Source organism: Diadema antillarum, unplaced genomic scaffold (assembly GCF_040938485.1).
Source record: "Diadema antillarum isolate AM-2024a unplaced genomic scaffold, OU_Dant_1.0 seq00000368_RagTag, whole genome shotgun sequence".
In the NCBI taxonomy this organism is placed as follows: domain Eukaryota; kingdom Metazoa; phylum Echinodermata; class Echinoidea; order Diadematoida; family Diadematidae; genus Diadema; species Diadema antillarum.
The window spans coordinates 214,052-319,742 of NW_027271369.1; the positions used below are offsets into that span (position 1 = coordinate 214,052).

The window sequence follows — 105,691 nt, forward strand, 5'->3', positions numbered from 1 at the left end:
CTATGGCCATTTGAAAGTCAGAGTATAAACATCATTCTCTGTAGGGTGAATATTCCAGATCAAGAAGTGAATTCTGGTACAGGTATGATACTATGTGTAAAACATGTGAGGGTGAAGATACAGTGTAGCACAACTTGTAATTTGTTGCCATAATGTAGCAATCACCATGTACATTTAATAGGTTATTATTATTCCATGGGAAGACACCATAACCATTCTAAGAATATAACAGAAAATGATGGAATGTTTCTTGTTTTTTCATTGATGTCTTTGTGACACATGCTGATCAATGTACAATACTAGTATGCAATAATTTCATGATGAAATCTAGTGGAAATTGGGGGGGGGGGAGGAGGTTGGGGAAGGCAAGACAAGTTGTCATGTGAGTGCTTCCTCTATGAATGTGGCTATGCCTCAACATGGAGTTTGTTCATCTATATTGGTAGCATACATACATGTGTGCGTAAAGGCAACTTGGGTACTCTATGAATATTACTATATGTGGTCTGTACTTGAATATACAGTATGAGCTCCCTCGAGGAGACTTGGTATGCATTTAATATTCTTGTTTATATCTCTTTAAAGATCTATAATGTTTGTTTTATGTTATAAGTGCTGTCTGGGGCAAATTATTTGTATAGGGCCCCATTTCTCTCTCTCTCTCTTCTTTCGATCTTTAAAATAACAACAACAACAGTATCCCACTGTCAACCAAGTGACAGGAACCAGTCTTTGTTACCTTTGGCGATGATTAAACCTTTATGGGTATGCTCTTCATCAAAAGCCACTTGACCATATGCAGTACATATGAAAGAAAGCACTTCATACACAGTCATATGTATAGCTACTACATTAGGTTTGGTATTTGTTGTGTTTTGCACAGCTGCATTTATATGTGGATATACTGTATGAATTATTAAATGCCTAATGTTTGGACAAGCACGCTAAAATTGGTATTTTCAGGAGCCAACATTCATCTACTGTGAAAAGGATTATATCAACAATGTATTAAAGTCATTCTTTGATTGGTTCTACAGGGTGAAATGATTTAGGGCCCAACAGATAGCAGCATTTTATGGGTCCATAGGTAGTTAAGAGTTTAATTTGAAATGAGATATTCATGAAAGGATATTTTGCATGTACTCAGTTTGAGCCTATATAAGCCTTATCTCTGATATTAAAGGTTGACTTTCGGCATCTTCACTCAAAACAACCCATGTGTGTGTGTTTGTTTGTTTGTTTGTCTTAGTTCTATGTGTTTTTCCTCCAGTGTTGTCTTGGTGTTCAGTACCACATTGCTATATCTTTGAGCTGTAATTTATGGAGAAGCAGTTGCATGAAAGTTATTGCCCCATGTTTTTATAAGCCTTGTTTGCCTCTTGGGCTTTGCAATTCTATGACAGATATTTTCCATGGCAACCTACAAACTTGCCCAAAGATTTGTTGTCAAAGCAATGACTAATGAAATGCAATGGAAATCTCCATTTCACAACAGAAATCAACGAGCAGAAATGTTTCTTTGGGTTTTTTTTCATCACTACATGCATTAGAATGAAACAGTTTACAATGAATTTGAAAACACTGGTGAACCCACAGACTGTTGTAATTGTCCTAAAGATCTGAAGAACATGTAATGATACAGTAGCATGCACTAAATATCCTCCCATAGATTACATTAGAAAAAAAAAATCATAACTACAATGACTGAAAATGTGCATTACAGAAAAGTGTGATTTCATGGTTTGATCATTACCAGGCACTTGCTCAGATTGAGATTACACAAACATTTTAAAATACAAATGCAGAAAGCACTTGCCAATTGTCTGATTGAGTAGCATGAAAAATCATAGAAATATAGAAATATATACTTGTATCAGGAATCTCACTTATGCACTAGCTGCCCCATATTAGATAAGTTTACCATCTAATATTACATAGACACCTGTCATCATTATGGAGAAATAGAGTACATGTACTGTGTATTACATATTTTATCAGGCTAAAAAGATGATATCCAAAATCAGATAAAGACCTGTGGTCAAGTTCAAATTATTGCTATTGCTGCTGCCAGACAAAAGAAAGAGTGCAAGATTGGCTTTAAGAGCAGTGAAAAAAACAAAAGGGAAACACAGATTCAGATTCATGGATGGAATGTTCTAGTTTCGTCATGTGTTTTATGCAGATATTTAAAAAAGAATCTGAAAAAAATCGGGATTTAGTACACAAAATCTCTTTGAGCCACAGACCCTGAACGCAATCTGGGCAAGAAAATAAAGCAGTATGTGGGAATGCAGAAATTTGTGTCATACATGTACATGTATAATCATTGTGGATACCATTGGAAGTTATTCATCTCAATTTGGCAAACACACTACCAAGTAATCAATCAATTGTATTTGTCTTGGCCACTGTATAAACACAGCTAGATTTATTTAATGCTGTGCGTGTTCAGAAAGTTTAATGTGAAAAAAAAGAAGGAATTAATCACGAATCCAAGCAAATACAATATATGACAACCCCTTTTCATTGTATGATGGCCGGGAACTTGCAAATAAGCACTTCAAGGATTCACAACTTGGCACACAACTTCTGCACATTACACGCACACAAACATGTGGCACAAATTGCACCTCGACGCACACAAAGTAGAGAGACAAAACCCTCTGTGCAGTGTATGCTTTGTACATATTTTTGTCTAGCATGCAGTATAAAGCATACTATCTGATCTACTGGTACTAAATTTACACACATGATCATAGAGGAGAAAGAGATAGGGTGTGACTGATTAGGGATGCTACTAATCCTGTGTGGATGATTGGAATCCTTGGAAACAAGTCTCTCTCCCCTCCCTACAAACCCATTCCCACCCATCCCCCATTTCTAACTTTGCAATGTTTGTAATCCAGTTGTTTCACTGTGAGTCTACAAATACATGAAGAGTTTGTTCGCAAAAACCGATAAGTCCATTTTTGAAGATTTTGAAGTACGGTCTCTGTCATAAAATACAAAATAATACCTTTAAAATGATATATTAGTCACTACATATAAAGGTACATTTTTTAAGTTATGGTCAAAAGAAGCAAAAATTTTCTTATTCTCTTTATTTTTCTTGACCTTTAATCGCAAATATCTCCATTTGGCAAATATGGACTTATCGGTTTTTGCGAACAAACTCTTCACATGTTCATAGATTTAATCTTCAAGATGCTCTGCGGTTGCTGTCACCTTGTTAGCATGATATATATATATATATATATATATATATATATATATATATATATATATATTGTAGTTGTTCCGCGTATTGGCAGTACTAGAAATAGCAATAATAAAGTCACAACAGAGGAATGCAGGGAATGCATTAATAGCCAATCTTGATTTAATGAATAATCCAAATTTTCGAGGAACCTTCCTCTTCTTCAGGGATGACAGTGCGAATTTTTCGCACTGTCATCCCTGAAGAAGAGGAAGGTTCCTCGAAAATTCGGATTATTCATTAAATCAAGATTGGCTATTAATGCATTCCTCTGTTGTGACTTTATTATTGCTATATATATATATATATATATATATATATATATATATATTCATATTATGCCAACAAGATGATAGTAACCATCTGTGACATGTGCATGTTTATAGTAATACAATTCAAGGGTGTCTGAGCGAGATATTTCAGATTACCTCACTGACTTCATTTCTGTGGATCAAATATCAAAATCATATGAATTTTGCAAAGTATGAAGATTGAGTTCTAGTAATCCATCATTTGCATCAATCTTTGCATTAGTTGGGTTACTGTGCATGGCTACTGCACATGTCCTTAATGGACTAGTACGAAAATGACAACATATCTGCCACAAAGGAACAGTGTCTGCAATGGAATGAATACACCAATACACATCTTACGATTTGCAGGCAAAATCACTTTTTAATATAAACTGAATTTCAGTTATACCTGGTAGAAGGGGTGTGATGTGAAAACAAGTGAGTAACAATAGCAACGACAGAGAAAGTTTGGTGACACATGTGTGCAGTATTCTTCGGGGAGAAGATTTAATGGTATGTCTCACAAGACTCATAGATGCTTAAGACACAGGCAGGGGGAACAAAATACAAGAGGTGGGTGTTGCTTGCAGCCTGACTGGTTATTAACATGTATGTATTTCCGACATATGGCAGCCTATTTCTATGTGATGCAACACTAAAGAATATTAAACTTTAATGTTATACAAGAAACAATGCTTCTTTTCTTGAACTATCAATATCAATTATCAGATAATCCAACTTTGCAAAGTTATTCTACAACAAAGACAAAAATAACTGTAAGGCATTCTCATGCAAGAAATGCTATTCTTGCATCAATGATTTTGACAAAACAAGGAAATATGTAACACCAAGACTCAGATGGAAAAAAAAATTTCTGGAAAGTCTGTCTACGCCACACGAACATGGTTTCAACCACAATGCAATGCACAGGACATGGTGAACTCACATAATATGCATGTATACTTCCATTTTAACATATGTACTTCAAAAGCTAATACAGTTATGCTTCTGGTAAACGTGGAAATTTTGCATTCGATATACAATGTAGCCTATTCTGTGCTTTAAACATACAATGGACATGCAGAATTGTGCATACATCACAGACATCATGTAATTAATAATTTATAAAGTATCTTGCTAGGCATGTCCAGTCAGTGCAAATTTGGACACCTAGCAGATTTGGTTTTTCTCAACAGGTCATATTGCAGCTTTAAGTCACATTAGGACACATTGTCACAATCATATCATACAAGACAAGACGTTATATAATGTGCAAGAGGCTTTTTTATCACTACACTTTGTCAATGACATTACAAACAATCATGATGCATTTACCATTTATCAAGGGACAATGGTTGCAATCATATTCAACATTAACCATCAATTTGCTATTTGGTTATCAAGGATATGTTGGCATTCTATCTTCACACAGCAACCACTCTTCTACATCGCAGCTGCACACAGTTTGCTTGCTTGTGTGTTTGTTTTTCAGGATAAAAATTTCAGATGTTCACATCTGTGATCACATCTGTGATCAATGATGACTTTTCATACTGTATGGATAGATATGTTCATTTTCTATTGAAACAGTAGTATGCTCAATTTATGAAATAGTAATGCATGCCTACAACCTTCATCTTATAGGATTCTTTGCCACAAAGCAAAATGGCCACTCATACACTGTAGTTCCAACTCACCATGTGTACACACAGTTAACACCAATGTGATTACACAGATTTGTGTTGAACACAAAGGCATACCAGTATGTCACACATTGTCATGTACACAGCGTACCAGATAAATCTTCATGCAATGTGTACAAATTTTGTATCTGGTATAAACACTTTATCATAACACACTGAACTTTACATACAAATCCAGATGCAACAGTCTCAATGTCCATATATTAACTATAGAAATGGTTTCTTGAAATGTTGGTGCAATGAATACTACACACTCATGACCAAATTTAACTATAAAGCAATTTCCATAGATTCACCAATATGCCTAAAGTGCTGCACTATTATTATCATTCTTTTATGTAAAACCCCTGTGTTATAGTGATTTACAGTATCAAACTGAGCAAATCATAAAGTAGCAAGCCATGTATAGAAAACAAAATGAGAAGGCTGTGTATCGTATATATATTGTAATCCATGAATCATACACACTGAATATTCATGATCTCTTGCTTACGTTAAGGATTTCATTATATTTGCTAGTAAACGTAGATCTCAATGCTAAAAATCCCAACAATGGGTATTGATTGTACACAAATCAACATAACAATATCTTCTACATAACATCATGCTTGAAAACAAAATGTTGATTATAGTATAGTGGAATCAATCAATGTTAAAGTGATGAAGAAAATTTGGAGAAAAAAATTATAATTATAATAGTCCACTCTTATGAGACTTGACAGCATCGTGTGTTTATTGACTACTTACCTGTCAAGTCTCATAAGAGTGGACTAAGTAGTCAATAAACACACGATGCTATAGATGGCTAAATATCCTGATAATTCTTAATATAAGTTGCTGACTCAGCGGAATATGAGACTGCACCAGCAGGAAACGTGTTCCATGACACATAATGCATACATAGCACATAATCAAAATTTGGTCAAATGATATACCTTCAGTATTTGTTTCTAGCCTTAGATTAGAAATCTGCAGAATATCATTTCCACTGCCTCATGCTACACTGATCACTGAAGAATGAAATAGAGTCCTACTGAGATTATCACCCCCTAAATATGGATTTTTCTGAAATGGAGGATATGAATTACATAACAAAGAGATTAATATATCATGTAAGTTAAATGAAAATCAGGCATACATTTCTGAATTAGATCATACAGCATGGACAATACAGGCACAAGACAATCTACATGCCAAGCACACACAATTGTATTTACTGGTACGGGAAATGTATTTTGTATAGACCTACACTAACCACAATGTCAGCAAGCTACCAATTGATTTCAAAGTAAGAACGTCTTCAGCTCTGTCCAACATGACTTCTAGTGCTTTGCCTGCATTGTACACTTATGTGGAAGTTTAATAATTTGCACATAGACAATAATACACCTGACACCTAACATCTTCACTCTCTCAGACCAACATCAACACTTGAATCACAGACAAAGATATCAGCATGCAACTCTGGCTACCCAGGTGCCACCAATGGGTAATCAGCTGGATGACATTAATGTCATCAAGTTGGAAAGGAGTGACGACAGTCATAGGGATCAGTCTGACAAGCTTTGGATGATTGGCCATCAAAGAGGTTCAGGTGGAAATAAGTGAGACACGCCTCATGGAACAGACTTGAGTGTGTCGACCAGGAACTGATCTGGGTTTGTTATGTCCCCTAGTAGACCTGAGTGAAAGGGAGAGGACAATATCTTGGCTTTTAGCAATGAAACAAATGTGAATCAAGTGGAAGGTAATTACAAAGGATTTGTATGTACATAAGGAAGAGCTGTGGCATAGGTTGTAGTCAACTGTACATCAACCTTATACTATAAAAACATTAAATATTTGCATATTTCCGACACTTACATATATATCTATGAATCCTACAATGTATCTTTCTTATCTAGCAGTCTAATCTAACAGTAAAGACCTATAAGCAACATTAAGTCAACCCTTAAGTTTGTATTTACAAACGAAATGCTGCATACCGCATTGCCCCTCAAGCCTAGTAAACTTGTGCACGGAAATTCTCCACGTGTCCTGAAGAAACAGTGTGTATACCATTGCAGCGCATCATAAGACTCTGTTTTGTCTCTTTCATTTATTCATTTTCCTCATCTATAAGATGATTTACAATTTGTAGAGTAAAGCTTTTAAATACTGCATTAAACAGACAGCATTCCAGGATGCAACTGCCTAATAGTCATCAAGAGCAAGTACACTGCCACGTCACATGAACGTGTTAACATCTAAAGCATCTCCTACACAGTGTCTGAATACACAATTACTTCAGCATACACGATATAAGAAAAATTAAAAGAGGAGGATCATCTCACCATTGACATCACAGAACTCTGCAAATGATTCACAAGACAGCAAGTCATCTTCACAGGTTGCTAGCAGCTGTGATGAGAGAGAAAGAGATACAGAAAAAAAAGAAAGATAGATAGTCAGATAGATGAATAGATAGAGAGATAAAGTACGAGGGAGACAGAAAGTCAGGCAATTTTTCATCATCACCAGTTCATACCCTGGTTTGATGACACATTTCCATTTGTGAAAAAAATTATTTCTGAATGGCTTGCCTGAAGACAATCAACATGTGTGATTGCAACCTAATAACCTTGCTTTAAGGTAATAGCACATGGGGACTATTAGAACATATCTGCACTTGGAATATATGTTTAAATGATAAATAAAAATTACATATGGATCTGCAACAATGCTTGTTTCTACACGTTTGCTAAATACATGCTAAAGATGTTTTGTAATGATGCATTCAGTCAAATTTTGCCTGGAACATTCTTTGTGCATTCTGCGTGTAAATCTAATGTCATATCAAGAGCCACTATTTATCATTTGCAGATGAAAAAAGACACAGCTTTAGTGCTTCAAAATAATTTTAAAATGTGAGTTAGGGAGAGAAACAACCAATGCAAAAATGTTAATCAGATCAAATCAATGTTAAGTATTGTTAAATGTACAAAATGTGAACAATGGTTTTATCAAAATCGTTTTAAAGGGATGGTACTGCATTGGTGGAGATGAGAATTGGGCTTTTAACTTTTTGCGAGATACCAAGAAAACACTTATGATATAGAACAGAGCATACCATTTTAAGAGGAATTCAAAGTTTATTTGATGAAAATCGGGTTTGGAATGACTGAAACATCCAAAAACAAGGTAAAAAATGCAATCATAATAAAGTATGAATCCCAAACTTTATTAGAATCGCTCTTTTTTGGATATCTCAGCCATTTCAAAACCAATTTTCATCAAATAAATGTTGAATTCCTCATAGAATTACATGCTCTTTCATATTTCATTAGATGTTTCTCATTACCTCACCAAAAAATGTTAGAAACCTGAAATTAGGTCTCAACCAAAACTATACGATCCCTTTGAGAATGAACAGTCTACAGTTATGGTTTATTGAGAAAAACAGTGGTATATCCTTATATTTGTGGCTTTACTGTACAATGTTTATATGGTACAGTGTTTTGTGATACAACTGAATTACATGTGCATCAAATGCGATAACTCAAACATTGTTTTAATCACTGCTCCCAATTGTCAACAGTGGCTTTATTCAAATGATATTTAAGCATTTGTAATGCTACAGGCAGGAACAAAAGCTGCTGAAAACTGTTAACCCAATAAAAGTGAGCAAATGGAGTTAAAGTGAGCCAACCCTTTTGTGATACCTTGTGTATCCATTATCATGAAGTCATCTTCAAAATGTGTGATTATGCAATGTGTGTGCCACAACTACACACGGTGTCTCTACCACTGCACTCAAGCAGTTAAACATAATCTCAGTGTATATAATGTACCTTGTCGCCAGCCTTGAGGAGAATCTCGTCACTATGACGGATGAAGTTAGCCAGGTTGACTGGCCAGGTGTTGCCTGTTTGATGAGTCATGTCCTTCAGCATCAGTGTGTAGAGTTTCTCAATGAGACCAAAGAAGACCAGAGCTCCCTTGTACACCCTGTACTCCTTCACCTGCTTGTCTGACAACCTGTAAAATTCAAGCAGCATAGTGTGCTCCATGGATACAGCAGCATGATACAAACTGAACTGAGAATTTCTGACAAAATTGTTGACAATTTCCTTCAAATCAATTTCTTCTGCAGTACATCTACAGGTACCTAATAATATAATTTCATGTTTGTGACTACATGACTCTAATTATGAATGGTCATAAACAGGCCACGGAACATTTCTTTTTTCAGGGTGAGGGCTGTGGACCCTGGCTCAAGGTCGGGGGTGCAATGGTAACCCCCACCTTACCTTCCAGAAAGTCATGACCGTATTATTTTTTTCCCCCCTGAATTTTTGTTTTCTTTTGATTCCCCCTCTCCTCCCAACACAAATAATGGTTCTACAGAATTGTGATTCTTACTTCACTGAGGTCCTAGTACACATACAATAAATTTATATGGCTTTGTTCTCTTTGAAAATGAAAGACAATCAGGGTAGACTTACATGGTAGCCCCTGAGGGGCTGACATGTCTGGTGTGGGCTGCCACAAGGAGTTGCTTCAAGACAGTGACACGATTCTCCTTCCACTTGTCTGTGGGCAGGAGGTGGACATGCAGAGTAGCGTAGTAGAAGGGGCCATCCACCTCATAGCTTGCCTCCACCCATTTGGACGGTAGAGACTTCAGGTGGCTGTTCAAATTCTTCTCCTCTCGTGGAACAGAGCGTGTTCTGATGATTAGAAGCAATATATAGACAGAGTCAACTTATCAAGTATCCATATTTCATGTCAAAAAATACTCAAGAATGTTTAGCAATTTCCATATTAATCTTCAAGTTTACCAAACACAGTCAAACCACAATTAAATTTTCAAATTCCAAACCATGATTAAATTTTCCTATCAACAACTACATTGATTCTAAACAAACTGTCCAATGGTGTCACACAGAATGGATGATCCCTCCGGTTGATGCTGAAGACTCCTGTACAGTGTACTTGTTTACAATGGCATTTGAATTTCTTGATGAAATACTCACAATTGCAATGCACACAACAATACACCAATTATGTTATCATTATAGATGAGTAAAAAACGGATGGTTTAGACCAAACATTTCATCTTTGAATATTGTATATATGTTTATTCATATAAACAGGGTACAGTAGTGATAAAGTGGGGTTATACTTGTACTTTGTACTTTCACAACTGCACAGGAAGTGTCCACCCATGCCTCTTAATATCATTTCTACACAAAGCTACATCCACAATCACTGCTAAGAACACTTGTGCCAACCAGTGCAAGCTCTAAACTACAATATGACCCATAACCATTGTACAACCAAGCCATACTGAGACAACCAAGCCAGACTCCTTACGTATTGATGACATAGAGGGCCATGTGCATGAGATAAGGTATCAGGTGGATGTTGCTCTGCCGGCCCCCGCCCCCGCTGTCGTCACTGAAGGAACGCTCAAAGGCGAATCGCTGGAGGAGGAGCTTGAGATCATGGATGGTGGCATGGTGAGCGGGCTCCCGGTGGCCTGTACACTCCTGTAGGTAGCTGTTATGTCTGGGAAGATGAAGAGGTTGGTGAGATGGTTTAATCAAGAGAATATGTGTGCCAAGTTACATTTCATGGGGGAGACTGAATAAAGGATCATACCTTTACAAGTATACATAGCAAGGTAATGCAACATATATGAACTTATCTGTAAAGCAACGATATGAAGCCGTCTCATTTGCTTTGATAACTATAGTTTACTACACCTGGATTCTTTCACCTTTTTTCCCTCTCATCTACATTTCGTACTTTCACAATTCACTGTTTCATTCATTGCATGATCTCACTTCCTGCTTTGATGTTCACCAGTTTGTCACTTTTCTTTTAGTTGGCACTCGTACAATTTCAGTCATCCTATGGAAATGTTACTGTATATGTCATTGACTGCTGGAATACTGAGCCAACAAACATCACGCATGGTTTGGGCCCACATTTATGGAGTGGAACCAAGATGTACCTTGCTAGACAACTGGCAAAGGCTGACTCCGGCACAGATGGTCCCCATAGAGGAAGCAGTCCATTGCACTTGGTGTTGGCGTTCTGTAGAGCTGCACTCTCCCATTCCTCTCTGCCTCGGGCGTGTCTATGGGATCAAAGGTACACAGTTTTATATCTATAACCCTACTTTATCACTACTGTACTTATCATAGAAATCATGTCACAAGTGGCAATCAAAATTTGTCTAATTAATTTTACTCTTAGTGCACAATTTGACTATAGAATGATGCCTAGTAGGCTTGTTCCTGCAATTGATACTGTTACATTCTAGAAGTGTCGACTTTTGTCAATAGGTGGACTTTTATCAAAATTCAGTAAAATGAGCTCATACATTGATAAAATTCTCAGATCATAATTTATAAGATGTCATCTAATCATCTGATTGTTATTTCAAATGTAAGAAGTGAGGTCAAAGTCTCCAGTTTACAGGTCCCTCTACACAAAGAAACAAATTTTGCTGCAAAGGAAAGTTTGATCAACAGAAAGTTCCCAGGTACACATTTAAATAAAACAACAAGTCAAATGGTGCCATCATAACTCACATGAATCACATTGACATAGACTTGATCTTCTTCCTTTCTAATGCTCACTTTCAGTTTGCTACTTGACAATGCAATGACACAAAATGGCTCTCCAAGAGTGTGTTCTACAGGTTTTAGCTACATGATTGCAAGAATTCTCAAGTTGTCTGTTCATCTGTCAGTAAAAATCAAGATCACAGCCAGAGATGATTTATGGTCCAACACCTTCCCACTGACCACTCCATAGCTGCACAATGACCTGCTTCCCCCTGACCAGAGGTGACTTCTCATATTATTATAGAGAAACTAATACAGAGAGACCAGTATGTACCTGACAGCTGCTACATGGCAGTCGTAGTGAACGATGTTAAAGTGGCAGACTGTAGTGTAGCCCTGCGTCTTGCGAGACTTAATCTCAAACTCTTCCAATGGGGAACACTTTGTGAAGGTGTAGATCCCAAGTACCTTTGAGAGAACAAATGGCATAAAAAAGAAGTCATAATTCTGCCAACTCTCCAAAATGTTCACAGTGATTGTTAACTTAATTGTCAATAATATAATAATGCCAACCTAACATATGATTTGGCATAACTTATGGACATAAAATTAACAAACTTCATTTCTTGTGAAAAGCAGGGTGCAAAATCTGCAAGTTCTGCAGTCTTGTTTAATTAATTACCTGTAACGCATTAATTGAATCAGCCTCATCCTTACATACTTACTTCTCTGAGCATACAATTATGCAAATAACTTCAATATGGCATCTGCTACTAACAATATCAAAGTATTACATATTCTTGTCAGTGATGTTTGAATGACTTTTATTTAGTGGTTACATAATTCTGTTACCATAAAAGTAGAATAAAAGTAACCCAAATTCATTGTTACAGTCGTGAGTTCTCGTCCATTTTGTTTGTCCAGCTACATGTATGTGAAAATCATAGCTATGCACTGCGTTTTACCTTTTCTGGCTGGTACTTATAGCCTTCTCTACATATACAGCATGTAAGTCCAGTCTCTTCCATCAACTCCTCCATCTGTTTGAAGACTGTCTTTTTGGCTGTCACCTGACCCTTCTCATTTGTCTGCAAGAGAGATGTCAATCATCAACCAAACACACTTCATAAATCTATGCATAACTTGGCATTCATAAGGCTTTGGATGAAAAGATCTAAAACAGGTCAGATCCCTCCCCCCCCCCCCCAAATGTGCTCAAACACATGCAGCAGTCCTTGTGAGACTAATGCCCTTTATCACAGCTGAAAGAAACTTGAAAATGACTGTAAGCAAATATCTTTTTTTAGCTGAAATACGCAATGGACATTCGCGCCGACAAGGGTTTAAAGCCTAGTTTCACAAATGTGTAACAATTAGACATGTGTACATTATCATTAATGGCAGTATGGTCTCAATATTATTATTATTAGCATTATTATTATTATCATTATTATTGTTATTATTATTATTATTATTATTATTATTATTATTATTATTATTATTATTATTATTATTATTATTATTATAAGACTTCTTGTCATATTTGATTCCTTCCACAGACACACTGGAAAATGCAGACAAGATTGTACATAGTGAAGACAGCAGTCTCAGATTTGGACGACACTCGGGTTATGATACTGCACACACACACACACACAGGACAATAATGTACGGGATTATCGCACAGATGACCGATGTCTTTCAGTCAGCTGTCGGCAAGTCCCGGTGACCATAAGGGTCCTTTGCTCTTCGTGGCGTGTATAACCACACTTGGGCATTGCTTAGCCAGTGGGCAATAAGATAACCACGACTTTCAACATGAGGCATTGACCACAAAAGAAGTTAATGCCAACTCTACCTTCCATAAATTGGGTACCTGCAAATGGTGATCTGTTCTTTATCATGCATACACATACCAAATTTGAGCTTACTCAAATACAATGTCTATGTATGCATTTAGCCAGCAAATGTTTTACATTATCAATGCTTTACTTCTATAAAGGTCCATATGAAGCAATGTTATCATCATCTCATTCACTTTGCACATGTGGCTGTGGAGGATGTTAGTTCCATGAAAACATACAAATTTTCAACTTCCATTACATATTTAATTCAAACTGAAATATGACACTTGTATGGTTATGGCTGTTTGATTCTACCGCCATCACTAAATACAAATGAAACATGGTCCTTTCATCAAGGATAACCTGGATAACCTTAAATCTCAATTCAGGCCTTATATTGATGGATTCTCACACAAAATCTCACGTCACCTTGTACCAAAATGAAATCTCTACACATACACAGCACTGTATGGCAATAGAATAACGTGAAGAAGGGTGTGCTCACCGACATGCCCAATGCACCCAGCTGCTTCATTCTCATAGCCATGGCTAGTTTCTTCTTCTCTGCTCTTGTCTGGGCTCTCACCTCATCAATCTGTAACAGGAAACATATCAAAAGATCCTTTACTGGATAGCTTCTACTGCCAATAACCCTTACAAGGTATACAATAAATGCAAAATAATAACTGTCAGATGGCAGCAGGAAGTAATGAGTTTTGTAATTCTGCTTTTTATAATTGACAGGATACCAATCATGAAATTTGCATTATCATGTTTCGGGGAATGCATCCAACAAGCAGTGCTTTTTTACCATTCCTCCCAATTTCCAGCATTTTTATTCAATGAGCATGTTTTGCAATCTTATAATTTTTGTTGATTGTACATTGCAATGCTAATTCATTAACTTAAAAAAAAATATTTATGTTTCTGTTGGATATAAAAAAATGAATGAATGAATGCAAGTCTAAACATCACACACACCTACACACATAGTGTGGACAAGAATGCCAATATCTTGAGGTCACAACGAAGCAAACACATATAAAAAGATGAAAGAGAATTCAAAGAACAGCAGAGGGAGTAGAGAATGATGAAAGAGGACCATGGTGTAGAGTCCTACATGTACCTTCTTGGCCACTGTGGGGTTAGCCTTGAGGGCCTCCATCAGGTTTTCTGACAGGGATCCAATGCCTTCTTCAGACGAGATCTGCTCCATCTTGTGTATAGCTGGGATACACTCACGGCCCGCCAGCAGCTGCAAAGGTAAGAGATGAACACAGTCTGTGCACTACTCATGACACTTTAGAATACTGTGTTCATTTGTGTTCACTCTTGATTCTGTCCAAATGGGACTTATTAAACTTACTTTCCCTTCAATCTTGCCCTTATATAGCAAACAGGAGAATCACAACAAATTATTTGATATATGTGGTTGACTGACAATTCATAGGTGAATACTATACAGATAACACAATAAAGAGCTACTAAACACCTTAATCAGTTTTCAAAATGCACACATAGTAAACCTTCTCTTGTTCAATATATCATCCTTTGCTTAAGCCTGTCCAGCAAAATATGAACTATAGGCACTTAAATTAAGCAGTCATATTTTATCTCAATAAAATATTCCAACATTTATCCTGATAAGTCTTATCATGTAAAAGAAAAATATGTATAAATTACAATATACTGCACACATTGTATATATGTATAATGTCAAATCTTTGGCATTTTCTTTAACATTGAAAGATCAAAAAGATGTGGCAATGTCTACATAATCGTCTGTTTCTAATCTCACGGTAAGTTCTCATTTAGGAATTTAAACTGATAATATCGACTATCCTAATGGCACAGTTCATCGTCTGTTTACATCATGAGAGGGTAGAATTAGAGCTAAATCTCACCTGTGACTTGGCATGGCCTGTACACAGCCCTGTCAGAATTCTGAGAACATACGGCAGAGCAGGCTTGGCTAGGAACTCTTTCCATGGCACAGAATCCAGGCTGTTCAAACAGGCAGAAAATATTGTCATCAGTTACAGTCTTTCTTTAGCTATAAAACTCAATTCTCATCCAGATACCAGTATTACTAAACAAAGCTCCTTCACACATCTACAGAAACAAACTTGTCCGAAATATTGCTATGCAGTTCAACATTATACTTTTATTATTCCCAACTGATTTGACAAAAATTGCATGAAGAAACAGCTTTACAAACACTTATATGTACACATATGCAGGTGACATAGCACAAGTATCTCAGGCAAGAATTCATTGCTTTCAAAGTCAGTACATCAGCATCTGATATCAATCAAACATTCAATGAAACATAATGACATTGGTAATCCCCCATGATATATTGCAGACATGAGGAAATGAGAGTAGTACTACTGATTCTCACTTGCTGGCCTGTGGGATCTTACAGCTGACGTATTTGATAGCATCCATGACAATTCCTTCTTCTATCATCATGTCCTTCAGCTGGATACCATTCACATTGTTCTGAGGAAAATAAAAAGCAATTGTCACGTATGTTTTAACAAGACACATTTTAACACATTATACAGTCAAACTAAAGCACAGCCATAAGAAAGACTGAATATCATGCACTCATACAGGCATGAATAAAACAAGAAGAAAGAAAGAGAAAGAAAATATACTGATATGAACAAAAAGCTTGATTGACCACTGATATTAGATCTCTGTTTAGTATGCTCTGTGTTCTATCAGATATGCAATGCTATGTGTATTGTATGTGATTGCAGGTACTGTAACTTTACCAGCGTATGAAGCACATCACTTAAAAAAAAATATATGTTGCAAGATACCAATCTGACATTTACAAATGTAACATCCGCCTTACACTGCCTTACATTGATTAAATGACAGTCACATACAGATGGTATGAAGAAAATTTGTCTGGCAGATCTCACTGATGTGCCAGTTGTAGTGTCGGGGAGTAATACATAATTCTCTTCTCAACACAGAGTGAATACTGACAAAACTTTTATGAAAGGAAGTGAAAGATTTCTTCTGATTCACTAATAAAAAGATATTCTCACCTCTATACCAGCTGTGATGACACAGAAACACTCCACATGTACTTCGTCATCTTGAGAGTGGTCAACATCAAATCTGAATGGAGAAGAAAACACATCAAATTTACCTCAACATAACAGTACTTCAAAGAAAAACAACTGGGACGTAATTTCAGTAAACAAACAAAAAACAAGAACAAAAAACAAACAAACAGAATATAGCATGTGGAATAAGACAGATTGTTCCCTGCAAAGTTTCATACCTAAAGTGGATGAGGAAAAATGACTAGTCATTGTTCCTTGAGGTTTCTTCCAGTAGTGTTTGCGACAATGCTTTAGATTCTACTACATTGGATCCACAGTGACCATGACACTGACATGATATTCCACTTTAATTTGGTTTCATGTTCCCTGAATTTAAACCTAAGATGAGTCATAAAGCACTTAGTGGAGTTGAGACAATAACTTCCCCACATAAGGAGACACCATGCTGCCCCCTAGCTGACTTACTTGTCAAAGTCTAGGTAAGACTTGAAGTGGTTGATGAGGGTACGCATCTTGTCTGCCTCCCCAAAGGAGAGGAAAGGGATGATGCGCATCAGACCCTGGAGCACGCTGGCGTGGCTCCGGACGAAGGGACTGTTGATGCGGTCAAGGAGGACCACTAGCTGAGACTTGTCACATGAGAGGATCACCGATGGCTGTGAGGGGTAGAGAATGGACAGTGGAGACTGAGATGTCCGCTGATCTCAAGGCAATGTTTCATACTAGGAGTATGCTTAATTCACAGCAAAAGAAAGAGCAATTTGTGTGTGTGTATCCCTCATCTCTGATTTCTCACGTCCAGATTGGAAGAAAATGGTTTTTGTGCTTGTGGTAAGGGGCTGTTTTGAGGTGCACATTTCTTTGTTAGATGTAAGTTGCTGGTATTAATGGGAAGTAACATAACTTTCTCATTTTTGGTCAATATTGCTAAATTTCCCGCAATGTAACACCTCTGCAACAGCATGAACATTTTCTTTCTTTTTATTTAACTTCACCTTTTGTATAAACAGCAGCACATACTGACAAATCTAACTGGACAATTTGCAGGTTTGACAATGTTGATACAGAGGCATCCATGGGGTAACAGGTAAAAATCACATCTTTGCATTATTCTTTTTTTTAATTCAACCAGAAATAAAAGAAGAATAACCGTATCATACAAAATGTAACTGTTTGATATTGATTACCACACAGCAATGATGGACCCTATCAAAACAAGTTCTGACACACAGTTATAAATGAGGTTTTAGACATGACAAAAATCTACCTTAAAAATCCATGATAAGTATTTGGCAAATGGTATATGCATGGGTTAAAAGGTTGCTGAATTCACACTGTTACTAGTACCTTGCCTCCCTCAAGTGGTTCATTGTTTGCTTCCATCAGAATGACTTCCATGATTGACAGCAGTTGCTCAGCAACCATGGCTCCGCCTCCTGACCCTGGCTCCTCATGCTCTGCCAGCAACACCTGCACAAAATCATTGACACAGTTGTCACCAAAAGTTACAGTTTCAAGCTTTACAGAAGTTAACAATCATAGCTGGAAAAGTTCCTTTTTTTTTTTAGAGTACCATGATCCAGAAACCTTTTACGCCATGATACATGTACTTGAACAACAAGCAATCCTCTCAGAAGTCATTGCTAATAGAAGAGTGAAACAAATGTGCGACTTATAAAATCCTAATCAACAATCACCTGACTTTTACATGCTTCTAGCTCAAACAATCACACAAGTGTTCATATAAGGAGCATAGACATGACATAATCATTCCCATAGGATGGGCCACTGGCAAAGGCTTATGTTATTACTCTGCTAAACACGATTGGAAGTAGTAGAGATGGAGGTTTGAGCCAGTGTTGGTGTTGGTGTTTGGGTTGGAGATCAAATTGGTGTTAGTATTGGTGCTGGTGTAGGGGTTAAATGTCTCTAAAGATCAAGGTCTCACCCTGTTGAGTACAGCCAGCATGATGTTCAAGGTCTGCATGCCTGGTTCAATGAGTCTCTGGCGGTTGCCTTTCACCTTGGTGCAGTAGCTGAGAAGCTTGAGTAGGACGGTCAGCAGCTGCTGGCCTCGAACCAGGTCAGTCAGGAAGGCCAGTCTGAAAGCAATCATCCATGAAGTGTGACATTACACACTGGTGTAAGACAGACTGTGATTCATTTCATTTTTGTGGAAGCCATCTGCGAGTCCGGCAAGAGTAAACTGTATGCAACTACACTTTGATATCAAGAAGAAGTTTTTTTCACATGTTGTACAATGAAACCACAATCTGAATAAACTTCTCCTGGGCTACGTTTCATAGCAAATGTTGCATTTAGTAAGTCATACAATTGCAGCTTCCACAGAGAAACTACACTGTTCAAATCTTGTGTGGTAAGTGGCAAGAATAGCAATATTTCACTTCAAGATGCTTTTAGTGCTTTATGGGAAGAGGATTTGTACCACAAGTAGGAAAGACTGAAACTTCACCTATTAGTTCTGTTTGTCATCTCTTTGACTTACCTGTGCAGCATGACCTCTAACCCTTCACATTCACTCATCACTGAGGCCAGTTTGTACACTTCCTCCTCATTGGTGTCTACATCTGTAAAGGGGAAACAGACAAGTGTTACTAGATCTCTATGAAGCACCACTCCTCCTGAATGGTGCTGGGCATAGACCAGAAATATTGACAAAAACTGCACATTTCTGATTCATGGTTCAATCACAAACACATACTTTGTAAATATACATCTTTATTGTACTGGAAGAATACCAATCAAAAACTATATCATATTTTGAGACCATGTTATGAATAAAGTGCATACAACCTCTTAGAGCCCACAGCTTTTTTCTTTCTTTTTTGAAATTAAACATCTTTAGATTGCAAACATTAAAGCATCAGATTCTTATATCCATTCCTTCATCTGCATGTACATAGATTACATAGGAAATGTTAGTATTATAGAAAAAAACTACAGCAAAACTGCAAGGACTCTTTCAGCCGATTCAAACTTGATTACATAGATTTCCTATCAACTTCTCATACGCCTTTGATTTGTGATATCTTATTTCATAATATTTTCACCCACGATGACATTTGCTTCTGAAAATGATATTGTTTTATGACAGACAGTTGTCTTTACTTGATTTAAAAATAATTGAACTGGGATGAAGTTTAAGTATGAAAGATGCCTATCCATCTCACTAGAGTTAATATCAAACTGTTCACCTACCATTTGTGTTGTCCACAGACTCAATGAACTCTTCTGTGGCATCACCCAGCAAACCACGCATGCGATAGATGATTCGCATCGGCTCACCCTACAGAAGGAAGAAGATGGCTCACAATTCAATTCAAACCAAGTAAAGAGATCTGAACTGTGAAACAATAAACCCCACATGGTTGATTACAGATGAAATTACGAAGCTTCAAAACAAGGCCTTTTTCTTCTATCACCCATGGGGATTAAAAAACAAACAAAACAAAACACCCAAAACATGTCGGGCAATACATTTGTGAGATAAAAAGACTTTTCCCTGCCCTACATTGTACATGTTATGGCAGAACAACTGCAACAGTCATTTTATCAAACCAAAAATTATACTTTAAGATATACAACAGAGCAAAAAGTACATGAGATACACACCTCATTCTCCGGGCACCAAATCTTCTTGTAGACATCTTTGACTGGCAGGTCCAGACTGATGATCTTACTGTTTACCAACAGCTGCAGATGGAATGTGACAGTTGGACTTTCTTAAAACTTCACAAAGATAGACAAACTGGGACAGCATTGCTAGAGAATGTTGGCAGGAACTTCATTGTACAATTGTTATAACTGGTATTCATTGTGACCATTCATCACTAACAAAATTGTGATGTTCTAAACATGTTCAAAATAGATGCCACTTATAAGAACAAAAGCTCTGTGCAATAATATCCACAATATTTTCACAACCTAAATGATTTTACTTAAATTCATTCTTAATGGAATCATGATGATATACAAGTATTTTTTCATAATCAAGGTTTCTTTTTATTGCTTGTAGCATACTAGGCAAATAGACAGACAAATGAACGAGCATATCACTGGCAATTACAAATTATGAAGCTACACGAGGCTACCAAAATCAATGATTCATATGAAACTACTCACCTCCATTCCTGTATCATCCTCTAGCAGTGCTATCAATTCACAATCTGCAGGATACATTTAGGGGAGTAAAAAGATCATCATCATGCTGAAAACATAGTAGCTTTTAATACACTGTGATGTAATACATTTTAAATACTCATAACATTTCAACTATGTGCTTGACAATGGTGCATGAAGGGAATATCTTAAGTTCCTTTTATTCCCTTTGAAAGCCAATGGCCAAACACAGACATATGATCTCATCATAAGATCTCATCTATACCGCAGATAACTGGTTGTGATTTTTCTATCAAAGACCAAAATCTCTACAATGTAAACAGACAAAAAAGTGAAGCAATAAATCCCCTTGAGAACCTCTACCAAAATTGGCCTTAAACATAACTTCCATCACATTACTATATTGAAGGCACCATTAGACATAGAACTCTGCACATTTTTCACTAGGAGTGTCACAGTTTTGTTACAGAGAAAACAGTAAACTTTGCGGCTTTACCATAAAAAATTCTTACCTCGACAGATCTTATTCTTGACATCTCTCATGAGGGGCCCAAGATCTGGTTCATTAGCGCTGTATGGGTTACCCTGCATCCTGCCTTGTAGGAAATCTTCCTGTTGGGGATCCTTTTCTAGTGTCATGAAGAATTCACCAACCTCATTCTCCTCCTAGTAGGATACAGAGGATAAAATCATCAGTATCATCTTCACCATCACCATCATCATCATCATCATCCATCATCAGTATCATTATCCTTCTCCTTATCATCATCATTATCATCATTATCATCACCATCATCAACATCATCATCCATCATCAGTATCATTATCCTCCTCCTCCTCCTCCTCCTCATCATCATCATCACCATCATCACCAACATCATCATCATCATCAACTTCATCATCATCATCACCATCATCATCATCATCATCCATCATCAGTATCATTATCATCATCCTCTCCTCCTCCTCCTCCTCCTCCTCATCATCATCATCATCTTCATCATCATCATCAATCAGCATTATCCCCATCTGCATATTTTCATTTATTTTCTGTGCATTGTTATATACAACTTGTATGTGATGTGATTTTCTCCATGAAAATCCCCACTGAAGGTTTCTGCACATTGATTCTGAATTCATTAGTAGAAATATGGCAAAGTGGGAATTCGAAAGGATTTCTCTACTTCTTCTTGTCATAACAAATTGGAGGATCAAAGAATGGTCACAATGACTCCAACAAGAAAAACAAAAAACGTTAATATTTGTATCAGTGATTCTCAACAGACACAAACTTGTCTTGTTGTGGTGACTTACTGGGTAGATGATGCTACACAGTCTCTCAAAGATGAAAACTGGGGTACGTAAGTCTTCCAGACCGTATCTCTTCACTGTGTCAACACATACTGCCATGAAAGCTCTCGTCTCAGACTCAGTGCCTAGAAACATAAGGTGAGTAATGTGACATACATCATCATGTTCAATGTTCAATGTTCAATGTACATCATCATATTTATCGTTCGCACCATTCATGCGACTATTATTGTCCCAAGCTGTGAAAATTCCCTGCATAATTTGCAAACTATTATCATTTGTAACAGACAAGGAAAATGTAACATAGCATTTGTCATTACTTCAGGACCTTCTCTATTCTATTACATATTAATTCACTGACTGCATCAGTGAAAATTGAAGACTTACAAGCCAAAACATACTGTAATTAAATAGTTTTAGCCATCAATATAAATCACACTTTACTGGATTGAAGATAAAGTTTTTTTTTTTTTTATTATTTATTTATTTTTTTTTGCTCATAAAGATTTGCACCATAGCAGTGAATAATGAAGTTTGGACAACCTTGGACTGAATCTCGGCACAGAACATCAAACTACAAAACTAACGAGAATACTATAGAGGGCGCTGCTTAATCTCACCTGATGTCATCTCTTCTAGGAGCTCTAGGAGAGTCTGTTGTGTCTCGTCCACCAGCTTGGTGCGCTGGACCACAAGCTTTCTGAGGGCCAGGTAGCCATGAAGCACAGGCCCAAGCAGCTTGGCCTTGTAGTGGCTCCTGATGGTGGCTACCTCCAGGAATGAAGCTAGCAGGTCTGACAGGACACAAAATCAAAATCACACAGATTAATCTATTGTGTAGAGTTTATACAGGTATGGGATGGGGATGGAGGCTGACCTGAGTTCATTGATAAAGTTGACCTACATACATGTACAACTTCCTGTGATGATCTTTGATGGTGTGTCATGAAATAAATTGTAGCTACAGGTTTTTCTTCAGAGGCCCTTTACATTAAACACAACAAACTCACAATGCACTTACCCATATGGCCTACAAGTGAGATGAAAAATGAAATTCAGAGTGTTTTGGCCCTCAGCACTCCTGACTAATATTTCCCTACTCACTTTGAAAGATTTTGAAATTCCTACTCCTAAGGATGCTTCCTCCTGAATCTGATCACAGTGTATTTTGAAGAAAGAGACTGAATGGTAGACTTTTCCTACTGTCAACCCCCCCCCCCCCCCCCCCACCCAAAGGTGGGTCAGTAAACTACCAATGCCATCCTAACTATTCATAAGTGTTATGTTTTACCTGTGAGCATCTTGAGAGCATAACCCTGGGAAAGGTCAGAGGTCAAAGTGGTCTCCTCCAGATTGGACAGGACGTCAATTTCCTGGAATTGAAAAAAATGACATCTTATTTTTTTTCTTTATTAAATGAAACTTTTAGGTTGCATCTTATGATTTCATAATTACCATTATCACATAACATTTTCCTGGAACTCTGTAATCTTCAATTACACAAGTTTTTGTTAAATGCATGTGCATTCATCAATATGTTCCAACTTTGTTATAACTGGAATAAAACAGCCATACACCAGACAGACACGTTACAGAACATACAAAAAGATATAAATGCATCATTCCCTGTGGAATTCATCGCTTAACTTTGCAGATCAAACCAGCTGCAGACTCTCACCTTGGCAATGAGGCTAGCCAGATGGGGCAGTAGCCCCTTTGCTGCCAGGTACAGCTTCCAGTGGTCAGCCTTGGTCAGGCGTTGGTACAGGGCCAGGAACTCTTGGGCACTCTCCCCACTGGGTCCAACCTGGTCCAGGTAGCTGGTCAAGAGGTCTAGCATCTGCTGTCTGCGGCTCGACACCTGGACATGATTTGTTGTTCATTTAAGACAGGAGAAATAACACTGAGGGAATTAGTTTGGAAATACATGTACAACAAGAAACGAAGTCCAGATTCTTCATCAAATATTGCTGTTTCTGAAGGGCTTTTTTTTCTACAATCATGTACAGCATAACTACTATTCTGTCATAATTTGTCTCATGAAGTAATATCTAGTATTGATACATTGCAATGACCACTTATGCAACTACACCTAATGAAGTTGACCTGGTATTGATTAGGGATTAACACATTGTTACAGCACAGGCCACAGACATTACAAGAACTTGAAATAACAAGGTCAAGAAAATTCTCCTGGGGAGTTACTGAATGTGGACTGTGAGATGAGAAGAAAGAGTGAAAAGCAAACCAACCTGGCACAGGCTCTCCACAATGTTGCAAGCCACCTGCCTGGCAGCCCGGGAGGAGGAGGAGAAGAGGACACGACGTAACCAGGTGCTCCCACCGAGGTGTAGGCTCTCTGGGGACTTCTTGGTTCCAGCCATCCACTTCCTGGCATACTTCTCCATCAGGAAGCGACCCCGGACCTCCTGGGAGGGGAGCTTCTTCTCACCAGTTTCTGGCTGGGTGGCTGCAAGACAGAAGATTAACTGTGTTTTGGAAAACGTCTTTGATCTGAATAGAGGCTTTTACTTCTGCAGTTTATTGAGTAAGTGGCCTCTATTTGGACACATGACTAAAAATGAAAAACATCCAAGAGATATGACAAAGTAGTACAAATACAGTCAAATCCATCTACAGCGGCCACCAAGGGACACAAAAGCAGTGGCCGTTATAGACAGGTGGCCACTATAGGCAGGTAGGTCTTTAATACGGCTTTTCTCGGGGGGGGGGGGGGGGAAGGATTTTTTAGTGGCCACATAAGGCAGTGGCCACTATAGACAGGTGGCCACTAAAGCAGGTTTGACTGTACTCATAACCACATAATCCAGAATAGAAATGCAGTCATCTCATGAGCCAAATACTCACCAGAGTACAACAGGCTGAGATGAAAAGACAGATGGGAAACTTTCACACAGTCATTCTTGTTCTCACTTTTCTTGAGAAACTTCTAAAACCGTTGTCCTACCTTGACTTTGACTATCTGTATCTAGTCGTCATACATGTAATTAGTCATCACATCAACAGCCACAACTCTCTGTTGATATCAACCCTGACACCCATGGATTTCATATCAATAAATTTATGAAGAGTAATGGGTAGATCAATATCAACATTCCCTCTCATCATTCCCAATCTAAAGACACGCTTAACTCTTTTCTCACATAAACCAACATCAAATGAATTCTACACAACACAACAGACAGCATTTTAGTATGTGTTGCATAGCATGCCTGCAGACATTTTGTATTAGGCACTACATAAATTTCCATCATCATACCTAAGTAGAGCAACATACCACTAGATGGTTCTTGGTCTTACCCTCCTAGGATTTCATCTTACCTGGGATGTTGGATGGGACTCTAGTCCTCCATGTGGCATACCCCATGTCTCCTACTCCCATCCACTGAGAGGTGTTGATGTACACATCATTCCCTGCTGGTTTCATGGTGCTCAATGTCTCAATGCTTTTATCCTGCCATCAAAGAGATAAACATTCAAGAGTGTAACTTTGCACCATAAGCTTCCAACACCCTAACTTCAAATATCATTGATGTGCATGTCACATCTTATTATCAGTGTAGAGATGATATCTGAATCAAGCATCATGGGGATTTGTAGTCATTGTCCTTCATCAGAATTTTCAACATGGCAGCTTATGTTGTCTGAATAATTTGAAGATCGACTAGACTGTTATTTTCAGAAGTGCAATATGGAGTCAAAGGGTAGAAAATAAGATAAAATACATGATTTACAAGCCAGCTATGTTGACCTCTGGAGTGCAAGAGACAACTTGTTAACATGACAGCTGCTTCTCCTGGGAGACCAGTCTGATACTTAACAGTCTTTGCACTATCACTTATTATATATTTACTAGAAGAAAAACAACTGGTAGTTTCCATAAATAGGTCATACCTTGTTCTTCTTGCTGGTGGGCTGGGGTGGCTTGACGAGATGATGCAGGATGCGTAGGCATGGCAACGTGATGTTCTCCATGACAACAGGATTGCTTGTCTTCACTGCCATCAGGAACAGCTTCATTACTGCAAGAAAGCATCAGTCATAGAACAATCAGTTCACATCTAACTGCCTCTATACACAAATGTGTAGAAGTCAAACTGAACATGCCTATACCCCATCAAAACAATTTTCATTAAGATCTTTAAATATCACTGGTATTTTTTTTAAAATCATCAAAATTAAGAGACATCTCTCCCTAAACTTGTACTACGGCTTAAAGGGAAATAAGGCATCATTCTTTACAAGTGCATGATTCATGTCACACGGTGACGTAGATTTTATCATGCATAATACTAAAATATGAATTTCAAAAGTTGTCCTTGACAAAGATATCACAACTATTTTCTCACATAAGCATGCACATATGAATATTTGACATCAAATTTACAAACAAATCAAAAGTTGGCACGTTCTTTGATTAAGTTTTGAAAAGACAGTCTTGATAGCTAGCAAGTTTTCATGACTAACCCAGATCAACTTCACCAAATGAATTTAACACATAAAACCTGCTTGATCTGTAATATCCAAGTTCAAATTTTAGCTACACTGGACATGTACACCATGTACATGTAGCTTCTGGCCTACACTAAGGAGGGCCCTAGTGTTTCCCTTACCACACTTTAGTCGTTTCTCCCAGCATGAGTCATCCTTCTCAATGGTGTGAATGAGGAGAGCCATCTCGTTCCGCACTGCACCAGCCTGGGAAAAAAAAATAATATGCAGATATACTTGGAGTTAAAATAGACTAGACAAACTGGAACAATTATGCAGTGATACTGCTGTAGGCAGTTTCAAGTTTCTTAACTTGTAACAAACTGGTACTTGAAATATTGCATTTGGTTTGATTTGGAAGCTGAAAACATTTATCCCTCTGACCTTTACTGACCTTTAGGTCATTTATTGAAGACACCAACAACATCAACAGGAGTCATACATCAACAGGAGTCATACATTGTACAGGTGCAAGTGGTAGATTGCTTTACACACACAAAAAAAAAGTTGTATGAATCTTTCCTCAATAATGTCTTCCTTTGACAGATGAGACAGAAGGGGAGAAATAGATAGGCAGACAGACAGATAGGATAGATTGATAGATTGATAGATAAATATGTAGATGGACAGAGGGATAGACAGGCAGATATATAGATTGATAAATTGATCAATAGATTAATACATAGATAGACAGATGGATAAATAGTTAGATAGAGAAAGAGAGAGAGAGAGAGAGAGAGGGAAAACATACAAAGAGTACGTCAGAAAATGTGACTTTGCGACACTATTGCTGTCATTTGAGGATAGGTGTTTCTCTCACCAGATCCGGGTTGGAGCGGTGCCCCTGGAGGGCGGAGGCAATCCTAGCCATGAGGATGTCATTGAGGAGCTGAGTGGCCGAGGCATTGTCCCGGGTGAGGAGGAAGAGCAGCTGACGTACCTCAGTGCGGATCAGAGCTGAGCCACGACGCATGTTATACTCCACCAGCTCCTGGATCAGACCCTGGGTAACATCACATATGAAATGGAAATCTCATTTTGGCATCTTATCAATATTCCTTTATCATGATCTGACCATACTACTAAATCAAATGCTAATACCCTTAATAGCTGTTTTGAATACCCCCAGTCTGTAATTGTAATATCAAACATTTGCTGAAATAAATTACACTAGCACAAGGTTAAAACTATGTTGTCAGCTATCTCCCCCCCCCCCCCCCCCCCCCCCGAAAAAAGGAGTGATTTCTATTTCTTTCGAAAATTAGAAATACATTTGAAAGGTTCACATTGATAATTTAACAACAAGAAACAAGTTGTAAAACAAAACATGAGTTTGGTAAGTTATTTGTTTGTTTGTTTGTTTATTTGTTTTTACCACTGCAAAGGTCTCACATCCTCTCCATGATGTATGTTAGTAATACCATCCACATCGGCACTGATTAAAGGACAAGTTCACCTTCATAGACATGTGGGTTGAGAGAATGCAGCAATATTAGTAGAACACATCAGTGAGAGTTTCAGGAAAATCGGACAATCTGTTCAAAAGTTATGAATTTTTGAAGTTCCTGCTCAGTCACAGCTGGATGAGAAGACTACTATAGCTTGTGATGTCACATGTGTACAACGATATAAAGAAAGAATAAAGACAATTCAACATATTTTCACTTTTCTCTCATAACAAAAGAATACTCGACTTCTCTCTTTCAGAAGACAAGGGGAATAATATTCCCCTGAACATATGTCAGTAACAAGTCGAAGAAATGTGCACTTTATTCAAAAAGTAAAGTTTTGTGAAATTCTCTTTTTATTTTCCTTATATCGTTGTACGCATGTGACATCATACATTGTAGTAGTCTTCTCATCCAGCAGTGACTGCACAAATACTTTAAAAATTCATAACTTTTGAACGGATTGTCAGATTTTCCCCAAACTTTCACTGATGTGTTCTACTATAATATTGTTGCATTCACTCAAACTACATGTATATGAAGGTGGACTTGTCCTTTAAACATCATATTTCATAAACAATGTCATCAGTGTCTTACTCACTTATAGAGATTGCTTGAATACAACTTCCTGAATGGAATAATTTCCCCAGTTTCACACTGCCATCTGCTTAACATTTCGACAAATTGCTTTAAAAAAATGAAAAAACAAACAAACAAAAACTTATTTCCAGCCATCTTTCTTTGATTGATATGTCCATCCCGGACCTCCTCATTGAACAATTTGGAGACTGGAAGTGCAACTGGCTTGGAAATCATATTTCATTTCCTGATATTATCAATGAATTTCAACTTGCTTAATACACCTTTCTGTAGCAAGTTGACAAGCCATTACACAACAGTAATTACCTGATTGACGAGTATCTGCCTTGTTTCATGGTGAGTAGCCAGAGCTCGGAGAAGGGTCACACAATGCTCTGTGGCTGCTGCTGCACAGCCATAGCAACGCCCCAGGCTAAACACATTTGGAGAATCAAAGAAATCAGCATAAATTCTCAGGGTCTTGTCTACCCCATGATCATCCCCCAATCAGACTGTGTTACTCACACATAAAAAAAAAAGAACTTCTACAACTTATATGTATCAATGACACACAATTCCCAGTAGATCTTTCCCAGACCTAAAGATTGACATACATGATATTTGAACTAATGTGAGGAAAGAGTTGCCATAAGCTGTCATTACGTGTACCTATCAATTATCATTTCTTTGTGTGAAGTACATTAATACTCTCTGAAAGATATGACAAGATGTGATTTCACTTGACTTACATAACTAACCTTCAATCACCAATCATTGTATTTCTTTTCTGGCACATGAACTCTGAATAATAGATAAAGATGAATCCATACATAAAAGAGGACATAAAACAAACCTGCGTTCTTGCTGACAGCTAGCCACTGCGACTGCCATTGAGCTGGACGTAGGGGTAGGGTGAGGGCTGGGGAGGGGTGACATGAGTGGAGTCATGCCAGAGTGGGGCCCAGCAGCCTTCATGGACGACTCGTGTTGGCGTCGGTCATACTCCATGAGTTCCTTACGACAGGCTAGCACTTTCTGTAATGAACAAAAAAGTAAAGCAGAGGAGAATAGTGAGAAAAATGCGGGAGGTTTCCATACATCCAACAATAATCATATCATTTATTCATTAAACATGATTACAGCATCCTTTATCTGATTCCTTAGCATGTAACTAGAACATAAACAAAAGGTAATAATCCTAGTATTCAAACTTTACTTAAAATGAAAGCAGTATCTATACAATTTTTGGTCAAACTGCTGATGCTTCAGCAGCAAGTTTTAAATAAATCATTTCCAAGGACCTTATTCATATGAATTCAAATGAATTCAAATACATGAGCGATTAAGACATCTCTTGGGATTTGGTAAAATAGTATCCTTAATCTTACAAGTTCGAAAGTGGTATTATGCAATCCACATAACATGAGTTATTACATGTGTTATATCACTTACGCATTTGAGTACAAGAAATCATCATTCTTCTCACAAACACCTTGTCTTCCCTAAATGATCAATTCTGCCATCCTCAAATGGCTTTTCTAAGACTTTAGTGAATCTACAATATACCTGTATGATCTTGCTAAGCTCTTCAAAGTTCCCCTTGCAGTCTCCACAGTAGCGCTGTGCTAGGAGCTGGATGACCCGATTAACTGTGGCCACACTAGAGCTCCCTGATGGGGCGGAGGAGGTCCCTCCTCCAGAGAGATCCTGGTGGAAGAGACATGAAACACGATGATGCCTTCAACATTCAGCCACTATGGAGCATAACTGCATAAAATGCTTGTCAAATGGCATATTAGAATTCCAGAGTATGTTATTGGTAAATGTACAGTGTATATGATTCATCAAGAATAGGAATCTTGTTACAAGAGCTACTGTGGAAAAGACAGTCACAGCATTTACATCATTACACTGAGAAAAGGAATGCTACTGTAACAGGCAGTCAAGGGCAAAGGGGTAAGCCTACCGATGACTTGTCTCCACCAGCTTCATGGACCTTCATGAGTAGAGCCTCAAGTTGTGGGCGGTGGGACACCAGCTGACGGTATACTCGGTCTGCTCTCTCTAAGAGGGAGTTGATGCTGGTTGTTGCCTACAAAAAACAAGGAGTGTGTCAAGAATTTATTCAACTGTGACAATTCCAGAAACATTTAAGTGTTACCACTGGACATTTGGTGCCACTTACAGATGTACTGTATGTGCTTAATATTTTGCTAGGTTTTTATTTTTATGAATTTTGCAAGTCTGGTGCTATTCGCGAATTAAAAAACACATGAAAATTCTATCCCAACATTAATGTGACATACATGCATACATTTCTCCATTCAGTGCTGTACTACACAATCTCAAATTTAACCACTCGCGAAACTGTCGCGAAGTCCAAATTTGCTAAAAAAACATTAAATTGCTAGATATATGGCGTAAACAATAAAGACAAAACTATAACCGGCAATCTCTGCTTCACACATAAAAGGAAAACGTGGATTGCACTGGTGCTTAGCAGGTGCATGAAAAGGGTACAATGGATTAGACAACCATTGCATCAAAGACATTACCTTCTTCCTGTCTTCCTCATTCTCAATAGGATCCACAGCACAGCAGGCTCTGGCTGTCAGAGTGTAGTCAAACTTGGCATACTTGCAGAATCCACAGGAGTTGCAGAGGAATGGGTCTTTCTCATCATAGTTGATGGCTCTGTCAGGTCAAGAGAGATGAAATAAATCTTGTTTCAGCAAACATGCACCTGTCTGGACTTGTGACATTTTCCTTACACTTGTTGCTTCTAGAGGTGAGGTACATAAATTGGATTTTAAAAGGTTCTACATACGTTAGACAACTTCCTTTTGCCTGTGGTCCATTAAATGCCCAACAAATGAGCAAATGAGCATCTAACATTTCTGTGGGGACAGGGTGTGAAGCCTACATGATGACTAAGCTTCTCTTATTTGATCATTTGTCTGTAACTGACAGTGGAATCAAAATCAGTGACTCTACTAGGCACAGTACACAGCCACCCGATTGGTTGTTTTGATTAACATGGGTTTATACCACTGCAATTTTCAGAATGATACCATTTTCAGTCTTTGTCAAGTAAAAAGAAATTCTTTCCAAGCTTTCTGGGGTTTTTCAATTCTACTGATAAATGTCAACTGTTTGAAACAATGATAAGGAGAGTGATGAGACATTGCTACCTTTATTCCTTGTGAGCGACAATAGCTGATAAAGATGTGATGCACATTCTACGGCCGTCTCACCTGCACTTATGGCACTGGAACACATTTTCTCCACAGTTTCCACAGACCCCTGGGTTGGCAGGCACAGAGGCACTGCACCGGGGGCACTGCAGAGTCTCAGCAGAGGCCGTCAAGTTGTCATAGAAGTCTGCATACTCTATCATGATGTTAGCTGCCACGATGGGCAGGGGGAACTCCAGTTTGAGTTCAGTCTGTCCAGCCACCAACACACACTTCTTGGCTTTGTGCCAGATGGTAGGCCTACACAGAAGGAAAAGGAATTGTTTGTCATTTCACTAAATGCCAAACTCCATCAATGCTCTGCCTTGACTGTCGACTTGGTTGAATTTGGAAGCAAGACTAGAAATTTCAAGCAAAGGGTGAAGTAAAAAAAATGCTTTCCACATATCTAGACGAGCTTGTATGCAATATGCACTTTGTATTGTTTTTCTTCCACGGTATGCCATGCAAGTGGTGGATCTGAGTTCACTTTGGTACTGTGACTCACATAGGTACTGTCAATTGGTTCTGGAATAGTTTTTAAAGACATGTGACTCAAGAAGATGAAAGTTCAGGCTTGAAAGGAAAGTTGGAGGTCTGTTGATTGTTCTACACGTGTTGTATAACCTTGTGGTATTGTGTAAATCTGTACAGTAGATGCACTACAAAAGAACCATTGTATCAGTACTGCCATCACTCACTTGTTCTTCAGCTCCACCACAGAATGAACAGTGCGATTATTGTAGTAGATGTTGATAGTGCGGACCATCTTGGTGCGTTTCAAGTCACTGATGCGCAGGGTAACCTTGGCAATGGTGTGGGTGCCCACCAGCTTCACGATCTGAGAATTGGCTGTGTTGCGTGAGTCCACTTTGAGAGCAGTCAATTTCATGTTCTGTCCAGACACAAAATTCAGATTGCTGGCATATATATCCTTATAAACAAATTCATATCATAAAACACAATATAGAATTTACACTTTTGCCTCGGATTTATCAGAAACTCGCTACACGTACACACACACACACACACACACACACACATTGTTGATGAAACATTGTGAAGAATGTTCTCTGTCTAAAAGCACAGAATTAAGTCTAAACAATCTTACAATATTGCTTTCCGAGTACTTTTGGATTGAAAGGAAATAATGCCTATCATTGTGCATGTGCACTAGAAATAATGAGTGAGCTTTGTTGGATTCAGCTTGTTGGAATACTATATTATAAGAAAAAGCAAGGTGAAAGTCACATTAATGTCTTACAGTGAAGGGAACTTCTGGGTTGTTGCAGACCAGACAGGGTTCACTCTCCAGATAGAATCCATCAAACTCAACCAGGCCAGCCAACATGCTGAAAACAAAGAATACACATCACAGTAATGTTAATTTGACTAAAAAATGACTGAGAATCGCTCCTATACAAGGATATCATATCACTTGAGCATATGCTTGGAAAGACTCCAAATATTTTCTCCTTTCATCACATGAAAACTATCATTTGTGATTCTTCCATCTGAAATCAATTAGAGAATGCTTGGAAATGTCAATGGAAATACAAGTACCAGTACTATACTGAAAAAACAGAAACACATAATCAAAATGGTAATTTTGCCCCTGCCTGGAAGCAGGTCAAAGTATTATTATTGTAGTTTAAACTTCTACTTACATATACATTATATATGACATAAAATCCGTCATCTTGATCTTGATACTGCATGTACCTGTTGACGTTTGCTCAAACATTTCTGCTACGGTGCTTGTAACTGTTATTCTGGTGGCTAGCAAGTAATGAGCTTGAACTTACTTGTAGATGTTTGAGTTGGGATGGTTGGCCAGACACAAATTCTGAGTTTTCAGCAGAGCGGCTGCCTTCTGGACGTACTGTAAGGACTATGGGGAAAACAGAAATATAGACACACAAGTGAAGACTACTGCTTTAATCACTGCAACAAAAACTCTACAAACACTCTAACTTTATCAAAAGTTAATGGTACTTGTGTTACAATGCATAAAAGACTGACACATGAAAAAAGAAAATGGATTGATTACACAAATACAGATGAAGCAGACAAATGAATATTGATATAACACCAACATTACATTTTTCTCTTCATTGAATTTTTAATTGAGGCTTGACCTTTCTATAAATCAGGCAACAAGTAATGAGGATTTGAGATGATTCCTACCTTGCTCACACTGTAGGGAGCCTTGAGGGAGAAGTAGCCAAGCAGGTCAACAAACTGTGCAGCCTTACGCCCATAGTTGGACAACTCTGGCCATAGCTCCCACATGAGCTCCAATAGTTCCTCCTGTTTGGTAGGAGGTGAGCTCCTGCTTCAAGAGAGAAGACAGGGATTGAATATTCAGTGTTAAACATCGACCCGCAAGCCTTCTGACAAAGTGGTCAGTCCTCCGGCTGCTTTAATATATCCATTCAATTCACTTTATGCTGGCAATGTCAAATGTATGTAATACTCGACCTCAAACATCATTGATAACAACACCATCACCTTAACATACAGATTTTATTATATTATTATTTTTTCTTTTTGATACAACAAATTAGAGCACAAAGAATCCAAATATACGTGTATGTAGTTCACTGGACAGTTGTTGTTATAACTTCTATTTGGTTTTGTTTGATTGTTGTTCACATTTGTCAAGCATATCACATAAAAAGCTAACATGGCTGACAGCCAAGCAAGTTTCAACAGGATAAAAGGTATGTCAGGATGTAAAGAGACCTCCAAGAGGAAAATTTAACAGTTTAGACACACTAACAAATTCTCAAATAATTAAATAAAATCGTCTTTGTGAGGGGTAATGCAATCTTAATCTATAACTCCTTGGGTGTAAGGATTTCCATCACAGATCACTTCAAGAGTTGCAGGTATGATTCCATGAGAATATGTGCAAAAAAATACCCATTAGTAAACCTTATTCACTAAAAAAAAAAGAATGTTACACACAAAATTTACATGTAACCTTAGCCCTCTTTTGTAAGCACTATGAGATGTTGGATTCAAGTTGAGTTAGTTAGGACTGCGACCCAGGATGACGCCAGCATGACTTACTTGAAGATGTGTAGGAGGAAGCCATGAGCCTGCCAGCGGAGGGAGGTGTTGTTTGACTCCAAGAGGTGGATGCGAATGAATCGGCGGAGGATGTCACGGCTGATGGATTTGTTCAGCTGATTCACAAGAGCCTGGCACAGGGCCTCATCATAGGCAGAGCTTGTCTCTGTAACAGATTACAGCATTCTCTCTGACATGAATTCCAACAGCCCAAGATCACAGTTTAGATGAAGTCACAAGGCAGAAGTTTAAATGTAAACATATCAAGTATGGTTCATGATTTTTTTTTTCTCTCTCATTTTATGCTGAAATGCACAACAAAACAAGAAAGTACAGGTTTGAGAAGCAAAATGACCTCTCCTGCAAAATCTTTTAAGGCATATGATCACATCATCATTGCCATCTTTTTTGCTCATCTGAATTATTACCAAGATACTGAATATAGCTCACCTGACCTGGAATGTACATAATATACACAGTACAGGTAAAATATGACAAGAGGTACTGATGGCATTAAACTTTGCACCACTGTATACACTTTGACTTATAAATCTTTTCCACATCTGACACTAATTTAACAACACAACCACTGTGTGAGTAGCTTGAAGAAAACCTCACACATAACACATCCTCAAAAATGTCTGAAGATATCATAAGTTAAGAACACAGACCGGAGCATTAAAAGATTGATTTTTTGCAATCCATAGTTGTTTCCATCCCAAAATAACTGAGGATATGAAGTGATAGTATACCTTTGTCCTCTGACTTTTCTTTTTCCTTCTCCTTTTCCTTCTCCTTCTCTTTCTCCTTGGCACGATCCCTCTCTCTCTTCTGCCGTGAGCTTGACGACGAGGAAGAAGAGGATGACGATGAAGAGGATGTGGTTTGACCTTTGGCCCCACAAAGGGCACAGGTCAGGAGCTGCAGAATGAGAGGGGCAACGCCTTCGTCCAGATGGAAACTGGCCTGGAGGAGGCTTGGGATGACCGCTGTCAAAACATAGGATGCCATTTCAACAAACATTATATATTTGATCAAGTGCAAAGCACTGCATACTGTTTTACAACTTTGTAATGATAAATCCATGCTAAACTTCTATCACTTACAAAATACTTCAGTTTACTCCTTCTGGAATTACTGTGAGACACACACAATGGAAATGTAATGACATCACTACAGTCACAAAAAAAAAAAAAAATCAAATTTTTTTTTAATGTATTTCTTTATAAGGAGTGGAGCATTACCATGTCCATATTACATGTACTTCCAGTGAAAACAGTAAACACTATTCAATTCAAGGTATATCCACTATGTCAAGCCATACAAGTCACTTGTGCAGTCAGTCACCCACAACCAAAAAATGCAAATAATTTTCCTATAGTAATTCAAGGCCTGTTTCTCACCTACAAATGTCCCAATTGACTTTTTTACCATTTTGTTGAACTTAAAAAGATGATGTGTTCATGTGTACATTCTCTTTTCTCTGTTAATGCATATCCTTTATCACAGTCAATGTAATCATGAAAGTAAAATGTGAGGCTTCATAACTTTCATGATGACAATCTGGAAAAATCAAACACATACATCATTTTGAGGTCTTTGAGAATTCCACTTCAAAATACAAGGACAGAGCATTGTATTTCATGGAAAAATAATAAAAGGACCGTAATGATGTCTCAGGCTTCTTTTAAAGGGTTTCTAAAGTGACTGAATGACTATAAGGAGAAAATAGAGGCACTGACTCTCATCTCTGATGGCAAACTTCTGCCAGTTGATGGTCCTGGATGTGGCTACCTCCTGACAAGCCTTCAAGTGTTCAATCTGGAGAAGCACAAACAAAGCAAAATGAAGGAAATATTTGGAATGCAAAAAGTGAAATGAACTACAGCTCCCAGTCAATGTGACATCAGATTACATCAAATCATCACATCTGCAACTCACACCCACAGACACCTCTACAGCATGATGTATGAGTCAAAACTAGTCAAAAGTTTGAGGCAATAAACATAAAAGAGAGCCATGTCTAGCTGGCACACATTCACACATGTGTAGATGTACATACATACAAAAATACTTGGATCTTCAAAATGAACCCTGTAAACTAAATCCTACCACACAGTTTTTTTAATTGCAACAGATCGACAAATTGCCCTTCTTTGACATAAATGAACACCAATTATTCAGTGTTTTGATAAACAGCCATGACAAAAATCAAGGGCATGCATACCCACGTTGGACTCATACCAATGTCCACTAGATTACCAAGCTTCTTACTAATAGCCAGTGATGGTCCTGATCACTAATGGTAACAGTTACTGCATATTAATGATTCTTCTGTCAGTCTTTTTTTTTTTTTTAACTGATTGACAAATCAATATAATCACTGATTTGAAAACTACACAATTTATTTGTGAATTTGGTTGGCACTTACCAGAGTGATGAGAGTGTCATATGGGAGGGATATCGGTGTAGTTGAAACTGTTTCAAGATTCAATCCATTCTCAGAGCAGATTTGTCTGTGCACCAGAAATGAAGAACAAGTTTAGAACAGTCAACATAATACACAGCAATGCATCACCTGGGAATATGCTATGATGCAACTTATTTTCTTTAAAAATAGTCATCACAATATGTAACCTACTGGAAGCATCTACACGTATGTCAGTCTTTATATTCAGTGAATTCACAATCTGGAGTAACAACTGGAGGAGGAGGAAACTTCAGTTTTCACAAAACAAGATGGCATTTTCCTTGTGATGATCTGAAAGTCCAGCCTGTTGCTTGCAATATTAATTTTCTTGAATGTCACATGCGTTTTAAATAGTTTCTTCTCATTATCCTGGGTAGATATAGCACAGCATCAAGAACTGTCATTTTGCTGTTCAGATGGGGTGTAAATGGCAATGCTTGAGTGTAATGAAGAGTCGTTCAACACACAGACCAAGCTAGGCATATACATGTAGGTGTGCAGTTGTTTGAAACATAAAACAACATACCTGACCAGGACAAAACAAAATAATGAGAGGTTGTGTGACTTAAGAATCCAACTCTCATAAAATAAGAGAATTTGAAGGTCCTGAGACCTCCCAGGCCCATCATTGCGCAACTGCAAAGCCTGTGATGTACACGCTGTAGTGTGCAAAGCATGACATTCCATGACATTCCACAACATTCCATGACATGACATGCAACAAGCAACAGAGGTTAGCACAAATATACCAAAATGATATCACCAAATCCTACATCTAAATCAAGGTGAAATCTTTTTGCCAGCTCATGCCAATTCTGTAGCCCCTGACAACCCCCAGCATCTCATCTACAATGTACTCACTTGATGTCTCTCATGTGGGACTCCAGGGCATGGAGATCCCTCAGCTGACGGTACTTCTCCTTGGAGCCACAAATAAAGAGTAGCAGTTTGCGCACCTGTCGCCTTACAAAGGGGGTCTGCTGGGTCATCATGTACTGGAGCAACAACAATAACATTACACCAACAGTTGAAGGATATAATGTATATTAGAACTGGCAAGTAATTATTCTTCTTTCACACAAAAATATGAAAGATTTGAAATGGGTAATATCTGATAAAAAAACAAAACACCAACAAATGGGTGAGAGATAGAGCAACCAAATTATTACGATTTGAGATGACATACATGACATTACACTCCTGGCCACTTAAATTTACATTCCAACTGACGAAAGTACAAAAATGTAGATACACGGAAAAATAAACAAAAATAACACATGAGATGAAAAATGCGAACAAATCAGCTTTGTACAACAGAAGATTAAAAAAAATTTTACTTGTCAAATCTACTTGAGCTGAAAGTTAGGGAGAACTTGACAGAGTGTGCTGATAATATTTACCTCACACAAGTAGTAGAACCAAGCCTGATCAAACACAGGGACACCAACAGAGGGCGCAGAATCACAGATCTTCTTCATCTGAAAGACATCAACACAGAGATTCATGACATGAACAAAATGTGAACTTGTTCCTAAAAACAAATGATGTGGGAATAAGATAGAACTCTACAGTAGAACGTAAACTTGGAAAAAAATAAAGAGACATACGTAAATGAAAATGCATTAAAAGCAATTACACAGACAAGTACACAGTATAAAAATAATTCTGATTGTTAAAAGGTACCAAACATTGGGATAAAATCTTAGACACAAAGGTGTGCTACACATACAAAAAGTCACATTTTTCTTTTCTGATCCATGAAGAATAAGTCACTTTAAAACTAATGCAAATACAGTGCCGTTCTAGTTTTTCAAAAATGCAAATGACTGCAAAAATACATATTTGAACACTATCACTTTTCGTTGCAACTTTATCAAATTATAACACCAGTGTCATCTAAATGGAAATCTATATTCTCACATCAAGCAGGTAATCTTCAAACCATTCACAAATTGTTACCCATCTCAATTACTTTTCCCCTTATTTTCTCATTCAGTCACCTACACCCAACGGCTTCATCAGCACATGGCTATACAAGGTATAGGAGGATGCTGATGAAGTATATCTGTACCTGGTAGGGGAGTCTTAACACCATTTCAGTCAGTAGTTGAGGGTAGGCTTCAAAGACATCCCCAGCATGGCCCTGTGAGTGAAGGATAGCAAACATCTCAACATAATAGAAATCTTGTGATGACCACAACAGAAAGTAATCAATGAATTGACCAGAGGCCAGATACGATCTGCTTCAAAGCAAGTCACATGATGTCACAATATTCAAAGAAAACAGTTTTTTCTTCATTTAATGAAAAAAAGGAAAGCAAAAATTATTCTCAGTTTGTCAATGTGCCTGAATAAACAAAATACACTCAGCTTCCAAAGCATGATAAATGACATCAGCTACTCATCAGAGTACTTTTTTTTTCTTTTTCTTTCAGGCAACATTTTTCTGGCTCATATGACAATTTCGTTTAATATACACAATGATTAAAGTCTAGACATGCAATGGATACAGGACTCCAAACAAACTCTGCTAATTGAATATTGTCATGAAACAGTTCCTTTTCTGTACTGACAGCAGAGCAACAATTGGTGCCAATTCCAGAGGGGCTGTTACCAGTACACTGTAAATTCAGGAATTCATGGTCTCAGAAGCAACAAAAGTAGTAGTAATAGAAATAGCACTTCTGTCACCTACATATTGTACATGAATACCTGGGCCATCCTTTATATCTTTATACACACTATATCCTGGCAATGACAAATTTCTGGAGACCTACCTTGACATACTGGCGTAGGAAGAAAGGTGACATGTCTGGTGGAGCCGATGGAGGATGAGGTCTTAGTAGGTTGCCTCCTGGAGGAGCAGTCTCCTGGAGAAATCATCATAACATGGATTACAAACTAAAGAATGGACTTCGCTCAAACTAATGGTAATGAATGAATACACACCAACCAATATGGGAACTAGAAAGTGTGAATACATATCTAAGGTGATGATCTCATGCATTAATTGATGGCACTCTATCAGCATAGTCTCTGAAAAATCTAATCTCAGAGGAAATTACACAAGCATTCCTCCTAAGGAAGCATACACATGAAAATGGCAAGACAAGTACGGAAACTATCACATGCAGATTGGCCCTTTTTTAAGCAGCTTAATTTTACAAAACACCCATTCACATGATTTTTGCATCGACTCTTCAGTTTAAAAAGATAAACATATACCTTTTCTCTAAGGTGAAGAAAACACAGTTACACAGAAAGAGTTACAGGGAATGAAAGAAAAACAGAAAGAGTTACAAAAGAAACAAAGAAAGAGTTACAGGAAATGGCTACTTTCACAAGGCCTTTATGTCTCATGTGCACTGTTAATGCAACATGTTTGATATGAATGATAATCTTCAGGCAAACTCTACTATAAATGCCTACAAAAAGGAGCATACATTTTCACATCAGTCAAACCAAAGCTTAAAATTTTAACGTACAGAAAGGCTGAAGAAACTGCACCAGTTCAATTACATATGTGGGAGAAACCCTTTTAAGAAGTCATTAAAATTTTTGGGAAAATTAAATGCATTATACAATGACACCGACATGTAGCATTTTACCAATAACTAGATACAAATGTGTCCATGGTGTACAATAGATGTCAAAACTGTGCAAGTTTGTGGCAACCTTCATGGACAACTTAAATCACATCACCAGCTATTAGTTTTGAGTGAAGCATTGAGGAGAATGCTGTGTGACTCACATCATCAATGCCTGTTTCCTTCCAGTGGTCCAGGAGTGCCTTCAGGATCAGCAGACAGTGGTCCACTGCACCACAGTTCAGCAGAGCACCTGCTGTGGCATGAGAGATCTGGGTAGATGACTGCACACACACAAAGGAAAGAGAAGAGACAAATATTCTATCATATGAGTATTAAAGCATACTTAACGTCTTGCATCAAACCTTTGCCTCACAAAATAATTATCCTGTAATCTGACGTTACCACAAAAACGAGTGCAGATGTTCCCCTTCATGGAAATATTTCTGAGTGAATTCATTTGAACACATCCATAGATAACTTCTGAAATTAAAAACAATCTATTTTGACATTTCTCAGATAAAGAAGATGGGGGGGGGGGGGAATGTGTCAAGCAGGATGAAAACATGACAGTTGATATGTCACAATGTATGCCCACATGCATTATTGATTTCAGAAATGACAGAATATGAATGACCATCAAATACATTTCAATCAATAGCTTAAAGGGACTGTACAGAACTGGTTGAGGTAAGGGATTCATGTTTTGAACATTTCTAAGTGAGATAATGAGAAACCTCTTATGAAATATGGAAGAGCATGTAATTTTAGAAGGATTCAACGTTTATTTGATGAAAATTGGTTTTGAAATGGCTGAGATATCCAAAAAAGTGATAATGATAAAAGGCGACATGCCACAACTTTATTAGGATCTCTTTGTTTCACCTTGTTTTTGGATATCTCAGCCATTTCAAAACCGATTTTCATCAAATAAACTTTTGATACCTTTTAGAATTGCATGCTCTTTGACATCTCATAGAGTGGTTTCTGAATATCTCGCAAAATGTTAAAAGCTAAATCCTCACCTCGACCAGAACTGTACACACCCTTTAAAAGCCGCTTCACAGTGATTTCATTTATTCTCTCACTCACTCTCTACTCCAGAAATAATGGTGAAATAATCATTAAGTTCCATAGAATGAAAATTAATCTTCACACCTCAAATGTCCCCTGTGGGGAGTAAAGACCATCCTTACCTCAGAGGCAGTCTTTGTGCCTGACTTGGTGCGTGACATGAAGACACTGAGCAGCCGCATGACTATGAGCTGGACTTCGTGGTGTGGTGTTCGAGCTGAGACATCGCTAAAGGTCTTCCTGTCCAGCTGCAGCTCATACAGCACAATGGTCAGTAGGTGGTCAAGGGCTACCTTGTCCTTGTCATCCTCTGGGTCAAGGTCAGAGCTCAACATCAGAATCACCTGCAACCACCATGAAAGGGGCACAGTGAAAGGGTAAGAGGGTATAACATATAAGCTGTGTTTGAATACACTAGGAATCTCACATACATCTACTGTCCGGACCCTGACAGGAAAAAGGATATGCCTCCCATGGTTACAAAGTCAAGAACATTGTGACAAACTCATGGCAATATTTGCAAAAGATCAGGTTTATTTTGTACATTGGTCTCACTTTCAGTTGTAGATATTTGTTCTCACTGGACCTCATCTTCAAATTGACTTTGCATGATGACAACCTGCAAATGAGGTAAACACTTAAATTTGGTCACTGTACATTAAAACGATACATACATTCAGGAATGTTTCGTTTAATTTTTTTCTTTCTAGAAGTAGTGTATATGCTTCTACATCTTCTGTTTGACAGAGCTTTGAAATAACAATGGTGCGACTGCATCAAAAATTACCAAAGTAAATTCCATGGTACGGAAACTTTTCTTTCTTGTTGAAAGCCCACTGACCTGCATGAATGGGATGGCACGTACTCCACCCACAGCACGAAGGTCAGGCAAGTACTCCAGGAGCCTTTCTAGGAGCAGGAGGCGTAGGGTGTGCATGCGCTGGCCTCCGTCCATATCGGTCAAGTTGTCGGTCAGGTCACCTCCTTCATCACGTACCCCAGACTGTCCCACCAGGCCGCTGCCACTGGACACACTCTCTCCCTGGGTGGAGGCATGCTCAGGGATGACATCCCCATAGGCACTGCTCCGCCCACTCACTGCAGACAAGAGAAGTCAAAAGGAGCAGCTCAGACATGGCCTCTTACACATGAACCAATGTGCCTTCACCCTATCACAATGTGAGTTGCATGGTGCAGGATCTTACCCGTGCAGGTTGAACCCTTATAGGACGTACTGACTTCATATGCTATTAAACTTTGGTGCATCATGAACAAAAATTCATAGTAATATTCACTTACTTTGTACACACACTAACACACACACACACACACACAAACAAAATAAACATCATCACTGGCAAGTAAAAGTCACAAGAGGCCTCTGTATTAAAATTCAAGGAAAATCTAAAATAAGGAATACTGAAATGGGCACTGACAATTGCTGATGGCAGTGATATATTATTACCTCTTTCTGGTACATGCAGTCACAGGTATAAGCTCTCTATGGTCATACAATGAAGGAACCCCAAAAGTTACACATATATATGTACAAATGAAACCATGCAGGAGGATGGCAATCATAAATTACAAAGCAACAGTTACACGAGAAAACAATTACTAAAATCTGAATAAAGATTGATATAGATATGATAAAAACAGGTGCAATTTTCTTGTGCACTTAGCTCTATTTTGATGTCTTGTCCTTCATGTCACTTGAAATGTACATGTACCTCTGGGTAAAATAGCATCATACATGTATTTGTTTTACTTTGCTAATCTGCTGTAAAGACAGAGACTGAATTCAAATTGAATGTGGTAAGTTGGATAAGGTCAGAATAACCATAATGGCATTGTTAGCATAATGATGGAAAGAATCCTGACGTTTAGATGAGCTTGAGACAAAGGTTCCTGCATCCAACTAGAGAAGGAACATTAAGTGTGGAGGTGCTTGGAAATGAAACTCACTGCTGTGTTCACCTGTGATGGAGTCCACTGCACTAGCACCACTCTCTGAGCCGGCACTGCCACCCTGCTCCGCTGGGGAAGTTCTCAGTGTGGACCCATCGGTGGCTGCTGTACTCCCCTCATCATCACTGGCAGCTGTAGAACACAACGTTGAGAATTCTTTCCATGAAAAACTCCATCAACTTTATTGCATGAGTTTGCACATTCTTTTATAATATGTCTTCCACAACCTCACTCTTATGGTCTGACTGCATTGCTACCGGGGCTGCCAGGGAAAAAGTGATGCTGAACTCACAGCATCAACAGGTGGTAGATGTAGAGCTGATGTATGAATGACACACACAGGAACATACTACGACTGCACCTCACAATGGTTCATGGAGCAATCAGTGACATACCTTTGTGATAAACTGCACCGGGTTGGTTCCTCTAACCCTCTTCCAGATAGTATGAACGTTTCAAAGTACTTTGACAACCGAATTAAAGGGTATCATGCTAGAATACAGAGTGACCTATTGTGTGCAAAAGACATATAAAGCCTCCAGTACTTAAATTAGGAAGTTTATAATGGTTCTATGACATAATAGGCTTACTGTAGAAATGCATTCACTCTCTCTCTCTCTTTGTGTGACCATTTGACTGTCAGATAGATGAAGAATGGCTGATACATGGTGGTGAAATTTAGACTTCATCAAGGCTCATCAGACCCACAACAACATCAAAGAAACACATAATTTGAGAAGGGGCTTTAAGAACTTAAAGTAGAGAGGCAAAGTTGTCAGATTTATTTTTTTATTATTATTATTCTTGAAATCTATGGCTACAGCTCTGAATAAGGGACTTGGCACTTCAGGAACTGCTTATCTGAACCTTCAAAAAGCTATAACAAAGCTGCTCCAAGGAAAGTTATGTCATCTTGGCTAATGCACCTTCACTGACTGAGATCCTGGGAGCATACTGCAATACCCATCTGCCTGAATTATGTGCTTACCTGATGCAGTGGTATCAGACAGAGTACCTGCCTCCAGGGAGGAGGAGCTCTGTCCCTGGACACCAGCTCCAAGACCAAGTCCCTGGAGGTTCAGTCCAGCCCCGCCCTGGTTGGACTGCTCCTGAAGGCTGAGGGCGATGGCAAGCTCCATCATGGCTTCGTCGTCAGCCTCAGGGGGTATGTCAAGCATGGGGGCGTAGCTGCTGCGTCCCCCTAGGAGGGCTTCCAGGGAGTGCTGGTTGTTGGCCCCGCTCCCCAGACCAGGAGCCTCGCCTGGTTCTAGAACCATAGGCTCTGCATGCTCCTGATGGGAAAGTACATACTCAACACTTACTTTTGTTTAATACGTTTCCCTTACTGTTATCTTTAACTATCTTACTATAATATTCTATTGACAGATGTGCCATGATACTACACATTATATATCTTCCATCAATAAATACTTGGTCTCTTTGTATATTTCACCAGGACAGCATTATCTATTTTGACAGAGAACTGTACAGCATGCATGCAATTCAGAATCTTATGTTCTCACACAAGAATAATTTGGTTTACAGAGCTAAGGTAGTTTTAATACGCTGAAAATAGCATACACCCTGACACTGTTATTCTGAGCTGAAACACTTTGAACTATAATGCAATGTGTACCTTCCTTCCATCAGAATCAAAGTTGTTTAATAGAAGCACACAGATGAGCCTTGGACTTTCATAGTACCACCTCAGGTTCTGTCTGAAGTGAACACTGTTGACAACTGACAATGAAGTGCAATTGTAGTAAATATCAGTTGTAAAATATCACAACCAAGTTGCAGTTAGACAACTACAGTTGTTGTCATGACGATATAACAGTGGAGGCAGTGATACAGTCTTAGATGAAATTTCAGCAAGATTTACCAGGCTGCACCATTCTATGCAAAGGTAGAGGTAAAGGTATCGCTTTGGGGTCTTCTCTTGCCAAACAACAGTCCTTTCAAGGAGCACGTACACGTGGTGTTACGGCAAACCTCTCTTCCTCAAGGTAGAGAGTCCTCTTCTCACTGCCTGACTAGGGGTGCTCCTAGTTTGTTATACATTGATGGATGTTAGACACGAGGAGTCTACTCACCACTACTTCATAGGATGCCTCATCCTGGAGTCCCTCAGCATCCTCAGCATCCTGGTGTGAGCCAAGCTCCCTCTCCTCCTCATCCTCCTCCTCTTCCTCCTCCTCCTCCACACCCTGTGCTGCTCCGCTGTCATCTCCCTCATCATCGTCCCCATCCGGGTCATGGTCGTGATCGACGCCATCTGGCACGGGTGGGGAGCTGCACTGCGGGGGTGAGGGGATGATCACACGGCGACGTTTCTGGCGGGGTCGCATGACTCGTATGAGAGCCTGCTTGGCAGCAAAACTTACTTGGACATCCTGATGAAAGAGAAAACATTTTTGTGTGTGTGTGTGATAAACATTCTTCTTAGATATTCCAAGCCATGATATCATATGATGCTTTAAGGGCATACTTCTCACAAGACAACTACATTCGGCTCTGGTAGTGCATCACTATGAAGATTTACCATACTATGTCAGAGGGTATACTAGCACACATGTACACTGTCATGTCTTTTGGTCTGATCATCAGAGTACATTACTATCCTCCTAATACTAATTATTCCACTACACATGGACATGTACCATTATTTTTTTTGATGTAAAACCCAGACATCTACTAGAAGTCAGGGGTTAATATCACTGTCACATCAAACCATCACTTGGCTTGCATCTGTACATACCTCACACACCAGCATCTTCATGAGAAGTTTTGTTGCCAGGGTAACATTAGATGAATCGCTGTAAGCAAAGGCATGGATGACATCAACCAGAGCTCCTATGGTGATCTCCACATGAGTCAATCCTGAAGAAGAAAAATAAAATTACAAGAACATGAGATAAAACAGTAATCTGTTTGAAAACACATTGCTAAAATTTCGATAGAGTATCAATTACACTCTCTCTTAATTGTGTGTTTGACACTTTTCCTACATTTACTGGTTGGAAGCTTCCAATGTAGAGGGCATCTACATTAATTTCTTGCATACCTTTAGATATGCACAGACAGGGTGCACAAAGGGCTCTCATAATTGCATCACTTGCAGTACATTTAATACACCAAAGATATTCTACTAGCTTGTATTCGACACTTCAACATCCTCTTTAATTGTTGTTTTAGATTGAATATGTGACCTATTACACAGGAAGTTCACATCACTACATCGGTTTCCAACAACATAAACAGGTACAGTATGATTGTTAAAATTTACATCGCTACCACATACCAGAGTATAGCACAACATTGAGTAATAGTCAGCTGCACCAGGCTAAAAGATTCAAAACATCTGTATGGATTAGACAAGATACTCACTTGGTAGACATGCTGGAGCCAGCATGGGATTGGCCGGCCTGCTGCCATGGAGACGCCAAAAGGCATCCATGAGGCGTGTCAGGAAGTGCTGAGACTCCGCTTCCGTCATGGCTAGCTTCTTGGAGACAAACGGCACCTGGTGGTCGCTGGCCAGATCAGAGGAGGCAGTGCTCGTGGTTGTAGTGGATGTTGGAGTTGAAGATGAAGAAGATGAAATGGATGTTGATGAGGAAGACGAGGACGGATGTTGCTTATCCTCAATCTCAATGTCAGTGACTTCCAGATCTGGAATAAAAAACAAAACAACACAAATATATTTAAGGCATATTTTTGATTGTTGGAAATTACTCTTAGAATGTGCTTATTAGGCATCTGAGTCACAACAAACAAATGAAAGAGTAGTACATTGTATGTTTGCAAACAGTGGATATGTTGACTACTCTAGAGAAGAGTAAAGATGACCAACCTCCAACATTCCTGACTGCTGTCAGTGGAGCGCTCTCGGAGCTGGTGCCTGCAGCAAACCGGACCAGGTTCTGAGGTCGAGCCACGGCCACAGACCTCGCTGTCACCACTAGCCGCTGGAAGGCCTCTGGATCTAACTCGCTGCTCCTACTGCCACCAGAGGTGACTGATGGTACCCCGTCAGAGGGTGCAGTGGTGGTGCTGGTGGTACAGGGTGGTGCTGGAGTCGCCATCATGGATGATGCTGGAGTCTGGCTGATGGCATCCAGACACTGCACAACATGGGCTAGCTGAGATTGGTCCTATAAAGAGATGTGGTATAGGATTATTAACAAATATACACATGTGTCTTACCTTACAGTAATACATTGTCTGAAGACTTGCCAATTTTGGCTGTCTATTTTCATATTTGGTATCAGTGCCATAAAATACGATTACAGTTGCAAACAAGAAGTGTCTCTGATTGACGGAAACTAGGAGGGAGTGGTCCTGGTGAGGCAAACAACCACCTAGCAGTAGAATAGCAGCTGAGATGCTTCATCTTCATGTGAAAACCCATTTTGTATGATGTTACATGAAACGTTATCACCATTGATTTGTTTCCTAATTCACACTTGACACAGTACGTGATCGTTTTCAACTCCATAGGGGGTTTTCCTAGCCACCATTCCAATTCTTAGGGGGAAAAATGTCTGAATAAGTAAACAAAACACTGAACAGTAGTCACTTGGATGAGTTGCAGAAGAAAGGAAACCAAGTCTTGTTTGTAGATAAGTGGCTAAGAAGATGAACCCACTATAAGCCAATCACAATGAATGCATTACAATATATTTGCATTTTAAAAAAAATCCACAATATAGGATTTGTTGTCTCACCTTGTGGTTATGGTAGGCTTGATTGTTGGGCTGTATAGCAGCTAGTAGTGTCTTGGTATACTGCTGTACAGATGTAGGTGTGGGTAGAATCAAAAGCTCCGTGGCCAGTTCTTGGATGGTGTGCTTGATAGATTCCTGTCAAGGCATACATACAATGAAGTAATCCATGATTACCTGATGAAATGACATCCTACAATTACAGTTTTATCTATAAACCTCCACATTTATGTGAAATGACAAAACAGAATGTAAATGGCTATTATGTATGAGATAAACATGAGCTATACTGCTTTAGCAAATATTTTTTCTATATTAAAATAGAATAAAAACATTTAGGAAATTTGGATGACAGGCAACAATCTTTTCCCACAATTCTGTTACACATGCATACAAGTGGAATAAGTTTGTTCTAAGCTTGAAGAGCATTTGCCACTTACAGTACATCAAAACAGATAGTCACACTGAAATGCTATAACATCTACATAGACTACTAGACTACTGTCTCATTTTCTATTTAGTTGTTAACTGAATTTAGTTTAGTTTACTGAATTTGTTTTAGTATACATGTATTAGCTTGTTTTGATGACTCTATGCAAATTACTCAAAGCAATTAAAATTCTAATCATTACTAAAGTTCATCTTGTGTTCATGTCTCTTGCTGTTTAATGAACTTGTGCACTACAACCCACATTTGGCACGGTGTAATCTCATTAAGTTAAGCCAGATCTGGTGAAGTCTTACTTTATCCTCCATTGGAATAAGAGACACGAATCCATCCAGGACCTCCAGTGATGAAGCCACCAGGCGATCGAGGGAAGTCAGAGGAATGGGCGGGGCCACGATCACTTCACTCTCACTGGGAGAGTGGGAAACAGAGATCTGGGATGCGGTCACCGAGGTGGTGCTCCCGCCCCCTGAGCCAGACCCTCCACTGCCACTGCCGGTGCCACCACTTCCTCCCACACCAGCGGAACCTGTGCCACCACCAGTACCACCACCGGTACCACCACTCCCTGCGGTGCCTGCCCCAGCCGAGGTGGTGGAAGTGCTGGTGCTAGAGGTGAAGTCATCTGGGGGGTCGTCTGGCCAGCCAAATGCCTCCTTGGTCTTGCCATATACTTTGATGGAGTCTACCATAGTCACACAGGATGGGTCCGATGAGGGTCCAACTGAAATCCAAATAAGAACCACTAGATATCACTTTCTGTTAACATGATCGTACAACTTAAAAGAAAAGTTCCGTACAATACAAACACAATAGACCTCAAGGCAAGCCTTTTTCTGTCTTTCATTTTATTCTATCATGATTACATCTAGCAGATTCACATACAATAAGGATTAAACTCAAGAGAATAAGTCACATAAGTGCACACAGGGCTAGGCTGCCTTGGTCAGGGGAAACAAAAATCAAATAACGTTTACAACCACATATTCCCTAAATCAGCTGAGAGAGACATTCAACTCAAGCGCTACACTAGCTCCAGGTCAGTGGAAATTGAGTAAATCTGAATAGAGATGAAGACAGAAATGCCGATTTGACCACACTAAAATGAAAAAAAAAAACACACAGCATTTATAGAGCACCACCACAGAGTTGTCTTGGTGACATGACTGGACTTTGCTTGGGCAATATTTCTTCTTACCTCTTCTTCTGAGTGTGATATGACTGATTTTCATCTTTTCTCAAGAGGTATCTTGTATCTTTAAACAAACATGAATAGTTCCTGCATAACATTGTGGTATGAGACATGGAGCGTGTTTCTACTGAGAGCACCTCACATCCCTGGCATCGCCACGAATTTTGTCCAACGTAGCACCTCGTATTTTACGACCACTCGAGCTGTTTCTACTGAGCGATAAAATACGAGGTGATGCAAAGGTGACGCGCAAATGCGGCAATTCCGGAAGTCAGGTATTTTTAAGTCACAGATTTGGGTCACGCACGCATTGCCTGTTAATACGATCCGAACCCTGCCTGCTTTGCTACAACTACGTCGGCTATTTTTTGATTAGCCATTTCTCTTCGTCTTCCCATCCAATATACCCCGAACTAACATACTGGTACCCTGCCACTGACTGATGAGAAATCTTTGGAGATCGAGGGTCCAGTTGAGATTTTCTCAAGGCTGCGACATACTAATGTGGTACTCTCGCGATTCGAGACAATATAAAATGAAATAACGCGGTGTAAAATCAAGTAAGTGATGAGGGCTTAGTAATGCAATAAGTTAGGCGAACAATAGACGATGAATGCCACAATTCTCATGTAACGTAACGTATAGGGCCTATAACACATACACAAGCGAGTTGGTACAAACAAAGCATGATGCCAACACGGTCGCTGTGTGTACACACGTATTTTGTACACATGTGTCGAAGGAGTGTGTGCGATGAACCGATTGAAAAGCGCGGGGAGAAATTCTAGACGTCCGATACACCACGAATTTCGCTACCCGGTGTGTTTCTACTGAGAATCGTCCTTCGCGTCACCTAGCATCGACCACCTCAATAGATGGACGACGGAGCACCTCGCATCAGCCGGCATCGGCCACTACCCGATCTGTTTCTATTGAGGAAAAATTCGAGGTGTCACCAAGCATCGGCCGGTATCGGCCGGCATCGGCCGGTATCACCACATATCGGCTGGCATCACCTCGAATTTTCGTCGCTCAGTAGAAACACGCTCATGGTCATATCTAAAGTCTGATAGAAAGAGTTGTCAGTCTTACCAAAGAGAGTGAACTTCTTGTCAGACATCAGCGACTCATCTCGGGTAAAGGGCATATCAAACCACCGGTTCCTTGTCAGCGTGGTTACCTACGTGTCAGAAACACAAGCAAGATATAGACAAACAAATGAGAATGAAAGCAAAATTCAAGATAGCCCACTCACTCATGTAGTGAACTGGATCAATTTTCCATGCATAAGCTCAGAATACAATCCCATGAATGCCAACATTTCTACATTAAAATTAGGGAGCTTCCAAAGAGCAATCAGGGAGACACTTGCGTGTTACATGCATCTTAAAGGCACAGTTTACCAGCAGTGAGTTGTATCACAAAACATCCTACCATATAACAATTTTGCAATAAAGCCTAAAATATAAGGAGATATCATTATTTTCCTCACTAAACCATTACTGTAGATGGTTTAGTCTAGAAACAATTTTATTATAACTATTGTTCACATTTTGTATATTTAATAATACTTAACACTGGTTATGATGATTAACTTTTTTTACACTGGTTGTTTCTATCCCTACCTTACACTTTAGAACTATTTTGAAGCACTAAGGTTAGGTTTTTGTTTCATCTGCAAAAGGTAGATTGTGCCTTTAATGGGCAAAAATCATTACACAGCCCAAATAAGGAAGACTTTTACAGATATTTTCTTACCAGGAAATGAAGGAATATTTAATAAGTTTTCAGGGAGCCTCCCGTAAAATCAGAGAGACTTGGTCGCTCTGCATTCCACTAAGATTTACAAACAAGAGTTTGATGACACTGACCTGGGTGGTTCTTCCGTGAACCTCCAGGTAAGATGGAGCCTTTTCAATGGCCTGTGTTCCCACATGAACTCTGACACCCATCATCACAATGGAGTTGTTGTTGTTGATGACCTCAATGCTGAATCCTCCAAACTAGACAAGGGAAGCAGAAATAAACCACTGTTTATCATACAGTCAGGCAAAACACTCATATCTAAGAAAGAATACACGGCGAACCATGAAACCAACCACCACTTAATATTCTACGACCATGAAACCCTTCAAAGAATATAGAAGCAAATGATGATTTTTTTTAATGACAAATTACGACTGCTGTTGATTTAGAAGAAACAATATAGTTTGAATTCAAACTCTTAAACAATTCACAGCAGAAGACATTGTTAACAATTATCTACTGCATTCACATATAAAGTTTTGTACAATGTGAACACAACATATACATGCCTAAGTAACTAGAGCTGTTGTATAGACATGTAAAATGGTGAATGACAAACCTTGGTACTGGCCACGTATGTTCCTGTAGTGTTGAGTCTGTGCTTGACCTGTTGTACATTGTAGATCTGGAGGAGATCGTTGCCTCCAAACTCGACGTCATTCAGGGCTTGGCAGTGCTCAAAGAAGTCCACTGGAAAGGTGACCTGGCCAGTCGGCCGACCTATGGAAAGGTCAAACATCTCTGTATGAAATACCTGAACGGCATTCTTGACCAAAATAAAATTTAAAAGGTTGCACAAGATGGCTTTCCCTTGATTATGTAATCATTTGGAACTGCCCACTCTGGAGCAGTTTGTGATCATCATACAAGATTCAGTTGGTGCAAGTGCAAAAAATCTTATGCAACTTAATATGGGCTTGTCAAGGAATACACTGTGACCACAATCTATGAGGCATGCAATTACAGTTCATCCATGTAACACCATGTGGCCAAATTGCTCAAGTGTACACAAAAAGGCATTCTCGGAGACTCCTACCACAGTGAGAGTGCCTGAGAAAGAAATATAATGCTGGAGAATCAATCGCATCCTGTAAATCCTGGATGAGTCTGTGCTGATTGTGACATGTGTTCACTATCAAGCCGACCAACTTACCTGACTTACTAGCCTTCTTCTTCTTGACTGGTTTCAGGGAGCTGATGGCGCTGCAAGCCTGGAACTGAGGTGACATCCAGAAACCTGTGCTCTCCACATTGGCCATGTAGATACGCAGACTGCCGTCCTCACAGAGCAAGATGAGAGTGGTTCGGTGCTGGTCAGTAGATGAAGTGTGACGGATGGCCACCATGTCTTGGACCTGATGATGGGGAGCAAGACCAGTATTGTGAACCACAACTTCTTGTGGACAAATTATATTGCTGACCAGAAGTTTTTGAGACAACTTTCAATACCTTTGTGTATTACATATTCAAGGAATTGTGGCAAGTCAGCATGAATTTTGCATCTTGCTAATTCCTTGTTTTCCCAAAGATGAATCTACAACAGTCCATACCTTACAGAAGACAAACACAATAGTTCTAATACTGGACTTAAAGATGTCACTGTCACTCTAGCTGTTCATTCAAATTCTAAAATACAGACAACTGGGATGGGTTCACTGGTATTGAGCATGATAAGTTCTGAGGGTACCAAATACTGGCATTTGTAAACTATCATACAAAATGATTCATTGATTAAATGACTAAATAAAATGGACAAAAAGGAAACACGATGCACAACTGCGTCTTCAATAAGTCTAACAGCTTACCTTTGCCTTGGCAGGTAGTGTCTTGATCTCCTGAACTCTGACCCTGTCTGGCTCCACCATCATGACAACCGGGATACTGTTAGATTGTGTGAGGCAACACACCAACCCTGGATGCATTGGCACCTCACTCCACTGACACAGGGGTGGAGGGTTGTTAGACTTTCCTGATCCATTGCTGGAGATGAGAAAACAAAACAAATACATTATCATTAATTTTCATGATTCCCCTTATTTTCAATATATCTATTAATTCTCTCTTTGAGAATGTTTTACTAAGAATGAATTCTTTGAGTCCATGAAAGACAAATGACAGTAATAATGCAAAGATATGAACTACATGGAATGCCTCTTCTAATCTTTCTGTACTACAACACTGATTCTGCTCACTTATATATGCTGTAGTGAACAAAATGAATGTAGTCCTGAAGAGCACAACACACACACACAAAAGCAAGCAATGACTTTGCATGATTACTAAACGAACTTGAATATTCCAGCTAAATACCCACATAATTACATTCCACAGTGGAACATGTGGAGGTAGATCTCTTGAAAAAATCTCCAAAGAAAGGATTGAATAAAGAAAAATCAAACTTGGTCATGTAGCAAACTATCACAAGCCTAAAATGCATGTCTGTAGTAACCTAACTTCATCAAAACGATGTTTCCTGCTTACCTCTTGATGGTGATGGGGAAAATCTTGTCTATGGAGAGATGACTGCTGCTGATGGGTGCACAGAATGACTTTCCTGAAAGGCAGGAAAGAAAATGTGAAGAGTCATCATCTATGAGAAAAGCATTACGAAATGTCTAACGGTGCTTTACACCTCTTACAAATCCATACATGTAGCCCCTATCATATGCTGACTTGAGTACAACTAGCTGTTTTGCCTATAGCTGTCAGGTATGTTAACTGAGCCAAGAATAGCCATTTGAGTTGGAGGAGTAAGGGAATGTGGCACTTCCACATTATCTGGAGATTTTCATAGCAATGCCCTAACCTCACTTTAAACTACCTCCAGTGATAGGTGCAGTTACAGCACATACACTACTCTTTCATTTTGCTACTGGAAGGATACGGAACAGGATGTGCATATTTCAACCACAATATGTAATCCCTTTAACGCCTGTTCTGCAAATAGTGCTATATCTTTTTGTGTGTTCTCCCTCTTGTAGCTCCCACTCTGTTTCTAGGCATGAGAAGAATCACATAATTTTGAAATGCCACCTGTTTTTGTGCTCAATCTACAGACACCCATACTTATGATGTCCATAACTCTCATCAACCATTATTATTTAGCACATTATATCTGACATATTGTTCTGTATGATATCACATATGATATGATCTGATGCGATGTGATGTGACATTAGTATATATGATATACTACTCTTCATGCATTATATCATATTGTATTGTAATATATCGTATCATATCATATTACAACATATTAAGTTTTTAACACGAGGTCAAACCTTGGGCAAAGCTGAAGAAGAGAAGCTGCAGTGTGTGTGAGTAGTAACAGGAAACACCACCTCCAGCTATCTGCCCACCAGAGTCCTGAAAAATAACATCATCATATTATAACCACCTGTACCTACCAGCACATTTGTGCAAAAGACTTCATGCAGAGATAAGATTGAAAAACACCTGACCTTTTATTTCTTTCTATTTTCTCTTCAAATACAACTGTTCACTTTTGTAAATGTATACTTTAATAATGTTTCAACACATAAAGCATGTGTACGATAAGCCCCATCACTTGTAATTTACTTGGTTTCTTTTCCCCTTTCAATTCAGGCCCCATTTCACAACCCCATATGAAACATGAGGCAACACAGTAACTCTGGGTTCTTCACTCCATGTGAACACTTCCAAGTAGCTTTAAAGTCATACAAACTATTGGAACCCATAGTCATTATGCTACAATTAGATTGGCAAAATAATCCATACAGCCATTCCATTATGGAAATAAAAGTGTCCATTACAGATGCAAAGCCATTCTAACTACCACACTCAATATTACTTGTCACTAAATTCACTGGTTAAAGTTATTTGTGTGACTTCACACATACTGCAACCACTGTTAGATATAGTGTCAGAACTGAATGTATACGAGGCTTCACTCGCATGGAGCTCCAGGTAGGGCCTACTCATTCACCTTTAGGTCATCATGTTTGACTTCCAGCACATTGGTGACAAAGAAGGGTCCATGCTTGGCCTCACTAGCCTCCTCCATAGGCTGGGTGTACAGGTAGCCTGCTGAGGACATCAGTACCAGAGTGCGGGAGTGCTCCTCCGAGTCAAACACAAAGCAGGCATCACGGATCTTGCCACTCGGCACCAGGAAGTAGAAAGTGGGGCTCAATGCATCTTTGGCGAGATTGTAGATCTGTAACAAAATGCAAACAAGGTACTGCAGTGATTCAACATCACAGTGAAAACCATTCATCTTGATATTTCTTGCTAGGTATATGTAAGTACATTTTAATACTTAAAAATGTGATAGATGTAGTCTAAAAATTCTAACTCACTTTAACTCAATACAGCTATCCTCAGAACACCTTATCCACTTCGTGCTAGTAATGCTTTAGATCTTTACATCATTGTCATAAAGTTATGATTAGAAATATGTTATCGCTTGATCTCCTATAACTCTGGCTGACTGCCACTTACACTCCAAGCTGACAAGGATTATGCAAAAGGAATTTTTCAGACATCCAACATCTGTAACTTTTGTGTAGATGTTTACAAGTTGTTCTTTAGTCAATACACCAACATTGGTTTATACAATGTATCTGAACCAGGTGTGCGAAAAATTTTAGTGCAGTTTACAAGATATTTTGAAATCAATATCACATTACGTCAAAATGTGTCTGAGTTATGATTGAGAGCCCAAAACATATTGGATAATAACTATGTTAGAGTGCGATAAAATTTTTGATATCACACAGTCCGGACAACAGATTACTCTCTCTACCTTTCAATACTGAGGCAGACTCACCTTGACAAAGTCTGCAGTGACAATGGCTAGCTGGGTCTGGGAGCCTGGCAGCCAGACGGCTTTGATGATGAAGTTCCCTGCCTCCAGCTGGGGGTGGAGGACCAGGTGGTCAGCCACTGTCCCAGAGCTGGTGAAGGTTAACACATGGCAGTCCTGGGCAGAATAACATGAGGAAGAATAGCTGGTGTCAACATTACACTGACTCAAATTGCTATAGAAGTAGAAGGTGGTGTTATCATTACAATGAAAACAATTTCTAGAGGAAAGAGAAGCAGACGTTATTGTCAGCAATACACTGACATAAATTTCTATAGAAAGGAGAAGCTGGTGTCAACACTACACTGACACAAATTTCCACGGGACAAAAAAACTGGTGTCTAGATTACACCGACACAAATTTTATGAGGAAGGAGATACTGGTGTCAACACTACACCAGAATCAATGACCGTATTGACACAACTTTCTAGGGGAAGGAAAGCTAGTGTCAGCACCAATACAAACATGATATTCTACGAGAAGGAGAAATTTGCATCAACAGCCATACTGACAAAACTTTCTATCATCTTTATCATTGCCAGCATGAGAGCATGTCAAGAATTACAAAAGTTTCTTAACATGACAGAAAATCACAATGACAATACTGAGAATTGATTTAATGCTCAGTTAACTTTTGACTATGTCAGCTCTGACAGTCAAGAGGAATAAAAAGCTGTTAAATGACACATGATCATTGGCAGAGATACAGGCTTATTCAATAGTCATTACGAGCAATTTTTAATCCCTCATTTTCAAAAAAGAATGGGAAAACTCTATAAGTGAAATACCTTCAATCCACACACAGCCAAGAAGTCTTCGTTACATGGGTTTCCAGCAATGCTCAGGACTGTGAAGGGTACAGGGGCTGAAGACAGTCTCTGGAGAAAAAAAATGTATCATCAGTTAAATAAAGCAATCATTTCTCATCTTTTTTTTTTCATAATTATTTGCAACAGAGCACTGTATTAAGGATATTAACATAATTCAGAGGCCAGATCAAGAAACACTGGCATTCCAAGGTTCTGCCTTATTCTTGTGATTGCTGGTAGAACTTGCAGAGAACTTGTCTATTGTCCTGTATATGAACTCATTGTTTCACATTTTTGCTAAAGAATGAGCTCTACATAGAAAGAAAAATACGTTCTTGAATCGAAAAGCTTAAAGGCAGAGTTAGTAAATTTCTAAGAAATATGTATACAGCGAACACAATTTGGTTTACTGATGTACAAGTTAACAGGTAGGCTGATACAAGGAAACTAATGCAGCATGATTAGGACAGCTATTTTGAAATCAAACGTGTATCATGCAAACATTACTAATAACAAAATGTTCTTGCCGTTTGTTCAAGTATTTGCTTTGAAACACACTTAAATTATGATTCTTTTAGGAGGATATCACAACGAAGCACATAAAGGTGAGGGTTAAAGGTCACTCACAGTCAGCGTCAGCTTGCGTTTGCTGGAGTCGGCCTGCTTGAGTAGCGCTGAGAGCTGCAGGAGAGTGATCCGTCCCTTCTCATGGCAGACAGCCAGGTGCTGGCGGCGGCCGTGGGGGGAGGCCAGGCAGCACATGACCACTCGTCGCAGCATGTGGGCACCCAGCAGCTGGCGGATTGTCTGGCCCTGGTCCCCGGAGTAGTTGGCCCGCACATTCTCAAAGGCCCCCTCTTGTGACCCTAGGGTGGGGACCTGAGACACAAAGACACAGATGGAGAAGTTGATAAGACAAAAGGGAGCTTTAGATTTTGATGCGCAGACGTTTGAGCCGACGCTTGCTCTGGACATTCTCCTCTCCCTGCATCGTGTGGAAAAGTAGCTTTAGATTACGCTGGGACGCAACGTATAAAAAATAAAATCGCGCCCCTATATGATCAGTGCATGAAGGAGCTCTCTACGTCGCAAACTGTGCGGACGTGAAAATAGCCCATTACGCGTAGTAAACAACTCAGGCGACGCAAGCTAAAAATAGATTGACTTTACGCGCGCTACTGCGCAAGCTCAGAACATTTTTTTTTTCCTTTGAACGTCCGCGCGTCTAAAATCTAAAGCTCCCTAATAGACAGCTGAGACAACCAACCATATCTTACAAGTCAAACTTCAGTCATAGAGTTATTTGCAATATAAAGTTCTACTGGAAGAAGGACAATAAGCTTTAAAGTGCCCCCTCCTATCCTTGAAGTAACTTTGAGAGGTAACCGTACTCTTTTATGACAATCTACAGATTGGACATGGTTTGAAAGGCCCAAACATGACATTTAAATCCCTAACATATAGTACTGAAAAAAAAAAATGAATACATGTATGGCACATTGTTAAATTGACATAATTGCAATACACAGCTGAGTAATGCATATGAATGATATCAAATTATACTCTAATCTTTGGTATTCACATCTTGTTGTTGGAAGTAATTTAGTGTGGTGTACATATCAAAAAGGCTGGGGCACTATCACACATTGCAGAGAGTTGCAAAGATTGCCCCTGCCACTCACCATCAGTTGGTCCGTTGATTCTGTTGTTTTATCCCTAGTGTGCAGGTCAGCCAGGGCTTTCTGAGCTCGAGCCGTGGCACCGATGGCTGAGGTTCGGCTGCAGTGAGTCTCGATGGGACCAGTAAGGGACTGAAGCAGCTCAATCACATGACTGGCCATTCCACTCTGCTCCTGCACATTAAACAAGGGGAACAAAGTGTTATGTTAAAAAAGAGATTTTTTGTTGTTGATATAGGCAGGCACATGTGTTACACTATACTGAATAGCAACAAGCTATACTGACTGGAAAATCACCTACAACCACAACAGAAGCTTATTAGGCAATGACTAAGAATCGAATGAAACAATCATGTGATGCTATTCTTCATCAAACAATAGGTTCCCTGACAACAGTCATATATTCAAAATCTCCAACTTTACTGACTGCAGATCTCTCATAGAATCTGTACTCACCAGAAGCTTGAGGATAGATTCTCTGTTCTTCTCTAGCTGCCTTCCAAGCATCTGCCTGAATTTGATCTGCTCCTCACTAGGCTTTCCCCCACTGCTCTCCCCACCTCCCGGTCCACGGTCTCCGGGAGACACCAGCACACCGCCTCCCAGGGAGGATGCCGGAGTCGTACCAGACCCAGAGCTAGTGCCACCGCCACGCTGGCGGAGAGTGGAAGTCTTGGTACCACCACTGGATGGCTGACCGCTGGTTCCCCCGCTGCTGGACGATGGCTGGGTCTCCGATGAGAAGGGAGAAGTGACCGATGTGTTGGACATGCTGGACTCCAAATTGCTTCCAGGTGTACGCTTGACCAAAGTCTGCATGGCAATGAATGGAAATGATGAAATTCAGGTGTAAGTCATACAAGAGCATTTTGATTGTGCAATGTTGACTAGTATGCCTTCATCCAGGTTTGTTTTAATCACACATGTCAGTTTAATCATTTTATCATAACAATCAAGATATAGGGTTTGCAATGAAACAACATCTTACATCACATTTGTCAGCATGTCTAATTGACATCCCACTTTTACTCACTAAAAAAAAAAAAAAAAAAAAAAAAAATATATATATATATATATATATATATATATATATATTCATTTTTACTTTCATTCACTTTGCATATTCTATTCTGTCCATTTGTTAAGAAGACACTAGAAAGAGTCATAGGCTATTGATATATTAATCTATTTAGCCCTGAGCCAACTCTGTAAAAACAAAACCAAAAAAATCCATGAAGCAATAGTTGATAATCACAACTGTTACCATTGCAATATACAAAAGTACTGTATATGGTATGTATATTTCACAATGATGATAGTTAACAAATTGACAGAATGGAAGAGAATGGAAGTCATGTATTATCATTTTTCTAGTTATTTCTCTCCTAAGAAACACACAGTGCACTTGTGATACAAGAGGCAATATTTTCACAAGATGCAAGTTTTGCAAATATTCAAGTTATGGTGTACACAAAACTGTATGTAAATTGCACAATAAAAACACAGAAATATACTGCATAATATACATGAGACCTTTGCTTATTGTATGCAAAGTGTGATTGTCTTTAAGTGGTCAATTTTGTATTTTAGTTATATAAATGGAAACTACACATCTTGAGGACCTGGTAACAAGCTATTCCATTCATCTGTAAATACTCCATGCATGTTAATACTTGACTCTAGTTTATAGATCAGGCAGCCCAGAACAGAGAAGTGAAATATTTGCCTTACCTGACATGACCCATCCTCCTTGGCACCACAGTCACAGAAGAAGGAGCCATGCTTGGCATAGGACAACTCATGTCCCTTGTGGCACACCTTGGCACAGATGGTGCACACTCCGACCCCATCCACCATCTTACACGTGTGGCAGTGATACCTGGACACAAAGCATAATGCAGATACAGGTCAGATCATATCCGAAGTAACATTACAACCATTATCAACTAAATCATAATTGCAAATCATTATAAAAAAAAAAATAAAATAGATAGCCATTAAAAACACAGTACATTACAGACACAATCACTGTTAAATCAAGATTATGGCTTGGATTTTCATTGTGAGAAAAAACTAATACATTTGTACATCTTATCTTTAATGTCTTATACAGTAATTTTTTTCTTCCATATTCAAGTTTGAATAAAAATGAAGACCAATGAAAATACAGGAGAACCAAACCATGTTGAAAATCTGTGTAAGCAAGAATTAAATGCTGACAAAGAAATAGGGATGTCACATTTGCACACCTGCTTTAACTACAATGCACTCTCAGACTTGAATGTTCAGAAATACAATTTTATGATAATTTCTACAAACTGCCCTACCATACACGAGCATATACATGTACATCAGATCCATAGGCTGGTGATTTAAAGTATTACTGGCAGCAGTCATTGTCATTGCTACCTTCATCACACCAGTCTTACGATCATCCACCCCATCTTCCCATCATCATTATCACTGCATCCCACTTCCCTCATCTTCATCACTCACCAGTGTTGGTTCATGAACTCCTTTTGAGTGATGGTGAAAGTACAGAGTTTGTTGCACAGAGAATCCTCATCCTGAAAAGATCACCAAAGACAGACTGGTCAGTTATTAGCACCACCCAGGATTAACTCAAATCAGAATGACAGCTACCAAAGGGTTCATGCACTTTTTCAAACAAATTACTTGATAGATGTAGCACACTACATCAAGTAAAATGTTGAAGATTTTTATTCGCATGAATGTACACAACACAAATATAAGTGACTGTGACTGTAAATTAGCCATAGTACTTCATGGCATATACAAAGGCATTCCTTCATAAAGTTACTGTCAAGGCATCTAGTGACAAATCAAGTCATGATCAAACAATTCTTTCTGCTCTCTCATTCACAGAGTTAAAACACAAACTACAAAAGTCAATAATTCATTCCAATTTCTTTGAAAGAAATCACTTCCCCCTTTCTGAACATCATTATACATGAATAGACAAACAGATCATAAAGGATTTGTCATTAGGTTTACTCTATGATTAACACAGGTAGTACACACATACAGCCATCTCTCATCTCACAAACCACTATATTGTTGTTCAATTTTCTCTTGACATACACCTCATCCTGATTATCACAATAAGGATAATCCCTTCATTTGCATTTAATTCTAATATTTGGTCATCAACCACATTTGTCACAAACGACTGTTCTGTAATTGCTTCCCCATCCCTGAATTCCACCCACCGAATCTTCCCCTCCCGAATCCTCCTCCTCCAGTACAATATCCTCCGCCCAGTCAGAGTCCACATCTTGCATGGCAGCATCCATATCGATGGCAGGGAATGCAGACCTATGATATGGCAAAGATTGAGTTCATAAGAGTTTATAGAGATATTGCAAATATGTCAAAAGTTTCGTTTCACAACATCATAATCAAGATTCACCACAGTGAAACCTACTACGTATCAGCAAAACACAATGGAACATATAAAATAGCTTCATGGCATTGGTAAGGCCTAACAGATGATAAAAGAAAAATTTATAACTGCATCTTTGACCACCATTCACGCTGGAAATGTTGATAACAATTTGAAAATAGTCAAGTGAAGATATCTAACAGATTATAGCTTACAGTTGAGTATAACTACTGACATGTACATTGTATACAACACATGGTGGGAAACCAGAAATGCTATTCCCCTACTAAACAGACACTTTCTGTAGTTACAGTTGTCATAGTGGTTACTCTCCATCTAAAGACTGTCTCACATTAACTTTACTCACTTTAACCTCTGAGCATAATTCCATCTTTTTTTTTTCAGCTATGATAGGTTGACTTACTTGTCTCCAGATTGTTTGAGTGCTCCAAGTACATTGGCCATGTAGGAGAGGAGATAGCAAGCTGCTTCCATCATGGTGTGGTGCTGAAAATACAATTAAAAAACAATTGTGACTAGGAGTTGACTTCTCGATGAAAAAGTGGTTAATATTTCAGAGGGAAGTGATTACAGGCTGAGATAGTAAAAAAAAAAATGCAGCAATTTCTGTAATTCCAATGAAAGGGTAAATTTAAAAGATTTGTTAACATAGAGTGTATCTTTACACAACATATATTAGCAACAACTTTCACATCACAGTAATGGGAATATATCTCTGCAACTCTTTGCAAACAAATCTGTTTGTTCATCTGTAGGAAAGTTTTGAAATATCAACACGTATCAAGTCCAATTTGCATATTGAAAATACAATCTTATCAAGATATTCCAAAAAATATACATTACAACCGCTGAAGAAAACATATGAAAAAGCAGACAAGATCTGAAGGACACACAAAAGTACTTTAAACCATCACATTGATGATATCCCACCTGCTAAAATAAAGAGAGGCATTTATTCCACTGCAGCAAGAGAGTAAAATATAGCAATCATTTCCCACATCATAAGGACACATTTGACATTATAACAGTCCCCCCCCCCCCCATCCACCTTCGCTAGTTAAACATGTGTTCAGAGATACAACACTCAAAAATCTGCTTCACCCCCTGAGTGACACATGTCTACTAACCTTTCCCTCTGTAACATCCTCACTAATCTTCTCAGCAACATTCTTGTGAGACAGGTATGTCTTGCTGTGGGTACAGAAAAGCAAAAAAGAGATGACAAGTGAATGGAGGAGCCCATGTCATGACGGTACCAAGGAGATTTCCATAGGAGTGATTTCTTCAATTGAGCTTGATTATTTACTCTCAATATTTAAAAACACAATGTTAAGGTGTCATATCACTGGTAATTAGTAGTCACACATTCACATTGATTTCAAACTTCTCCTGGAACACAAAAGAGATTATTCCCATTCCACATATTAAGTACAAATTGTACCTACTGGTATATTTCAAAAATTCCATGGGAACTGCATATTACTGCTTAACCCGTTGAGGAAGAGTCTTGAGTATACTCGGGAAATATATGGGAAATGCGTGTTTTAGCAAAATCAGCCCATCTTCAATAGTTTATCACTTTCAAGAGACAGAATATGCAAGACAGAAAGGTTAAATTATAGGGATTGTTTTTCCAGTAAATACATACTGGTGAGACAAAGATTTAGAATGGAATGAACTGCCTTGATAAGTAGTGTATCTAGACTTTACAGATACTGCTGTAAAAAGAAATAAATAACAAAAAGAGGCAAATTTTGTTCTAGGAGAGAAAGCACAATTCAACTTACTAGAATCACCAATCAAGAAGATAAGAATGACAATCCTAATAAATATGGATGATATCTCACCATGATGAGAGCCAATCACCCGCAGCCCTGAATAGCTCCACATGGCCAACTCCAGACCCTGCCCCAGCCAGCGTGATCATGACTGGCATGAGTTCAGCAATCCCAAAGGACTCACTGCCTACACTGGACAGCAGCTGTGTGCACATGGGTATCAGGGCTTTGAGGAGGGCCGATGCCACGCCTTCACCCACAGGACTGCACAGACAGACACACGATAAAGCCAATTCTTATCTACGTTGGTACTCTATAGAGTGTTTCATATAGCTTATGGCTACCAGTTGCCATATCAGCTTGGCTTGATGGACTGTATGGACTACTATCACAGACAAGATAGTATAATTTCACACACGAGAAATCTTCACCGTATATCATACCCTTTCCAATGTAATTTCGATAACAAATTTGCATTTAAATTTTCATATTCTATCAAGTTTATCTTACATGTTTCAAGTATACATCATCCCATTATCAAGAGCAAATTTACAAGTCAGATGTTCCTTGAGGGGAGGCAACTTTATAAATGATGAGGTGAATTAAATCAGAATCAGAGAAATCAATGAGACAAAAAGCAATCATACACAGGATGACAAAACACATTGCTCAATGTCAGTAGATTAGGAACATCTCCAAAGCATGTAATGGTCATATAACTACAGTGTCATACAAGTTATGTCACTGCTTGCATAGTTGTAAATAAATTCTAATTTCACAATGCCTTCAGAACAAATTGGGGTCTCTCTATGTAGAAAGTGGAATTAGAGTAAGTTTGCACTCCACTGACATAAAGTCATATGGGTTTGCCACCACTTTGGGTCCCAGAAGGACACAAAATGCTACAAAACATTCCCCCCCATGCAACCATGTCTTGCAGTCATCTTCTACTCATGCAAGAGGTCACCCAAGCTTGTACAATATTTTCTGCTTTCCAATCCAATGTCATTTGTAACTCCTCACCTGTTTTCCTTGACAATGTAAGAAGTGAGACTCTGCAGCAAGATGCGGTTCTCCTGACCCTTGCCGCTGGGGTCACTGTCTCGGATGATACCAGCCAGCCAGTGCTGCAGGGCCTGGGGATTGGAGCTGCCCTGCCGACCCAGTGAGGTGCAGAGAGTGTCAAGGTAGGTGTCACTGGGATGCTCTTCAGCTGCAGAGGGGAAACATACACCAGTCTTTTACAGATCTCTTAAATGTTTACACTGGTCAGGTGTATTATCATCTTTCTACTCATCCAGCAGTACTTACAGCTGTATGCTAATATCATTATAATCACTGTATAATTTGAAGCTAAATACAGAGAAAAGAAATAGTTCATTAGCACGGCATTCAGTCAATCAAAATGGCTAACATCACACACACAGACACACTAACATTTTAAACAAACTGTCCACTCAAAAGAAAAGTATGGTCATCTATTATCCAACATTTGCAGTCTCTGTTCATACTTCAAACTTTTCACACATATCTCATGCAGTAATGAACATGCATGTTCGCGTGTGATAAACACATTTACATCTCCAGATTTACCTAGTTGCATGAGCTTGTTGAAGAATTTGAGGACTTTCGTGCCAAACTCCACAGAGAGGTTCTCATTGGCTGCAGACAGCAGGAGTTCAATCAGCTCTGTGAAAAGAAAGTCAATAAACATGGTGTTAATACACCATTTCACCTGATAAACAAACAAGCAGCAAAACATAATAATTGGTCGTCATCAGATGTTACACTTGGTATGGAATCCTAAAATAAACTGAATTGCAGCACAAGTCAGTATTTCTTCTGATGATGAGTACGTACAAACCTGCATGCTCTGTGTACACCTTGCCCAGGGCTCGCTTGGCTGGTTCCTTGTCTAAATGAGCCTCCATGGCCTGCACACACTCCTGGTAGATGGAATCCTCCAAGCAACTACACAAATATCAATATGTGGGATCAAACATACATGGAGAGGTTGGGATTACTGTTTATGAATAAGTCTTGAATGGAGAATAGTGATATCTCCATCTATGCATACCATGATTAGATGGCTTTCAACTACCTCGCAAGGCAAAGAAATAAGTCAACTCCAGGGTCTTAAGAAGTTACGCTATTACCTTCTGCTGATTTCTTGTGATGTTCACAAAAATAGATAAGAACTTCACAAACAAAACATCTGGGGTTTCTTTTCATTTAAAATAGAACTACACTTTGTGCAGACTTCATAAACTTTATAAGCAGAACAAAGTACAATGTATGTATGTGTGCTATGTACACGCTGTGAATCCCTACAATCGATTTCTTTACACCGCAATGTCATGATATTTACAGAGTGACATTCTAAGAAACCATGTTGAGATATAGTATATGCAGCAATGGATTGTAAATTGAGATTCAGTTTGAGTGTTTGCACCCTCACTTAACATTTAGTTTGATCCCATGCCCTTTCCAAACCACACATTACACACTACTACAGACAAAAGCGGATAGAAACATGGTTGCAAAAGTGTTATACGAGGTATACATTAAGCATCAGAATATAACAACTCAAGCTGTGGCATTCACCTGTCCTTCTGTGCATGCTTGGTAAAGATGTCATGGAAGTTGACAAAGACTTGGTAGTAGAGACGGGTAAGGAACGTATCCTCATCAGCTGGTCCAAGAATCTGGCTCACAGCACTGGATGCCTGGGCATTTAGAGATAGATTAAAAGAAATCACAATGTGTTGATAATTAATTTAGATAATCTTAGTCAGTTGGCAACAGTCCACAATCATTCACAGGTTTATCTAATAGGATAGTTGCCTGGATGACAAATTAAAAGTACACACAGGACAGGAAGTGATATTGAGATCAGACTTATAACAAGAAAGTTTAGGATTAAGCAAATTGACCAGTAATTTGAACTGAAATTCATGAGCAGCTGATATAACCTTATATATTTCGCTGTGAAAGTAATATGAACATCAAATGTTAACAAAATCAGTGTAATTCCCCTTGAAATTGTACAGCTGCATCTGAAATGAATTGCCTCACAATTTAGCTGACGACGTATAGTATAAAGATATCAACTACATTTCAAATCATGATTAAGTCAGAACCTATAGAAACATACGAAGGAGCTACTCGACATTCAGCTTGTGGCAGAGGAAGTCTGAAAAGTTTAACAGTGTGGACGGTCACTGTCCAAAACTTCATTGCATAATGCAATTGCTGTACAAATACTAATGATTTCAGCTGGATTACAATAATCAGTTCTGCCAACATTCTAACACGTCAGCGCCAGAGAGATTTGAGCATGTATCTCAATAGGCAACAGTAATTCCAAATTAAATGGATATTTAAATATTGATTATATGAATACATGAAGAAAACATATTTTTTTCAGGGAACCTCCTGCAAAATTAGGGAGACTTTAAGCAGGTGTGTCAAGCCACATTCAGAGAATGCTCTTGACTGCAAAGTTTGACTTCCCAGTCATTGAGTTCTCCTCAACATTTCTTATTCTTCACATCAAAAAAACAAACAAACAAGAAATGGGAGCTGTGATCGACAATGTTTTCTACTCACAGGTTCAGCCACAGACTCTGTGCTGGCATCCAGGAGTAGAGGGAAGAGGACATCCACCATGCGCTCCTTGTTGGACGATGACTCTGGACACCAGCTGTAACACATGGCACCAATGAAACCATAATTAACAGTTCAGCATTCTTTACAAATATGACAAATAACACTTAAAATATGAATGATATGATGCACGTACATCTATTGATTTTGAGGTGGAGTGACAGTGCTCTACAGCAAGTTTCAAGTTTGTCAATGGAATAGCCATGTTTGTCTCTAATGTTGAATGTGTCATCTCATGGCGCATATGCTGTTAAACAGGTAAACTAGGCAATGCAAAATGGAAAACTACCAAACAAATTTGTACGACTGAAAGTGTGATTAAGAAAATGTCCTGAAGAAGTTAAGAGACAGCATTTGACAACTTTGTATCCCCTACTCCTATGGATGATTTCTGCCAAGTTTCGTTAGAATGAGTTTTACAAAGACGACAAAAAGCTAGAATGTTTACAGTCAACACACAAGGGACAAAATGCTATAATGATACTTCACTTCAGTCTGTGGCTCAGATAAGCAAAAAACTAAACTATCTGCCAGTCCACAGAATTATCAGTTGTGCTCAGTTTAACATGAAACTATATTTCCCACTTTGAGCACTGCATGAGAGAATTTCTGACATACATTGTACATCAATACTGTATGAAAGCCTCATTTTTTTTTTTTTCAATATTTTCCACTTTGCCTCCAGGCCACTAATACCTGATATGACAACCACTAAAGCACTGGTATTTAAACCACTTTGATTTGTCACTTGAACAGAACGTGTTACAGAGGCCATGACCTTTCAACCTGTTATATCAGGTCAAGGCAATGATTAGATACATGCAAATAATTCTTGGTGACTCACTCTGATAGATTTGTGCAGAACTGGACGAGGGTGGACATCACATGCTGGACAGCAGCGGCAATGTTGAAATTCGTCTGGCCTGAGAGACAAAATCATATATGACATGAAAAATTAGGATGGAAAAGCACACACAAAATATGCAGGACTGGCAAAGTCAAACGGTGATGAATCAGTAGATGTAATTTTAACAATAACTAATTTGTCAGGAGTACAGAAATCTACAAACTATCAGGCAAGCATAATGTGGTGCCACAATGACATGAACCAATTACAAATGGGCCTTGGAATGCTTGCATTCTAGAGAATTCTAGCCATATATGTTGTGCCGTAGCATCCTGCACTATAATCTAACAGGTAATTCCCTGTAATGATCAAGATGGCTTTAATACAAGGTTAAACCTACAGTGAGGAAATCAAATTTTAGAGTTTCTCCTGTTTTCCTTGTAGAATGATATTGGTCATGACAGCATACAAAAACAAGATGGGGTGATGCTATCCGATTCCTAACTCTCCCCTTGTATTTGGGACAAGAATATCTTAAAAATCATGGGTTTAGCAACCCCTTCCCACATTGTGGCTATCATCCTCCACATCATCATCACTAGTAGCTAACTGCCACACAAAAAATGGTCCTCCTTAGAAAACATACCCTAATTCTCGTAAACTTACTTGAGAAGAGGCCAAGGTGTGCAGACCTAAGAGCATTCAGGTAGTTCTCCAGTAGGTTGTTATCCTCAGTCAGGTTGTCAGTCTAGACAGGAGAAATAATAAGATAATATTTAGAGACAAAATGGAACAGTACTTTGACATATTTGGGTTGAGAAGAATGGCATTATCCTAAATTCCAATGCCACAGATTAGCTTGAAATGACAAAAATATTTACAAATGAAATCTGCTATATAATGGTATGCAAATCTGTGAGAAAAAAAAACACAAATAAAAAGAGCAAAAATACATATGAAATAAAAAATAATTGAAATGCTGTCGGGTTGGTTACACTGTAAGACAACAGTAATAGCTGTATGGGATATAGGTAAGATTGCAAAACCATGTTCTATACTCTCCGTTTGCTTCACTGCAAGTTCCTGTGTCATTTGAAACAGATATTGCACTCACTTTAAGCATCCTCTCTTTCTTGCAGTTTAACTATTACTTTCTTTCTGAGTTTTTTTTTCTCTCTCAGACCTATTCTCAAACAAAACACAACAGCATTTTCAGATTTGGTCTCCTCAATCAACATCTTCATTGAGACTCCTGCTTCAAATTCATCACCAATCATCTCTTTCTCTCCTTTTCTCCCCTCCATTCCTTATCAGTTGAACAAATCATGCAAATACAGTAGATAAGACCAATTCTCCTTTTGACTGCTGAATTCCTAACATTTGCACATTCCTGTCAACATGCTTTTGGTCCATTTGTACATGTCTGAGTGTGTGTTTGTGTTTGTATGTGTGAGGCATCACTCCTGTCCCCTGCCCCCCCCAAAAAAAAAAAATAAATAAATAAAAAAAAAAAACCCTCCAAAAATAAAAGGTTCATTTTCCCTATCTTTCTATGCCTTACCCATGAGATGACAGGAGGGTATTCACTGAGTGAAACCCTTTTCCATTTCTCTACAGCAGTCTGGACGGCTGCTGGTAGAGCCACCAGCATGGTCAGGCTGTGGGCTGAGACACAGGAGGCTCGGCTAGAGGCTGTGGTGAGGACCGCACCATAGGCATTGATGGCCTGGGGGCCTAGCTGCTCTGGCTTCACCTCAGAGCTTTTCTCCAGCTGACTCAGCAGGCAGGATCTATTGAGTGCCATGTGAGATAACAAAGGCATAAGACTTCTCTTTGAGGTTCTTCTATATCCAGTCTATCACTTCACATTCCTCTATCAGAAATAACAAGGAAGACAGTAATACTAGTGTTGCTGATGACAATACAGTTGCTTTTGAACTTCTCACCATTATTACCACATCAATACATTTCAGAATGTACTCATTTTGTCTTCTCTTCCATTCTCTGTATGCCCGTCAATTTGATTTACATGTATATACTTTTTGCTTCCCTTTCACAGAGATTCAAGTGCCAATTAATGTATACAATTATTATACTACATTATATTCTATGTTTCTAGAACAAATTACGCTAAAACAGATAATGTCTGAAATCTTATGTGAAAAATGATGTCACTCCTCTTACTGTATACATGTAGTTACCCTGGTGCTGAGTGATTATTCATCTTTGGATATACAAATTATGGGCATGTATTTTCATCTGCGCACAAATCTAAAAGCAAGGATGACCAGGGAAAAAAAAACCTTTATCCCTCGAAGCCTCTCACCTTGAGTACAATGTGAAAACCTCCAGTAGCTGACTGACAATGGGCTGCAAGTCTTGACTCACTTCCATCCCTTTCCTGGGGTTGTCATCATCCTGAAATATCACAAATACATGAAACAGATTTAAAACCTCCAGACTGTTTGTCCAAATTTGCTCTGCTGCAATTATATCATGAACAGATAGGACAGTGCATTCAACAACAATGGAAAAAGATCAGTAACTTTTTACACTGTACGATAAAATACATTTTTTTGTAGGCTTCAACTCTAGGTTCGAAAAGAAATATGCATATAGCTGTACATAGAAATATCAGCTATACATAGAAATGTGCGTATAAATCTCTATCAGCTATACATAACTATCAGGGGGTGGGTTCCAAAATGAAGGACCAGAGAAAGCTCCATCTATTAGAAAAACAAATGACAGTAACATACCATGGCCTTGACAAAATGTTCCTGGAGAGAGCTCTGAAGCTTGCCAATGACAGAGTCTAGGATGTAGAGTAAGTGTAGGCTGGGAAGCTCTGTGGCTGGCAGGATCTCACTCCTACTGGCATTCAGTGGCATCTGAGACAGCTACAAAAAATAACAAAAATATATAGCACACTTGAATAGTATGAACACACTATCAAGATTACATATTTGTATGTGCATGCTTTTGAGATGTCACATAACATTACAGTTATGCACATGTACAAAAGTGGGCAGCTTCCACTTAAATAAAATTTGTTCAATATCACCTGCACAGATACACACAAAAACATTCATTAATACTGCTGACATTCCTCTACCTGTAGAGAAATAAATGAACAAGTGATTAAATTCACCTCGACAAAACAAACAGATGATGTTCTTCATTTCTTAGAGTAAATGAAATCCAAACATGTGTGGTATACAATGTCTGTTTGTTCTCATCAACAAAGCATGATATACAGGCAATTGAAGTACCAGCATTATATCTTTGTGCATTATTTGACATAACATTGAAAAACTTTCATCTCCCTTTGTTCAAATACACATGCTAACCTCAGTAACAGAAAACACAATATGTGACATACCTGGCGTGCAATGGACTCCTGAGCCAGCTGGACATCAAACTTGACCGTATGGCAGTTCTTGGTCACAATGTCCAGAAGGCTCTCGACCTCTGTATCGGGTAGTCTCTGCTCACACAAGTGTTCCTATCAAAATGTAAGAGATCACACAAATAGGCAGCGGTTTTCAAAAACAAGTAATTATTGACATCAGTGGGCTCATGCTACTGAAGGGTGAATATTAAACTACAGTAGCAAACAAAAGTATTTAAACACAAATGAATTTTAACTTCGAAACATTTGTGGGATCACACTGACAGGAACACAATCAAAGTTCTATACAACTTAACCAATTCTTTTGTCATACCATCTAAAAACCTCATCAGATCATGCGCAACATGTCTGACACTGACCTGATAGTCAGCCAACACAAGTAGGATTTATCAGATTGTAATCTGATACACTTCCTTTGATGGCTGGAAGCAAAAAAACTTTGCTTCCAACAAGTGACAGATGCAAAAAAATCTCTATGGAATGGGGATATACTAGTACGTAATGTCCTCGAACATATGTATCCCCACATATTCAGAGTGAAGCCCTACCTTGATCCATGTACTGTACTTGGAGGCAGCCATGCGTGGCACCCATCGCAGAGAGTGTAGAATCTCATGCTGGGTCAAAGGTCTCTCGCTGTCGCAGTGTTGTCCCTCCAGGAGCTTGATGTACGCCACCGAGGGCGCCATCCGTCCCAGAAGCCTCCAGCAGACAATGCCAGTGTAATGGATGGCACAGCCGTCCTGGTGGTCCAACTGGGAGGAATTGCGACGGGCCTCCACGTCACACTCACTGCCAGCCCCAAGGAGTTCAATGACAGCTGAGTAGAGCTCGTTGTAGTCAAAGTTGGGGTCGTACAACACCTCACAAGCCTTTCAAAAGCAAATATAAATTGTAAACAAAACAAAATAATTTCAGCTGTGTCTAAACCATCAATAGCCTGAGGAGGTCTAAGATTTAACATTTTTGCAATGCAAAAGATCTCAAGCTGAAATTTGTGACTTTTTTCTTTCAAATCTTGCGCACATTTTTAAACCCATTTGCGAAAATCGGGGTAATGGATGTGGAGATATAACATACGTGTATTCGTAACCAATGCACAAAAAATTGTGGTTCCAACCATTTTTGTGTGTATGATGTTAAGGCTTTAGAAGAAGCGTTGTTAGAAAAATTTTTTTTTCCGTTTTTAGTCAGCTAACATCACTTATAGCGACCATAAACTATTCTACATTTCAAAACTATGACAGACAGAGAGTAAAAAACAAAAAAAAATACATATTTCTGCCCCGATGTGGTAATTAAAATGCAAAAAAATCCAGAATTTCTGGAAAAATTTGCACATCTGCACAATTACAATCATGAATATAAAGGTTCAATAGAGTTCACTAAACTTAAAAGAAAAAAAATTTGCATTATTTATTGGACAAATTAAGAATAACAATACGTATATAAATTTGACCATGCATTCTTGTAAAATACATGATGGGACAGAGACATTTGAAGTTTGGTCACAATCAGTTGATTAATGGCTGAGATGTAAAGGCTAAGGGGGTCAAATTAGCCCCCCCCCCCCCTTTCAGATCAAACTTGCACTTTCAGATAAGAGGAGTGTTGCTGTGACATCCAGATTCTCACCCCCTTGTCAATACTTGGTCCATTGCGATCGACGTCTTGAGATACCAGGTTGTAGAAGCAGCGTTTGAAGCAGGACGAATCCAACAGACCAGGGTGAGGGTTGTCCCCCACTGTGGCCTTTCGGTAGTTGTCCTCCACTTCGCGACACGACGTGTAGAACTTGGTGACTGGGATCCCCCCTCGCTCGTCTTGGTACAGCATGAGGGCGGGGTCCGATGATTGCACTGTGAAGATATTCCATTGCACCTGTTGCCAAATCAAATATGAAAGGAATAATATTCTCGTCAAACTTTACTTTCTAATGAGTACAGCACCTGAGGATACAGTTGAACCTCTCTTATCCGGCCTCCCTTTATCCGGATCTCTCTATTATACGGACGCAATCTCGCCGTGATTTTTTTTAATAATTACGGGAGGAAAGGGGGATTCCCAACCCCTTGAGAACTCCTACACTAACACACATGAATTACATATTACTTCCAACATGATTAACATACATTACATCAAATTTCCTTCCAAATTGCTTACCTTCAGACATTTTAACATCCCAAAACATCCCCAAATGTAACAATGAAAAGGTTGCAGTATACACATTACTACATGTGGTACTACAATGGGCTAAATCAGTACATGTGTATGTATATAAAGCATTGAGTCTCCCGTATCCGGCCAAATCCCTTATCCGGATGAGTCCCCGTCCCGACTTGTCCGGATACGAGAGGTTCAACTGTATCTATCTATCTGTAACATGCATGTTAATGTTAAAATGGGAGTACTTCTTGAGCAAATTTCTTATCAAGGTTTAGGATCATTCTAAGTTGCAAAAAGTGCTGTGTTTTAGTGGGAGCCAAGTGAAAAGCAATCACTTAATATGAGTATTTACAATGTTGCTATGGTATCTACAATCAATGACACTTACAAAAAGTGTAAACCTCTTTATGACACAGGAACCCTGACTTCTTTTCTCACGTTAGGTTTGTTAAAGTGACTAATAATCACTACAGTCCTTATTAAAAGGTTTGGCCATATGAACAAGCTATGGGGGTGAGAGACAAAGGAGATTCTGGTTCTGCAACACATTGGGATATGTCATCCTTGGTTTTAGGCACTATGCATTTCATAACACTGTGACCAACAAGTGCATTTTCATGGCTAAAATGCAGACTGTGTATATCAATCACTGCTCCAAGTGATGACAGGCTGGTGGTAACCTAAGACAAATGACGACCATGTCAAGGGAGGCCTTTGTGATGGAAGTATGCATCATAGCTGAATGTATGAGGAGGAGAGTCTTATTAGGGGAGGGGGGATGGGTCACCTGATCATAGAGCTGGCTTGGAGGTTGTGAGTAGTGGTGAAGGAAGTACTCAAAGATGAGCAGGAGACGACAGATAGCCATCGGGTTCTTCTTCTTCATATTTCTGGTAAGAATCAAATCAAGAACTTGGTCAAATCATTATCACCTTAAAATTATTAAACACAGTCAACAGTGTACAGAAAGTAATCTGTGCTTCATGTCATAGCAATGTTCTCTGATTACAAAAAACAAACAAACAAACAAAAACTGAATAGCCTTCTGATGATTCATTAGTGTGAATGATCGATTAAATGTGACACTCCACAGTCATAGAGAGAAGGGTTAATGAGACCTTTGTCTATTTATTTCATAGAAATAATTTTTTAATGTTTATAGTTCCAAAGCTAGTAAAGTGCATGCATACCAGGTATATTCCAGGTTCTTCAATATCATACTATAATCATATGGTTTACATGGCAGTAATATCTCTTATTTTCATACAAATAGGGAAATCAACTTCAAAAAATGTAGTAATTTTATTCCATTGGTCATTATGGTGTCTGCCTGAAGAGAAGTATTTCCCCCTTTACTGTTTCAGCAAATGAAGTTTACCACATAAAAATAACAGATTTACTAACTTCCTGCACAAACAAAGTGTCCCTATATTCGAGTGACTTGTGTAGACATAAAAATATGCAAAATGCTGCAAAAAAGTTTGCACTAGTGAGGCATGTTTACCTATGACACTCTTAGAGCTCTTGAACACAACAGATAATATGAACTCTTTTTATACTTTTTCTTTCTTTGTGATCTATTTTTTTCTTCCAGTGCCTCCCATTACCAGACAGTTTGACATAGCTCCCTTAAGGATGGAGGCAAAGAAAAAAAAAACATCTCAGTAGCACCTGACGTAGACACTATGAGTGACTCACAGGTCATGGGAGGTCTCCACGATGATGTTTGCACACTGGGTGAGGATGATCATCTTACTGCTCTTCTTGAAGCTGTCAAATACAAACAGCAGCAGCTGGATGTGCTCCACATTCACATCTACACAGAGAAACACAGGAAGGCAAAGATTGTAAAGCAGCTTTTGTGGAGAGAGGGATAAGGTGAGTTGACTATTGTAGATGCTGAATATTTTGCAAGGGTTTTACTTTTGCAAATTTAACAACCTACATGTACCAAAATATTACCCTCTGGTTACAAGAGTACAAAGCATGAGAGGGATGTACTTACATACAATATGGGCAGGCAATTATATCAAACATAAAATTGATGAGAGAGAATTGAGAAATGTCTATGCTGTAACTTGATTTCATTTGTAACTGGTATTTAGTGGTAAATATAATGTATCTTATTCACCTGAATTTCCTTGTTTCATGAAATCTATATGAATGTGTTTTGCCCACTTTTAATTTGTGAGATATGAATATACTTAGTACAGTCAAATCACTGTCTAGAAATAGTGGAAACTTAACCCTAACTAGGCCGGGCTATTTAGGTAGTTGATAGAGCCGGGGGGGGGGGGGGGGGGGGGGGGCCCTCCCAGGCCCCCCCTCCAGATCTCGGCCGTCGACCGCGCGATCGCGATGAAAATTGACACACACATTGCCTATGATGTAATCTAAAATACCGTGAAGTTAATTTTGAAAAAAATTATCATTTATGCTAGATTATGATAATTTATGCATAATGATGCATGAAATCAGACTATTTGGTATAAATCATAGAATAAAGCTCAAAACAGGCACATTTTTTGTGTAAATATTCTTTTTAGTGTCCTTAGCAAATGTAATAAAAAAAAATTGTGATATCAGAAAAAATTCTTAAGTATTCTATTGTTTTTTGAATTTCTTATGTATTTCCTTGTTTTTTTGACATTATGTTTTTCATTGTTTTTTCAATGAAATTTGTCTGCGACATCGCTCCGAACAAGAAAATATCTTATTCATTGATTTTAATCAATAAAACACCAAAATAATCATGCTTTTATGAAATTTGCCTGTACGCACAGTTTGCATTGAAATTGTACACGAATTCACATTTTTGAGCAATTTTTGGTCTGACATGCATGTACATATTTATGCGTAACTTCGGAACCACGCACCCGGGCGTCGCAAATTTGGTGCCAAAAGATGCGGGAGACTCGAAAAAAAGGCCCCCCCGGCCTAGTTAGGGTTAAGAAATGCCTTGAGTGTTGATACAGAACAAATCCCCAATGCTCTATCTCTAAGAGCAGGCCAGAATAAAATGGAAGAAACCTTCTGACCTTCTTCATCTTGCTGTGCGTCCTTCCTCAATGCCCATTCCCTCAGGGTAGAGAGGAACTTCTGCCACACCCTCAGCCCCACCGACATGCCATGTTCTTCAGCCTCCCTCATCCCCAGCTGTTGTCTCTTAATAAGGATGTGGGCCAGCACGGCCAGGGTGCGTGGGGGCAGGCTCAGGGGCCAGGAGGCTGAGCTGGATGGCTGCACTCCCAAGTGGCCGAGCAGAGTGTCCTTAAAAACCAATCGCGATAAAACACAGGTTGGTTTGATCTCGCAATTGTCATCATTTCACAAAATAATTCATCAAAAGTAGGTACAGTCTGGCCTTGGGTATCTGGCCATGTCAGGACTGGTGGGAATCTGTATACAGAGATTTGGCTGGATAGGAAAGATATGCTCAAATGTGGCACTTTCTAGCTCATTCTGCTGGGGGTATACACATGATGAACTTTCCAATGCTGTGATTATTTGTATGGCATTGTCATGTATCATAGTGTAAATGATATAGAAATAGAATGACATGTATGTAAAATATCCCTTCTCATATCCGTTTGTTTGACTGACAGAGAATGAGATGAAGATATCATGGCTCATCGAATACTGCAGCTGTATGGTACCACTGAAATGCATTACCAGTTGACTAGCACAGCATCAAATGCTGTCATCTCTTGCAGTAAAGGCAAATGAAGTTTGTGAATTGTGCTCACAAATTTTGCAGATCTTATTAAGTTTCATTGACAAAATCATTCACAGGGAAATAAAGTATATGATTATCAAAGATTTGGCATTGAAAATGCATGAAAACATGAAGATATTACATCAGAAATATAATGACAAGATTGTGTTAACATACCTGGAGCTTTGGTGAAAGTAGATTTGATGCAAGGAGTGTATGACTGAAGTACAGCAGGACTGAAGAAAACTCATCAGATAGGTGTGCTGAAATAAAAATTTGATCAGGAAGTGGGTGAATACCGTTTCTACAGTATCTACTAAAAAACACAGTGCACCTTAATCAAGAAAATCATGTGTGTTTTCCATAATTTAGTCAGTCAACACAAACCACATGATTGTTCCCTGCCCCCCATTGGAGATTTTGTAGATGACTCAATGTCACATCTTACATTTATTACATTGCATTAAAGACTGTGAATTCTGAAGATGATTACCATAAACATCAAGATATCAAATACCAATCAGATTTGATGTATTCCGCAAATGCATACATTGAAACAGAGAATACACTGACACATAAACAATCACACATACACACAGAAGACTTACTGTTTTCCATCTTGATGGTGCCTTTGTCAAGGTCTTTGATGACACTTGCAAGCCCTGCTGTATGGTTCTCTAGGAAGGCCAGGCTGAAATGACACAATTACATTGACAAAGTTTATACATGAGGACAATGCTCAGGGCAGTCACAACTACACTACACACTCAAATTAGAGTTGAACCTCTCGTATCCGGACAAGTCGGGACCGGGGCTCATCCGGATAAGGGATTTGGCTGGATACGGGAGACTCAATGCTTTATACATGTACTGTATACATACACATGTACTGGTGTAGCCCATTGTAGTACCACATGTAGTAATGTGTATACTGCAACCTTTTCATTGTTACACTCAGTAACAGACCCCAAAATAGAGGTTCATGTTTGCAAGAATGAAATCATTTTCTTTTATAAATTCTTGGGATGATTTACCTAAATAATTATTAAGAAATGTATCAAGTATATGTAATTCATGTGTGTTTGTGTAGGAGTTCTCAAGGAGATGGGAATCCCCCTTTCCTACCGTAATTATTTTTTTTAAAAATCACGGCGAGATTGCGTCCGTATAATAGAGAGATCCGGATAAAGGGAGGCCGGATAAGGGAGGTTCAACTGTGCAATAAAGCACAGATTACATTCTGTACTCTAATGAATGTGCTTGATAATTTTCAAGGTGACAGTGATTTGATGATTTTGACAGGATCTGTATAACATAATAAATATAAATGTACTGAAAAATAAATCATAAAGGTTAATTTTGCCCTTAAAATATTTCGAAAGCATCAGTATAGCTTGTTTGTGGATTTTGAACTGAACATTGCATGAACTTTTTGACATTAGGTTCAAAATCTACTCAGAATTTTTTCTGTCATAGGTTTAATGTTGTTGTCTCAACTATAGTAATATCCTCTGCTGTAATGCCTTTAGGCGAATCAAGTGAAATATTTACAGTGACATAGTGATTTGAAATGTACAGTGTGTATAAAACATAATGGAAGTATTACATCAGCAATGCAAGTCATGTGACATTAATAAATCATTTGATATGCCCATTACCTGTCACAATGCCAGTTATGCACTTTTCATTGAGATCCCTCTAATTAACAGAATTTGGAGATGGAATTGGTAACAATACAAGTAAAGAAGTAAAAAAATTTGACCCTTCCTATTCAGTATTTTGGAAAACTAGTGAGCCCTACTCTTATCTGATGAGACATACATCCTGCATTAATATAAAAACATGATGCAGTTACAAATCATTCCAATCCTGGATGTACACATACATACCCCTTGAAGTGTTTGATGAGGTCATTGGACATTTTGAAGAGGTGACCAGTCAGGAACTGAAGCACATCCTTCGCCAACTTCAGGTACTGTTGATCAAATAAGGAAGCAAATGGACAAGTTACTATATCAGTTTTAAAAGTCTCTTCACCTGTAAAAATTCTACAAAATAACTGCATGGCAAGAGTAAAATTCAATTCTTGCGACATCACCTCCATCTGGATAGAAGTACATTATCAAAGAACCATTTTCATTTTGATCCCCAGTTAGGAGGCAGAACAGCGACTTTGAATGGCTAAAGCAAACATCTTCGCTAAACATACGTGGTCAGCTTTTGTTGAAAGTGTATATACTTTTAAAACACATTCTCCTTTCTTAGAATGCTTAATTGTATCTCTACTGTTTCTTTGAGATGTGTCTTTTTTAAAAGGCTGGGGAGAAATTAAAGACATCTTCGGAAATGATGCAAAATAAGTTAATTTACCTCAGTAGCCTCCTCTTTCTCTCCCACATCATCAGAGAGAGATGTTTTAGCCCCTTCCTGCTTCTCGCCTTCCTTCTTCTCCTCCGCCGGTCTCGGAGGCGGGGGTGGGGCAGTCGGAGTGGAGTCCTTGGACTCAGGCTCTGAGGTGAGGGATTCTTCAAACCATGGGCCCAGTATTGGTTCACTATCATCATCTACATTTGAACATTACAACAGAGAGCACAAGTGTTAAACAACGTATCTCTGCCAGGACATGCACAAATACATGGTCATTGATGATCCACAGATTATGTCAAATGAGGCTATCTTCCTCATTCGAAGTTTATCCAATACCCAAAATCCAATATTCATTGAGAAAATCATCGCAAGACATTTACCATGGTTAAACTTTGTTATACATATTACACTCTCAGCAGATGACTTGAATAAACATAGAAAGACTTCCTACATGAATCCACAGTTGTTGCATTTGGCTATTAAGGCATCATTGAAGCCCTGTATGTAGATCTTTGAGAGTACCTAATCATAAATTTTTCTTACATTTCATTACAAGTAGTTGTCTTTCTCATATCATACATTATTGGTCACAAAGAAGCTTAATATCTTTTACAATGGGAAACACATCACATGATAAAGTCACAGCATCATTCAAATGGTAATTGCAATACATGTCTTGGAAATGAACATCTCAAACAATCACTGAAAACATATATCAACTTCAGCTAATATTCTGTTACCTAGAAAAGATACATGTTGTCTAATACATGAAATATCAGTTGTTCAAAGGTAACTTTCAAACTAAAGCTGCCATCTTACAAGCTAACCCCATACCCTGTAGGGGTGAAGCTGTGAATTCATCAGAACCTTGTCAACTATTTTTGTGGCCACTCAGCCTTACGAGTTCATAGTAACTTCAGTGGCGTAGACAACCCCAACACCGCTAGGCATACCTTCAGAAGACTCCTCATAGCTACCAGTCTCCCCAGCAAAGCACTCATGGAGGGAGTGGGAGTCACTCTCCTCATCTCCATCATCCTCCATCTCACTCTTAAGGCGAATCAGGGCACACGCCTACCCATGGAGGGGGAAGGTAATGATAACAGCACTCGGTGAATGACTGCACAGTGACAGCTACAACATTGGTCTCCTACTATATCATACATGATGCACTTAATACAGTCAGGATCATTTGTTATGCCATGATGACAGAATTGTTTCTTCACAGACTTCATCTCCCAGTAATGGTAAGACATTCACATAACGATAATATTGCAAAGACAGAAATATTTGCAATTTTAACATAATTTTCAGAAATTTTGCACTATTTTGGCAAGTGCAAACTTTGAAACCTGAAAATATCTTCATGAATTTCCAGGCACATTTTAAATGGATTAAAATGTGCACTGATCAACTAAGTGTGTGTGTATGCTAGTAGCTTTAGTGGATGCCTTTCAATCAAGTGGATCGCTTGTGTGTATACTGTAATCAAATATGTGTACTTGTGAATGTGTGTCATTGTGTAATGCGCAATTGTCTACAGAGAGTTAGGGCATGCTGCGCGCATGTTGGAATGCATGTTGTACAGTGAAGTACAATCTGTAGTACATCAATATTCATGTATGGAAATATCAAATCAAATTGGTTTTATTTGTGAATTAGTAGAAAACATATGAATGAGCAATTGTGCAGCACAAATTAAAGAACACATGAATATGTATTTGAGCTCCCCAATGTAAAAATTTCATCGCACAAAAATAATATTGTTTACATAAGCTCCACACTGACAGCCATTTTTGGAATGTTTAATGTTGCATCACACACAAGTTATTTGAAAGTGACCAAACTATCAAGGCACTCATTAGAAAACTCAGTGTAACTGTCTATATTGTCTTTGAAAGAAATGACAGGCACAATACCTTTCTGTAGGACACTGTGAAGAGGTTGACAAGAATGCCAGTCAGTGGGTATGCATCAAGGATGGTCTTCACCCTCTGAGTGGCTGTGAATGGGGGCAGGATCTCCAGTTTGGCCTGGGCTACTCTTCCAATATTGCTCTCCTGAAAGTTAGATGCAGAAAATGATTACTACAATTAAATATGAGAACTGATTAGGTCATGAGTGTGAATCACTTCCAACAAAACTCATACAACAAATAATGAATTCCCAAGTTCATCCAAATGCCAGCCACACCACTTGATCATACTCGGAGGTGAGAGGCACATTTAGGAGAAATGTAATATTTTATCATCACACCATGATAAACCTAAATTTAGTTGCTTAGATAGTCAACAGAAATGAATCATTACTGCAAGAGAATAAAGAGCAAAAAAAAAAAAAAAAATCAAAATCCCAACAGTAGGACATCTGACTCTACGATGTATGTACGGTGTATAATGTCACACAAGCTTGAGTCTACTTAAAAACATAGTAAAAGGCATTTCAAAAGGGCAGGCTTGTGTGTAGCCAAGTCTACCTGTGCGAGACGTTCAATGTGGAGATCCTCCAGCAGCTGTGTGAGAGCCTTCAGGACAAAGTTGGAGAGAGCCACTGTCAGACTGCTGAATCCCAGTGATCTGTGGAGAATGTTCATTAAAATATATTGCATGTGATATTTTCTGATACTCATTTAAGAACTTTGTAGATTGTTTTTTACCCTGTTAGTATGATGTATGGCTAAACAAGACAATATGGAAAGAAAATTATGTTCAATCAGGGAAAGTTAAATCAGGAAAATACATCATCATGGCAAAACGAAATTACTAGACAGCAAGATCTGTCATACCCATACACTTCACAGAAATATCAATGTTGCTATCAAAGTCACTAAATGAATCATGATAACTACCATGTGTGTAACATCTCATTACAATGTAAATGATATATCATGATTTTGTCAGCAGATATAAATCTACATAGGTCTTTCATCTAAAAACAAGTAAAACAAAGAGGTTCAATTTGACAGACAAAAGAAATCAAATAACAATTACTCATGCACATGGAAGCTGGCAGGCGCATCAAAATGCAAATGTAGATCATTCCCAGAATTTTAACAAAAAACAGACACTGAAAAAAAGCTCCATGTATTTTCTCACCCTCTGGCAGAGCTTGGTCTGCTCCCAACGGTAGGAGCCCCACTCTCCCTTGATTCACTCTTGGTTCGACTCGCTGAGGGGGACCTTCCCCCCTCCAGGTTCTTGGATGAAGTGTAGGGCGTGGCAGCGGGGATTGGGATTGGGCTGGAGCTCTCTCTCTTCTCCTCCTTCTCTTTCCCCTTCTCCACGGCAACCGAAGAGATGGTCAGGATGTGCTCCAGTCCTCCCAGGGTGCACCAAGCACCCATCATGTACAGATTTTGAAGGTTCTGTGACACAGAGAATTTTGTGACTACATTATATATGGACTTACAACTTGTACTGCACAGTCAGAATCACACATCCAATCACCAGTAAAGTCAACACACTGACAACATGAGTAAGAGAATGTGAAAGTCACCAGAATTGACTGATTGACTGATTTACTCTTTTTTTTATTGTAATTACACAATGTGATGACTTCCCATTTGAGTTTAAAACTCCTGCAATGAATTCATGCTATGAGATGCAACAGAAATTCAATAAGCAAAGAAAGAATAAATTGTAAAAATGTACGACATTGCCACTTTTCACTTGCAATATGGGCAATACATTTTAATCACACACAACTATAATGAGTGTGCTCTCCTACAGAGAGACAAAGCAAATAGCAGATTTGAGATTAATACTGAGGTACTAGGGCAAATATTTCACACAATGTGGGTATAACACTAATACAAAAGCTGCACTCTTCAGAATTCCAAACTTACATGTCCACTGGCTCTTGTAGAAGATCTGATGTTGGCGATCAGTTTCTCAAAGAGGGATAGCTGACAGCAAAAACAAACAATATCAATGTCATTGTTATACTCAAGTAAACCAGGTAATGAGTGAATCAGAAATACATTACAGTGTATGTAAAGTAAATTTGTGATAAATCATCAATAAATCTGGACAAGTATTGACAGTAATTTAGCTATGTCATGATCGTAGTGTCACTGCGTTTCTTTCTGGAAAGAGTTTTCTGGAAAGAGTTATCACTGATTATCAGTGATGCACTTCACACACATTGTTAAGTACTATGACATATCACTCTCAAATCACTGATAAATCTCAACAGAGTCTCTGATATTGTGTAAATATGAAGTTTAGGGGAAAAAATTACAAATGAATATTCAATGCTTCCAAAAAAGTGAAAATCTCTGAATGATCAGACTTGCCATACTTAATGTTACCCTAACACAATTATATTAGAATAAAGCTCTCAGTACACATTTATTAGCATATTTGTCAGTATATTAGTGACAATACAATTCTAAAATGTGTTATATGTTAAAGAGGTTTTTTTTTATCGATTAAAGGGGAAGGCTAGTAACTGATCAGTGGGAATCAGTGGAAATGCTGGGAGATGATTGTTCCAATCCTTATGGGATTCATTCAAGAGTTCATTGTATATCTATTGTTGTGTGAAAATAATTTGCTTCAGAACGGTCTCATATTCAAGTAATGTGCAGATTAATGTTCCGTCACTGACCAGGGACGCTAACGTGGAAGCATTAAACTGCACATTACTTGAATATGAGACCATTCTGAAGCAAATCATTTTCACACAACAATAGATATATAATGAACTCTTGAATGAATCCAATAAGGATTGGAACAATCATCTCCCAGCATTTCCACTGATTCCCACTGATCAGTTACTAGCCTTCCCCTTTAAGCATAATTATGCAGCTCAGTAACAAATGCAAAAATATTCCCAAAATTGCACCAAAATGTTTTTAATCTAGCATACCATGTACCCATTTTTGAAGTTGGAGAGATGTTATGTAACAAGCATCCAATCAAAGATGAAAGCATTGGGGCAGGTGTCAAACTCTGGACCTTCCATTATAAGTTAGTCTAGTGCCTCATCCCTCAGATCAGAGCATTTCCTCTCTATTCACACATCCCCACTCAAAGGCATTCACGTCATGTCAGGTAACTCCACTCACCCCTTTTAGTACCACAGAGCTGAAGATGGTTTCCATCTCTTCCTCCTTCACACCAGGGATGCTCCCCACCCCAGAGGTGGAGCAGGACCGGGAGTGGCCGCCACTGCTACCGGTGCTCATGATGGTGTTCGCCACAGCAGCACTGATGGAGGCATAGAGGCAGCTCATGATCACCGTGGCAACCTTCTCCAGGTGGGTGGAGGTCATTGGTTCAAGGGTTGGCAGGTCGAGGGCTCGGTTGACAATGGTCATGTCATTCAGCAGTGATGGAAAGCTACAAATATACGGACAATGACAGAGTTTGTGACTGTAGGACTGTGGTTCTTTTCTGTATGTATGCACAGCCACTTAGCAATGTTTCAAAAAGAGTTTAATGAAAAAAAAAAAGAGAGAGCAAATAATTTAGTAACTTTGCATATCACTTAGGAACTACTCCTGACTCTTTTTAAATTTTGACAATAAGACCATGCAAGAAGTTAGCATTTTTTTTTTTTGATGCACTCACAACAAAGTCAATTGCCTGTCAATTTTTCATAAGAATCCTCGGGGAAAAAAAGGAAGGTGTAGTAAAGACAAAGCTATGTTATCTCAAATTATGCAGTCAAGATTCATGAACGATAGAAGTTTCACAGTTTTCTAGATATGAAAATAGGATTCTTGTTTTGTAATCCAAGATGTCAAACAAGTACTCTTTCAAGGAAATAAACAGTTTTTTTCAACATTCTTCAGCAGAAATCTCACACATGTTTGCACTCTTCTTGCTACAGGGTCGGCAATTATGTATGAGTGCCTGACAGCTTTCACAGGTTCATAACCTATTTTATCAAAACTTCGTCCCTGCAGTGGTTGCCTTTCTTTCCATTATGAGATAGCTTTTCATAACTGAAGGAGAATCGAGTCTGTAGAATAAAAAAATAGCAAACTTAAAAAAAAGGGGGGGGGGGGGGATTGAGGATTGACAACTTCATCAGGCTATGGTGTTGACAGGTGTCATCTGGGAGAGTGTCATACCTTCCCTTGATACTGCTGACATCACTGAAAGTATTGGGCAGCACAAAGCCCTGCCCCATTGCAGCCTCCTTGTAGTTGTTGATGTAACGTTGCAGGTAAGGCAGGTTCAGACACACATCAAGGAGAATGTCTGCCCCATGTAAGGTGTGTAGGTTGTCAATGTTGCGTGAGGCAAAGTACGATCGACCACCATCCTTGTCCACTGATATCTTTATTTGTATCAGTCAAGTACAGAAGACAGAAGGAGAGTGAGAAAAGCTGATACAGATGATACTTTTTAGAAGCAAAAGGTGTTACACTGACATTTTTTTTTGCATTTTAAGACACATTTATCTGCACTTTAAACCGATATTAACTGGGGGGTCAAATTGACCCCCCCCCCTCGACATTTCGCGCTATGATTCCGCAACGCGCAAAGATTTTGCCGCGTCGTTTCATTTATTTTTTCATTGAAGTCTCCCGTATATTTTGAGACCAAATTTGCAATGTCCAGGTACACTGTTCTGAAGTTACATAATGTTTTGCATATGCATGTCAACCCGAAAACAGCTCAAATTCATGATATTGTGTGCAAATCCAATGCAAATTGTGTTTTTTTGTTAAATTGATAAAAATTAGTTTATTTCAACTTTTAATCATAGAAATTAATCAATTCTAATGTAGACGAGATATGAAAACTCGTCACACTGAGGACGAGTTAGGTGATACGCTTGGGGTCATCAGATGTCGGTCATCTGTGATCGACAAAGAAAAGAATGTGATATAGGCACCTTGAAGTTATATTGAACCTGCATGCGAAACCATTTCTCTAACCACTCGGGCACAGGACATCCATGTATAGATATAACAGGGGAAGACTCAATGACCACTCAACAAACGTGGCCGCGTGAACATGTATTGCATTGCTCGATGGAAATGCGGCCTTGTAACGATTAATGTCGCTAGGCCATTTCTGGCAACTCGGGAAAAATACGTCCCGCAGACATACAACCTATAATCGGCTGGTTTTGATACCTTGCCTTTAATCACAATTTTCAGTGTGATGACGTCATCAAAGTACAAAACAATGACATGGACTTGAAAGACAATTGTTCAAAGTACAACACCTTCGTCGTCGTCATTACATACTATGATCGGTTTGAAAAACCCAGCCTGCAGAATTTTGCAGCAGTCTAAACAATGTGGTCTCCAACACAAAACAGAGTGATTGTGTGTGTGGGTGTGTGGCTGTGTATAGGTGCGTTTATATACGAACGTGATTTCTACATGGACGAATGTGTAATACACCATTGAAGAAAAAAGTAAAATAGAGTATTTCGTTTCGTGCTCTTATGGGGTTTGAACCCGCACGTGTGCAACCTTACGTCTCTGAGACGTCGCCTTTAACCTCTCAGTCATACGTCTCGATGAGAAAATATGAGGAACGTATATGTGAAAGATGACTCAGGAATCGTTTCGTCCACCTTCCATTCTCATTTTCAGTTTTATGCTGCAAAATTCTCAACCTGGTGAGAAGATCAAAAAAAATAATAAAATGTATGATTACTGCAGCTTATTGTCTCAGCTACAACATACTTAAGTTTCAGAGGAAATGAAGCAAAATCAAGTGCGGTAAAGGTGCTCGAGCGTTATCGAGTCAATGCATGGTTAAAAAACAAAAATGCCCTCACATAAACATAACGTATAATCTTCGCTGATTTCGGTATCTTGCCTTTAATCACAACTTCTAGCATGATGACGTCACCAGATTAGAAAACATCGCTATGGACTTGGAATATAATTGTTCAATGTATAACATATTCATCGTACGCTGTCAGTTTGCTATTACCATGATAATCAATCACTTGTTGTTGTTGTTGTTTTAGATTGTGGAGCTCTCTGCCGGGTGGGCAATTTGCTCCAAAAAATATAATTATTCAGATATGCCTGAAATTTAATTATAAAAACCTAATATACTTTAAATTATTTACAAAAAAACCAAATTACATTTATTTTTATATTTACAATGATATATATACATCGGAAGGAAGGGGACAGGGTTCCGGAAATGATGTCATCTGCCTACTCCTGCATTGAGAGAAATGCAGGGTTACGCCGTTCCCGTCGGCAAAGCAGGTATAGGACCCGCCCGCCGACGCCGGTGATGTCTTGGCCTTTCCCGGGGTCAGACGCCTCTAGTTGTCTTATCGGCCTAAGTGTTAATTATTATTAGCCTAGTAGACAGAGACATCGTGGAAGAGAAGTGTTGATAGAAGAATAGCGGAAAGGGTGAAGACAGAACGAGAAGACAGACAATCAATCACTTGAACATGAGGCAGCTATTAGTACCTGTATGAAATTATTATAGGAACGGTTATCAAATTCCCCTAAAATTTCCTTATAATTGCTTTATTTTTACACACAGTTAAGCTATCCCTTTAAACTCGTCACAGTTTAATTAGAATCATTAACATCATACATTAGTACCATATTCAGTTCCATAGCTGATCACGTTTGCTAATTAATTAAGATTAATTGTCTAGAATGTGTCATATGGCCAACCTGTATACACACGTATACACACACACAATGCTAAATGTATGTATCAAACCTCTGTAACACAACTTTGAACTAACTGTAGGAATTATCGCTGCACTTATCATCCATACTTTTTATCACTATCTGAAGCTCCACAAAAACCACTAATTGACAAATAATCATCAATACAGAAGACTGACTTAAAGGAACAATTCAAATACCTTTTTTTACAATGTATAGCTTGTTACATGTATAAAATCAGCACAAAGTAACCACAACTACATTGCGTTACTGAATTGATATGAACAAATTTCATTTTGTTACAATATACCATGATCAGTTTGAAAAGCCCAGCCTGCAAAATTTTGCAGCAGTCGAAGCAATGCAGTCTCCAACGTAAAACAAAGGGATACTGTGTGAATGTGTGCGCGAAGGTGTGTTTACATGCGAACGTGATTTCTACATGGACGAAGGTGTAGTACTCCATTGAAGAAAAAAAGTAAAAAAAATATATATTATTTTCTTTCGTGCTCTTGTGAGGTTCGAACCCGTACGTGTGCAACCTCACGTTTTTGTGACGACGCCTCTAACCACTCGGCCATACGTCTCGACGAGAAAATTAGAGGAACGTAAACTTATGTACGTGAAAGATGAATCAGGAATCGTTTCGTCCGCATTCCATTCTCATTTTCAGTTTTAAATTGCAAAATTGTCAACCTGATGAGGAGATTTCAAAGAATAAAATGCATGATTACTGCAGCTTATTGTCACAGCTACAACATACTTAAGTTTCAGAGGAAATGAAGCAAAATCAGCTGAGATAAAGGTGCTTAAACATTGTCAAGTCAATGCATGGTTTTTAAAAAAATCACCTCCCATAGACATAACACGTAAACTTGTCCGATTTTGCGTCTTTACCTTTAATCACAATCTAAAGTATGATAACGTCATCAAATTTCAAAACCATGACATGGACTTGAAAGGCAAATGTTCAAAGTACAACATATCTAAATTTGGGATAATATTGAGCTTAAACAACAGAGATACGAGCAAATGAATGTCAGAAACAGTACCTTAAAAAAATTAATTCCACTTTTTTGATTTCAGATGATGATATGATGACGTCATAATGTATTTATGGAGATATTGATACTTGAAACGTTATTTCCAATTCATATGTTTTTGTAATATGCAATAAAAACACAGGGGAACCAGACATTTTAAAGAGCTATGGCGAAATAAACAAAGACATGTTTTTCGCTATATTTGCACATAGACGCGCACACGAAATTTCAACTTTGACGCCAACGCATTCCTTTGTTATAGGTCAAAATTGATCGGAAATCAATGGATATTGTTACTTAATGTATCAGGAATCCAAATCTGTCAAAAAATGTGCATTTTCATTTTGCTTATGCGCACTACGCGCGAAAATGTGCGGACGGACGCGAACGCGCGAAACGCTTAAAATTGTCTGAAACTTCGAGATTTCCCATTGGTAAGTTATTTTGAGCCTTTTAAAAGTTTGACGCGCGCGTACGCGCGCGTAATAATGTCCTAGGTAATTAGCATTAAAATGTAAGACAGAGCGTGACCTGAACTTAATGTCCACCGAAAATGATACAGAAATGACCTTTAGTTATGAAGTTATGATCGATCATGTAACATGGTCCGAAAATCACAAAATGGCGCCTAGATGACGTCATAGATATGTTACTGTCATGAAAACCTTATTGTGGCTAGATATTGTCATGAGATATGTTCCCTGAAAATGTCATGTTATTCCGTAATGTCATTCTTGAGATATTGATGACACAAAATTGTCCAGAAAGAAAGAAGAATAAAAAGAAATAAAGAGAGATTTTGACAATCACAATAGGTGATACGCTGATAGCGTATCACCTAATAAGCTTGGAAAAGTCCCTGCAACAAATTTTGGCAAAAAAACAATAGAAAACAAAAGGTCGAAAAAAAGAAAATACATAAGACATTAACAAAACAATAAAAAACAAAAGAAATTGATTTTGATTGTGCTATTTTTTAACAATAAAATTATTTGATATGTCTTGAGGTATTCTGACACAAAAATTTAGCAATCCTTCAGCCTTTTTAATGGAGTTACAGGTGAAACTAAGATTTCATGCATAAATTTGCATAATTAATTTACTAAAAATATATAGTCAATATTTTTCTATTGTATGACCATGTAATCTTGTAGATGACATCCAGCTCTATGTTCAGGCAAAATTTTGCAGCGATCGCGCGTTCAGCGGCACAGATCTGAAGGGGGGGGGGGGGTCAAATTGATAAAAACTTGGTCTCAAATAGCCCAGTTAAAATAGGGTTAACACAAATTTTGTTTTAGTGCTGCCATCTATTCTTACTGATCAATAATGAGGATAATAAGGAAAAAATAAAAACACCAGTATTTAACAAACTTTGATATAAATAGTAACACTGATATGACATTGAGAACAGAATTAGAACCCACATTACTATGAGTGGGGGGAAAACATCCCAATTTTCTGAAATTGTAATGATACGTTGAGTGAAGAGTGCTCTCACCAAGCTCTGTGGTTCATTGGAGATGGTACTCTTGTTTGAGGCTGATGCAGTGGTGGAAGGGCCAAGGAGTGATGAGGGAGTGGTATCCTTGAAGGTTGACATCAGCTGCTTCACAAAGTCTGCCCGTGACATTGTCTGGGTCTCCTTCACCTTAATCAATGATGTCTCCTCTGCAATTTGTAACAAATACACACATTAAGTTCTCAAAACCCATCATGATGTCATTACAGACTTTGGCTGTCTAGGATGCATTTTGTATAAATAAATAAGGTGTACAGTCTTGACACCTTTCATATTCAATGCCTCTTGTCAATGCACTCACTTCAACCTGTCTAACCACTTTCTGTTTGCCATGCATGTCTGCCACTTATTTCTTCAATTAGTTTTATTTGATTTCATTTGATATTGCTGGCACAAAATGCATTTCAATAACTGCATGTCTCTCTGATCAGCTTTGCCAGAACTTTCACAAACACAGACTGGTATAATTCCAGACCATTCTTTCCCTCATCTATTTTATGCCATGTGACATCACTTTAAAAATCAAGAGTTGCTTCAAAGAGTGGCTCTTGTCTTTAATAAAATATCTAATTAAAAAGCAGATCCCAACCTTCAATGCCAAGTTTGACCTACTGTATGAATATTTCTCTTCAGCTCATCTGTCCCTCATGATCATTGTAAGTGTTGAGTTTTATACAAATTTGCAATGGAAGAAATTGTACAATCAAACACACAACCTGAAAGTGCGATGCCTCTAATACATTTGGGGCAGAAGCATAAGAATGCTTTACAGCGAAGAAATTGGCAAGAAGAATGCAAGTACCTTTTCCTTAAGAGAACAAAACATGCATTTATGCATAAAAACAACAGAAATAAAAGAGGAAGACATGGGGAATGCATCATTCATGAATCACCTGCTTTCTTACCTGGGGCTTGCTTGGTGGATGGAGGCATCTGAGCAGTCTTCAGCATGGCAGTCAGGGTCACAACATTGGACCTCTGAAGCTGCCCCACTCCAGTACACAGGCCTTCAATCAGGGACATCAGGTTTCTCTGTGATGGAAATAATCACAACTTACCTCTTTATCTCATCATATCTCTTAGTTTCTTTGACGAATAAATACACAAATACATGCAATTTGCATTCTAACAATTCCTTGGTTTACAAGACAGTACACTTGTAATGAACATTTCACTTTGAGTAACATGAATACTGTTGTACCACTCTACTAAGAAAGTACAGTGAACCTGCTCTCAGTAAACCAAAGCTTCTCAAACGGGTGCAGCTAGACGTGCACACACAATGTTACAGTGAGATTTATGAGAGTGGTGACATAGGATATTCTTTCCCCAAAAGAGAGAATAATTGCACTGATTCAATTTACTGGCCACACATTCCAATATCAAATAATTATTGCTATTTCTGACGACAGCCACTGTAGACATGATATCACGCACGCTTGTGGCAAAGAGTCTGCCTTTCTGTGGCAAGAGTTCGCACACTTAGCAAGAAATGGCTAGCCATGCATCCAGTAAACTTACCATGTGTAGGTAATAACTGGATGCATTGTTGAAACAAATGTGGGTTGGGTTGTTTTTGTTTGTTTTTTGTTTGTTTGTTGTTGTTGTTGTTTTTTGGGGGGCAATAATTGGTCCACTGTGCTATAAAATAGATGAATGATGCTCATGTCTTTTCATGCATCAGTAGGAAAAGTGTACATGTAAAGACTATGAAATCTTGCCTAAACCCATTTGGCCACATCTTGTGGGTTCAAACAATTCCATAGTTACCTTATGCACATACTTCCTACTGATGTACTTTGACCTGCGCATCATTTGTATAATGAGGTACATACCTGAGAGACAGAGCATGCTTCCTTGTACCTCAGCATGCGCCGTAGACAGAAGTCCATCAGAACGTGGCATGCCAGCACAACTCCACTCATCACCGACTTGGACACTACACAAATTAAGAACACAAATGTTTGGTATTCATATCCCATCCAGGATTTTGAGAGAATACAAATGTACACGCTGTACGGTAACTGGTAATCTACATATTTGTACTGAAAATGAGAATTCGACTTTAAATATCTGCAGAAATAAACATACTATTAGCTTGGAGAGTGGGAATTGATAATAAATAGCAAATCTTTGGGGTGTATGTATTCAGCAATGATTATTGGTATGAGACATTCATATCACACAACAGATTTGATAAAAGTATGTGTAGAGTATATCTCACAGCAGTTCACTCTCCATAAGATCATATTGAGCTTTGTTTTTCATGGTAATATTCTCACATTAAACATTCTTATTAAAGATATCAGTCCCATGATGCTGAAAACCATGATACTGTAATTCACTTGCATTTTTTCTGTGGTTTGATTGAAATTAAAAAAGGTGACAGTGTACAGATAAAGAAACGTGTAAATGAAAACCAAAGTATTCAAAACAATTTTCATGTAAACATATGTGACTTCACAAGTGACCTTGTAAAATATTACACCAGGTTTTTTTTTTCCTTGCTCTTCGGTCACAAAGAAAAAAAGGACATTACATAGCATTTCACACCAATAATTACACATTGTTTTGGCTCAATACCACATTGATCAATTGTGTACTTACACAAAGATGAGTGATCTGCAATGTAGTGTGCAGACAGAGCCACAAAACAGGAGTAGAAGTTTTCATATTTGTCTTCATGCTTCAGAATGTCGGCTTTGCTGCAGATTGTCGGGAAACCACACAAAGAAACAATACCAAACATTTGTCTTGGATCCATCGAACTTTGAAATGAGATGAGCAAACTCTTACTACCTGAAGTGAGTTGATGATTGAACTGAATTCAATCAATTTGTTTTACACGGAGAAAGCAATAAACATTCGTTAGGAAGCAACCATAAGACATACGGCTTTGAGGTGCCTCTGAAGGACTAGGCAATGAGAACATAGTGTCTTGCAAAGGGGCACAACTGTTGCAGGACATCAAAGAGCAACCTCATGATTGAGAGTCCCTGGTCTTATCCACTAAGCCACAACAAAAAATTGTCATGCTCAATATCAACTAGAAATGTCGCTATGGCGACTGTTATGCCTCCGCCATAATGCATGATTCTCCTAATAGGTCTAGATAGTACATGTGGACAATGTGTGATTACATTTTCACAAAACTGGCAAAATATTGAAATGACAAGTTTGTCACAAATGTGTTGAATGTTCACCTTCCTTGACCTTGGTTTAATTGGATGAATAGGAGAGCATGTATTTGGGGATTTAAGGACTTTGACCCATTCATACATTTATGCATTGAGTAATTTTCATGGTACCGGTATGGAGAAAAAGTGCAATTTCTGTACTGAATAGTAAATTGTTACCATGTTCATCTGGCCTTTGACCCTAAAATTCATAAGATAATCACTTTCAGGTAGAACATGCATAGATATGCAGTAAGTTTCACGATAAATTGAGCCACTTCCGAGATATGGAGGAAAAAGTTAGTTCAGCACTTTCACTTGATCTTTGACCTTTTGACCTTTGAGGCAATAAAAAAGAACAAGAAAAACAACTCTCCAGAGAATTTCTATTAGGTTACACATGCATACACCAAGTGTAAAAAAAAAATACTAATCCTGCTGGCATTGCATGAACATGAGGGAAATAGTAAAATTTTGAAGTGTTGCACTTGACCTTGACCCCTGACCTTTGACCCCATGAACCCTACATTCTCTAGATAATCACTGCCAGTCAGTACATGTATATATACTATGTTCCATGAAGATACCTTGAACAATTTTCCAATTTACAGATAAAAAAAGAAGTTTTAATACTTTTACTCGACCTTTTGACCTTTGACCTTTGACCTCATGACCCAAACTTTCACCAGAGAATCTAAATTGGGTAATACATGCATACACTAAGTTTCAAGAAAACATCTTCAGGCATTGCATAGATATGGTGGAAATAGTGAAATTTTATGTATTTGACCTTGACCTTTTGACCTTGAGCACGTGCACCCAAAAGTTGATAGGCACAACTTCACCCCCTAATACACATACATGCCAAGTTTCATTAGGATACCTCAACAGCTTTTGATAGTTACCTTGTCCACAAAATTCATTACGGATGGACGGAAGGACGGACGGACGGACGGAAGGACGGACGGACGGACGGACGGACGGACGGACAACCCGAAAACATAATGCCTCCGGCACCACTTCGTGGCGGAGGCATAAAAACAGATTAATTTTCATTCTACACAGACTATGCTGTTATGGCAGACAGCTGGGCAAAGAATGGTGACATTTTGGCTATAGCAGGTTACTGCATTATCTCCTTAGATAGAATATAATATGAATCCCTGCCCTGGTTGCTCAGAAGTGTTTTTCTTCCTTTTTTTTTTTCAACATATGATTTGAAAGCATGCTTTCAAAGTAACAAAGTGTGCCATTTTCCAGGGATGGCAACCTTGCAATCTGCATTTCCTGATTAACATTTTGAGGATGATACACATTGTACAGTGGGAGACTGTAGCTTATAATTACTACAGTATTGTATTACCCAGTAGTGCTCCACAGAACAAAAGTCATCAGTTATGCAGTAAAGTTGTATAAGATGAGGTTTGCGAACAAGTATAAAGATCTACAGTGAATCCTTTCTGGTGAGAATTGTTAGATTATCAATATCATACGGCAGCACGCCTACTGATGACTAAAAATGCAGGCATGAAGTCTAGGTTTAAGCTGTAAGTGTATTTGAGCAGTGGATCCAAGGCAGGAAAGAATTTTGACATGCTGAGATCAATGTTTGACAGACTGGGTGAAAACTAGCACACATTGCCTTGCAGCATCTCAAGCAATATATTGTAGTAAAATATAATATATGATTATGTATCCCCTTGCGCGGGTGCGCGTACGTGCCCGTATAGACGACACGGATGAACGACCCCGAGGTGTCAAGGGACGCCCGGACGGATCTACTAAGCAGACCGACTGACACTGAGACCAAGAGACGACCCCCCATCACAGACCGCTGACCGCCAACTCGCCACCCGGGCTGCTAACTACAAACCCAGACAAGAGGTGAGTAGGCAATAACGGCCATTTCACAACAAATATTTCCAAAATGCTTATATAGTTAATACTGTAAAACCAGAAATGTTCATGAGAATGAAATTTCCACAAATTTCATGATGTGCCAATATTCGTGAAATTAAATATACATGCAAAAGTTCTTGTCTACACTCTTTGTACTGAATGCCAGTGGTAATTCCTGAATATTTTATGGCATGAAAAAGGCTGCTAGCTCCAATTCACACAAATTTCATGCCACCAATATACTGCTGGTTTAAAATAGATTACAGTTCCGACACCAAGGTTCGACCTCCTGTGCCAGGGTTAAGGCCAGGGTTTGACCGTGCGCAAAAGCACATAGGTTTCTACATGTAGCAGGCGGTCAAATTTTGGACGATGTTGTGGTCAATTATGGGCAGCTCACGTTGTATCTATGTTGCCACTGTTTGATGATGGAGTACATCTACATTTTTCAATTCAATTGTATCTGGATAGGTACTCAGGAGATTTGCCATCAAACATTTGTAAGAAGAATTTATATTTTAAGAATATAATTTATATAATTTATATTCTTTCTGGTCAGTTTATTCTGTCTTTATTTGTTACAAACTCAAAAAGCTGCATCACTTCGGTGATCCCTCGCATTTATCCCCAAGTTGAATTATCCTTCGGGTTTATGCCAGGTTCAAGTGTGTGCGTGTGTGTCACACACAAACACACTGCTATAGCTTCTGACCACCCGAGCATTGAGAATTAAGGGTTTCTGGGACGAACACTGCACTAGGGCTTTCTATAGCTCAGTCGGTAGAGCACCGGTCTAGCAATCCGGAGGTCTCGGGTTCGAATCCCGATGGAATCCCATTTTCTTTGCTCACTTTTCCACTAATAATTTGTAAGAAGACTTACACTTGACTTACTATACAGAAATGAAAAGCTTTCAGTACCATATGGTGCCACATATATTGGCAATACAACTGGCATAGGGTTAAAACCCCATGAAAGATCACAGATGAGTTGACTCTTCATAGTTATCTTACAAATTGTACCACCAGGAAGTGGGACATTTCAGTCGAGTCACTCTTTGCTGAATTCATTTTCAAAGACAAAGTCTTAAAATGGAATTCATTTGACTGTAATTTTCAACAATGAATACGATAATAATTAACTTCAAAAAAAGTTAAGATGGACTATGAAGCTGATGTGTAAATTATCAGTTCCCACTACGTGCTATTGGGCAACGGTCGACCGGAATTGTGACTATTCACCTCTGTGTAATTCATGAGACATGACACCACAAGCTGCTAGCTTGCGACTTATCCCAGCCCAGGCTGCAGTGTACTAGTGTAGTGTCGCGCCTATGGGTCTCGCGTGTAAATAAGGTTGGGTCGATTTGTCAGCAGTTTAATCGTAGTGGTCTTTACTTCCACTTAGTCTAATATCGACAATATTTTACATTGTAAACTTTCCACATACCTTTCGAGAATGGCATCTACGAGATGTGGAACATCTGAACTCTTGAAGGTGGTGGTGGAGGCTGAAATCAGTATTTTTTGGACCGATCCCCAGTCCACTCCTCCTCCAGATGTTGCAGCCATGATTATCTTTTCAGTGTCTGCTACCCTCTATAGTTGACAACTAGCTCGTCTGTCATCGCACATAAAATTCCGTATTTGGCAGACAGAATGACTACAGTTATTTATTTGTGTTTTTTTTTTTTCTTTTTTAATCAAAGGGGGGGGGGGGGAGGGGAAGGGGAAGGAGGGTGTGATCATCTTTCGTTTTTTTTATTCTTTTATTTAATTTTTTTCTTGTTAGTTGCAATGGATACTGTGATTGCAGTTATTACTTCAGATGAAATAAAAATGATGAAAAAACATTTGATGTGGAACTTTGCAAGTTCACTTTTCTTCGTAAAGCAGAAAGTACATGCATTATTCTACTGTATTCATGTATCAACACAACGTTGCATTACATAGGGAAGCTTGAAGAAATAAATATGTATTTTCGTTGCATGGAGAGATGTATTATGTCCAGTGAAAGTTGGAGTAAAATAAGTTAACTTAGTCCCTTTGAAAGTTATGAATTTTTGTATTTTGGTGAATATTATGTGTTGCCCCCTCTAGACTGAAGCTCTATGACAATTTGTGATATGTTGATACATTGTGGTAGAATTATGACATTTTGATTGAAAACATGCAAAATTACATGAGAAACAATATGTCTGGGATGCTAAAGGCACACAGAACATACATGTAGGCCCTACATTGTAACTCCTTTAGAACGTATGGCTAATAGCATCATCCTTCAATACGATGCCTGATTAGTGACGAGTGAAGAGAATGTATAGGCATCTGCTATTTCAAACGAGTACAATGAAATGTATTCTATATACATTTTGACCTAAAAAGATATGCATGATACTGTATTCTGTCTACACGATAAGGAGTTTTAAGCAAAGACTTCAAATGTTTATTATATCATTATGTTATCATCAATTTACATTTAATTCATAATTTTGTATTTTTCATGACAAGGAAAGGAAACTGTTGTAACAGTTTTGAGGAGACAATGTGTCTTATTCTGATTAGATCAAATCTTTTTGCACTGCTGTAGTTTATTTACCGGTTCTAGTGTTTTGAATGAGAATAGTGGGCTGCTTGAAAAAATGATAAAATTAGTCATTTAGCTCGTACTGTATATTTTTGCACAAGAATTGGTCATGAAAAATCACTTTCATTCTTGGTGAGTACAGTAAATGCAGAAATTCCTGCTGATTATGGCTATCAATTATATTAGGTTTACCCTCCTAAAATATTGACATTGTATATAAACATGGTTTCAACAGGGTTGAAAGAGTTGAATCTTCCCATGAATTGTTTTACCAAACTGAACCACGGTAATTATTCATTTTACCAAAAAGAATTTTGTTGTTGTTGTTACTTAATGAAAAAAAAAAGTGAGACCCTATATTCTGAGATAATTTGCCCCAGCCAATACTAGTAAAGAAAACAAATTTGAGCAGTATTATGCAGTAAGCCTATATACAGTATAATTATCATCTCTGTATAAGAACTTCATGATCATAGTGTCTCCACAAGGTAGCTCATAAAATTCACTGTCTCCAAAAGGCCAGGGCTCATGAAAGCTGTGCCACGTGGGAGCTCAAATAACAAATATTTATTATGAAATGGTCTCTATATATGAAAGCTCATAAACTAAACAAATTATTTTGGGGTTTGGGGGTTTGGGTTTTGGGTTTGGGTTTTGGGGTTCTGAACTGATCTGGATTAAGGGTCATGGGGTAAAAGGTCATGGAACTCATTATATATAAAAACAGAAAAAATGTGTAGCGATGGAGGCATCCTTTCTTTTGTGTTTTTTTTAATGATGTAATGCATATTATATTGTAATGTATTGTGTGTATTTCTAAGTATATTGCATATATTGTACAAATATTTTTTCTATCTCTTTCTTATTCCTTTTACGTGTGTTTCAATGTTTGTACATTTTAATGATTGTACAACTTGTATGTTGTTTTTTTGTGTTTTTTTTTTGTTGGTAATACTGTATATGGTCGGACCCCTGTGAAAAATAGCTCTTAGCTGACCAGGGCTATCCGTCCCATGAGTGGAGAATAAATAAATAAATAAAATAAATAAATAAAAATCTTCAGAGCAGAGCTAAATATAAGCAGATGACATTGGAGCTCATTTAAAAACTCCACCTCATCAAACATAATCATGGTATCACCTCACACATGTGCAAAACCACACACATTTATGACACATACACACATGCAGATTGCAAAAAAGAGATTTGTGGTGGGGAAAAGAATAAAGTTTGGATACCCATCACCAGGCCTGCCCATCACTGACAAGATAAGACTACTGCAACTAGTGACTGAACTAGTCTGGGTCAAGACTGGTCTGGGTAACACTGAAGAATAACTGAATTTCATTTTGATTTTCCCTCTAATATAATGCACATAGAAAATCAGGTTAGCTGTACCCAAAGAGAGAAAGATCGACCTAGAATCAGACAATAGGGATATAAAGTTTAACATGATTTTTAAGAAATGGTGATACCAGTCTTAAACGCATTTTGTGAATTTAGATGAAGCAGTGATGACAGTTTGCATCTCACAACTCACTCTGCCACTTTTCCTTCAAAAAGACTTCATTGTCATTAAAGGACAAATTCACCTTCATAGACATGTGGGTTGAGTGAATGCAGCAATATTAGTAGAGCACACTAGTGAGAGTTTGAGCAAAATCGGACAATCCGTTAAAAAGTTATGAATTTTTGAAGTTTCTGCTCAGTCACGGCTGGATGAGAAGACTACTATAGCTTGTGATGTCACATGAGTATAGCTTGTGATGTCACATGAGTACAACGATATAAAGAAAGAATAAAGAAAATTCAACATATTTCCATTTTTTTCGCATAACAAAAGAACACTCGACTTCTCTCTTTCAGAAGGCAGGGGGAATGATATTACCCTTAACATACGTCAATAGCAAGTCGAAAAAATGTGCACTTTATTCAAAAAGTAAAGTTTTGTGAAATTCTGTTTTTATTTTCCTTATATAGTTGTATGCATGTGACATCATACACTGTACTATAGTAGTCTTCTCTTCCAGCAGTGACTGCACAGATACTTAAAATATTCGTAACTTTTGAATGGATTGTCCAATTTTCCTCAAACTTTCACTGCGATGTGTTCTACTAATTTTGCTGCATTCTCTCAATCCTAATGTATATGAAGGTGGACTTGTCCTTTAATGTATCACCTACAACCATCAGTGTGCAAACTGTCTACAATATTGTAAAATACTAATATCTTGATGACAGTATATTTTCTCCTTTTCATGATGCATTATATCAAACAGGAAATCTTGTGAAAATTCAAAAAGGATTTAATATCCATAGACTTAAAAAAAATTGCTTTCTCACTTTCAGTGTCTATCTATCCATATAAATGTATGTATCTTGGTTTAATGCTGCTATAGGCAACATTGGCTTTTGTCATCATTGGAGCGAATTGCAGGTGTGATGAATAAAGAAAAAGGAATGAAGTCGCTGAAGACTAGATCAGATGTTTAGAATCTTTTGACATTAATTATGTCTTCCTTAGCTTTAATTGTCTGTACAAACAGATTGAGTAGTGAAGAAGTAAACATTAATGGAGGTATATGAGATAGAAATTTGATATATAATATGTGTGTGTGTGTGTACATATTTAAACTCATGCTAATTTTCCAAAAAAGGAGGAACAGTAAGAGGAATAGAAATCTAAACGCTACACACCATTTTCTCTTTCCTTATATCTCACATATGCAATATCATTTTCAGAATACATATAAATACAGACAGAGAGAGGTTCATTTAGCAGGTTATTCTTTTTTTCATTGCTGCACTATATTTTAATTAGCGATGGATTGAGGAAATTGTGTTTTATGTCATTACGTTAACATTTTGAAAGGAATTCCATTCAGCATTTAAAATCGAACAACTGATAGTTTTGATAGCACATGTTTTTGCAAGTGAATTTAGAGTTATGCTGGTGTCTGATATGTAATAGTCATGTGGTCTCTGCATTATAGATCATGCTTGGTAAAAAAAAAATCAGGAAGTTCTTACTTTCTCCTTCTTCACAAATACACACACACACACACACACACACACACAGCTGCAAACAAGCATAGAGACAACTTACAAAAAAGAATTATCACAGTCTGCAAGTTCCCTTGAAGGCAATTCTATTGCATGCAAGGATCATAATGTGGATAATAAATGTACAAAGGAGCAACTGGTGTATAACACAAAACACAAAGTTTTCATTCACAGACTATGTAAGCAACAAGACCTCTTTCAATTTAATACCATAGATATTTCTGGTTTCAGAAAATCATTGTATAACAGTACAGAATGCCACATACTCTCGACAGATTCACATCAAAAAGAGGATGTAAATTTCAAGAACTTCCACAACATTATTCATATTATCTGTATGTACATTATGATCACATAATCAAATACATTTGTCTTTCTCAGACTTTGTTCTCTTTTGGTTCTTTCACTGGGAAATATGTCTCACTGACAGCCATTCTACCAAATAACTTATAGGAGACTTTTCATGTTTAACCCGAGACAAAAAAGTTTCAGGCTTGTAATCAATGCAAAATCACTTTACAGTTCCTTCAAGACTGATTACAAACCTGACTTTATTTCATATTAATCTAAACATCATTACCATTTGGGCATAATGGCCCTCATTACAAGGTATTTGTGGTACTACATCTGAAATGGGCACATTGGGGTCAACAACAACACTTTGTGTAGTTGATAGTTACAACAATTATCGTCAAAATTTGTCAAGTTTAATAATAGTAATAATAATAATAATAATAATAATAATAATAATAATAATAATAATAATAATAATAATAATAATATTAATAATAAAATAATAATAATAATAATAATAATGATAATAATAATAATAATAATAATAATAATAACAATAATAATAGCAATAATAATAATGATAATGTCTTATTTATCTAGGGTAGCCTCATCAGTGTTGCCACTGCTCTACCAGAGGGCCTGCCATTATCGATTTGAACATAAATTAAATTGTGCTTTTCAAAAAAGGAAATTTCAGGAGTATTGAACTTCTCATTAGCTCAACAGGCAATAACCCATTGCAATTCTGATTTGTTTTTCTTTACATGAAATGGTGGATAATCAGATGGTTGGCAGAAGAAAATTATTATTCAAAGACTTTGTAATACCCATCTTATATCACATGAACTTTCAAGATATCATACCACAACTAAAGAGTATTAAACAAAAGATGCACCAATCCATACTGTACACTCACTCAATTTAGTATACATAAGGTATTTACATAGCACATATTTATTCAATAGCAATAACGTCCGTGCAGATTATAAAATATTTAATTAATATCAGATGCCAAAGAGTCTAGACTATACATAGTAATGCAAGAAACGATCTTACAAGTATCTACAAACATGGCGTAAAAATCACAAAAGCATATTCCTAAGACCATGGATTCAAGTACTTGTCAGAAATCACTCATGAGATTGGTTGCAGCAAAAATATAGGCCTATCTGAATAAAGAAAGGTGTCTTCTATTTCATATCAGCCTTAGAGAAACATACCAAACTCTGCACAGCTGGACAGGAAGAAACAAGCAAGGTGTCACACGGTGTATCAAGGTGTATCAAACTATGAAAACTGGAAAGATGAAGTACTTCGAAAAGACAAGGTGATAGCCATGTACATGGAAGGTATCTTATCAAGCCAATGTAATGCACTTTACAAATCTCACATAAAAAGACTTTTTTTTGACAGATTGAGCATATGCCAGCACATTCTCAACAGTATATACATTTTATTAATACATGACAACATATAGATTATTTACATTGTTCCACAACAATGTGTAAGTCATAATCTATTGGTATACTGATAGACAGATGCACATTACATAATTTGTGAAATTTTATCAGTCTTACTTTGCAAATACAGTTCATATCAATATTCAAAATATCAAAGATATAGTATTGGTGACAGAGTTTAAACTTCAGCAAAGTTTCCTTTACACAAGAAAACTTGTGCTATAAATCACGAATGTGGAGTACAATCATTGAAATTTCATAATACTAAACAATTTGAAGCAATACCATCATGATTCAACATTCAAGGTGTAACTTAATCTAGCAGCCATTATTACGAAAACTCCCTGGCCTCCGATATCCTGGCCTTGCATATGAACTGGATTGTAAGAGTGCTTAATTTTAGATTGTATAAAGTGATAACTAATATTTCTTTTTAAATCTCTATATAGTAGCAAAGAGGTTCATAAATAATTGAGATGGCTTGCCAGTTAGAATGTCATTTTCCATAATGATTACCAGTTTGTTCAACAAATCAGTGATCAAAACTTATTTCTATTTTTTTTTTTCTTTTTGACCTGTAATTGTTCTGTTGGTCACATTCCATAATCTATTACTTCATCCTGTGCATCACACAAAATGTAAGACACATGTACAAGGTTTGTCATGAATTATTTTCCTTGTATACAATGTTAAAGGAAAGTTCAAGGCCAATCTTTCAGCTGCCTGACTGCACTCAGTAGTAATGTGGTCCAATGATATATCAACAGGTGTCGTAGTGTTTCCCATCAAGCAATATTGCTTGTTTCTTTTGATTCAACCCAAGATACTTTTTTAAACTGCTGAGTTAGACCGACAGGCTCACTGTGCTTCACATACTGGATGTATGTTCTGTGCATTCTATCTGTCTTCTCTTTGCCAGTTTCTAACTCTCATAGCAAAAGCTAGAATTAATCCGAAATGCCTACACTATACAGTCAATTTTATCACATATTACATGGCAAATATTGTTAGGTATGGT

The 105,691-nt window shown here is 38.3% G+C and overlaps 2 protein-coding genes across 2 annotated transcripts in view; one reads left to right on the forward strand and one right to left on the reverse strand.

Annotated features, from left to right (window-relative positions):
* Positions 1-1,213, forward strand: part of LOC139731314 (protein catecholamines up-like) — a 9,671-nt gene extending 8,458 nt beyond the window's left edge. Inside the window, exon 4 of the mRNA XM_071642203.1 lies at positions 1-1,213. This exon is cut by the window's left edge and continues 3,171 nt beyond it. The gene's annotated coding sequence lies outside the window, so the exon portion shown is untranslated.
* Positions 1,214-5,386: 4,173 nt separating this feature from the next.
* LOC139731315 (E3 ubiquitin-protein ligase UBR4-like) lies at positions 5,387-98,847 on the reverse strand. Its single transcript, XM_071642204.1, has 110 exons — positions 98,720-98,847; positions 94,803-94,900; positions 94,031-94,134; positions 93,101-93,227; positions 92,175-92,344; positions 87,093-87,301; positions 86,082-86,355; positions 84,858-84,917; positions 84,109-84,377; positions 83,490-83,589; positions 82,933-83,073; positions 81,967-82,087; positions 81,017-81,210; positions 80,536-80,621; positions 79,255-79,337; positions 78,824-78,909; positions 77,970-78,201; positions 76,630-76,747; positions 75,719-75,821; positions 74,401-74,646; positions 73,314-73,637; positions 72,736-72,858; positions 72,113-72,253; positions 71,680-71,771; positions 70,915-71,143; positions 70,020-70,101; positions 69,351-69,429; positions 68,450-68,543; positions 67,445-67,566; positions 66,705-66,811; positions 66,434-66,529; positions 65,864-66,053; positions 64,910-65,104; positions 64,190-64,253; positions 63,466-63,548; positions 62,869-62,974; positions 62,135-62,205; positions 61,370-61,517; positions 60,095-60,451; positions 59,642-59,812; positions 58,587-58,838; positions 57,939-58,028; positions 57,114-57,266; positions 56,271-56,501; positions 55,585-55,669; positions 54,785-54,857; positions 54,109-54,283; positions 53,457-53,658; positions 52,863-53,023; positions 52,369-52,500; positions 51,590-51,677; positions 49,602-50,029; positions 48,861-48,995; positions 47,987-48,287; positions 47,521-47,805; positions 46,892-47,013; positions 46,227-46,526; positions 45,122-45,425; positions 44,143-44,265; positions 43,007-43,263; positions 42,288-42,509; positions 41,256-41,375; positions 40,282-40,374; positions 39,576-39,647; positions 38,905-38,982; positions 38,366-38,499; positions 37,466-37,550; positions 36,777-36,855; positions 35,787-36,023; positions 35,035-35,200; positions 34,147-34,291; positions 33,765-33,850; positions 33,224-33,311; positions 32,661-32,854; positions 31,981-32,220; positions 31,282-31,420; positions 30,693-30,818; positions 30,293-30,433; positions 29,580-29,761; positions 29,054-29,159; positions 27,520-27,702; positions 26,822-26,906; positions 26,103-26,230; positions 25,530-25,662; positions 24,440-24,657; positions 23,866-24,048; positions 23,479-23,560; positions 22,808-22,981; positions 22,191-22,312; positions 21,389-21,542; positions 20,880-20,923; positions 20,370-20,450; positions 19,956-20,043; positions 19,243-19,324; positions 18,685-18,838; positions 18,084-18,206; positions 17,202-17,392; positions 16,716-16,788; positions 16,055-16,155; positions 15,558-15,657; positions 14,780-14,908; positions 14,159-14,248; positions 12,775-12,897; positions 12,144-12,277; positions 11,251-11,376; positions 10,608-10,802; positions 9,737-9,961; positions 9,083-9,269; positions 7,586-7,652; positions 5,387-6,933 (listed from the first exon to the last, which is right to left on the reverse strand). The coding sequence occupies exons 1-110, from the start codon at positions 98,839-98,841 to the stop codon at positions 6,869-6,871; spliced, it is 16,287 nt and encodes a 5,428-aa protein (XP_071498305.1). The 5' UTR covers positions 98,842-98,847; the 3' UTR covers positions 5,387-6,868.
* Positions 98,848-105,691: the final 6,844 nt, after the last annotated feature.

Coding starts and splice junctions, on each gene's coding strand:
- LOC139731315 (XM_071642204.1), bottom strand. CDS start 98,841: ATGGCTGCAACATCTGGAGGAGGAGTGGACTGGGGATCGGTCCAAAAA. Junction 58,029..58,586: donor AACGCAAGCTGACGCTGACT/GTGAGTGACCTT, acceptor TTTTTTCTCCAG/AGACTGTCTTCAGCCCCTGT. Junction 55,670..56,270: donor TCAAACATGATGACCTAAAG/GTGAATGAGTAG, acceptor GTTATTTTTCAG/GACTCTGGTGGGCAGATAGC.